The sequence below is a fragment of the Adiantum capillus-veneris genome, chromosome 2, assembly GCF_014529385.1.
Source record: "Adiantum capillus-veneris isolate H3 chromosome 2, ASM1452938v2, whole genome shotgun sequence".
In the NCBI taxonomy this organism is placed as follows: domain Eukaryota; kingdom Viridiplantae; phylum Streptophyta; class Polypodiopsida; order Polypodiales; family Pteridaceae; genus Adiantum; species Adiantum capillus-veneris.
The window spans coordinates 171242150-171386328 of NC_140932.1; the positions used below are offsets into that span (position 1 = coordinate 171242150).

Below are 144179 nucleotides of genomic sequence, written 5' to 3' on the forward strand. Positions count from 1 at the left end.
ATCTTAATGTTTATTTCATATTAAAAAATTTAAGTGACTCTCTTTGTTGATATTTTTAATAGGTTACATTCAAGCAATTTTGGAACAAGCGAAAATATTGTTGGACACTTTTTGAATTTAGTGCTCTTTTACTTGTTTACATTGTGCTATAAGCTGTAAAATCGATTATCTCTATTGTCGGGGCTTGTACTTACATTGATTGGAACTTCTATTGAGATGGTTTGTCATGAAACTATACAATCAGGACATACTTCAGTACTCCAACCTACTCCAATTTAGCAAAAACAGGTAGTACATGTGTTGTCTTTTATGCCTTGCCTAGTCCATTGATCACATGCACACAGATTCGTCAATTTTTGCAGTGTGTAAATGCTCATCTTGGTCGTCGATTTAGACAAGACCAGTTCTCTGTGGAGATCCACCGATTTAGGTAGCACCAATGTAGATTTGTCGATGTAGGCAGCACACCAATAAAGGACAAAATCACTACTTTAAATTACTTCAGTGCAAATTCGTCAATTTAGGCAGTACGGCTGATTGGTGTCCATTCACCAATTTAAGCAACACCAATCACAAAATCATGTTGTAGTGGTTGGCTACCATTGTCCTGACTCCTTAGTATGATTTTGTTACCCGGATATGTAATGAAAGTGATTTTGGATTTGAGATTGGACTTGGATTTGAAAATTGGTTTATGATGATTGGTTGTCCTAAGCAAATTCATTTGTTCAAATTTAAGTTTTTTTTTAACATATAATTTTAACCACTAGTTTCGACAAGTATGATTTGCAAGTAACTTTGCAACTAAGGCAAGTTGCTTTCTAACGGAGAGGTATGTAATGAAAATTGATAATTATCTATTTATTGGGTGGAAAAAGCATAAGTAGACAATGGTCTAGGCAAAAGGATAACACATTCATGAATATTTTATTATTAAAGTGCTCTTTACAAGCTCTGGTCATTGTTCGTCTTGACGATAGCGTGTAATCATTTTGAGCATTCAAGGAAAATGCTCACTCTTGCATGGGGGGGGGATTGCACCCAGTGTTTGTGTCATTTTTCTCTCTTCTCCCCTCTCCTCTCTCGCCATTCCGGTGTAGTATTCCACTCTAGGAAGTACACTTGCACATGTTCTCTTTCCCTCTCTTGCTCTCTATCACTTTTAGATCATTATAGAATTGTTTATGTGCTCGTGTGATATGTCAATTATGCAGATTTGTTGGTTTATTGCTTGCAACATACTGTTTTGTGTATATTTGTAAGCCCTCTACGCTCTTAATTGTTGCATATGCTTCTCAATACGCTAAAGAAAAACACCATTCTTAAGAATGCCTGCCACCACACTTTCTCTTCTTTGCGACAACACTCTCTCCCACGATAAAAGAGCCAAGGGCTCTGATACTATGTCAAAGTTGATGATGTGAAAGCGTAGAGCAATGGAAAGAATACATGAGAGAGAGATAGAGAGAGATGTGCTACTGAACCAACCAATTGGACAATGAACTTGTTATTATACAACAGGGACTAGGTGCTTCTTACATAGTAGCCTAGGAGCCCTTAAGTACCCCCCTCACTAAATTGCCCTCGCCGGAACTTTGACAAATAAGTAAAATAAAAACCTAAAGCCAAAATAAATATTGGGATCACATTTGGCCATTCACTTGAGATACTATAACTTTAACATCATTTAGAAGAGGACCGATTCTAACTTCGGATAAAAACTCAAGAAAATCAAAAAAGCAAGTATTGATGACACTATAGTACTGGAATCTATATACAATAAAAATATGGACTTTGGAAAGGGAAAACGGGGACTCCTCTCCCTCTTCCTCTTTCACTTTGCACCACGAGGAGGGCCCCCCTGAGCACTAGTGATAGCGTTAGTGGGGGTCCCCCTTTGCCTTCAAAATATTTTTTTTGGAGAACAGTGCCCTATCGGGCTTCCTGCCACATAGGCACCTCCCATGACTACCGTCCAATGACCGCTGCCACACTACACCAAACGCTTCCGCCTCGCGCCAAGCAGCACCGCACGAACAGCGCTCAACAGGCGGCCATACCAGCGCCAACACGCTCACCATAGCCTCCCTCCCTTCTCATGTTTTCCAATGGGTCATGGCTTAGGCCTTATACCCCTACCATTCTCCTGTCGTTTGACTCATGCACCCGTCTACGGGCTTTTTTGGGGGCCACGTGGCACCTCATGGGCCGCCCAATCCTCCAAGCTCCTGAAAACCAAGTATGGTGCACAGAAAAAACCTATCTCCCCCCACAACTTCAAAGTGTTGTTGTTTGAGACTCACCACCGAGATGTCCGAGCCGCAAAGTACTCTTGCAAGCCCTCTATACTGACTCCGAACTCCCTGACCCTTGTCACGTCTCTACGGGGTCTCTACTTCTCCATGGCCTCGAATGAAGCGCCTAAAAACTGGAAAAAAACATTTACACCCACCTTTCCAGCGCCATCTCTCAACTTTGGCTCATCATATCTCGTTGATCGGGCATCCGATTGATGCACCGTCAGTTTCAACAAACTTTACATAATGCATACTACCCTCTGGAACCCTGTCAAGGCCAAAAGAACACCAGATGGCACGTCTATCAATGTAGACAACTTGGCACATACCGAGCCCCCTGCAAACTTTCAAATGGCAATAGCTTGCCAATTCTAGCTCTAATTGACAATCTAGAAGGACCTCCATGCTCCACAGCACGAGTACTTCGCACCTATTCATTTAAATTAGCTTTCACCACATGTCTCCACCTACCCTACCTGTCGAAGATATGCAAAGCCTTTTATCTTTAAATAGCCATATCTTTCACTCTGTAGCTCCCTTTGAGGAGTCGTCTGGACCGGTTCGTAGAGCACCTCAAACACACATTCCAAGGGATAATCCCAGCACTTTAAACCCCTTGACTTGCCATCCCAATTGGCTCTTCTTGAAGCCCTTCAACATAGAGCTTATCCACAAACTATCTTATCAGATATTGCCTTACAACTACCATGATTGTGTCGGGAATCAACTAGATCTAACATAGTGAACTTTGGATATGTTCCATAAGTATTTAAAACCTTCCCTTCTATCGAAAACCTCGGCAAGAATTCTGATAGGTCAATGATATGAACCAAAGGCACCTGCTTTGCTTTGAGACCAGCAAGAATGCTCGATTCTCTCTTCTCAACCTTCACTTTGTTTGAAGAAACCTCCTCGTTTTTCACATGAAGTTTAAACACATCAAATTTCACTTCATAAGCTTCAATTGCTTTACATCCTTTTTACAACCATACACATAATAATCTTGCAATAGATAATACAATGAAACTCACTGTTAGCATGCTTCTTAGATTCCACAACCATGTCTAAAACATCATCAAAACGTTTAGCTTGTTTTCTTGTTCTTGAAGAAGATACAGAATTGCCACGCGTTTCGAAGAAGAGCTTTTAAGTTTCATGGTTGGATCAAAAACAGCAACAAGACCATTCATAGGAACTATGTTATAAGGCAATGATTTAAACAGGAGTTGCTAGAAATCCATGCACATAGAGAATGGAGCACCAAATACAAGAGAAAAAGTAAAATATGATCAAAATATCGTTGGTAATTTCAGCCATCATTCAGAATGAGCCAAGAAAAGAGACAACATCGACATAGTCCAAGTAGACGTGAAGTTACCCTGGAAGAGAGAGACTTCCAAAAGTGGAGCACAAGAGGCTTATCTCTGGCGTATTCAAATTAGAAAACAATCTCATCAATCCTTGCCTCCTATTCGCTACTGCAGTCATAGTCACAAGAAGATTTAGAATTTTTCTCATGTAGGAAAACGGAGTCTTTTTCAGTGTTTTTCATACAATGCATAACATCATGAGCTTCTACTCCAGAGGCACCACATACCTAGCTAGGTACGATTGGGGGCAAGGGACCGCCGGCCCCCCTCCCTCACAAAAGCTCATGATGTTGATGCAAGTCACCATGTGGGAATTACTGTGAGAATTTGTCCAAAACTTCTTGTGAGTCTATTTTCGGTGTCCACATCGCCACACAACAACTTGCCATTACTTCATAACCTTCAAAATCTAAAGTCATTATTGCATGCATTCTGATTTTCAACTCTTGAACATAGATTCCACCTTATTAAAACCTTTTTCTTCCAAGTTTGTATGCCAATTTTTTCATAGTTTGTAATCTAGGATGTAGAGAAAAAATGTGAATTAATAACTGTCACTCTAACATTCAAAATTACTACATTAGAGCAAAAAGAGTAAGAAAATCAGGCTTAGAGATTCTCAAACAGGAATTTAAACTGACACATTAATAATGAAAAGTCGAAATTTCTTCTTTAGCCTTGAAAGATTGTGTCAATGTCAATGGAGGGTTTAAATTGACACAAAGATTACTAGATTCCTATCTCCTCATGGTTACTCTTATGCCCAAGAATCGCATTCTGCTCACATCAATGTTTGCAATGGAAGATCTACAGCAATACACAAATAAAAAAGTTGCAAAGGATGCCCAAGTTCTAATTTGCACACCTGGAAGTGTGTATATGCTGAGGGTATGCTTTGAGATGTATGTATACAAAGGGTTTGCTATATTATGAAGGGTGTGTTTGTAGTTCTCTTATTTATCAAGTTACTGGCAATTGTATAGATCATCTAGTACAAACAATAAGATCGAAGTTGGCATTTTATGAGGGTATGATGGTAAGTCTTCTTTATTTGTATAATTGCTTCCCTTGCCTTGCCATGACAAAAAACCTCTCGAAACATCTTTCACGCATGAGCCTACATAAGCACATGCTTGTACGGCTGTGAGAGATGATCCGAATCTACGCACTCCAATCTTCATATTGAACATTAAGAGCTCCGACTGTGATCATTTGGCTTAATTTTCCTACATTTGAAAACATTTGATTGTTTTCCACTAAATTTTCAAATGGCATTTATTTTGTCATATCTTAGGAACAAGCAAGAGGAAGACCAGCTTGATTTGGCTGCTGGTTTTTGAACCATGCATAGAGGTCCAATCTCAACTTGAGACGCAAAGAAAGCTCCCACAAATTTGAAGTAAAATCAATTTTCTGCCCGAGTTGCTAACTATCCACTTCAACAACAATTGAAGGAATGATGAGAGAAACAGTATCCCCAAGGGTGAAATTACCACAATGCCCCTAGATAAATGTGGAAAGTCCCAAAATACCACTTACATAAATTGCTCAAATACCCCTGAATTTTGGTATTAGTTCCCTAAAAGCTCTTAAAATTTTCCAGAAATCCCTAAATACCCCTTACCAATAACATCTCCAAAGACATTATTCCTTCCTACTGTTCATGAGAAGGTAAGTTCTCCCTCAATAAAAGATAGAATTGTGCTTTCAAGATGGAACACTTCATTATTGGCAGACACAAATCTCACTCGTTGGTGAGAACTTTTGATCACTAGGGTAAAGGGGCCATATTTTGCACCATCAACATGCCGTCACGTGGATTCTGTCTGCGCTGCTCCATTTTAAGCGAGGGGCACGATTGGCTTGGGCAAGGAGAACCTACCAGCAGAATAAGCGTCGACGCAATCGACACTTCACAGACGGAGATCTGATGCAGTCATTGCCGTCATGTGTAAAAGAAAGAAGGGTGTTGCGCAACCGCCTAGACCCATTTCTACTACTTTGATGCCAGCGTGAATCGAGCACATATCCGACGGCCTCAACTCATTCCCAGCTGAGCTTACCATCCAGCAGCCCACACTGAGTTGTCCAAGAAGTGCGCTCACGCATAATTAGATTTGGGGGTGGACGGGTCCATTCACTGGGACCCGTCCCATTACTCGCCCGCATACCCTATTATCAAAAAGAATAACCAAAGCAAAAATTGGAGCAATTCATCTAAATTTGGTACGAGGCTATCTATGGAATTTCCAAAATTTGAGACGCAGCGGTGGCGCATATTCAGTTTATTTTACCTCCCCTAGGGATCCCATCAGACATAGCATCATGGAAGATATCCTCTGTTTACCTGCTGGAGAGATGACAGCTGAGGCTGCTGCTCTGATGGGAGCACTGTTGTAACATAAGATACAAAACAAACAATAACACATTTCACAGAGAGAGAGAGAGAGAGAGAGAGAGAGAGAGAGAGAGAGAGAGGTCACAATTCATGAAAAATGAAGACCTTTTTCTATTTTACCCAAGGCCTGTGGGTGAGATTTAAAAAGACAGACGGAAGCAGGCTGAGAAACAAGACATCCACAGAGCTCCATGCAACTGTGAAGATATTTTTATCTTGCAACATATAGCCCAGACTTCATAACAGTATTGGTGATGACCATTTTACAAATTGAGCTTGACTAGACCTACATTCAGATCTGAGGAAATAGATATCAGCAGAGGGAATGTATGGTGCCAGACAGCCTTGAAGACACGCTTTTGGTGAGCTGTTATACTTTGTGAAGGCTCCTTGCTTTTGTATCTGATGTCAAAGAGATGTATCCTTGGATCTGCAGATCCAGAAGCGATATAAAGCCCATTATGAGACCAGCTCGGATGGACAAGCGCTGACTGTGATTCTGTCGCCTCCTGTCTCCATCCGAATGAAAGAAGGTCATGTCTATGAGACCGAACATCAAACAAACGAAGCTGTGCACCAGGTGTTCTGCAATGGAAGCATGGCAATTGAATTGTGCTAATCATCAACCCAAAGGACTTACAAAACAATGCGGACAAAAGTACAGCCCTCGAAAAAGCTAAGGATTACCCTGTTTGGACCAGGTATAGATTCCAGTCAACCGGATTTGGTAGCATCCTCAAAGCCTTATTGTCTAGTGTATGTCGAAATTCTTCTCGGACATGTTCAGTGTCAAATCCAATAATCCGCTTGTCCTGGCCGACAGAAACGATCAGTTTTTTATGCGGCATACCAACCGCACTCATGACCGCAGAAGAATGCAGTGCTCGATGTAGAGTTTCAGCTCTCCACAGCCCAGCTTCTTTCTCTTTCCATATAACAACAGCATGATCACAGCCTGCAGTTGAAAAAAACTTCCCATTTTCCCATGGCAAAAACACCAGACTGTTTATAAGCCCTTTTCCATGCGGTTTGTCCTTGAGAAATTTCACTTTTTGCTGCAGAAACAATGGAGTCAAATGGATCATAATCAGAATGTCTAAAGACAAAAAAGAAAGTTAAAGAACAGCGATGACCTCACTAACATCGGCTGATGGATCAATTATAGAGACTTGATCATCCATTGCATCAGCACCATAACATGCAAAAATGGATTTGCCAGAGGGATGCCATGCAACATCTTCTGGCCACCTCTTCTGACCAGTTGACAAGCAATGAACAGAGCCACATAATGTTATGCCTTCCCTGCACAAACAGGGTAGATCCATCTCAAACTTGCAATCAGCAAAATCAATCAAATACTTAATCTTAGGCACCAAACTAATTAGAATAGATGATCACAAACCAAATCCTTGAGCATTTGACTACCTACGACATCAAGCATCCTACAAGATTGTTCACTCACGACCGGGGTAACAGCAGGTCAAGAGGACAAATGAGACAAACAGTGAAATTTTTGCATGGCATTTCTGAATAGAGATGGTTCTGACCAGCTCTTTTCAAGTAAGAGCGCTATCAGTTTCTCAACCAAGTTGCTTGCTTCTTAAGTTCGATTTTATCCATGCAAAAAAACATTATTAAATAATCAGTTAGCTAATGCTCATTCTGTTGATATGTTATCTTGATACTAGGACTTCAATTGAATTGACACACTCTGCAGAGCCTGAGGACACTGACCAATTCAGAGAAAGCACCAATCAATGCAATTGACTTCACAAGCACAATGAGTTGATTTTAATCTCATCTGTTCTGACTAAACTGAGCATGCATTTGTCTCCAGTACTCTGCGTCCACCATAGCGTGAGGCACTCTCCTTGAATAATGTGTCTCAAAATCAAGCTTTCTTTTTGGCCCTTCTAAAAAATCTACTATAGTTTCAGTTGTGTTCTCGTTGTTCTCAAAAACCATTTCTTACAGTTTCACAGAGATCACACATTGCACACTCACTCACACAAGTCAGCAGAGCTTGGTAAAATACTTGTGAGATGGTTTGTCTGTGGAGATGGTTTAAATTCTCAGCTGCCTAAATTCTCCTTTGGTTTGGCAATTGAAAATGAATACATAGCCAAGAAGTTGTGCTTCATGCTCGGACAAAATATATCACTTAAGGTACAATACCATCTCTTGTCAGAAATCATCACCTTAACCACATCACAAAAACACCAACATCTTAAACAGCCAAGTTTCCCGAAATATTCAAGCTCTCATAGGTATACCTGTTCTGTAAGCATCAACCCGAAGAGGGGGATGTTAAAGGTCACCTCAATTTGTGTGGCTAGTTTATTGGCCACCCATTTTCCCCTCATAACTTCCAGTGAATTTTGAACCGACTAACAATATTGCTATTTCACATATTTCTTTATATTCATGAACTTTCTTTACACGGTTACTCACTATCGTGACACATCTAGGGGGTGGTCAATACTGTAGCCATAGCCGTTCTTAAATTAGTTCCTTTACCAGCGGCTGCAACTCAAGAAGCTTTTCGACCTTCATGCATACCTATGTTAAACGGTTAATACACATTTTCAGTTCACCATAAAAGAAGAAGTCTGCTCAACACATTAATACCATCAACGCTTTGTCCAAAAAATCTCAAGTCATAAAATGGCACACAATCGACCTCAGTGAAAGGTGTGCCAGAGAAATAACGCTTTCAAATGACTACCAAAACTTACGTGTCAAAATTTACAAGGTGCAGAAATTCCAAGCGTTTGCAAAACGTAGTAAAAAATGGATGATACAAGTATCAATGCACCTACGACAGAGAAGGCACATCATAGACAAAGAGTTCCAAGGTTGCATGGGCACTGGCATTATTGCACGGTTGTGGCACTAAGGGGTCCTTACCATACCAGAGATTCATCTTAGAAATGTGACAGCCAACGCCCATATCCATCAAAGACGACACAAAGCAGAATTCCACCATGAAAAAATGCTTTAATTAATCTAGACAATAACATACCCTTTGTCTTTAATCCTCCAAGTATTGATGACCCCATCTAGAGCACTGCATACATGATAGCAAATAATTAGGACTTTCCAGAAAATCCTTGAGACAATTTTCTGCTACTGCAAAATTCCGAAAGAAACACATTACTCAAGAAGCCAGTGTACAGATAGCATAACAAACGACTGGCTTCCTTCAAAGCTGACTGCATCACAAGCTTACTTATATTTAATATTAAACAGACACAAACAACTGATACAATTGGATCTGTACCAAGGTCCAATAGTTAACTGCATTTTGGAACCTCCAATATGCTCAAGACCGGCTTTAAAATTTCACCACAATCCCCTCCCTGTTGTGCTACTGCAACTGTGGTGACTCCCTGAATCTTGCACCACACTTCCTCCTTCAGTTGCCTCTAGTATCTCCCTTCCCCCCGGCCTCCACTTTCTACCTTTTACCCTTCTTTGTTTCCCTCTTTCTTTTTCTCTTTGCTTCCAAAGGTTTTTATTCTTTCTCAATCTAGTGGTAGCAGTTTATATCTTCGCAGAAGAATACACAAGCTTAACATTGAAAGCTCACACAAGACAGATTTAGAGAGAGGAGAGAGAAAATTGCACAACACTAGGGACCAAAAGATGGTCATGCCCCTCCCCTTTAAACACAAAAATTTATTAAGTAGAAATCTTAACAGCATGATAGACAGAAAATGCGTCCCCATCAGCTTTCGGCCTCTCAATCTAGATAGACAAATCAATGCGGAGAGATGGATATCTGCTATAGAGAATCTGGATCTAGATCTTTAGCTGTAGATTTCATAGAGAGAGTCAAAGAGATGCAGATAGAAATGGAGATGGAGAGGGAGAGAGAGAGAGAGAGAGAGAGAGAGAAGGAGAAGACGCACTGATAGAGTCCTAACCAACCCTGTCAAAGCCCTCCACCCCGTTACCAGAGTGAATTGATGTGGCAGTGACATCCAACTAGATGTGGGCTGAGTATGGCCACCACAGTGTCTATATCCAATAGGTGTACAATGCACTCCACAATCTGACACAACGTAACCGCGAAACGTTTCAAGGCCGAAACGTTTCACCCTGAAACGTGGCGTTTCACTATGAAACGTTTCAATCCAAAATTAGAGCACAGTGAAACGTGAGGCCGAAACGTGAGTTTAGCGACTTTGAAACTAAACTTATGGTAAATTGTTGTTAGTGAAACGGCTCGTGTTTCACTTGGTGAGTGAAACGTTTGAAGGCCCGAAACGTTTCACCTCCCCCAACCTGTCGAAACGCGTTTCATGGTGACGTTGATCTGACATGATGGGGATACCCTTTTTCCGTCATATATATAACCAGGTTGGCATTGACAAGGCGGTAAACTCATAGTAACACATGAACAGAACTGAAAAACTTCAACACTTGAGCTTCAACTCAAAAGTAGTTGCCACATGAAGTGGCAAAGTTCCACTCCCGGCTGCATTGGCACCCCTTTCAAAGCTTCTTTTATATTGAGTCAACCACAGAGTACAACTACCAAAGAGTCACTCTGCAGTCTGTGCTTCCAAGCTGATCTGCCAAAAGTGACCCCTTGGGCATCCTTATAAAGGCCTCAGCCCAAAAGCAACCAGTTACCAAAGCTAGCACTGCCCAAAAGCATCTGCTAATTCTGGCGCCCAAAAGCCCTACGTAAGACCTGCCTCATCATCAACAAGACGGATTTCCGTAAATTATGCCACAAATTCCCGACACCACGTCAAAAGCCTGTATGGCACATGCCACATCAGCAATTGGCCAATTTTCTCTCTCAATCTATCTTCTGTCGGTTGTCTTTTGCCGCCAAGACACGCCACGTCATTACTTTGTGACATACTCCCCCTTGAAAGAAGAGTAATCACCCTTCATTATGCCTGCAAACCATAGTTACCAGGAACACAGAACGGGAACAGCGACGGGCCTCCCTGCGGAACGGGGGAATGGGAACGGGAACGGAACAAGAACGGCGCGGAACGGCAGGCTTAAATAATGCTATTTTTAGCATTATGTGTTTGAATACAAGTAGTACTAGAGTCCTTTGACTCTAATACCCACAAAAAACACGATTTGAAGACCATTCAACCTTATTATGACTTGATTGGGATGTGTGGCGCCGCAACCATGGATGATGGTAACACAACATTGAACAAACACAATGCCCATACACAATAACACATGTAGTTACAGATTAGAGCTCTCAAATAATTGCAAGAGTAGAAGTCAGAAATAACAATTTTCGCTTAATTTTGGCTAACAAGGCTCGCCAAGGCGCTACAAAAAAACCAACGCTACAAGGGGGCCAAACCAGTGACCACAATACCAAAAGACTAAAGGTGACAAATACCATCAAGATGCTACAAAGAGGGCAAGCAGCCATACAAAAAGGTAAGGATAATGGAAGTCCTAAAGTCGCAACTCTAGAGTCTCAAGACTCAAGACTCAAGAGCCACTAGCCTGAGAGGCCTCCCAATTCGTAGTAGTCGGATGTACATCATGGACATCCTCCCATTCCTCATCATCCGACATCGAGCTCTAGGCCCAGCTCGATCTCAGCCATGGATGAAATACCTGGTGTCAGTGGCTCTACATATCCACCTGCTTGAGGAGCCTCTTGCTGCATCTCCCACTGTGTAAAAGGATATGTCTGTTTGCCTACGCTCTTGCAAAGCATTTTCAAATTTGCGCTGACAAAGACAAGATCATTTGCCTTCTCCACACCAAGCCGATTCCTCTTCTTAGAAGCAAATGTGGCTAAAGGTACTCCACAATTGCTCCAAGCATGAGGTACTAATTGACTGGCTAAGAATACGGATCGCCAATCTCTGAAGCTCAGGGCTATCATAGCCATAGTCCTCCCACCATAGCACTGAACCTATCTTCCTGCAATCAATCTGAGCATCTGGACTTCCAAATGACCCCCGCATCTCTCTGTACTGTCTCAGCTGATCTCTGACAATGCGTCGCCCATCTCTGTCTAGAACAATCTTGTTTAAGATCTCTATAAATTGGTTCATGACTTCTCTATCTATCTCTTGCCCTGCACCTTGGAACTCTGGATCCACCATGTACGCTCCCCCGTGTAAAGGAGAAGCATATGAATTCCACCTCGAGCTGCAAAGCGCATGGATCTCCTCATGTCGCTCTGCTTTCGGCTCAAGCTGTGCAAGCTACTCGATCATGCGGTGCCTCATAAACCTTGCCAATGCAAGGGTCCATGCCATCTAGAACTCGAAGCAAATTAACCACCGGTTTTACTTGTGCGTCTAGACTCTTGAGCTCCTTCCAAAACTCAAGATCCCCTGCCTTATCCTTGCACAAAATCCCTGCAACTGTCTTTGCATAGGGGGAGGTGGTGAACTCATTACTAATGAAGACTTGTCGGACCACATTTTGTGTCACAAGACGGGCACCACGTGTCAATAGAAACGAACAAACTGAACAAACTTTTAGCACTTCAATAACAACTGAATTGAGAGAGAGAGAGAGAGAGAGAGAGAGAGAGATGACACGCGACACAGAGTGGTGGAATTCCACCCCAGAGAGTATTGGCCCCAAACCTTGGCGCCCCTTTCGGTATTCTTTATATTGCATCAACTCACTACAAGCCGGTGCTCCAGACTCTGCACCTTCTCCAGGAAGCATGCCAGAGAATGAGCCCTTAGCACATATTTAAAGGCCCTTGGCCTATGAAAAGCAGTTTACATGAAAAGCCTTCAAACTCAAAAACTTCAGGTCCAAAAGCAATGCCAAAAAGCTGCCAACATAAATCACGGAATTCCGTACAAATGCCCACGTCAACAGTAAGCGCAAAACACGGAAATCCGTACAACTGCCACGTCAACAATCAGCACAAAACACGGAAATCCGTACAGCCTGCCACATCAGCACTATCAACATAATTTTCGGAAATTGTCCATACAGCTGCCATGTCATCGATATTGGCGCAAGTCTTTCTTTGTGTGTGTGTGGGTCCTGCTTCATTTTAATCCTTTATGTCACTTGGGGCCCCATCGGACAGGGTCCCCATAAGTTGGTAGGACTTCTTCTTCTTAGGGTTTAGGCCCCTCGGCCGGCATCTGCAGGTTGGTTCCATTCTTCAGGGCTTTGACACGTCAGCAGTTTGTGACATCTCCCCTTCTTGAAAGGGAGTAATCGTCCGCAATTACAGCATATATGGAAAACAACTCAAGTTAGCTCAAAAATTTCCGAGGGTCATTCCAAGGGACAGTCAGAGGGACAATCAGTTTGCTCTTTTTGTTAAGGAGTTAGCTTCTCCTTTCGGCTCTTTTGATCAAGGAGTTGGCTTCTCCTTTCGGCTCTTTTGATCAAGGAGATGGCTTCTCCTTTCGTCCAAATCAGACCTCTTGATATTCCGGCGTAGTAAAACTAGCCATCACACCCAGACCACACTAATCTTGCTCGAAGTCTTGATGCACTAAAATTACATACCCAAGCAATCTCATCCAATTAGGAATATTCAATGGTTGGCACATCACAATGCAATACAAATGCTCACATATGCATGTTACAAGACATAGAAACATAAAGTCGCCAATGAACACTCCACTCGCATAACCTAACAAGGTCCGGGCCAGGAGATATTCAATGACTCTCTCATCACTCCTCCCGCATAATCTAAAAAGGTTCGGGCTAGGAGATATAGAGACCTTTCACAACCAAACGTCCCCCAGACCGCAGCCTGCGTCGTTTGAAGGTGTTGAGAGTAACCACTGCTCAGACTTCTTAATACTCCTCCCGCATAAGAATTCAGGTCCGGGCCGGGAGTCACAACAACAATTATTTTACAAGCATACAACCAAACGCTCCCCAAGCATCGGCCTGCGTCGTTCGGAGGTTTTCTAGCATACAACGGAACGCTTCCCAAACATCGACCTGCGTCGTTCAGAGGTTTTCAAACATACAACGGAACGCTCCCCAAGCATCGGCGATACCATCCATTTCAAACAAATTCCAACAGGATCACCAAACAAGTTCTCAGACAGATTTCAAACTTAAAAAGCAATCTCGACATCAATCGAGCTCGCAAAGTCTACTGACTTTCCATCTTGAAACCTGCACCAAAAATTAGGGTTAGGTTCATTTTATAAGGTCGTAGCCGAGCATAGCATGGTCCATCAGCTCTACGACAGACAGTGTTTTCTTTGGCTGCGATGGTAGTCCCAAGATAGCAATTGCACTAGACCTCCAAGGTCACCTGCTCGTGAAGAGACATCTACTGAGAGATGTCCAAAAATTTCAAGTTATAATCTGCTAGGGTTTCCATGGCAAGCATTCCAAGATACCCAGTTGTGCCAGAAGTTGCACTCCGAAGGAAGATGTCAGAAACCATATAACTTCGGGCAAAAATTTTCTCGAAAGCTTGACAAGTCTTTGGAGTGTGTTGCTTGATAGCTATAGACATCACCATCTACATGGCACTGCTTTTGAGAAAAACAGTGACTCGAAACAAATCTTGGATCCTTCTCTTGCAAGTGATTCTTATGGCTTATGTCCTGTAAGACATGAGCGGTAAAGACGGGAGCGCGCCCGACGCATGATAAAGTAAGGGTGAGTGGCTAATAAGTCCGGGGTCGCAACACGAAGCTAAAATTTCCAATGAGCTTTGGAAATGTGATCTTGCTCTGTCTGCTCTTTGGTAGGACCGGTACGCTTTTAGAAAAGCACACACCTGGACCACTATCAAAAGACGGGCACCACATGCCAATAGAAACGAACATACTGAACAGACTTTTAGCACTTCAATAATAACTGAACTGAAAGAAAGAGAGAGAGAGAGAGAGACGACACGCAACACGGGTCGTGGAATTCCACCCCGCAGAGTATTGGCCCCAAACCTTGGCGCCCCTTTCGGTATTTCTTTATATTGCATCAACTCAATACAAGCCGGTAGGAAGCAAGCCAGAGAATGAGCCCTGAGCACATATTTAAAGGCCCTTGGCCTATGAAAAGCAGTTTACATGAAAAGCCTTCAAACTCAAAAGCTTCTGGTCCAAAAGCAATGCCAAAAAGCTGCGAACGTAAATCACGGAATTCCGTGCAATTGCCACGTCAACACTCAGCACAAAACGCGGAAATCCGTACAGCCTGCCACGTCAGCACTGTCATCCTAATTTTTGAAAATTGCCCGTACAACTGCCATGTCGTCAGTATTGGTGCAAGTCTTTCTTTGTGTGTGTGTGTAGGTCCTGCTTCATTTTAATCCTTTATGTCACTTGGGGCTCCATCGGACAAGATCTCCATAAGTTGGTAAGACTTCTTCTTCTGTTACTTGTTCTTCTTAGGGTTTAGGCCCCTCGGCCGGCATCTGCAAGTTGGCTCCATTCTTCAAGGCTTTGACACGTCAGCAATTTGTGACGTTTTGAGATTCAAACAGCCTGCGTACAAGAAGAAAGTTGAATGCAAAGCGGGTGTCTAAATACTTTAGAAGCACTTTGCCGCCCGACCTCTTGAGGTACTCACTACGAACCAAGTTGTGATTGTTAATGAAAGTAACAATCTTCATTGCATCAGCAATGACCGAAGCAATCCAATCTAGCTTGCCGATGTCTTTTAGAAGGTTGTTCAAGCAGAGTACCATGCAAAAGCACACTGTCACATGCAGATAATGGCCCTCTACAATAGCTGTTGTTGCCCTGCTTGATGCCTCCCCATCTGTGACAAAGGCGACCACGTGTTGCTCATCGATAGTTTCTATGGCCATTGTCCACTCTGCAGAGAAGACATCGGCAGACTTGCCACTCTCGGTGGCATCATTAGAGTGAACAAAGTACATCTCTCCACTCGAGTACGCGACGAGGCCATGGATAGATCTCTTCCTTGTATCGCTCCACCCGTCGGCAATGAGAGAAACGCCATGTTTTGCCCAAAGCCGTTGAATATTGAGTGTTGCTTGCTCCACGATCGCCTTCTCTCAATCGAGCAAAATGGTTCGGAGAGCCTCTGGAGATGGCGGCACATAGCCGGTGCCGTACTCTCCTTTCCGTTGCACCATAACTTTCCAATACTCCGACCTATTTCGATCACACATAGAAGAGGTTAGTATGATAATTGATTATTCACAGTTTAAACTTTAGAGATCATAGTGGCGGAAATGAAGATAACGGAAGAAATGAGAGAAAAGATCGATAACGCATACCTCGCTGCGACAAATGGGATATGGTCGTGATAGAAGAATCGGACCACGGTGGCATCCACCTCTTCCTTCTTTGGATCCCAAGAGGTGGCAAGGGTCCTTTGGAGACGAATCGGACCCGATGAAGATCCACCGCCACCGCCATCAGGTAGAGAAGAAGAAGGGAAAATGAGGGTCATTAGGTCGATACCTTTGCGTGCGGGCTTGGCTTTACGGTTGAATTGCCGATCCTTTTCCTCGAGCTCCTTCCTCTTCTCGATGGTTACGTTGGCGCAAAATCTCACCTCATGTCCCAACACTCCAAGAAAGTGTGCCCTCATTTTGTCATGCCCCCCTTTCCGCATGTAAGAGCATAGCTTGCATGCCCATGCACGAGAACCTCCCCCGCGGACAAGGTGCCCTCCGAGATCAATTCATCCCACCACGACCATTCCTTCGCCTTTTCAGTGTTGCCCGCATGAACGGAGGGGGTTGTACGAGAAGAAGAGGCCAAGGATTATCCGAGAAAGAGAGAGCTTGATCCTCGAGGATTTGAGAGAGAGAGCTTGAGAGAGGGCTTAAGAGAGAGAGGCTTGACTCCATGAGAGCTTGAGAGAGAGGCTTCACCTCTTGAAAGTTGAGACAGAGGGAGAGAGCTTGAGGGCAAGCCCAAGAGAGAGAGGTTGAGAGCTTGAGGCCCGAGCGGCGAGGGTAGAGCTTGAGAGCAAGGGAGAGAGAGAGCCTTGAGGCTTGTTGCATTTGTAAAGGAATCGGGGGAAGAGGGAGCAATTTATAAGGCTGCCCATGCCCGTTTATGACCGTTGGGTGCTGACTGGTCCGTTATTTTCTAGCCGTTTCTAGTCGTTGCTGCCGTTCCGGCCCGTTCCGGTTATGTCCGGCCTGTCAGAACACTCGTCCGTTCCGGGACATTCTCGGAAACTGCAACCGGCCAAAATCTTGTTCCGACGTTCCAGGGCCTCCATGGTCCGTTCCCTGGTAACTATGTTGTAAACCAACAATAGACCACAAACTAGCTCAGTAGACACTGACTCTATGCTTACATACATTTCATGACCAAAACAAGTCAATGAACAATCATACTCACATTCACATCACTATCACCAGTGAGATCTTAAACATGGACCATGATCATTATGACTCATATAGCCATCACATCCAAACCGCACTTATCTTTCACTGAAGTCTTGATGCACTAAATTTGTCACTTGAGATTTATATCCAAAAAACAAAATGGTGCACACATTCCGTATTTCCTACATACTCAAACAAAACAACAATTGTAAGAGTACATCAACCATACCATTCAGTTATTAGAAAAAACCAAACCACAATCCCACAAATTCTCGTCAACTTCGTCGCCCTCGAACCTTCCCCACCCGCTGCCCTGCACCCGCCCCCTCTCACACGCGTACTTTCCCCACCTGCTGCCACGTGCCCGCCCTCTCTCGCCATCGCTATTCCGTACCCCTTCTCTCCCGCCTTGTGTTGCGCGCCAAGCAAGCAACACGCTCGCCGTTGTCCTTCAGCCAGCACCGCGTGCCCCCGCAAGCCGTATCCTCCCACATACACACCACACACACACACCCACCTTTTTTTCTTCGTTTCGGCAGCAATGCTGGTGGGCTGATTTCAGCTCGTCAGCTTACAATCCTTCACCCCCGTCGCTCGCCTTCTTCCACAGCAGCAGAGACGAATGGAGACTCATGCTACACCACAGAGGGACTCTGACGACGCCCCCTCGACCGACCTCATAAAGCCCACCATTTGACTCGCTCTATCACCAGTAGAGCAAGCGAGCCTCGCAGTAAAGGTGGAGCTCCAGGTCACCTCTGTCATCTGCAAGATTATTGGCAGTCGTCCCAATCGAGCAGAGGCTCGCGGCCTTCTGCAGGCCCGCCTTTTAGCAGAGGTGGGAAGATCATTGACATCCAGCTTCTCAGACAAGGATACTATCAGTTAGAGTTTGAGACTCCCGAGATGGCTGCCATGGTCATCTCGATGAGCCCGTTGGCCATTTGAGCGGTCAGAGCTCACTTCCGACCGTGGCGCCAAGGGTTTGATCATGCATCAGACGTTCTTGTCAAGCAGGCAGACTTGCCTATTTTGGTCTACTTCCCTGGCCTACGGAGGGAGTACTTACAACTCCTTTCCAGGATTGGTTTTGTGATCAGGACAGTCTTGGAGACCACGCGCACGGCAGGCTGCAGCTTGAGTTGCAGCCAAGGCTGCCAGTGTGCCTTCAGTTCGTGTCTTGGTTCATGACACTCACTCTCCCCCAAAGGTGGTCCTACCTACCTAGGGTGTTTGGTTGGGGTTGGTTACACCAGAGGGTGGAGTATTCGGGACTCCCGAACCAGTGCTTCATTTGCAGACAGATGGGGCACTTAGCGAAGGCCTCTCCTCGCAGGAGATCTCGACCCACAGCACATGTGCAACCTCCCAAGGCTGAGCATGCCCAGTAGACACGTACACAGAACACACAGGCTGTTACCTCGATAGAGGCCAACGATCAGCCAGCTGACGGTTAGCAGCAGGTGCCTCGTTGTCATCGACAAGGACGGGCTCGCCACACTGCTCCCCCTGGTGGCCGCCCTCCTATAGTTCAGCAGCATTGGGTTACGACAGGGAACCGTTTTGATCCCCTCCAGCAGGAGCCTCCTGAGAAGGCCCCCTCCACTGCAGCTCCTCCACCTCCACCGCCTCCCCCCCTCCACCTTCAGAGTTCAGACTCCTCTGCTCCGCCTCCTCCTCATCCCCACCCCCACCCCTCCTGCCTTCTCCCCGGTGGGGCACACAGTCTCATCTCCCAACCCATCCCATGTCCATATGGATTCTTGGACATAGGATGTAGTCCTACGGACTGCACGCTTGGCCTAGGCTTGGGTGCAACGATCTCTTCAGATGCGTTTGTCTAGAGGTCGCTCGCATGCGAATTACTCCCCATGCCTCAATATGGCGAGGTTGGTTGCTGCTGCAGCATCTGTTTTTTCTCATTGACTCCATGAGGATCATCTCATGGAATGTGCAAGGATTAGGAGGGCCCCAGTTTCAGCGTCAGAGGGTCGGTTATGTCAAGAGCTTCAGTGATGCCTTGTGGGTGGTGAAATGATCTTCTTATGCCATAGGAGCATCATCTTTGTGAGAGCCGCATTAGACGATGTGGTCAGATTTTGCGTAGTCGCTATGGAGACATTTTGGTCAACTGCATTTGGACATGGAGGTATCCAGGGAGGAGTATGTATGATTATTGTGGATTCATGGCAGCAGGCAATTGTGGGCAGAGGTATCATTGTGTCAGGCAGAGCTCAGTGGATTACTATGCAGGTTCAACGTTGCCTCATGGGTTTTTTGAACATATATGCGTCCAATGTGGCAAGTCCACAAGCACAGTTTTCGTCTCATGTTGTTGGGGGGGACTTCAACATGTTGGAGGACCCCTCTGACAGGATTGGAGGTGGCCATGCTGTGCACGGGGCTGAGTTGGCAGCTTGGGAGCGGCTATGTATGACTGAGGGTTTCTAATGTTTGGCGACTACTCATGCTTTGTGAGGCCCCCAGACAACTTGTCTTCTCTCGCTCTAACCGCAGGGTAGGAGGAATGAATTTATCTCGGATAGATCGCTTCTACGCCAGTGATCACATCTGTGACATTGGGGGGTCTCTTTGCATCCTGGCAGGGACTACTTTTTCCGACCACGCGTCGGTGATTCTCACTGTGATAGACAGACAGAGGAAAGGGGGTGCGATGCTACGCATCCCTGAGGGATCTTGCTGAATCCAGAGCTTAGAGAGCGGGTGGAGGCACTTTGGACAGAGAGCCTGGACACGCACCACACCCCTACTGGTAGGGTGGCCTCTGGACTAGCTGAGCATAGTCGTCTTCCTTCAGGAGTCTGCAACTTACTTGGCTGCAGCCCGCGAGGAGGAGAAGCGTCTTCGATGCGGCATTGTTTCCTTCCAAAGGATGCAAGAGCAACATCCAGATAGTCCTTGATTGGAGGAGCAGATGCAGCAGGCTAGACAGAAATTGGCTAGCATTCAGGAGCGGCGTCATGAGTTTGCCTTACGTCGGCAGGCATCTCAGTGGACCCAGGTGGGTGACAGAGTTACTGGGGAGTTTTTTGAGACAGTGGGGCCACGCCATGCACACACGAGTGTTAGTCAGTTGAGGAGACCCAACGGATCAGTTGCTTCAGAGCCTAAGGATATGCGCGCAGTTGCTACTGACTTCTAACGTGATCTGTTGTCAATTGAGCCTCAGTCAGAGCGTCAGGATGCATGCGGAGAGCAGGTTTGAACATAGATGTCTTGTCTTGTTACTGAGGAGATGCAACAGAGACTTGAGCTTCCCCTCCAGCTAGAGGAGCTCCATAAGGCCCTCATAGCACTGCCTCGAGGTAGTTGTCCAAGGGAGAATGGTTTGATTCCCAGCTTTTTCTTCGAGTCCTGGGACTTGGTTCAGATCTTTGCAGCGCATCCAGTACGTTTTGCGCACTAGCGAGATGCCTGACAGCATGAGTGAGGGCTTGATCTACCTAATTCCCAAGCAGGGAGGCTCCTTGGATGAGATTCGACAATGGCGACCCATTACCATCCTCAACTCATCCTACAAAATTCTAGCAAAGGCTCTGAGTTTGAGGATCCAGCCACTACTAGAGAGCATTATACATGGGACCCAAACACGTTTTATCAAGGAGCGTAGTATCCTTGACAACAATTTCACTTTTTGCGAGGCGTCTGCCCTCGCGCGTCTCCGAGGAGAGGATCTAGTGATACTCCTTCTCGATTTTGAGAAGGCCTACGACAGAGTTGACTGGGACTTCCAGAAGGGCACTCTACACACGATGGGTTTCCCAAATGCTTGGATCAGAGATGTGTCTGCTCTCTACACGGGTGCGCACAGTCAGGTGCTCTTGGCAACGGGAAGAGGGAAACGCTTCTTGCTCACGCGTACAGTCAAGCAAGGTTGCCCTCTTGCCCCCTTCCTCTTTCTATTCTATGCAGATTTTTGACTTCCCAGCAGGTTGGCTTGTGTGGTCTTGAGCTCCCTATTAGGGCACATGACATTGAGTTTTCCGACGACTCAGCATTGTACTTGAAGGGCCAAGAGGCCCATTTCAACAGGTGTGAGCAAGCTTTATTGTGCATCAGGCGCATTGATCAACTGGAGAATGTAGTAGCTTTCTGGATTGGCAGTGCTCCTACGCCTGATAGGTCACCAGGTGAGGGTTTTAGATGGATTCCCCCAGGGACTGCAGTTCATTACTTGGGTTGTCAAGTTTGCCTGGACTTGTCCCCTGAGCAGCAAACTGCTCCCCTCCTCCTGTCCATTCGGAGGAAGTTGTTGCATTGGAGTTCGGCACGGCTCTCTTTGGCAGGCAAAGTTGTAGTGGCCAACCAGGTGTTGTTGGCTACTATGTGATACATCACGTCTTGCTGGATCTTCTTGAGCTCCTCTATCAACCAGCTAGAGAGGCTGATCAAGAGCTTTCTTTGGTCAAGGCGCAACACCCAGTTAGCCCGTGCCAAAGTAGCCTGGCAAGTCATTACCCTACCATGTTCTCAGGGGGGGGGCAGGGATCATCAACCCAGCACAACAGAGCAGATCCCTTCTTGGATCCGGTGGATGTTTACACAGATGTGTAGAGTTGGTCTAAGCAGGAGACTGTAGGATCGATTTTCTGCAAGCCTGCTTCGCTTTTGGGAGCAGCTGAAGAGTGGCTTGGAGCAACGCCAGCCGACTTGCACAGAAAAGCGCTTGAGACAGCCCCTTGTTTGGACCCCATGGTTAGCACTCGGAGAGGCCACTTGGTTGGTAGTAGGCCCCATGTTTCTTGAGGTCCCATGGTAGAGGGCCCAGCCCCACTCTCGACGACTGGCTTCAGTTTTGAGGTTTGCCAGAGGAGGCACATAACATCCAGTTACGAGGCATGAGAGGGGTGCAGAGCATGTGCCAAGACATTACAGAGGCTCTACCAACAGAGTGACTCATCCCTCTAGAGACAGCAACTCCCAGAGATGGATGGGGGCCTTCACACGATTGAAGGTCCTCGTCGCTTGCTCAGAGTCCGTACCCCCCATGTTCTTTGAGATCCAGGGCGAGGGTCCACTAAACAAAGTCTCTGTAGAGGCTCCACAGGTTGTAGATTGTTGTGTTCGGAGGATACGAGTAGTGGGCATCTATGGGAGGACTTGTGTCAGAGATCCTGACTCAGCAGATCTTGAGACAAGCCACTGGAGGCTTTGGGCTTGAGAGAGTTGCCCTCTGGCACGAGTGCAGTGGGACCCTAGAGAGTGGTTTTGAAGAGACACCTTCTCTTCAACAGACCACCCTGGTATCCCTCTCTTTCAGTACACTGTTCGACGGGGGCGACACATGCTAGCAACACAAAGAGGTTCGTCATGTTGCAGCAGTTCATTGGCAGGAGGGGGGAGCGGTTGTGGGACTCCAGACAGCCCAAGCGAGTCACTTTGTTCCAGTGGCTAGTTGCACACAGAGCTACAGCAGTGGGGAGCTGGCTGGCATAACAGGTTTGGCTTCAAGTTCTTCAATTGATGCCAGCTCTCTCCATAGCACGACAGTACACTTGGGGTGTCGCTGCTTGGTCCACCCTCACGGGCCCTGTGCTCGAGTTTGAGCTATCCTCCACCAGCAGGATGATAGAGATCCACGGGGGTCGACCTACACTTCAGCCTGCTATAAAGCTTACCCCCCAGGAGTGGTGCACTGAGAGAGGTGTTGAGAGCTCGTTTGTGGCCTGAGACTCTGGTTCATTTAGCGGGCCCGTTGTTTCTGCATCTTCGAGGCTCGCCCTATCCCACCGGCGGAGACTGTTTGTGAATTTTTGGCTGGAATTGATCCCTACTCTCAGGGGTCAGTTTGAGAGACTTCAGGGCAGCTCCGACCGCATGCGGGAGCGCAGAGAGGCTTTCCTACGACTCTAGCGCCCAGGGCCCTTCTTCACCATGGTCCAAGATGTGCCCAGATGGCACTATCGGCCAGCTGTGTGGCTCTTTCCTCCTCCATTTTGTTTACTCACAGGGAGAGTGTCCCCATGCTTTTGATGTAGCCCACTCTAGTAGAGGTGGTTTGTAGCCTTATGGACAGCTTTTCTTAACTAATGGAAGGATCTTCTTCTCGGAAAAAAAAAAATTATGGTCAACTTCTATGTACATTTCATAAAGTCACTCAGCAGAGCACTATCCGCCTATCAGCACTCCCAAAATCCGAAAGAGAAATTGGTTGATTCTATTCTCTTCTGGGCAATCTATGACAAAGGAGTGGAGTGGCTCCCTCCTCGTGCAACACACACCACCACATTGAACCCATTGGTTCAATGTGCACTTCTAGAATAGTCGGAGCTAAATCAAAAGCCTCAAGGTAAAGCTCTAGTCTCTGAGGAGTATGTGCCAGGTCCTCCTTCTCCATCCACTTTGCATCAAGAGCTTGATAATTCCTGAACATGACCAAATATCTACAGACCACCTTATTCTTCACTTTCCTTACTTTGTGTGCTAGGACCAGCTCAGGTAAAAGAATCTCCTCGGTTTCTTCTACCTCTAGCTCCCTACCCTCTAGCACTTCTCCCTTGAAAGGTCTCAATAGACTCACATAGAATACATTGAGAATCTTCCATGTATCCGCCAACTTCGATTGAAACGACACAGTTTGATTTTTTCAAAAATTTGGAAGGGTCCATAGTATCTCATACTTAACTTTGGAAAAAACCTCTCCTCAGGCGTGGCTTCTCAGACCTAAGAAGCACCCAATCACCTTCCTTCAACTGTAAGTCACGGCAATGCTTGTTTGTTGCTTTCTTGTGCCGTTCTTAAGACATCTGCAAAGCCTCCTTAACCTTCGCATTAGGAGTCGCCAGATCCGGAAAAAAGTAATATGCTTGGAAAATTTTGTCCTTGGTGCACAAAATAGGAGGGACCTTTTTGTCACCCTTGACACTCTCAAATGGTGCCTTCCCCATCAAAGTATGAATAGTATTGTTGTAAGCAAATTCCACCAATGGTTAACACTTCTCCCACTAAGACTTATTTTCAGCGATAATGCACTTTAACAAGTATAAAACCATTGAGTTGATTATGTCACAAACTGCTGACGTGTCAAGCCGCTGAAGACCCGAGTCAGCTTGCAAATCCCAACCAAGGGGCCTAGAAGTTCTTACCAACTCACAATTCCTTGCCGAGTGGGCCAAGCATCTAAAGAGTTTCCAATTACAGAGTTTACCAACTTATGGGAACCCCCGTCCGATGGGGCCCAGGTGACCCAAAGACAATAAAGTAAAGCAAGACCAACACACAAAAACCTGCGGACATGGCACTCTGTACGGGCTGCCCGCAATTTTCATTGACTTGCTGATGTGGCATACCGTATGCATTTCCGCGTTTTACGTTGGCGGTTGCTAACCTAGAAGATTGTACGGATTTCAAAAATTTACGCTGCAAGTTTTGGGGCAGATGCTTTTGGATTAGAAGCTTTTGGGCTTAGTGCTTTTCATGTAAACTACTTTTAGAGGTCCAAGGGCCTTTGAATATGTGCCATGGGCTCATTCTCTGGCACACTCCCGCGTGGAGGTGTAGAGCATGGAGTACTGGCTTGTATTGAGTTGAAGCAATATAAAGAAATACCGAAAGGGGCGCCAGGGTTTGGGGCCACTGCTCTCTTGGGGTGGAACTCCGCCTCTCCGGGTCTCATGTGCCGTGCATCTCTTTCAGTTCAGTGTTATTTGAAGTGCTAACAGTTGTTCAGTCTTTTCTTTTCCGTTGGCATGTGGTGCCGTGCCGTTACAGGTTAGCTCTGACAGTCCGTATGTGGATCAAACCTAGACAAGAATTTGGGCGTAGTACCACATTCTCACAGACCGCTCTCCAAAACAAACTCGTAAATCGAGGGTCTCTAGCTGAAATTAGGAAAGTAAAAATGAAGTTCATTCCAATACTCTCCCATGGTCAATCTAGAATCGGTAAAGGATTGAGACTCCGTCAACACCTTCTATGTAACAGGAAGGCACCACGTGCCAACAAAAAAGAACAGATCAAACAGACCGAAGAGATGCACGGCACACAAGACATGGAGTGGTGGAGCTCCACCCCAACAGAGCACTGGCCCAATCATTGCCCCAAACGAAGGCACCCCTTTCGGTATTTTTTAAAATTGCTTCCACACGCTACAACACCTGTGGCTCTGCTCAGCATCTGCACGCAATAGAATGCCACAAAGAGAGAGAGAGAGAGAGAGAGAGAGAGAGAGAGAGACCACATTTGATATTTAAAGGCCCCCAAGCCATCTAAAAGCAGTTTACATAGAAAGCATTAAACCCAAACGCATCTGGTCCAAAAGCTAGCGCCCAAAAGCTGCCAGTGCAAAATACGAAAATTCGTACAACTACCACGTCAACAACTAGAGCAGATTTCGAGCAGCCATACACTGCCACGTCAACATGTCAGTGCAGATTGTGGAAGGTCCGTACAGCCTGCCACATTATCAACTCGCTACGCAATCCCTTTCTGTCGGTGTGTGTGCTTTACTTTAGGCTCGGTACCATTAATTGAGAAGAATTTAATAATTGGGCCACTCAGTGAAGATCCATAAGTTGGTGAGAAACTTAGTCTTCTTCTTCTTCTACTAGGGTTTAGGCCTCATCGACCAAGATCTGCAAGTTGGCTAGGGCTAGGCTCGGGGAGATTTAACCCGTTAGGTCTTTAGTGGCTTGAACGTCAGCAATTTGTGACATTCCCCCCTTCTTGGAAGAGGAGTAACCGTCCGTGATTACATTGTTTCTGCACAATAACTCAAATTAGCTCAAAAGATCCGAGGGTCGTTCAGTTTTCTCATTCCATATCGGGGCTTTTAATATTCTCGCATAGCAAAATTAGTCATCACACCCAGACCGTGTTGATCTATAATCGGTGTCTCGATGCACTAAAATTACATACCCAAGGAATCTCACCCAATTAGGAATATCCAGTGGTTGGCACATCTTAGCTTACACTCACAGCGAGAACACTCCCTAAAAGCCAACCATGCACTTTAAGTGCATAGTCACATTATTCCTATTGTGAGAATGAAGCGGTGCTAATCTTATAATTAAGACTTAAAACTTCATACTTAAGATCAAACCGAGACTCAAGAGACTAAATGTCACAAATGGGTGACGTGGCATGCTCTTGGGTACACTCTGCCACTCTTTCGGAATTTGTTGTGCAAAATCCGTTGACATGCTGACGTGGCAGGCGTACGGATCGGATGTACAGAATTCTCTACTTTTGCGTTGGCTGATTCTATGCAAGCTTTTGGGCTTGGATGCTTTATTTTTAAAATCTTTTAAGCTTTTAATTTTGGGGCTCTGCTTTTGGGCATCCCTTGTACAAATAAATAAGTGGGCAAGGCCTCACTTCTCAGAGGATCTGGACGCAGAGTCTGAGAGTGAGCACCTACCCACTCTCTAATACTTTGAACACAAATTAATACAAAAAGAAATACCGGAAGTGGAGCCAGTCTTTGGGGCCAATATCTCTAGGCACGAAACTACGCCGGGCCGTGTCGACTCAAGTGTGAATTGTGAACTGTTTTGATGTGAATCTCCGTTGTGTCACGGTAGAATCTTGACTTGGTGTGTCCAAGTTTGTTACAGTGGTATCAGAGCGCGGTCAATTTCTCTTCTACCAGATTTGATCCTTTTCTCGCGACACTTATGGATTCCAACAGAGATCAGTCGACTTCTTCTGCATCTGGGAATGCAGGAGGAGATCACGAAGATTCTCATGAAGAGTACGGCCCACCTCGGCCTACTCAGGCTGAGATTGAAGAGATGGAACGTTGACAAGTGGTTGACGATGCAACAAAGATGATGATGAACATTGCGGAGGATCCAAAATTTGCAAAATTTTTGACTCAGCAATCCTTCAAAGAGGTGCACACCCAGTGCCAAAAGACCACAGAGCCACCCATCAAACCGGCACTCAAGAAACCTCCTTCTCTGAGGATGTTTACAGAGCAAGATTTAGAAGAGGTGGTTCAGACACAGATCAGTCAACTTTTGGACGCGAACAACAAAGCCAAAAAGCACGACAAAAAGCAAAAGAAAAGAATGAAAATTTGGGCAAACTTTTTGTCGCACAAGTTTGCCAGAAAGGAGTACAAACATCAACTGCAGATTGGCATATGTGTGAACAGATTGATTAAGTACTCCAGGGACCCGAGATTGGTGAAACACATGAAGAATTACACGATTGATAAGATTTACTCGAGATGGCGTGTGGCCATTGCTTCTCCTCTCAGGTAGGGGGGAAAGCCGAAAAGACAGACGAGTGCAGAAAAGTGGAACCTGTATTCACAGAAAGACATGGACAAGCACTCTTGAAAAGAAGCACTATTACAGAGCCAACCAATATGACTTCCTCGAAGACAAGAGCAAGAAAACAAAAGAATTTAAAGAAGGTGGACAATCAATTATTGAATCCTTTTCTAGGTTCCGAGATGCTCCGAGGGCTTTGGCCTTCATTTAGCTGTTTGACATAGCTTTCTCTCAAGGGCATTACTCAGAGCACTCCAAGATTAGGAGGGCTACATCTTTCTTCAAGGGAAATGCTCGAACATGGTGGTCCACTCTTCTTCTGGGGAAGGAAGCTCCAATAAAATGGTTGAAATTCAAAAGGCTCTTTATTTCTTCTTGACTGACTCGGGAGGACGAACGAGATATACGAACTGCTTGGAATCATCTTCAGATGACCAAGGGAGCTTCTTTGAACGCTTATTGCGAGAGATTTTGGAACTCTTTTCTACCAACCTCTTCATTTACGAAGGTCTCGTTTAAGGAACAGATTGAGCGGTTTTGCTGCAGACTTCCTACAGAGATCCGAGACTACTGCTTGCAACAACAATCAAATTCTATTCAAGAATTGATGGGTCATGCGAAACGGGGTTTTGCCATACATCCAGGCACTCTGACTTACCCCACTACTCAAATCTTGACTCAGAGAACCCAACAGACCTCTCACAATATAAGTAGAAAGAGAAAGAGTTCCTAGGACAAAGAAAAAAAAGAGCCCCCAAGAAAAGGAAGACAAGGATTCACAACCCCGGCTCACCCTTTGAGAGAGGGCCAATTACATCAAAGAGGGGAAGTGTTTTGGATGCGGGGAACATGGACACGTCTCCGCGAAGTGTCCTAAAAAGGCACAACAAGAGCAGAATTAAGACAGGACAGAGAGTTCGAGAACAGCTGAGGAACGTGGACGAAAAGGCAAGATGGAAGCAGGATTGGTTCCAGATTGCATGGATACTCACTAACGCACGATTGATGAAAGTACAGAACTTTGCCGAGCTTGGGGTGAAGTGAAAGATCAAGAAGCCCTGATTTTCTTTGATGAAGGAGCCAAGGCTAACTTCATTTCACCTGAATTGGGGGCGCGGCTCGAGATCACACCCAATCGGATGGACCACAAGCAGAGGCAGTTCTAGCAGCACTCGGACGAGACGTGGCCGTTACACATGTCATTGACAAACTTTGGTTGCATAGTCAGGGATATTTGGGGCACGAGGACTTCTACATAATGCCCTTGGAAGGTTGTGATATCCTCCCGGGAATTCCTTGGTACCATAAGAACAACGTCGTGGTCTATTATCAGGCGAAGAAAGCGACATTGACTAATGCGCGGCTCGAGATCACACCCAATCAGATGGACAAGCAGAGGCAGTTCGAGCGACACTTGGATGGGACGTGGCCGTTTCACCTATCATTGGCAAACTTCGGTTGCATACTCAAGGGTATTTGGGGCACAAGGACTTCTACATAATGCCCTTGGAAGGTTGTGATGTCCTCCTGGGAGTCCCTTGGTACCATAAGAACAACGTCGTGGTCTATTATCGGGCGAAGAAAGCGACATTGACTAATGAAAAGGGCCGAAAATTTGTACTTGATATGAAATTGAAGGGCGAGTCTGTCCCTATAGTATCGGCTTCAGTCTTTTCGAACTTAATGAAATCCAGTCTGTTTGTTTACTCGATCTTTTTGAAAGAGTTGAACGATGAACATAGGACAAATATGTCTAACCTTGATAAAGAACGCCAAGATTTTCTCCACACTCATGCCGATTGCTTTTCAGAGGGCCTGCTAGGCGAGTTGCCACCAGCTCGTCCTGAGGATCATACTAATGATCTGATACCTAGAAGCACACCACCGAACCGGCCACCTTACCGTGTGAGCCGAGCCCAAAATGAAGAGACTATGAACCAAGTGAGAGACCTTTTGGAAAAGGATCTTATCCAGCCGAGTACTTCACCTTATTGCTCTCCAGTGTTGTTGGTTTTAAAGAAAGACGGATCTTGGAGAATGTGCATTGATTATAGAGATCTCAATAAAATCCATCAAGAACAGATTTCCAATTCCGAGGATCGATGATATTCTTCACCGACTACAGGGATCCTGTTGTTTCAGCAATATCGATTTCAAGAGCAGATATCATCAGATCCGAATCGTGCCGGGAGATGTCTACAAGACAGCTTTTTGGACGAGCATTGGTTTATATGATTTTTTATGATGTCTTTTGGCCTTACTAATGCTCCAACGACCTTTAACCGAATGATGGACAGGATTTCCAGAGAAACAGATCTTTTGTTGGCACTTTCTTTGATGACATTATAGTCTTCTCCAAGGATGAGGCAGAACATAGAGAACATCTGCTACAGGTCTTTCAAGCATTGCGAGATCACAAGTTGGTGATCAATGCAAGGAAGAGCGAATTTTTCTTATCAGAGATACACTTTTTGGGACACATCGTCTCAACAGCAAGAGTACAGATGGACCCGGCCAAGATTGAGACTATATGTAATTGGCCCGATTAGAAGAATGTCCATGAAGTTATAAGCTTCTTTGGCTTATGTTCTTACTACCGGCGGTTCATTAGAAAGTTTTAAGAGGTTGCTTCCCCTTGCACATTTTGACACAGAAAAGAGTTTCTTTCTCGTGGGGACCCACAAAAGTGACTGCCTTTCACACTTTGAAAGAGAAATCGACTACAGGACCAGTTTTGACTTTGCCGGATTTGCAAAAGTCATTTGAAGTCTATTGTGATGCTTGTGGTCGTAGTCTAGGTGCGATCTTAATGCAACAAGGCCATGTCATTGCCTATGAGAGCCGACTGTTTTCAAGGCCGAAATTGACAGCAAAGATTTATGAGAAAGAGCGTTTGGCAGTTATCCATGCTCTTACTCAGTGGCGACATTACCTACCTTGAGCCCATTTTACGATCTTCACTGATCACCAGAGTTTACGCTACTTCTTGTCACACAAGCAGCTATCGGAAAAGCATATGTGGTGGGCTAACATCTTGTCACAGTTTCACTTCCAGATTTTTCATGTGCAGGGACAAAAAAACTTGGTGGCAGATGCTTTGTCTCGAAAGCCGTTAGTCTTGGCTATTTCCGCGATTCACCTTGAAGCTTCGAGGACATGGTCGATCAGTACGCCACAGATCCGAATTTTCTGATGTATTCAGTCGAATACGGAATGGGGAGGTAGTAGCGAGATATTCCATACAAAATGGCTACTTGATAAAGAAAATGATGTTGTGCGTTACACAACCGTTAAGGGAAAAGGTTCTAACCGAATGCCATTCTCCACCATTTACGGGTCACCGCGGCATTGATACCACCTTGCAAGGTGTAGAACAATACTTCTTTTGGCCGAGACTCAAGAAGGATGTGGACGATTTTGTACGCAATTGCTTGGTATGCCAGAAGGTCAAGTTTGACAGGCATAAAGCACAGGGATTGTTACAACCTTTATCCATTCCCACCGGCCCCTGGGAAAGTATTGCTATGGATTTCATTTTTGATCTCCCGAAGACATAGATTGGGCACAATGGTATCTGGATTGTTATTTACAGATTTAGCAAGCAAGCTCATTTCATTCCAGTGAAGAAAACAGTCAAGCCGGATCATTTAGCGAGATTTTTCATTGCCCAGATATTCAAATTACATGGCATGCCGGAGACAATAGTCTCTAACAGAGATCCTCGATTCACGAGTTTGTTTTGGAAGGCGGTTGCAGTTCTCGTCCTCTTTCCACCCGCAAACAAGTGGGCAATCAAAGATTGCAAATTCAGTCGTACTGGATTTATTTAAGTCTTACATTTCTAATCAGAAGACTCAATGGGAAAAGTTTTTGCCCTTGGTGGAATTTGCCTACAATAACACTATCCACTCTTCGACAAGGAAGGCGCCATTTGAGATTATTGAAGGTGCTCCGAAGGTACCACCCTTCCTAAGCACGAAAGAAAAGATTTTTGAAGCCGACCATTACACGAGGGACTTGGACACTGCTTTTGCCAAGGTCGAAGAGAAGGCAGCAGATCGACACCGTTGCGATTTGAAATTAAAGGAAGACGATTGGGTGTTCTTACGTTTTGAGAAGGCACGCCTAGGAAAGAAAAAGAGAAAGGAGCGGCTTTTTCCAAAGCTTAGCATGAGATACTATGGACCTTTCGAGATAAAAGCAAAGATAAATGATGTCTCCTTTAGACCGAAGCTGCTTGATACTTGGAGAATTCACAATGCTTTTCATGCGAGTCTCTTGAAGCCTTTTAAAGGCAATGTGCCCGATGATGGGGAGCCAGATAAACAACCCGAAGTGGAGGAAAGCGAGGAGATACTCGTTCCAGAACAGATATTGGCACATAAAGATAGAAAGATTAAAGGTCAAGTGATTACACGGTTCTTGGTTAAATTCAAGAACTATCCTGCATTGGATGCGACGTGGATGGAGGAGGAGGACCTAGTAGATACTCCTCAGATTGTGGAACTTTACCTTGAAGCATTCGGTTTAGCATAGTCTACTCCGATAGAACCCCGATTTCAGCATGGGCGAATCTAGTGCAGCGGGTTTGCACAAGAGGGGAGTCACTCTGCTCCTTTGTCGACAGATTGCCCTAATTTTTGATATAGAGTCACTGATGTCCCTTTGGGTTTCTGCTGAGCTGACACTATTCTGTTGTATGACTCTATGAACTGGAATTCCCGATAATGAAAATGATACTAATTGATTTGTACTTGACTTGTTTGAGTGCAAGAACTAATAGACGAAACGACAGCAGCATTTTCGTCTCATAAATCTCTATAGACATGATTGCAATATGGATTAGTTAATCGGACATATGTGAGGTCCCGATTGGATCTAGATGCGATTGCTAAATACATTGCCGATTAATCATGGTCTGAAATTTGGAATGAATTTTGAATGTGATTTGTCATGTAATGTCCTATGATATGATTGTTGATTGATCAATGTGCTAGATGTGTTGGGCCTAGTGCGTCGCTACTATCAGTCAGTGTCTGCTAAGATTGTTTATGGCCTCAATCTGTGTTGCAAGCGTCATCGAGGGCGATTACGATGCTTTAAAGAGGGGGGTATGTCACAAATGGGTGACGTGGCATGCTCCTGGAGACACTCTCCGAGTGGCAGCAGACCCGAGGACAGACACCTGGCAATAAGGACCCACAAAAGCGCTAACAGACTGCCATACGGAGGTTCCAAAATTTGCGGCGCAAAACCTACTGACATGCTGACGTGGTAGGTATACGGATCAGCTGTACGGAATTCCCTGCTTTTGCGTTGGCTGATTCTACGCAAGCTTTTGGGCTTGGATGCTTTATTTTTTAAAACTTTTAACCTTTTGATTTTGAGGCTCTGCTTTTGGGCATCCCTTGTACCAATAAATAAGTGGGCAAGGCCTCACTTCTCGGAGGATCTGGACGCAGAGTCTGAGAGTGAGCACCTACCCACTCTCTAATATTTTAAACACAGATTAATACAAAAAGAAATACCGAAAGGGGCACCACTCTTTGGGGCCAATATCTCTAGGCATGGAACTACGCCCGGCCATGTCGACTCAAGTGTGAATTGTGAATTGTTTTGAAGTGAATCTCTGTTGTGTTGCGGTAGAATCTTGACTTGAGGTGTCCAAGTTTGTTTACATTGAATGTGTGTTTGATTGATTGAATGAATGCTTGAAAACTGAGCACAATAGGCTCCTTATATAGGAGACCAAGAGACACAAATGAAAAGAAACGTCTCATCGTGAAGAGACATGACTTTAGACATAAAGACACATCCTTTCGGCGAAAAGCTGCAACCATTGGACGAAGAGTCGCAACCGTAGAGCGAAGGGATGTGACCACTCGTCGAAGGAGTGCGGCTTTTGGCGAAGAGACATTTCTCTTGAGCGAAGGGTCGTGACCATCCAAGCGTAGGGATTCTCCTTATCATGGCACTTTGCGTACTTGCAACTAGGAGTGGATGTAATACTGTAACATAGTCACAATCGTGACATTCCCTCCCATTTAAAATGAGAGCCTATGTCAAAAGAAATGATTTTTGATGTCGACAGAACTCTAAAAAAGCATTGAATCTTTGAAAATCTTCAGTCTTTGAGTTATCTGAAACCTTTGTCTTGAACCTTTGCTTCTTGCGAAACCTTTTTGTTTTGACTGCTAAATCCCATGTCATTGCATTATTCAAAGACTTTTTAGAGGAATCTGGCTTAATCAAGTTGACTGCAACAAGAGATTGATCTTCATGCGATGTAAGATTTCTGGTTTAAGATCTTCCAATAACTGCAAAATATTTGGTGAAGAGTAAATCTTCTCAAGGCATTCTTCGAAGGGGTTAACTTCATCTTTGCTAATCACTCGAGAGGATGTTACATTGAGACTGCAATCATCTTCCAATATAGAATCACAAAAATCTTTAGAATCGTCTTCAGAAATTGCCATTTCATGACTTGCAATTAGCATATCATCATCCAACAAAGAATAAAGAAAGCATAATCATCCTCTCACTCAAAATCTACAACTATGTCTGTATCTTTGTCTAGGAATGAAGTATCACTTGAAAAGACTTCTTGCTTGAAATCATCTTTGTCTTCATCAATTGATTCAGGAGAAGTTAATGAATTCAAAAATTCATCAATTATAATTTATGCATCCGCATCAGAAATCATACTCGTTTCATAATCCACTGTATCATGTTGTTTGACTTGTACACGTGAGGCTTGAATCACTCGTTCCACATGATAAAGCCCGTGTAAAATCAGCTCACGTCCATATTTAAACAAGTTGATAGTATGTCCTCGAAAGCTAATTGCTAGATCGTACTAGAATAACCAATGCTGACCAAGAATCATGTCGTAATAAGATAAAGGCCTGTCTTCAAAATCCAGTTCATCCGCATAATTTTGAATACCGAACTGCTACTGTCGAATAGTCTCATCACAAGTTAAAATTGATCCATCTGCTAATTCCACATCATAGAAGTGAGATGTCTTCTGAGTTGGTAAACCAAGCTGTTGAACTCTCTGAGTGCTGACGAAATTATTAGAGTATCCATTGTCCACCAAAATGTTGATGAAACGACCATTGAGAGTTCCAAGAAGGCTCAAAACTTGCTTTGAGAGAGGCGCCAAAACTAAAGAATCACACTGAGCATGCTTCTTAAGAATAGTCGTATCCTCTAAGGCACGAATTGCATTGACAACAGATTTTCCTTTATCCTTAGCAGAATCTAATTGTTCAGAATTTGATGATGTTTCAACGTTGGATTTTCTTTCCAAATTTGACGGATTTGGTTTCTTTAGACATTGATATCATCTATGGTCACCACCGTGTACATAATCCATCCTTCTTTGAAGAGGAAGAAGCATTTGAGAAAGAGCCTTACTGAGTATTGGAACGCCGATCTTGAGAATAGAACCTTGAAGTTGAATAAGGTGTTGTGGCTTGCTGTCTAAACTGAGACTGATGTTGCTGACTTTGACTATAGCTTTCTCTGCGATCGCGCTGTGAAATGTGAGCATTGACTGAAGATCTGGCACCAAGGAGAAAATTCCGTAGGGGACGTCGATTATCGCCAAGACGCTCCACATAGGTACAGCATCCAAGGTGGTAGGGTTGTATTTGTGCACATCGTCCTTCAGGGTTGGTTCAAGCCCGTCAATGAAACTGTGTAGTTTATCAGAGGGGCTGAGATTCTCTATCTCCAGAGTTAATCTCTAAAACTCTGTGATATACGCGGCCAAAAAATCCGTCTAGCTCAGGCGGCGAAGAGAGGACCGGCCATGAAAATCCACATTGGCAGGTTCAAACGCCTTGCGAATAGCACGCCAGAATTTATCCCAATAAAGTGTTTGTTTACCGTCAACAACCCGTCCTTGCCACCAAAGAAATGATGTGTCCTTGAGCAGAGAACTAGCAAGTGCAACTTTTTTACTCTCTACTAAGTCTGGGTTGGACAAGTAGACCTCCATTTTGAATAGCCATTGCTCCAGCACGCGCTTGTCGCAGCGACCATTATAAGGCTGGGGCACTTTAATATCCAGTATCTTCTTCTGTGCGGCATTAAAAAATTTATAAAGTAATTGAATTTCGCGATTGTCTACCTCATCAGTTGAATCTGGTACGTTTTGTTCATTCACTGAAGCTTCGGAAGAAGGTGGTGGAGAAGCAACATTAGTCATCCGAGAATAGGACGACTCCAAGAAGTGTTTTGCGTCTGCATCTGATCCAAGCGAGTGTGAAGTGATGCAAGGCTTGTGGAAAGCGTGGCCATCTGCTCCTTGATGAGAGTGAGCGCATCCTCTGATTGACCTTCTTCGTCCTAAGAATTCAGCATGGTTATGTCTCAAAGGGAACTCGAACAAGTGCACGAGCATGTTTTAGGACGGGTGCTCCAAGAGCGGAAAGTCCCTCTGTAATAAGTTCGCACTCTAGAGTCGGGGAATCGGGAATAATTATCATGTCCGGCTCTGAGCAAGAGAATCCGGAATCACAATCACTGCATGTGGAGTGGAATTTTTGGGCAAGATTTTGTCGAGGAATTTTTTTTCTTTTTTTTGACAGGTTATCCAACTGCACTCGTCGGCAAGGGATAATGCGCGCAAAGTGTGCACACCAAGTCAACACTCGGAGGAGAAGCTAGAGAAGAACCTTCGAATAAAATGGCGCATCGCTGGCTTTTTTGGCACATTTTTTAATGTAAGTTAAATCGAAGGGTTCAAGTGAAAAGGGGCTTTCACCTGGTCTTTAGAAAAAAAGGGGGTTGGCCGGACACTTAAGGCACACAAAGTGGGTTTTGTGTCAAGAATTGTAAATTGTTTTGAAGTGAATCTCTGTTGTGTTGCGGTAGAATCTTGACTTGAGGTGTCCAAGTTTGTTTACATTGAATGTGTGTTTGATTGATTGAATGAATGCTTGAAAACGGAGTACAATAGGCTCCTTATATAGGAGACAAAGAGACAAATAAAAAGACACCTCTCATGTTGAAGAGACATGACTTTCGACGTAAAGACACATCCTTTCGGCGAAGAGCTGCAACCATTGGACAAAGAGTCGCAACCGTAGAGCGATGGGGTGTGACCACTCGTTGAAGGAGTGCCGCTTTTGGCAAAGAGGCATTTCTCTTGAGCGAAGGGTCGTGACCATCCAAGCGTAGGGGTTCTCCTTAGCATGGCACTTTGCATACTTGCAACTAGGAGTAGATGTAATAAAGTAACATTGTCACAATCGTGACATTCCCTCCCATTTAAAATGAGAGCCTGTGTCAAAGGACTGATATTTGTTGTCGATAGAACTCTAAAAAAGCATTGAATCTTTGAAAATCTTCAGTCTTTGAGTTATCTGAAACCTTTGTCTTGAACCTTTGCTTTTTGCGAAACCTTTCTGTTTTGACTGCTAAATCCCATGTCATTGCATTATTCAAAGACTTTTCAGACGAATCTGGCTTAATCAAGTTGACTGCAATGAGAGATTGATCTTCATGCGATGTAAGATTTCTGGTTTAAGATCTTCCAATAACTGCAAAATATTTGGTGAAGAGTAAATCTTCTCAAGGCATTCTTCAAAGGGGTTAACTTCATCTTTGCTAATCACTAGAGAGGATTTTAGATTGAGACTGCAATCATCTTCAATAATGAATCCCAAAAATCTTTAGAATCATCTTCAGAAATTGCCATTTCATGACTTGCAGTTGACCTGCATAATTTTGAATACCGAATTGCAACTGTCGAACTCTCTCATCACAAGCTAAAATTGATTCATCTGCTAATTCCACATCATAGAAGTGAGATGTCTTCTGAGTTGGTACACCAAGTTGTTGAACCATCTGAGTGCTGACGAAATTATTAGAGCATCCACTGTCCACCAAAATGTTGACGGAACGACCATTGCGAGTTCCAAGAAGGCTCAAAACTTGCTTTGAGAGAGACACCAAAACTAAAGAATCACACTAAGCATGCTTCATAAGAATAGTCGTATCCTGTAAGGCACGAATTGTACTGACCACAGATTTTCCTTTATCCTTAGCAGAATTTGATTGTCCAAAATTCGATGATGTCTCAGCATTGGAATTTCTTTTCAAATTGACGAATTTGGTTTCTTTAGACATTGATACCACCGTCACCACCGTAAATTGTACATAATCCATCCTTCTTTGAAGTTGAAGAAGCACTTGAGAAAGACCCTTGCTGAGTATTGGAACGCCGATCTTGAGAATAGAACCTTGGAGTTGAATAAGGTGTTGTGGCGTGCTGTCTAAACTGAGCCTGATGTTGCTGACTTTGGCTATAGCTTTATCTGCGACCGCGCTGTGAAAAGTGAGCATTGACTGAAGATATGGCAATAGGGAGAAAATTCTGTGTGGAGCGCCAATTATCGCCAAGACGCTCCACATAGGCAATTGCAACATCCAAGTTGGTAGGGTTGTATTTGTGCACATCGTCCTTCAGGGTTGGTTCAAGCCCGTCAATGAAACTGTGTAGTTTATCAGAGAGGCTGAGATTCTCTATCTCCAGAGTTAATCTCTAAAACTCTCTGATGTACGTGGCCAAAAAACCCGTCTGGCTCACGCGGCGAAGAGAGGACCGAGCATGAAAATCGCATTGGCAGGTTCAAACGCCTTGCGAATAGCACGCTGGAATTTATCCCAATAAGGTGTTTGTTTATCATCAGTAACCCGTCCTTGCCACCAAAGAAATGATGTGTCCTTGAGCAGAGAACTAGCAAGTGCAACCTTTTTTACTCTCTACTAAGTCTGGATTGGACAAGTAGACCTCCATTTTGAATAGCCATTGCTCGAGCACACGCTTGTCGCAACGGCCATTATAAGGCTTAGGCAGTTTAACATCCAGTTTCTTCTTCTGGGCAGCATTAAAAAATTTATAAAGTAATTGAATTTCGTGATTGTCTACCTCATTAGTTGGATCTGGTTCATTTTGTTCGTTCACCGAGGCTTCGGAAGAAGGGGTGCCAGCACAAATGGTCAATTCAGCCCAGCAATCAGCCAGTGCAGAATTTTAGCCAACATCTCAGTGATTCAGCGATATGAAAGTTGCCGCAAGGGGCTGCCTGGAGAAGGGTGCCAACGAGAGACTCAGTAGGGGAAGGGGCACGTCACCTTCGGCCAGGTCAATGGCCTTCACATGAAAGGGTGCAAGCACACGGGTGCGAAGGAGTGCAATCCGACGAAGGGGTACACAAGTTTCTCACGATACGCCGCGCGCGCACGCACACACACACATCTCGCTTCTGTTTTTTATTTAATAAAAAAATCATGTTACCTCATGTTTGTTTGTGTGTGTACACCGCGTTTCTTCCGCTTCCATACAACTCTCGGAGAGGGTTAGCGTGTTGCGGCGAGGGTGAGAGGCTCACAACCTTCCGGTCCCGGGAAAAAAATTTGCTCTAATACCACTATGAGGATTAGTGGTGCTAATCCTATAATTAAGACTTAAAACTTCATACTTAAGATCAAATTGAGACTCAAGAGACCGAATGTGTGTTTGATTGATTGAATGAATGCTTGAAAACGGAGTACAATAAGCTCCTTATATAGGAGACGAAGAGACACAAATAAAAAGACATGTCTCATGTTGAAGAGACATGACTTTAGACGTAAAGACATGTCTCATGTTGAAGAGACATGACTTTAGACGTAAAGACACGTCCTTTCCGCAAAGAGCTGCAACCATTGGACGAAGAGTCGCAACCGTAGAGCGAAGGGGTGTGACCAGTCGTCGAAGGAGTGCAGCTTTTGGCGAAGAGGCATTTCTCTTGAGCGAAGGGTCGGGACCATCCAAGCGTAGGGGTTCTCCTTAGCATGGCACTTTGCGTACTTGCAACTAGGAGTAGATGTAATACTGGAACATAGTCACAATCGTGACACCTATGGAACCTAAAAAAGCCTCACACATGCTACTCATTCCCTACACACATGTTACCCTTGACATTTTCACTTGTGGTGCATAACCATTCAACCATTGACTGCACTTTTTCACATTGAGCCTATATATAGCCATATCCAAAGCTTCTAATTTCTCTCTCCAATTTCAATCAAGCAAGCCAGCTATTTTCATTCTTTTTTTTCCGACAAAAAGATCCTTCTATTAGTTAATAAAACTGCCCATAGGGCTACAACCACCTCTACTAGAGAGGGCTACAACAATCATAAGGGAGAGACTCTCCCAATGAAAAACAACATACGTATAATGAGGCTAAATCAAGAGATGGGAGGAGGGAAAAGCCACACATGTGGAGGGTAGTACCATCTCAGCACACCCGGACCATGGTGACGAAAGGCCCAGGGCGCTAGAGTCGAAGGAAGGCCTCTCTACGCTCCCACATGCAATCGGAGCTGCCCAGGAGTATCTCGAGCTGTCCTCTGAGAGTATGGACCAACTCTAGCCAAAGATCACAAACAGTCTCTGCTGGTGGTACAGGGCAAGCCTCAAAGATGCGGAAGCGGCGGGCCGGCCAAATGAACCAGAGTGTCAAGCCACACATGAGCTCCCAGCACTCCTCTCTCTCACTGCACCACTCCTATGGAGTAAGCTCTGTAGCAAGCTAGAGTGTAGGTCGACCCCCTTGCATCACTATCATCCAGCTAGTGGAGGATAGCTCAACCTGAAGTGCCGAGACCGTGAGAATGGACCAAGCAGCTGCCCCCAAGTGACTGTCGTGCCGTGGAAAGTGGTGTACCGTGGAAAGAGCTGGCATCAGCCGAAGGACATGAAGCCAAACCTGTTGTGCCAAAGGACAATCCCAAAGACAATGGCGCTGACTCTCCACAGGATGGTCACAAGCTGCCCATGCTGCCGAGAAACCACTATGTACAAGCCAGCTCCCAACTGTTGTAGCTCGAAGTGCAACCAGCCACTGGAACAAAGTGACTCGCCGCGGCTGTCTGGAGTCCCACAACCTCTTCCAAAAAGCTGACAAGAACTCACCTGTGAGACCCTCCTCCTGCCAATGAGGTGATGCAGTAGGACGAGCCTCTCTCCGTGCTGCCAGTATGTGACGTCCCAATCGAACAATGTACTGAAAGAAAGGGACACGTGGATGGTCGACTTAGGAGAAAGGGTCCCGCAAAACCACTCTCCAAGATCTCACAACACTCGTGCAAGTGGACAGCACTCCCAAGCCCAGAGCCTCCAGTGGCGAGTCTCAAGAGCTGCAGGGTCAGGATCTATGACACAAGTCCTCCCAGAGATGCCCAAAAATCGGATCCTCTGAAAACAACACTCTGCCACCTGTGGCGCCTCTACCGAAACTCGCTGCAAGCGACCCTCACCCTGTAGCTTAAAAAATAGGGAGGGTACAGTCTCTGAGCAAGCCCGAACTACGATGAGAACCTCCAATCGCGTGAAGGCCCCCATCCATCTGGGTGTTGCTGACTCAAGAGGTGTGAGCCACTTAGCTGGTAATGCCTCTGTGATGTCCTGACACATGCTCCACACCCCTCTCATGCCCTGTAGTTGGATGCTCTGAAGCTCCTTTGATAAGCCTGAAAACTGTAGCCAGTCACCTAAAGTGCGTGTTGGACCCTCTGCCATGGGACCCCAAGAAACATGAGCCCTACTACCAACCAAGTGGCCTCTCTGAGTGCTAACCATGGGGTTCCAAACAAGGAACTGTCTCAAGCGCTCCTCCGTGCAAGTAGGCTCATGCTGCTCCAGGCCTCTCCGCAGCTGCTCCCAGGAACGGAGCACACTCACAGCGAAACGGTCCTCCAGTTTCCTGCTCATGCCAACTCTGCGCATCTCTGTGAAAATTCATCTGGTCGAAGGTCGGCAGGGGCCTCCAGCCTGAGGTACTCTAGCACTAAGCCGCTGAAGCAAAAACTCCTTCTAGGGCTCCTCCCCTGGAAGTAATCCTCTGACAACAAACTTCCCAAGAAGGGCTCTAATCTTGTGCTGGGTCTATGATCCCCAACCCTCCCTGAGAACAAGGAAGAGTGATGACCTGCCAAGCCACTCTGGCCCGGGCTATCTGAGTGTCACGCCCTGACCAAAGGAAGTTCCTAATCAGCCTCTCTACCTGGTTGATGCATGAACTCGAAAAGATCCAACAAGAAGTGATGTACCACATAGTAGCCAACAACACTTGGTCGGCCACTACAACTCTGCCTGCCAGAGAAAGTCGTAAGGAGCTCCAATGTAGCAACTTCCTCCTGATGGATAGGAAGAGGGGAGCAATTTGTTGCTCAAGAGACGAGTCCAAGCCAGCTTGGCAGCCCAAGTATCAAACTGTAATCCCTGGGAGAATCCATCTGAAACCCTCACCTGGCAGCCAATCAATAGTAGGAGCACTACCAACCAAGAAAGCCATTGTCTTTCTCCAATAGATCAATGCGGCCGATGCACAACAAAAGAGCTCAAGAGCCTGATCACACCTGTGAAGGTTGGCCTCCTGGCCCTCCAAGTACAAGGTTGAGTCGTCAGCAAACTCAACAACCAGGAGCTCATCTCCCCGAATAGGGAGCGCTAAGCCACGTAGACCAACTTGCTGTGAAACCAAAAACCCGTTCATCGCCTCAGCATAGAACAGAAAGAGAAAGGGGGCAAGAGGGCAGCCCTATCTGACCGAACGTACGATCTCCTCTACCACTTGACAAAAGTACATGACTGTGTGCCCGTCTATAAAGAGCTGACACAACTCTGATCCAAGCATCCGAGAAGCCCATCTTGCATAGAGTGCCCTCCAAGAGGTCCCAGTGAACTCTGACGTAGGCCTTCTCAAAATCGAGAAGAAGTATCACAAGATCCTCACCACGTAGGCGCGCGAGGACAGATGCCTCCCAGAAAGTAAAGATGTTGTCATGGATACTACGCTCCTTGACAAAACCTGTCTGTGTCCCATGTATGATGCTCTCTAGAGGTGGCTAAATCCTCAAACTCAGAGCCTTGGCAAGAATTTTGTAGGCTGAGTTGAAAATGGTGATGGGCCGCCACTGTCGAAATCTAATCCAAGGAGCCACCCTCCTTGGGAATCAGGTAAATCACGCCCTCACTCATGCTGTCAGGCATCTCTCCTGTGTAGGATGTACTGAAAAGCGTTGCAGAGATCTGAGCCAAGCAAGTCCCAGTACTCTAAGAAAAAGCTGGGAGTCAAACCATCCTCACTTGGACAGCTACCACGGGGAAGTGCTCTGAGGGCCGTGTGGAGCTCCTCTAACTGAAGAGGCAGCTCAAGCCTCTGGCGCATCTCCTCACTCACAAGACAAGGCATCTGTGCCCACACCTCCTCTCTACATGCATCATGACGCTCTGACTGAGGCTGTGCTGAGAGCAGGTCACGGTAAAAGTCGGTGGCAATTGCACCATGTCCTCTATGTTGGCAAGCTCCTGGCGAGCCTGCTGCATCTGCTCCTCCAACCAAGGACTGCCTGGATGTTGCTCCCGCATCCTCTGCAAGGAAGCAACGCCCCGTCGCAGACACTGCTCCTCCTCTCTCGTTGCAACCAGGCGGGCCGTAGACTCCTGGAGAAATAGCCGCGATTAAGCTAAGGAAGTCCAGAGGCCACCCTGTCAACAGGAGAGTCCTGCATGTATAAGCCCTCTGTCCAAATAGCCACCACTCGCTCTCTGAGCCCAGAGTCCAACAAGACCCTCTCAAGGATGCGAAGCATCGTGCTCCCCCTCCTCTGTCTAATTGTCACTGAGGATCAATGGTGCATGGTCCGAAAAGAAGTCCCAGCCAAAATGCAAAACTGACCCACCCAAGTCACGGGAGCGGTCACTAGTGTAGAAGCGATCTATCCGAGATAGATTCACTCCTTCCACTCTGTGGTCCGAACGAAATAAGGCCAGGCTATCTGGGGGCCTCACAAAGCTAGAATGCTGCCAAACATCTGAAACCCGCAGAGTCATACATAACCTCTCCCAAGCTGCCAACTCAACTCCATGCAAAGTAATATGGCTACCTCCAATCCTATCAAAGGGGTCCTCCAATATGTTGAAGTCACCCCCAATGCACCATTGCTCTGCCTGCGGCAGAGACTCTGTAATATGAGACCAAAACTCTACACGTGCACTCGCCACATTGGGCACGTAGATGTTCAGGAAGCCCATGAGGCAACCTTGAACCTGCATAGTAATCCACTGAGCCCTGCCTGGCAAAATAATCCCTCTGCCCACAATGGCCTGCTGTAAAGAATCCACAATAGTCATACATACCCCACCCTGGATGCCTCCATGTCCACAAATGCAACGGACCAAAACATCTCATAGCGACCACGCAACATCAGACCACACCGTGTAATATGGCTCTCACAAAGATGATGCTCCTGTAGCATAAGAATGTCAATCTCACCACCCACATGGCATCTCTGAAGCTCTTGACGCAGCTGACCCCTTTGACGCTAAAACTGGGGCCCTCCTAATCCCTGCACATTCCATGAGATGATCCTCACGGAGTCAGTGGGAGAAAACAGATGTTGCCACAGCAACCAACTGTGGCAACAAACCTCGCTATCTTTGAGGCCGGTTTGGATGGGGAGTAATCCGCATTCGAACAACCTCTAGACAAGCGCGAAAGAAGTGGATGTCCCGCCCAGGCCCAAGCCGAGCGTGCAGCCCGAAGGGCTACATCCTCTGTCCAAGAATCCTCACGTACAAATACATAACAAGGAGGGCTGTGAGTGTCAACAACCAAATGCACCACAATGTGTCTGCAACCCACTGCATCCGGAGGCGTCACGCTGAACTTGGCAAGAGGCCAAAGTGTCTGCACCAGATTAGTCACACCTAAGTCGCCTGTGTGGTGTGAGAACTCAATAGCCTGAATTTGGAGCCAGTTAAGAACTGCGTTGTGAGTCCACTCCGTGAGATCCCTACCGCACAACGGAAAGGAGAAACCACCGCTGTGTCCAAAGCCTCAATGCCTCTTGCTGCAAAAAAGAAGATGTGAACTCAAAAGCAAGCCTCCTCCAAGTCGAGAGAAGAGTCACCCAAAAACCGTGTGAAACTGTAGTCGAAGGATTCCCGGCGTCTGCGAATGTCAAAGCTAGTCAAACCTCTAGGGACTGCTGCAAAAGGAGAAGTCTGCACCAAAAAAGGCGGCCTCAAGTGGGGTTGTCCCTCTCGAGCCACACGGCTCATAGCGAAAGCACTACGAAGAGATCGCCTCACGGCAAACACCTGACCAATCCCCTGCGTCTGAGGAGGGGTGGTGGAGGGGTCGAGAGATGAGGCTATGGGCCCCACTGGGGAGAGAGGAGGGACGAGAGGCGAACGTGGGGAGGGGGAGGGGGAGGAGCCGGGGGAGGCGGAGTGGCAACGTGTGAGGGAGGAGGGGGTGGAGGTGGAGAAATTGAAGTGGACCGGACCTCCTCAGGCGGGTCCTATTGAAGGGGGTCAAAACGGTTCCAAGTCGGAACCCAATGCTGCTGAGCTACAGAAGGTCAGCCACCAGAGGAGCAATGGGGCGAGCCCGCCCCTGTCCACGACGGCAAGGCACCTGCTACCAACCGTCAGTTGTCTGATCGCTGGTCTCAGTCGAGGTACCAACCTGTGCGTCCTGTGTCTGGCTCTTGGGCTTGCTCAGCCTTGGGAGGCTGCGCATGCACTGTGAATCGAGGTCTCCTGTGAGGACAAGCCTTTGTGAAATGGCCCATCTATCTGCAAATGAAACACTGATTCGCGAGGCTCGAATACACCACACTCTGACCGAACCAACCCCCACTCACCCGAGATACTAGGATGACCTTCGGGAGAGAGAGTGTGTCCCGAACTAGAGCACGTACTGAGGGGATGTCGGCCGCCTTGACAGCTACAGAGGCTGCCGTGCGAGGCGTCTTCAAGACAGTCCCAATCTCTGAGCCTATCCTGGACAAGAGTGGCAGGTACTCCCTCCTCAAACCAGGGAAGCAGATAGAGACGGGAAGGTCTGTCTGCTCTACCAGAACATCTGTAGCTGGATCAAAACCATGCCTCCACTGTCGAAAGTGGGCTCGAACTGCTCGGATGGCCAAGGGGCTCATCTCGATGACCTTGGATGCCATCTCAGAAGTCTCGAACTCTATCTGATAGTAGCTGCGTCTAAGGAACTAAACATCCAAGATCTTGCCCACCTATGCGAGAAGGCGGGCTTGGAGAAGATCACGCACCTCTCCTCTGCTGGGTCTGGAGCCGAGAATCTTGCAGATGACGAAAGTCGCTTGAAGGCGTTCCACCTCTGTTACGAGGCTCGCTTGCTTTGTCAACGAAAGAGCAAGTCGGATGGTGGGCTTTTTTCCTCCTGATTAAATTTTTCTTTTTCCTCTCTAGCTCACTCTCTCTCACACACACTCTATATCTCTATCTCATGTTCTCTTCACATTGCTTGCATACCCAAAATGGAGCATAGATTGTCGGTGGATTATAGGCAAAAGTTCTCAGTCTAACAGTAATTGGATGGTGGGCTCTGCAAGGTCAGGCAAGGGGACTTCTTGAGAGTCCCTCAGAGGTGGAGCATGAGCCTCCATCAGTGTCTGCTGCTGTGAAGAAAAGGCGAAGTGGCGTCGGCGAACGAAGGCCTTTTGCAATGGGCAAACGGGCAAGGCAGGCAGCGAGCAGGGCGGGCAGTGGGCAGGGAAGGTGGGCAGGCAACGGCACGGTAGTGGTCAGGCGGCCAGGACAGCGGGCAAGTAGGGGGGGAGGGCCGGAGAAGGGGGGAGTGTGATGGCGAGCAGGGAGGCGGGAAAGAAGAGCAGCAACAGCGAGCACGTGAATACTGAGCTCTTAGTCAATGATAGAATTCAGCTATTTTCATTCTTCATTGTGTATTGAGCTCATTCTGTAGTCTACTCCTAATTACCTATTGGCTATGGTCAAACCATGAATGCCACAATGGTGTAACCACCATAGCCCAACACTTGGCCTTCAATTTTAGGACATCAAAACCCAGTACCCACAAGGGCATCCAACACCCGCGGCACCTAAAGACCTAGCACTTCCATAGCCAGCATTATCAATAGCCATTGGCGTTTTCAACCTCATCACCATTAGTCTTCAACCCTAGAGATTCAGCGTTTTCAGAATTCAACAGTATCCCCCCATCAGTACCCACAATACCACAATCAACCCTAGCATTTTCACATAAGCATCGTCTACTAGCATTTTTGTTGCTCATCAACAACAGCATTCACCATTCAGCATTCAGCATTGTAACAAACTTGGACACCCCAAGTCAAGATTCTACCGCGACACAGCACAGATTCACTTCAAAACTGTTCACAATTCACAATTAGGTCGACACAACCCGTCGTAGTTCCGTGCCTAGAGATATTGGCCCCAAAGAGTGGCGCCCCTTCCTGTATTCCTTTTTGTATTAACCTGTGCTCAAAGTACAAGAGAGTGGGTAGGTGCTCACTCTCAGAATCTACGTCCAGATGCCTTGAGAAGTGAGGCCTAGCCCACTTATTTATTGGTACAAGGGATGCCCAAAAGCAGAGCCCCAGCAGCATTAAACTTAAAAGCTAATATCCCAAAAGCTGCCAAAAAAAATCAGCCAGAGTAATTTGCAGAGATCCGTACGCTACCACGTCAGCATGTCAACGCGTTTTGCACCGCAAAATCCGGAAATCCGTACACTGTTCCGTACAACCTACCATGTGTCATTGCCGTACAGCCTGCCATGTGTCACTACAGTGTGTGTTCGGGGTCTGCTGCCACGTTCACCAGTTTGTGGCATACCCACGTCTTGAAAACATTGTAATCGGCGATCGCCCTCGATTACGCCTGCAAAACAGATAGAGGCCATCAACTATCTTAGCAGACACTGACTGTTGTACCGACACACTAGGCACAAAACATCTAGCACATGTACCAATCGAGAGTCACATCACTGGACATCACTTGACATCACAGGACAGCACATGACAAATCACAATCAAAATCATTCCAAATCTCAGACCATGATTAATTGGCAACGTATTTAGCAATTGCATCTAAATCGAGTCGCGACCTCACAAATGCCCGATTAACTAATCCATATTGCAATCATGTCTATAGAGATTTATGAGACCGAAATGCTCCAGTCATTTCGTCTATCAATTCCTGCACTCAAACAAGTCAAGTACAAATCAATCAGTATCATTTTCATTTTCGGCAATTCCAGTTCATAAAGTCATACGGCAATATATTGTCAGCTCAGCATTATCCCTGAAACCCAAAGGGACATCAATGACTCTATATCAAAAATGGGGGCAATTTATTGACAAAGGAGCGGAGTGACTCCCCTCTTGTGCAAACCTCCTCCACTAGATTCCCCCATGCTAAAATCGGGGTTCTAGAATCTATCGGAGTAGACTATGCTAAACCGAATGCTTCAAGGTAAAGTTCCACAATCTGAGGAGTATCTATTAGGTCCTCCTCCTCTGTCCACTTCGCATCCAATGCAGGATAGTTCTTGAATTTAACCAAGAACCGCCTAAGCACTTTACCTTTAATCTTTCTATCTTTATGTGCCAATATCTGCTCTGGAACGAGTATCTCCTTGCTTTCCTCCACTTCGGGTAGCTCATGTGGCTTCCCATCATCGGGCACATCGCCTTTAAAAGGCTTCAAGAGACTCACATGAAAAGCATTGTAAATTCTCCAAGTATCGGGCAGCTTCAGCCTAAAGGAGACATCATTTATCTTTCCTTTTATCTGGAAAAGTTCTTAGTATCTCATGCTAAGCTTTGGAAAAAGCCGCTCCTTTCTCTTTTTCTTTCTCAGGCGTGCCTTCTCAAAATGTAAGAGCACCCAATCGTCTTCCTTTAATTTCAAATCGCGACTGTGTCGATTTGCTGCCTTCTTGTGTCTTTCCTGAGATTTTGTTGAAGCCTCCCGAACCTTGGCAAAAGCATTGTGCAAGTCTCTCGTGTACTGGTCGGCTTCAAAAATCATATCTCTCGTGCTGAGGAAGGGTGGAACCTTCGTAGCACCTTCAATCATCTCAAATGGCACCTTCCCTGTCGAAGAGTGGATCATGTTATTGTAGGCAAATTACACCAAGGGCAACAACTTTTCCCATTGAGTCTTCTGATTAAAAATGTAAGACTTCAAAAAATCCAGTACGACTGAATTTGTAATCTCAGATTGCCCATCTGTCCGCAGGTGGAAAGATGACGAGAACTGCAACCCAATGCCAATGTTCTCCCAAATAGCCTTCCAAAACAAACTCGTGAATTGGGAATCTTTGTCAGAGACTATTGTCTCAGACATGCCATGTAATCTAAATATCTGGGCAATGAACAGTCTCTTGAGCTCTTTTGTTTTCAAGCTTTTGGGGCTCTGCTTATGGGCATCCCTTGTAACATTTAAATACGCGGATTAGGGCTCACTTCTCAGAGTATCTGGACCCAGAGTCTGAGAGTGAAACCCTAACCGCTCTTGTACTTTGACATTGATTTAATACATAAAGAATACCGAAAGGGGCGCCAGTCTTTGGGGCCAATATCTCTAGGCACGGAACTCCGTCGGGCCAATGCAAATCTATGGTGATCTATGAATTGTTTTGAAGTGGTTATTTGGTGCTGTCGTGATTGATTCTTGACTTGGAGTGTCCAAGTCTGTTACAGTGGTATCAAAGCACGGTCGATTTCTCTTCTACGGGAAATCCGATCCCCAATTTTTTTTCAGCGGCACCTATGGCTTCAGGCAAAGATCAGTCGACTCCCTCTGCATCCGGAGATGCCGGAAGGGATCACAACGAAGAATCCGGCAAGGAGTATGGCCCGCCTCGGCCTACTCAGGCGCAGCGTCGAGAGATGGAGCGTCGTCAATTGATCGGCGATGCAACAAAGATGATGCTCAATTTTGCCAAGGACCCAAAAGTGGCAAAATATATTAGCAAGATCTCTTTGGAGGAAGTGCACGCGCAGTGGCAGAAAACCACAGAACCACCCCGAAAACCCGCTCTCAAGAAACCTCCTACTCCCAAGAAGTATACAGAGAAGGAATTAGAAGAGGTGGTTGATGCACGAATTGCTCAGCTTTTTGACGTGCAGAACAAAGCTAAAAAGCACGAAAAGCAGAAGAAAGGCACTGACTTCCCAGGTTATTTGGGTCGTCGGTCTACTTTTGAAAAAGCAAGAAAGCAGAAGAAGCGTGTTCGATCTGAAGGAGTACCCAGTTCTTCTTCTTCTTCTGACAGTTCTTCTAGCTCTTCAGATTCGAGCGAAGAAGACAGAAAAGGTAAAATGCGAAGCAAGAAACAAAGCTTCGGAAAGGGCAAGAAAAAGGCAAAGAAGGCTAAATCTCGCCTAGAGACTGACAATTCTACTGAGGACTCGTCTACAGACAGCTCAGATTCCGATGACCGAAACTTTTATGCGAACAAGAAGAATTTTTACAAAGCCAACCAGTATGACTTTCTCGAAGATAAAAGCAAGAAAGTCCGAGAGTTTAAGAAAGGTGGCCACTCGATCAAGTTTGATACTTTTTCAGGATACTCAGATGCTTCGAAGGCTTTGTCTTTTATACAACAGTTTGACATCGCTTTCGCAAGAGGACGCTATTCAGAGCACTCCAAGATTCAAGGAGATGCCTCTTACTTTAAGGGGAATGCTCGTACTTGGTGGTCCCACTTCTTTTAAACAAGACTGCGCCAGTTAAATGGATGAAATTTAAGAAGCTTTTTATTTCTTCTTGGTTGACGCAAGAATATGAACGAGATATACAAGCTGCTTGGAACCATCTTCAGATGACCAAGAAAGATACAATCAATGCTTATTGTGAATGATTCTGGAGCTCTTTTCTACCCGCCTCTTCATTCAAGAAGATCTCGTTCAAAGAACAGATTGAGCGGTTCACCTTGGGTCTACCTACAGAGATCCAAGATCACTGCTTGGATCAGAAGTCAGCTTCTATTCAAGAGTTGATGAGTCATGCGAAGTGGGGCTTTGCCATTCACTCTGGCAGCCTGACCTACCCCACAGATGAGGCCATGACACAACGAGCCAAACAGACTTCTAGGAATGAAAGTAGAAAGAAAAAGAGCAATCCAGAGAAGAAGGATGCACGACCCAAGCTTACTCCTGAGGAGAGAGCTCGCTTCATCAGAGAGGGGAAGTGCTTTGGATGCGGGGAACATGGACATATCTCCGCGAAGTGCCCTAAAAAGGCACAGAAAGGACAGAATGATAAAGACAACGACAGGCCTGAGAGTTCGAGAGCAGCTGAGGAACGTGGCAGAAAAGGCAAATAGAAAAGCAGAACTGGTACCACATGGCGTGGAACCTGCACCAAATCTAATGAATGAAAGTACAAACTTTGCAGCTTTTGGGACAAAGTGAAGGATCAAGAAGCTCTTTTGAAGGAGCCAAGGCTAACTTCTTTTCACTTGGAATTGGCGGCTCGATTTGGAATTACGCCCAACAGACTGACGCCACAGGCGGAGGTAGTTCAACAGGCACCCGGATGGGATGTTGCCATTACACCGAGCATTGGCAAACTTCGTTTGCAATGATAGGGGTGTTCAGGGCACGCGAGTGACGTTCTACTCAGGATCCCTTGGTACCACAAGAACTACGCCATGGTTGACTACCGGGCCGAGAAAGCGACTTTGATAAATGAAGGGCTCAGAGATTGTACTTAGATGAACTTCAGTTTCTTTACTCATTCTTTTGGGAGAGAATTGAACGATGGATAAAGGTTGAATATGTTTTGACCTGATTACAAGAATGCCAAGATTTTTCTCCACACTCATGCCGATTGCTTTTTAGAGGGCCTGAAGATCAAACCATTGACCTGATACCTGGAAGCACGTCACCGAACCGGCCACCTTACCGTGTGAGCCGAGTACAGACTGAAAAGATTATGAACCAAGTGAAAGACCTCTTGGAAAAGGGTCTTGTCCAGCCTAGTACTTCACCGTATTGCTCTCCAATGTTGTTGGTTTTGAAGAAAGACGGATCGAGAATGTGCATCGATTATAGAGCTCTCAACAAAATCACCATCAAGAATAGATTTCCGATTCCTAGGATCGATGATATACTCGACAGATTACAGAGATCCTCGTGTTTTAGCAGGATTGATTTGAAGAGTGGATATCATCTAATCCGAATCGCGCTAGATGATGGACAGGATTTTTTCGAGAGTACAAGCTATTTGTTGGCACTTTCTTTGACGATATCATTGTTTTCCCCAAGAATGAGGCAGAACACAGAGATCATCTGCTTCAGGTCTTTCAGGCATTACGAAATCACAAGTTAGTGATTAATGCAAAGAAAAGTGAATTTCTTCCTACCAGAGATACACTTTTTGGGACACATTGTCTCAGCAACAGGAGTGCACATGGATCTGGCCAAGATAGAGACTATCCGTGATTGGCCTGATTTGAAGAATGTCCATGAAGTTAGAAGCTTCTTGGGACTGTGTTCGTACTAAGTTTGCAGAGGTTGCTTCCCCTTTGCATATCTTAACACAGAAAGGAGTCCCTTTCTCGTGTGGACCCATAGAGGTGACTGCCTTTCAGACTTTGAAAGAGAAATTGACTACGGAACCAGTTTTGACTTTGCCGGACTTGCAGAAGTCGTTTGAAGTATATTGTGATACTTGTGGTCGTAGTCTGGATGCGGTCTTAATGCAACAAGGCCAATGTCATGCCTATGAGAGCCGATTGTTTTCAAGGTTGGAATTGACAGTACAGATATGTGAGAAAGAGCTTTAGGCGGTTGTCCATGCTCTTATTCAGCAGCAACATTACCTACTCGAAGCCGATTTTACAGTTTTTCACAGATGATGGGAGTTTATGCTACTTCTTGTCATGGAAGCAACTATTGGAAAAGTAGATGCGGTGGGAAAACATATTGTCACAGTCTACTTCCGGATTGTCCATATGCAGGGACAGAAGAAATTGGTGGCAAATACTTTGTCCCGAAAGCCGTTGGTTCTGGCTTTTTCCACGATACATCATAGGAACTTGGAGGATATGGTCGGTCAGTACGCCACAGAACAGATTTTGCAGATGTATTCAGTTGAATACAGAAAGGGGAGATAGTAGCGGATTATTCCATTCGGGATGGCTACTTGATGAAGAAAACCATGTTGTGCGTTACACAACCGTTGAGGGAAAAGGTTCTAACAGAATGCCACTGTCCGCCTTTTACGGGTCACCGCGGCATTGCTACCACCTTGAAAGGGGTAGAGAGATACGTCTTTTGGCCGAGACTCAAGAAGGATGTGAACGAGTTTGTGCGCAGTTGCTTGGTATGCCAAAAGGTCAAGTTTGACAGGCATAAAGCACAGGGATTGTTACAACCTTTTACCTATACCCACCGGCCCTGGGAAAGTATTGCAATGGATTTCATCTCCCGAGAACACAGTGTGGGAACGATTTGTTTATTGCCCAGGTCTTCATATTACATAGCATGCCTGAGACAATTGTCTCCTACAGGAACCCCAGGTTCACGAGTTTGTTTTGGGCAGATATTTGGGAGAACATAAGCACGCTTGCAGTTCTCGTTCCACCCACAGATTGACGCGGGCAATCAAAGATTGCTAATTCAGTGAGATACGTTTGACTCTTTGATGGGGAAGATGCCATTTGAGATTTTTGAATTTTCTACGAAGGTTCTACCCTTCCTTAGCGCGAAAGATAAGATTTTTCTTTGAAGCCGACCAGTTCACGAGGGACTTGATCCGAAAGGCTTTGCAGAAATTTCAAGAAAGATAGAAAAAGGCAACAGATCGCCATTGTTGCGATTTGAAATTGAAGGAGAAGAATTAGGTGCTCTTACATTATGGGAAGGCACGACCGAGAAAGAAAACAAAAGGGAAAGGAGCGGCTTCTTTGTAAGCTTAGCATGACATAGTGTGGACCTTTCCAAGTTTTCCGAAAAGATAAATGATATCTCCTTTGGACTGAAGCTGCCAGAATACTTGGGAGGATTCACAATGTCTTTTTTAATGTGAGTCTCTTAAAGCCTTTTAAAGGCGATGTGCCCGATGATGGGAAGCCAGAGGTGCAACCCGAATTGGACGAAAACGAGCAGATACTCGTTCCAGAACAGAAATTGGCACAGGTAGAGAAAGAAAGAAGGTAAAGCGAACTGACAGTTCTTGGTTAAATTCAAGACCTACTTCGCATTGAATGCGAAACGAATGGAGGAGGAAGACCTAGCAAATATTCCTCGGAATGTGAATCTTTACCCTGAAGCTTTTGGTTTAGCATAGTCTATTCCAAATGGAACCCAGAATTCAGCTTGGCCGCAGATCTGGTGCAGTGGGTTTGCACAAGAGAGGAGTTACTCCGCTCCTTTGTCAACAGATGCCTCGATTTTTGAATACTAGAGTCACTGATGTCTCTTTGAGCTTCAGGGATACTGAGAGCTGACAGTATTCTGCTTGATGACTTTATGAAATGGAATTCCGGAAAATGAAACTGATTTGTTCTTGACTTCTCTTAAGTGCACGAACTGATAGACGAAATGACTGCAGCATTTTGGTCTGATTGATCTTGAATAGACATGGTTGCAATAGGGGTTAGTCAATCGGACATCGATGAGGTCCCAATTGAACCTAGATGTGATTGCTAGCTACATTGCCGATAAATCATGGTCTAAGATCCGAATGAATGTTGAATCTCATGTGATGTCCTGTGATGTCTAGTGATGTCCTGTGATGTCGTGTGATGTGACAGTCGATTTGGTACATGTGCTAGATGTGTGTTCCACTAACAGCCAGTGTCTGCTAAGACAGTTTATGGCTTTTGTCGGTTTTGCAGGCGTAATCGCGGTCGATTACAATGCTTTCAAGAGGGGGGTTGTCACAAAGTGATGACGGGACTACCGGTAGCAAAAACCCTAATTTATGCCAAAAACCCTAAAAATCCTGCAAACCCTTATTTTTGCCAAAAACCCTAATTTTCAGAAACCCTAATTTCTGGAAACCCTAGCGCTAACTGCTGGCTGAAACCCTAAGTGGCTGGAAACCCTAAAATGTTGGCGCCAATGCCACGTGGCACCAGGTACGGAATCCCGGATTTTGCGGAGGCTTAAAAAAACGTAGTAGCGACGCATCCTGGCTGATTTTTGGCTACACAAGTGATTTTGAGAGAGAATCTGCTTTATTTAGTCTCTCAGAGAGAGAGAGAGAGAGAGAGAGAGAGAGAGAGAGAGAGAGAGAGAGAGAGAGAGAGAGAAATTGCTTTTGTTTTCAAGCTTTTGGGGCTCTACTTTTGGGCATCCCTTGTAACATTTAAATACGCGGATTAGGGCTCACTTCTCAGTGCATCTGGATGCAGAGTCTGAGAGTGAAACCCTAACCGCTCTTGTACTTTGACATTGATTTAATATATAAAGAAATACCGAAAGGGGCGCCAGTCTTTGGGGCCAATATCTCTAGGCACGGAACTCCGCCGGGCCAATGCAAATCTATTGTGATCTATGAATTGTTTTGAAGTGGTTATTTGGTGCTGTTGCGATTGGTTCTTGACTTGGAGTGTCGAAGTCTGTTTCAGGTTTCTTGAGTGCCGGTTTGATTGGTGGCTCTGTGGCCTTCTGCCGCTGGGTGTGCACTTCTGCGAGGGATTGCTGAGTCAAAAATTTTGCAAATTTTGGATCCTTCGCAATTTTAATCATCATCTTTGTTGCTTCGTCAACCAATTGTCGACATTCCATCTCTTCAATCTCAGACTGAGTTGACCGAGGTGGGCCATACTCGATCTCCTCTTGCATTCTCGATCTCCTCTTGCATTCCCAGATGCAGAAGAAGTCGACTAATCTCTGTTGAATCCATAAGTGTCGCGAGAAAAGGATCGGATTTCTCAGTAGAAGAGAAATCGGCCGCGCTTTGATACCATTGTAACAAACTTGGACACCCCCAAGTCAAGATTCTACCGCGACACAGCAAAGATTAACTTCACAATTCACAATTAGGTCGACAAGGCCCGGCGTAGTTCTGTGCCTAGAGATATTGGCCCCAAAGACTGGCGCCCCTTTCAGTATTTCTTTTTGTATTAATCTGTGTTCAAAGTACAAGAGAGTGGGTAGGTGCTCACTCTCAAACTCTGCGTCCAGATGCCCTGAGAAGTGAGGCCTAGGCCACTTATTTAATGGTACAAGGGATGCTTAAAAGCAGAGCCCCAAAAGCATTAAACTAAAAAGCTTATATCTCAAAAGCTAATATCCCAAAAGCTGCCAACAAAAATCAGCCAGCGTAATTTGCGGAGATCCGTGCGCTCAATTCATAAATGAACATAAGTAATTGGCAAAAACTTCAAACTTGTAAGATATTCTTTGGTTCAGACACACTGCTTCTGAGCCGTGCCTAGCCCCTTTTTGCCAAGATGTGATTTTTTGCACACCAGCACTTCAATCCATCTGTGATTCCACAATTTGTTAATTTGAAATAATAAAGTATCCGACAATTCCTATCACTAATGTCTTATTGAGATGGGTAGCGCGCATGGCTTGGCTATATTGAATGGTATACATAGTTTCCCTCAATTCAGTGGCTTTACTTGCTTTCCCCATCGGCATGGAGCGAGTACAGTAGACTATGTCATGGCTACACCCAGCTGCATCCCATGCATTGAGGACTTTGTGGTAGGCCCTAGACCGGTTGGGGTTGCAATGGACCATGTGGTTCCGAGCCTTACACTAGCCTTTTCCTACAGTATAGATGCGTCGACGCAGATACCCAGAGCTTCTCAGTATACATTTACGAGGGCGACACACTCTATAGACATTGATGAGATCTATGCACACCTTTGTGGCGAGGAGCCAGAGCATCCTCTTCATGAGCTCACACAGATTCTCACAGAGACACTACATTTGGCAGCTGTACAGGCATTTCCACATAGCCACCCTTCACAGAGATCTCGTACTGGGAGGATGCCCCAGAAAAGTTGAAAATGAGGAGTGCAAGGAGACGAGCTACTCTACAAAGGGAGGTGCTCATAGGTGCTATTACTCACAAACAGTCACGCATCGCCTTTCGGCGCCTTGTGTGATGAAAGAAGAGAGCCTATTTAGCCCCGTTGGAGAGAGATTTATACCAGCTTTTCTTGAGTCAAGATTCAGGTGAGGCTTGGAGATTGTTTCATGAGCACTCCCTGGCACCGGCCATTACATCTACAGATACATAAAGTGAGTATGCTACCTCCCTTTATACAGTCCTTGACCAGAGTTCATTGCCGCACCCACCACGGGCATGCCCAGACTTGTACTTTCTTTACTAAGGAGAGGGTAAAAAAGCTATTGACAAGATGAAGACTGGGAGAGCGTGTGATCATGATGGCTTAGAAGCTGGGCATTTTATACATGAGAGAGGTATGCTGGCTGAGTTTCTTGCATGGATTAGAGCTATGTGTGAGGGCTTCCCTGATACTTGGAGCATGTTGACTATTGTACCCATCTTCAAATCCGGAGACCCTATGATGCCGGGGAATTATCGTACACTAGCCAGATTATATGAATCCATCATTGAGCATGAGCTTAGCAGATGGGCTGAGAGGGAGGGCATAAGTGCGTCGGCGCCAGGCTGGTTTTAGGAGAGGTTTCTCTACTCTTGATCACATTCTCACCCTTCGAGCTATTATTGAGGGGGGCATATTCCATGGCAGGAGGATCTAGTACAGCTTTGTGGATTTCCGCAAGGTTTTGATACAGTGCCGAGAGGTAGACTTATGCAGAGATTGCAGAGATTGGGAGTGCCTATAGAGCTCATTTGGGGCATCATGGCATTATATACGAGAGTTACAAGACAGGTACGTACACCTCAAGGCATCATTCACTCCACCATTGGGGTGAAACAGGGTTGCCCATTATCTCCCACACTTTTTGGTATGTATGTAGATGAGGTTTCAGACTATACTGAGAGGGAGGGTGGCAGGCGTGAGCAGCTATCAGGGACATGAATACCCTTATTGTTATATGTAGCTGAGATTGTGCTCATGTCACACTCACTAGAGGGTATGGAGCGTCATCTTGATGCTTCACACACTTTTGCGCAAGATACTGATATGTCTGTTAACCTTGGGAAGACCAAGATTATGATAATTAATACTACAGCACAGTGGGTCAGACGATCAGCACCCATATTTACATATGGACAGGAGAGGGTAGAGTATACAGACATGTACACTTATCTTGGGCGGTCTTTAGTGGCCCGACTTTCTCTATGAGGCGAGCAGCAGAGACTAGATTGACTAGGGCATATGCAGTTTTGGGAGGACTTGAGAGGATGTGTTCACAGGTTCGGTTTGAGGAACCTCGCACCAAGCTATGGCTATTTTGATACTTTGGTTGCCTAAACCATGCTTTATGGAGTAGAGATATGGGGACCTTCAATGGACCATCAGAGCCGTCAGCATGTGCGCCTGCACACTGATGGATGGTGAGACATGGAGTACCTCCATGAAATCCAGGATGATCACAGCTAAGGCCACAGTTCCACATGAGATTATTAGAGCACAGGTGGCCGTACCCCCACTAGAAGGCGCTCACGAGATCAGTATCTTTCTTAGATAACCTATGGGAACTACCACAGGAGCGTTACGCTCAGCTTGCTCTGGAGTTCTCTCAAAAGCTCAGGGAGACACATCATGTTGGTATGCACAGATGGCATCATGGTTTGAGTTACATGGTTTCTCTATGGATAGGCTTCCTCCTTTTCGGTATTCCTTGGATGCCCCCTCCCTCTCCTTGACATAGAGAGATTAGCAAAGTTACACGGATGGATATATTCCAGCTCGACACTCACAGGACATGGATTAGGCAGACATAGGAGCTAGATACGAAGATGGCTTTCTACAGAGGATGGATTTCTAACTAGACCTGCTTACATGGATTCCCACTTGTCACATGGATTACCGTGTGCTATTGGACAAATCCGCACATCGTCTCATCAGCTAGAGATTGAGAGAGGCAGATTTAGAGGCATCCCAACGGAGGACAGACTCTATCATCTATGTCAAAGAGAGCCAGAGACACAGCTTCATTACATATGCCAGTGTACAGCCTTCTATGAGATATGTGGCCGCTTCCGTTGCCTCTTCAAAGAGGGGTTTGGGCCTCTATCTAGAGTCATGCGATTCTACGACCAGAGATGTCTCGGTCTATATTTGATGGAGATACAGAGACATTGAGCAGATACCTCGAAAGAGAGAAAGATACCCAAAGTCAAATCACAGATTTTTTCATACCAAAGCACAGAAAAGAGCAGCCACATAGCGGAGATACAGATCATATCTTAGTAAAGGTATACTGAGTGATCGAGCAGCCGAAATTGGAAGATCCAGGAGACCCAGGATGAGAGGCCACTCTTCTAGATGAAAGAGACTACAGCAACCGATCAGACTTATCTTGGCGAGACACGGTAAGCATCCTCTGCAGACCCTCTCCGTGGAGGATATTGATACCATACGGAATCGACCCATGTGAGCCTTTGATCTTTGACACCTCCCTAGATACTTACCCACGTTTATCATTTTCTTTGTCGTTATTTTGTACATACGTGTACTGATTCACACAGACTTTGTATCAGATCCACCGAAAATGTATCAGTTTGGCCTCATAGGTCATTTTGACCTTTTGAAGACATTAATATAACATTTCATCTCTCTCTCTCTCTCTCTCTCTCTCTCTCTCTCTCTCTCTCTCTCTCTCTCTCTCACGCACACACACACACACACAACTAATCTAAAGTGATTGAACATGCACGTCTTGCGTATAGGCTCACAAGGGTGCCAGAACACTTCCTAGGCTGTCCTAAACCCTAGAAATAGGAGTTATAGCTTGTCCACATGCACATAGGGTTATATGTGCACATGACAATAAGCATGACGCTAATCACATCATTAATCTCTCTCATTGAAGCCCACTAGTAATGGGATATGTGTTAATACATTGCCACAACCCATACTGATTGATTAGAAAGAGGGATTTAACGGTTGTGTATTTGCATTGTGATTTACGCTTCTCTTTGCTCATAATTAAACTATTTTTAATCTTTTTTATTGCATTTTGTGTGCATCTTGGCTTGGTTCTATTGCAACTTTGAAGCCTTCTTTTGTTTGATCAATTGTGTGTAGAAAACCCTTGTGTTTGAGCTCTCTACTGATTTCTTAATTTGAATTAGCACAAAATAGAAGAATGTGTTTTGTTAGAAACCAAATATTCGATGCTCAATTTGTTGTTTTTTTCTGTAAAAGATCTTAGAACGTCTTGATTCTAATGTAAAGTATCAGCCAAGCACACAAATGTAGGGTAATTAGCTGGTATTCAAGCTCTTCGAAAGAAAGCCTCAAAGATTTACAAGGCCCAAGAATCAGATATTCAGCACCCATTAAAACCTCTCATAAGTTGCATAACTATATAGACTAAATTCTCGTAAATACTTTTAAGTGACTGAAAGTCTCAAGCAAAACTTTACGGATATTTCATCTCTGAGGTTAGTTATCTGCAAAAAAGAAAAATAAAGTCGCGACTCAAGTGAGGCAAGCAGATATACCATTTGCATCCAAGGTTACAAATCCACAAGTACAAACAATCTATAATCATACATAGCCTGTTATTACCTTAACAAACCAAAAGCAGATAAACGGACCTTGTTGCTATGTCTTGGTTGGAGCAACGGTTCGAGTTCATACAAAGGCTTCTAAGTTTGCGCTTGTGTTGACTAGGAAAATAATGGTGATCAAGCACTTCCAAGAAGCAAGGTGCCATATTACCTCCGACACGCAACACCAGATCTTCCTTCCCACTTGAGAAAGAACCTGAAAAGGCACAAATTGAATTAGCCACATTTCAATGCAATCATGAAATCTCAGCTAGATTGAAACGGGCTACAAATACACTCAACAATGGGGCAATCACAAAAGGCTTTTAAATTGTGACACTACTGAAAAAAAACAGCTCAAGTGGCCCCAATGTCAGTAATCGCTTTCCCTACAGACATTGAATACAAGGTGGATTCGCACGCATGGCACAAGAACAACTAAAAACCCTTTATAGAAATGTGACCCAGATTGCATACACCTCAAAGCTTTAAATTATGAAATTGTTCCAGCCTGCGCTCACTCTCCGCCGTTTAGGCTTGGGTAGAGCCTCTACTAACTCTTATCAGTCATTCTAGACAGGCCCTCGGCATTCAAAACCTTCCCAGCATATCGGCCGCTTTAAACCATTCTCCAAGCTCTATGATTTCAATCAAGTAAGAAGTGCGGGGAAAGCTAGATAGCGTAGGGGTGTGTTACGTGTAGCAGTTGAAAGTAACGCAAAGTAATACTTGAAGAGACGTGGATGGAGTCATGCAAAGGAGGCTTTTCTTGTAAATAATGTGATGATCGTCAATGAAGCAAATAGAGAACCGCAGTGTAGGGGTAGGTGAAGTATGTTAAAGGTCAGATACCAGTAGGAAGTGCCTAGGTTACGATTACGGTGGTAACATAGCGTCCTGACCATGTTGACCTCGGGCTGTTGGCCTCCAACTTTGTCATGCCAGGTCAGCCTATTGATGAGGAATCTCCTAAGGTTGAGGAAATGGAAGAAATACTCCGACCAAAGTAGATCATTCATCGTCAGGAGCGGCCAATAAAGTCCGGAAAGATTACACAGAAGTATTTGGTAAAGTGTTCTACTTTAGACGCTCAGTGGATGACCGAGCAAAAATTAGCATCTTATCCCAAAATTCTCGAAGGATAAGCACAAGCACTATAGTTGAGGACAATTGTTTAGAAGCCAGAGGGATGTTGCTAAATGGACTATTTTCTTATACTTTGAGTAATTTGTATTTACTGAAATTAGGATATTTAAATGTCTACACTTGAACTATAAAAGTTAGGAATTGTAGATCTACTAGAATTGATAAAAGCCATCAGGAACAGACAACTTTGATGTGCCATATAATGGGTGACATTAAGCATCACCAAGTTGTACCGTTAGTTTCGGTGGGAGAGACCGGGAAGTGGGTATTCCTGATGGGTGACGAGAGCATCCGAAAGGAAATATTATATTGGTCTGGGAGGAAATCCGGATGTTAGTGTACATCCAGTGTTTCATGTCAGCCGCCTTAAAGTAAAATTGGGCGAAGCCGACGTTGTTGTGCCTATCGAGGAAAATGTATGGCAAGATATGCAAACTGAGTATATTCCTCGAGAACCAGAGGCAGTTTTAGATCATCGTACCCGTCATTCGCGCCAAAAGGCTTATCACGAGTACTTAATTAAATGGAAGGATCAATCTGAAAGGTTTGCTACTTGGGAACCAGTTAGAGCTTTAAAAGCTCAGTATCCCCACTTCATTGATGAGGACATCAATGGTTCTTAAGGGGGGCAGTATGTTATGTTCCGCTCATAGGAGAGGGGATCTAGCCTAGACGCCGTCGGGATGGGCATCAAGTGTCCGGGCGGACGTAGTGTGAACCCGGCCACTGTGGCCGGCCATTATTATAAAAGGGAGGCCAAGGCCTCATTTGCAGTTATCGACCCCCACTAGCAGAGTGCTAGTGGTTAGCCCGCGAGGCTAGGAGTGCGAGAGGTCACCTCAAGGAGGTGAGGCCGGGTGGTATGGGACGCTCGGTCTTATAGGTGCACGCCTACGTCCTCGGACGCTGCCCCAGCACGGGGGAGCTGCCAGATGGTGGCTATGGTCGGGTGGTTCGTCCGACGCGAGTCTGTAGGCGGTCCGTGTAGTCGGGAGATCCCCTCCCTGTGTTCGGTTCACGGGCCCATCTGGAACGCCATTTCAGAATGTTTAGGATGTGTTCCGTCCGTTTCCTTACATTGCACAGGGCCCCTTTTCAAATAGCTAGGTCGGAGTGTGCATTATCTATGTTCTAACCCACTACGTGGTTCCACCATAATCTATGACTACCCATCAATGACCTACTCAAATACACTTATCTGGATACGCTTTAAGTTAAGGGCAAAACAAATTTATAAGTAGAAATAAATTAGCACAAAGGATATGAATTTCTCAATTCTTTTTCTAGTGAGTTGTGACAAAGTACGAAAAGTAGCCTTGCGTGTATCTTATTGAATTACCCTGATTTGGTGATATCCGCTCTTCAGATCAACGCCTCCAAGATGATGCAAGATAAATTCTAGGAATGGGAAACTTATGAGTGTGTCATCCTTCTTTTGAACAAGAAGAACTAGAGAACAAAAGGGTGAGCTGCTTGGCTTCATTAATCCACAACTAAGCAGGTCTTCCACTTGCTTCCTAATTTTTCACATGCTTATTAGTTGATGCATCAATGTAACCTTGTTATCATTCACATATTTTAAGCAGCATTGAACACATTCTTTATGGTATGAGAAACTTGCATGTGACTTACCATGGGAATTGTATCTCCACTAAATTTGATACTCCTTGCCTTTGTGTTTGAATTCCACCATCTTTTTTTGAGAGTAGCATGCCGAATCTATCTGACGGAACGCCAAGAATCGCATCTCATCCATCAAGGTTAGCAATGCAAAAAGTGTCATTGTCAGAGTACTTGAAGTTAAAACTTAAGTTATGTAGGGTACTACACTCTTCAATTAATCACCATCAGCAAGGAGAACAGCTTGATGAAGCTCCAAGGGTATCTCCATGTCCTCATGTTGCAATCAAGCTCTTTAGCTAGTTTCCATGAGTATAATTTTCATTGTTTGTTGGATCGATCAAGAAGAGTGATCCTTTCCTTTAAATTGGCTCCAAACTTTTGAAAGTTTGTACATCTCTAGAGTATGGTTCGTATCTCCCACCACGTCTTGGATGGGATTCTTCTTTACCAGTGGTAGAGAAGGTTTGTTATGCCCTTTGTTAGTGCATTGCTTTGCTATGTGTCTACTTTGTCCACATTTGAAGCACTGCCCTTCTTTTATATGCACTTGCTTTTCTTATCTTCCTATGGAAAGCTATTACCACCATTATGTTGCAGCTCCCATGTTTCCGCATGATCAATAACTTCCCTAATGTTAGAACACCTAAAGTGATTTGGAGCAGTATGAAGTTTGAAGTGCCAAGCTCCTTGAAATTTCCTTAGCTTCTCCGAGTTGCTATATCCTCTTAAAATGCTAGACTTCTAGGAGAAGCTCCCCAAAATCTCTTGATGTATTCTTCCAAAGACTTATTCTTTCTTTGCCAAAATCGATCCCACTCCATCTTCACATCCCTTTTAAAATGAACAAGAAGAAATTGAGCCTGTGACATACGGACAAGACTTCTCCATGATCATGGAGCGGCCAAATCATACGTGGCAATGGTCCTCATGCCAAAAGGAAATGGTGCAAAATGCTAAGTGCAAATACAAAAAGCTGAATACAGAACGTCAAACAACGAGAAGAAGATGTCAAACTCAATAGAAAAAGAATTCAGAAATTCATATCTATTTGTTAACTTATCTCTACTTATAAATTTGTTTTCCTTCTTCAAGTTAAACGGTAGCGAGATAAGTGTATTTGAGAATGTGTTAGTATACCTGCAATGCCCACCTATAAGTTTTGCCCACCACAATGTATGTTGCAAAGTTTTGTAAGGCCCCCGTATGAGGAAAAGCCAATAGTGCACATATATTTGGTGGATTCTAGCATGCATGCTCGTGAGGTCTTTATTTGTGATTGTGGATGATACGGAGCTAATTCAAGAGCAGAACCCAACCTTGGGGTCCAAGGTAAGGATTTGGGAACACTGCCCCTAAGGCAAATTTTCAAGGAATATTCCTAGAATATTCCCAACGATACTAGGCCGTATGGCTGATAGTCAGTAGTCGATGGCCACTGGCCGCGGACGGTGGGTTGGCATAATCAATACCGCACATGACACACACACACACACACACCTTGTTGGAATTAGGGTTGTTGAGAAACGCACACAGCTTGGAGAAGACAAAGGAAGCTGAAGGCACACAATAGAGAGTGTGTTACTTAGTGTGCAATGGAAAGATAGATAACCCTAGAGTGATGGGCGTATATACAATGCTCGGGGGAAAAAAACTCCTAAAGAGGGAAAAAAAATGCCCCGGCGGTCCTAGTGTGTTCACACACATCACTACCACATGTATATGGTAACAAATCCCCCCTGGAGTGATGCGGTGAAGCAGAGCTGGCACATGAGTAAAGGGAAGTGCCATGCCCTGAGGACATGATCAGTCCACAAAGGGGAGTAAGCCCAAAGCTTTGCGCAAAGCTTCAAGCTTCTCACGAGACAAAGCCTTTGTGAAAAGATCTGCAAGGTTGTCCTGTGTTGGCACATAAGCCAAGCTGATCTCTCCTGCTGAGAGCCTTCCCTGACATAGTGGTAATGCACCTCAATGTGCTTTGTGCCAGCATGAAAAACTTGGTTCCTCGCAACTGCCAATGCGCTCTGACTGTTAGTGTAGATAGTGTTGGCAGTGTCCTATCCAACACCCAAATCAACCATAAGACGTCTGAGCCATACACACTCAACCGTAGCTGTGAAGACTGCCCTGTACTCAGCCTCATAACTCGAACTGGCCACAGTAGGTTGCTTCTTGCTCAACCATGATATGACACTTGCGTGTCAAAACAACCAGCCCAATTTGAGTCCAAAAAAGCATGTAAGTTTGGCGGCAATGATCCCCTCTTGGGATAAAACAAGCCAAGATGTAAAGTGCCACTAAGGTAGCGGAAAATCCTCTTGACAGCCTGCCAATGCTTAGACCCTGGGCTATGCATAAATCTGCTAACCTGTGAGACTGCAAACTGAATATCCGGCCTCGTGTTGCATATATAAAATGAGGCAGCCAACAGCAGTTTGATAAAGAGTGACATCAACAAGATCGCCAGCATCATGTGGAGTCAACTTCAAACCTGTTTCCATGGGAGTGGCAATAGGTTTGCAATCCTCAAGTCCAAACTTACATAGCAATGTCTCTATGTAACTTTTCTGACACAAGGAAATACCACCATCACACTGCTTAAACTGTATACCCAAGTAATGATGCAACAGCCCCAAATCTTTCATCTTGAAAGTAACATTCAAATCAGCCTTAAATTCAACAATATGTCTCTCATTTGGTCCAGTGATAAGCAAATCATCAACATAAAGAACCACAATGAGAAGTACATCACCCTCACGCTTTACATACAATGTGCTTTCTGTTGGACTGTTACGAAAGCCTTGTTTGACCAAATGAGTGTCAGCTTTCTCATACCAAGCACGAGGAGATTGCTTCACCCCATACAAAGCCTTGTTACATTTGCACACTTTGTCCTCTTGTCCTTTTATGACAAAACCGCAAGGCTGCGTTCCATAAACTTCCTCAAATATGTCACCATTCAAGAAAGCAGTAAAAATGTCTGATTGATGTACATCCCAACCAAAATGAGCTGCCAATGCACATAGAAAACGCACAGTAGTCATACGACAAGTGGGAGCAAAAGTCTCTTCATAATCTATGCCTTTTTGCTATGCATAACCCTTTGCAACAAGTCGAGCCTTATGGCGATCGATCTCACCATCCGGCTTGCGTTTCAACTTGTAAACCCACTTTGTACCAATGGCCTTTTTGCCAGGAGGCAAATCACATAAAGTCCATGTGTCATTTTCTACGAGTGCATCATATTTTGATTGCATGGCAGCCATCCAATTGTCTGAATTATGTGCTTCATCAAAAGACAGAGGCTCCTCAACATCATGTAAGCTAGACACAGCCAAAGCATAACAATCTGATGCATAAGATGCATGGCAAAGCCTGAACGAGTACGACTAGACAAAGGTGCATCCAATTTACTGTCACGCAAAGTGTGCACCAGCCATTTTGGCATACCTCTAGCCTGCTCATTTTCAGCCCTTTCCTCATCAAGTACATCATGTACATCTGCATCAGTAATAGGCTCATCTGTAACATTTTCAGAAAACCCCATAGGCTATACATTTGCCTCATTGGAACTTACACTCTTATTTCCACCACTGAAAAGAGACAACAAAGTGTCATAAATGTCATGTGAGCTTACATTATTGTCTCTAGTACATGACAGCAAGGGCTGGTGTAGCGCGGATAATGTGTCGTGCTCTCTACAGTGTGGGTGCCCCTCAGTGCAATGTGCGTGACAATCTCACTCAAACAAATGGAAACTCTCTCAAACAGAATGAAACACAAAAACAATGGATAACAATAGAGACACAACAGTGGACCAGAACATGAGGACTCGACTAGCTCAAAGAACCATGTACAGACTCTGGCATGGCAGCACACTCAGCTCCAGCCCAAGACTCACAGGTACAAATGGGGGTGTCGAGGCTCAGATCTACAGGGATGGTGAAGCAGTGCTCTGTGTAAGACTCTCCACTTCCCCGATGACCCGACCATCTATAAAAGATAATGATAATGACCCAACGGCTACTACTCATAGATACAATCATAAAGAGCCACCAACGGCTCATAAATGTCAGCCAACCAAGTGTGACCTGGCCACATGTCCACTAGGCCACCATCCGTATCCCTGCCACGTGTCACTGCCCAGAGTGTCCGTCCAGTGTGAACAGACCAGACCAACTGTACTAACTGTAACTGTGTCTTGTGAAAGTGACTGTAGCCTGCTACAGCTGGACAGAATCTTCCACAAACACTACATCCCGTGAAACCAGAATACGTCTGCCACAAGACTGCCACAGGTTGCCCGCCACAAGACTGGTCACCGTCTCGGTGAGCCAAAACTGAATGAAACTGCAAAAGTAACTATATGTACAATGAAAGGTGGGGCAAGAGCACAGTCCTGTCACCCAAGGGAAAGTGTCGTCGCCACTGTTGCTTTAGAAGTATCCGGATCGGGAGGAGCCATTAGATCGATTGTGTAAGGATGTGGTTGCTGGACTGTGCTCTGCATAATCTGGCTTCCTGTGGTTCTAGCAGCCATCTGCTGCACAGCGGATGGAAGCACCTGCCCTGAAGTGAACTCCGGACGCCTAGTAACACAACCATGGCGGTGTGCACAAGCAACACCGTCACAGCAAGGAACACTCTGGCTCTGCATGTGTGGCATCCGGACCTGAGACCCCTGCTGAGTAAAGTATTGGAACTGGGGCTGTGGGTAGTGTCCCATGAACTGCTGAGAGGGCTGAGAGTGACCTGCTGGTGCTGCAAAGCCTGCTAGATTCTGGACCTGTATCCCTGGCCCAGTCCATCCCCACAGGAGCCTGGGTAGGCCTGTTACCATACATAAGCATTTCTTGAAATCCCTGCACTTGTGCTTTTAGGTCATCAATAATCCTTGAGTTTATCTTCAATGCTTGCTGTAGTGCAAAAATCGTTGCATCTCGATCTACGATGGCACTCTCGGCAACTCGCAGAGATCCCTCCATAGCTGCGTATGTGGCGGAGTGATGTTGGTGCGTTACAGCTAGCTGCTCTACGCCTAGCTCGATGGTGGCAATAGCAGCTCTGGAGTCCTGAAGTAACTTCTCTGAAAGCTGAAACAGAGAAGTGGAGTCGGTCCTACCTGAAGATCCCTCAGATGCATGTGATGCTGGAGGGCGCACATGTGGCACAGCCGACGAGCTAGAGGTAGGTACAGTTGGTGTAGTAGGTGCCTCTGAGATTGTTGTTATAGGTGGAGAGAGAGATATGTTGACCGGTGTATGAGTGAAGATGGGAGAAGAAGGAAGAGGATCCTGTATGGGTGAAGTGACCATCCTGTCCTGAGGAGCGGCAGTAGACACTGGCGCCGGCACAACAGAACCAGGGGTAGAAGTAGACGTGTGACGCTGAAGATGTACCCTAGTCTGCTGGCTCTCAGAAACTGGCAAGGAGAGTAGAGACCTCACTGTATCCTTCACCACTTTCGCCTTGATCTTCTTTTTCTTGGTGACTGTGGGGTCAACCTGCATGCTCACGGTTTTCCTTTTCCCTTTCGAGGTTCCCTGCTCCTCATCCACTTCATTTGGGTTAATAGGTATGTTTATGACCCATGCCAAGAGAGGTGCCGCAAAACATTTAAAACTTAACTGCACATACTGCACTTGGGCCCAAAATCTTTTAGCCCTAGTCTGCAAAGAGCTGAAGAGAATCTGGTGGAATCCACAAGGGATAGTGTGGATTAAACAGTATAGCCCGTCGCAGTGGGAGAAGATAGTGAGAAGATCAGTTTTTTCCTTGTCTTCTTTGGCATCTCGAGTCAGAAAGTAATACCTGAAGATTGCGAGAAGCCGTCTGTTTCGCTCATAATCCGGGTGATCCGAACTCAATAGCTCTTGACATGCTTGAATTGTCGCATCCTTGGACAGCAAAGAGAAAGTGCGAGTAGTAGGCTTCACAGCTGGAAAGTTGGTCATACCCATGGCATGGCCAAGCCTTGTAGCTGTTAGCTTGTGGCCCCGGACCTTTGGAAAGTCTTTCAACAGTTGATGTATCATCATCAGCCAATGCTGTGAGGCCTAGAGTCCGTAGCTGAGCAGTCGAAAGCACCTCACTGAGAGATGGTCGAGGTTGCTGCATATAAAAATTTAATGAGAATGCTGTGCGATTTTTCGAAGAAGTAGGCCTCTTGATTTCATGAGTGATGATTGGCTGCTTTCCTTTCTTCTGAGCCACTTTTGAATGTTCCTCCTCATCACTGGAAGCACCTGACTCTGAATTTACATCTGAATCATCAGATGCTGCTGAGTCTGCTTTGTAGCTCTCATCACTTGGGTCACTGGAGGTAAAGTCATCTATGCCATGGCTGCTGCTTGCAGATACTTCCTCTGCTTCGCTCTCTGATTGTGCAACCAGAGCTTTCCTCTTCTTCAACTCTACCTTTCTCTTGCTACTTCCTTCTGGCTGTTTCTCCTGTTGCTTGCTACCTCCTGCCATGGTGAGGTCGGGTGGATGACAAAACAGTGAGCAGTTGAGTAGACCAAGTGATGGAAAAGCACCACGATCATTCAGATGCAGACCAAGGCGGAGTATAGAAATGATTTGTGATTGGGCTAGGCAGAGGCTGGACAGAAGGGGAGCTGGGGCAATTTAGGGTGGGGCTGGGCGAGAGGATTCGATTGAGGATTGGGTATAGGAGCGATTGGGTAGGGGAGCATCGAGAGGTAATAGGCGAATGAAGTTAGGGCTGGGGCGAGTAAGTTAGGGTAGGGGCGAAATTAATAAGGCTTGGACGAATCCAAAATAAGGCTGGGGCGAATTTTCAAGGCTGGGGCGAATCCAATAGGAACTGGGTAGGGGCGAATTGAATAGGATTGGGGCGGATCCAAAATAAGGCTGGGGCGAATTTTCAAGGCTGGGGCGAATCCAATAGGAACTAGGTAGGGGCGAATTGAATAGGGCTGAGGCGGATCCAAAATAAGGCTGGGGCGAATTCAATAGGGAACTGGGGCGAATTTTGTAAGGGTGGGCTGAGGCGAGGGGTCGATAGGGGGGTGGGGCGAGGGCGAGGGCGAGGGCGAGGGCTGGAGGGGCGAGGGGTTGACAGGGGACTAGGGCGAGCTTTGGAGAGGGGGGACGAGGGCGAGGGAAATTAGTGGTGAATGGTGAGGGGCAGCCACATTCGACAGAAAGCAGTTATGAGATGAGGCTTATTGAAAATGTAAGGAAATTGGTGGGCAGCAAACGGTATGGAGATGCCTTTTTGCTGTAAGAAGTGCCAATTCATCGAAAGAAGAGCAAGGAAAACATCAGTACTGAATCAATTTGAGGAGTCTTTTACAAGAGATAGTCCCAGAAGGCAAAGAGAGAGATTTGATGGTGAGAGAGTGCTTGTAAAAATTAGAGAAGGAAAAGAGAGATGCAGTTGAGCTGGTTTAATTGTCGAACAATATCCAATAATCAAAAGATCTATTCGATGAGACTTGAACCTCGGAAATTACAGAGGGGGAGCAGAGACAGAGACAAAACAACAGTAACTGATGCATGCATTGGAACAAGGGGAGTTTTGAAAGATAAGAGCTGTCATGAGGAAGATTTGAGAAGAGGGGAAAATGGTAAGCCAGGGAGAAATACCGAACTGAGGAGGGAATAATCATATGGTGTTGGGAAAGCTATCATCAGTAGATGTGTATATAATTAGGGCGAGTGATAGCACTTAATCCTTGATCCGTTTCCTAGTGGCAAGGGAACGCCTTCTAGAGTGACTAACTGGACTGCCCCCTGTGGTAAAATCTCTTCCACCACGAAGGGCCCTTGCCAAGCTGGAACCAGCTTCTTTGCTTTTTTCAAATATTTTGTCTGATAGAGTAGCACCAGTGTGCCTTGCGTTATTTTCGGTTTTCTGAGGTGGCGATCATGCCACGCTTTGTGACGAAGTTGCTCCGCTTGCAGAGCATGTGAAGCTAAACGGCGGCTTTCATCCAATAAGGTGAGACGAGATATAGAAGCAGATTCCATGCCCCAACTTGCACGCAGACTGCCCACCCTAGGGAATCCCGAGTTGAACTCAAATGGAGCTATGGCTTCCAAACCGAAAGCGAGTTGAAAAGGCGTGTGATTCGTTGTTGCTTTGAAAGATGTGCGGTATGCCCAAAGAGTGCCGTGCACAACCTGAGCCCACGATGCTGGAAGGAGATGACATGCTTTCCGCAGGAGGGCGATGAGAACCTTGTTGGTGCTCTCGGCCTGCCCATTGGCTCTAGGGTAATAAGAGCACGACTTGCGGTGAAAAATCTTGTAATTGGCCAGCAAAGTTGAGATCATGTCATTGACAAAATGACTGCCCCTATCACTGGTGATCTCTAAGGGACATCCAAATCTGCATAAAATATTTTTATATAAAAATTTGGCTATTGTATTGCCAGTGCAATCTACTGTCGCCACTACCTCTGGCCACTTTGTTGCATAGTCTGTAGCCACTAGCAGATATTTGCGATTTCCTGGTTGAGCCGGGGGATATATTGGACCCACGAAGTCCAAGCCCCATTTCTCAAAAGGTCGCCACGCTATCGAGATCTGCAGAGGACGGTTGGATTGCTTACTTGGCTTCGGCCCACAGCGCTAGCACACATCACAAACCTTAGAATATGCTATTGCATCCTTAAAAACATAGGGCCACCATAGACCACTCTGTAGAATCTTCTGGGCGGTGGTGTGACCAAGGTAATGGCCACCAATGGGACCATTGTGGACATCCTTGAGAATATGCTCCACCTCATGAGGCGAGACAACGCTTCAGAACACCATCTGGTCCCGATTTGTAGAGCTGGCCCCCAATCAGAGTGAAAGGCCTGGACTTTGACAGCAATCTCCTCTTCTGCAGTGGAGATGCCTTCTCTGGGTACAGCCCAGTAGATAGAAAATGTAAGACCTCGCCGTACCATTCCGGTGTTGTATCGATTTTAAAAAGACTGCTATCTAGAAAGTCATCCGCAATCCCGGTAGCTTCTTCACCTGTGTGAATGCGAGAGAGGTGGTCAGCCATTACATGATGCTTACCAAGACGGAGTACCACTTCAAAATCAAACTCTTGGAATAGGAGAAGCCATCGCCATACTCGACTTGCGACCTGTGGCTTATTAAGCAGATAGCGCAAGGCATGGTGATCAGTAATAATTGAGAAGTGGACCGCTAGCAAATAGTGACGAAATTTTTGTAGAGCATACACTATAGCCAAACCTTCCCTCTCTGTGGTGCTATAGTTGCGCTCTGCTTTGGTGAGCAAGCGACTTGCATAATGTACAGGGCGATCCAAGTTGAACTCATTGCTAGGCTGAGTCAGCACAGCACCCACAGCCAGCAGACTGGCATCTGTATGCACATGAAAAGGTAGGGCTCAATCCGGGGCAACTAGAATAGGCGCTCCAGTGAGGCGTTTTTTGAGGTATGCAAATGCTTCGGCCTCAGGTGTTGACCACTGGAAGGGAACAGCAACACTGGTGAGCCGGGTCAATGGTTGAGCCACCTGTGATGAAACCGGCCTGTTAAATCCAAAAAAGACGGTAGACTTTACTTCAAACCTTGATTTAGCTTTCACCCATTATTAGTCGTCTATTATACCTGCGCTATAGTGACACAAGAGAGGGGAATGGGATACAGATGCTAGAATGCACCTGTATGAGAAGACCGACACCAGATTGGCCCCTAACTTAGACGCCCCTTTCGGTATTTCTTTATTGTTTAAAAGAGGGAATAAACGCTGTGGTTCCCTACAAGCTGCCCCGCACAAACTCGGCTGAATTTCCACTGTTCCAGCCCGATTTCGGCAACATAACTATACTAGAACCCTTCACAGTCAGTATTCCCACGCATTGGCCGACTTTCCCGACGCATACGGGCACTTTGCAAAACCTGGCGAGAATCTGCAGCACGCTGAATTCTCTGTTTTCAGCCCTGAAAATGCGCCAGATCACCTGTACAACGGTCCCCTTGCGTCCCCGAACCTCCTGGGGGTATTAGGGTCCGTTTAGGGCCAAAACCCTAAACCTGCAAAAATACACAGCAGGCTGTAATTTACTGTTTCGGGCTCCGTTTCGCGTGCCGGTCGCATCCTTAGCAAGTCCTCGAGCTCCCGCACCTGTAGGGCTACTTGCCCTTTGAATCGGACGAGATTTCTGGCGTGAAACCTCTCCGAATTCACCTGTACCTGCGGGGGGATTAGCCGCTAGCTAATCGAGTACCTGTGCAAGAGGCTCTTGCCTCGGCAATCGCGCATGAACCCACACAACTGTACATTGGTCAAATGAAGAGCCCACTAGAGGGGCATAACATACTGCCAAAGGGGAGAGAGAGGGCAGTGCGTAGCGTGCAGGGCATCACTCCTGGCACCGCACTATGCATAAGAGGGAAAGCAAGCACTCCATAGCTCTTAACCTGTGACAAAACTGAAAATGAGGCTCTCCCCCTCCTAAATTCAGCGCCACTTCTTGTTGCATGAGGCAAGTGCACCAGAAGGTGCCACTTAGCACATTTATAAGCATTTTCCCGTTTCGGGGTTGCCGCCTAAAAATCTCCCAACCGGTTGCCCAGTTGACTTCACGGCAGAGTAAGAAAATGTTCCCCTCGTCATTCCGGAGATAATGACGTCAACACATTTTCAGGTCCCAAAATAGCAGTTCCCTAAATTTTAGGAGATGTTGCCATTGTATCTGTCTAGGTCATCCGACCCTCTTTGTACACTGCGGCCACATCCAGAACTGAAATGTAGCCTCTGTAGCAAAGGATTCCACTTTGGCTAGTCAATGACCCCACTTGGCTAACCATAGTCCTTGTCCAACCTTAGTGCTCTCTTGCCCTCAGGCCTGGACTCCCTCTGGACAGTTCCACACTAGCTATGCAATGCAGGGCAGTTAGATTTCCCGAGGGGTGTTTCCAAAAAGTGAAAGTAAATAGATAATAAGAAAGAAATCAACAAAAAGGATAGATAGTAGTCACACGCTGGTGACATACCCCCCTCTTGAAATTTCAAACGTCCTCGTTTGCATCTATGTCGTACATGCTTACTGTCAACACTGATGTATTCAACACCTGTCGACACATGTACGACACATACATGCTCATTGTCAACCCTGGTGTATTCAACACCTCGTCGACTCATGTATTGCCTGCGTGTGAACCCTGTCCCAATGACATAGTGGTAGCTGCGCACTCTGCCATTGCTTTGAGTCACTAACTTTCCAATGACAAAATGGTAGCTGCACATTTTGCCACTGTCTTATAGTACACGTTGGATCCTGTAACACTTTCGAGCATACCCAAACCGACAGTTTAAGAATGCATTTACACATGTACTCTTCAATAGAAGCAATCACTGTATCCTTGACAAACTGACAAGAAATACTCACTTCTATAGCACTAACCAAACTTTTGGACATTCCATAAGAGCAATTGCCAAACTGACAATTTGTACAGCTCTAACATTCATGTAACATGTATTTGATTTGAGCTCACTTTAAATACCATGTACATCATTTGTTTCAGAAGCCATTGTCACACTGACAATCCATGTAGCTTTGAAACTCAATGGGTCAAGGTAGGTTGCAAATCGAAGGCTTTCAGGTAAAGTGATAACACAGTTGGTGACTCTGCAAGTTCACCTTCTTCCATCCACTTAGCATCCATTGGTGGATAGTTTCTGAACTTTACTAAGTAACGCCTAGCAACCTTGCCTTTCACTTTCCTTTCTTTGTGTGCCAAAATCTGTTCAGGGACCAAGATCTCGTCAAGTTCCTCGACTTCCGGCTGATCTTCAGCTGGCATATCTTCTGGCACATCACCCACATAGGGTCTGAGAAGACTCACATGAAACGCATTGTGAATCTTCCAACTGTCAGGCAATTTCAGCCTATATGCAACATCACTGATTATGTCGCACACTTGAAAAGGTCCATAGTAACGCATGCTGAGCTTTGGAAACAGTCTTTCCTTGCCCTTCATCTTCTTTAACCTTGCCTTTTCAAAGCGTAAAAGCACCCAATCACCAAGTGAATATATCACTTCACGACGGTGACGATCAGCTGCTTTCTTTTGCTTTGCCTGAGTCCTTTCTAAGGCCACTTTGACCTTCTTGTACATTTCATCCATGTCCTGAACATACTTATCTGCTTCAAATATCTTGTCCTTTGTATGCAGTATGGGAGGAACTTTCTTGCCACCTTCAACTATCTCAAAGGGTGCCTTGCCAGTTGATGAATGCACTGTATTATTGTATGCATACTCCACCAATGGCAAATACTGCTCCCACTTTCCTTTATGCTCTGACACATAGCACTTCAGCAGATCTAGGACAATAGAATTTGCCTCTTCTGACTGCCCATCTGTTTGAGGATGAAATGACGAAGAGAATTTGAGCGTGGTGCCCATATTCTCAAACAAACCTCTCCATAACAAACTTGTCATGCGTGGATCACGGTCGCTAACAATCGATTGTGGCATACCATGATACTTGAAAATATTGCTCATAAACAAGCGTGCCATCTGATCTGGCTTTATCTTCTTCCTGACAGGAATGAAATGAGCCTGTTTGCTGAATCTGCAAATAATGGTCCAAATACCATCGTTTCCTGTCTGCGTTCTCGGAAGATCAAAGATAAAATCCATAGCAATACTTTCCCATGGTTTATCTGGAATAGGTAGTGGTTGCAATAACCCTGGTGCCTTTTGTCTGTCAAACTTGACCTTTTGGCATATTAGGCATTCTCGCACAAAGGCATCCACATCCCTTCTCAATGTAGGCCAATAGAAGAATGTCTCAACCGCTTTAACTGTAGTATCGATACCACGATGCCCTGCATACGTGGGACATGACTCTCTTCCATAACTTTGCGTCGCAATGGCTTTGTGACACACAAGCTGCCATGCATCATCATGAACCCATCTTTGAGAAGATAGTGTTCATGACGTTGTCCATCCATTAGCTGCTCGAAGACCCTTGCAAAATCTTCATCATTTGCATATTGTTCTCTCATATCATCAAGTTCATGATGATAAGGAATCGACACAGCTGAAATTTGTGGCTTCCTTGACAAGGCATTAGCCACAACGTTCTTCTTGCCTTCCACATGCACAATCTGAAAATGGAACATGGACAAGATATTTGCCCATCACATATGCTTCTCAGATAACTTTGTCTGTGTCAACAAGTACCGCAAGGTCTGATGGTCCGTTTGGACAACGAAATCTACACCTAGCAGGTAGTGTTTCCAACTTAAGAGCGCATGAATCACAGCCAGTAACTCTTTCTCATAGACCTGCATGGTCATCTCTGGCCCTTGCAAAATTCTGCTCTCATAGGCTACTACCCTGCCATCTTGCATTAGCACTGCACCAATGCTACTATCGCAGGCATCACACTGGACCACAAATGACTTCCTAAGATCTGGCAACACAATGACTGGATCTGAAGTCATCTTTTCCTTTAAGAGGTTAAAAGCTGAAATCTCTTTCTGTGTCCATCTAAAGGTGACTGCCTTCTTTTGAAGAGCATGTAAAGGTGAAGCAATCTCAGCGAAATTTCGGATAAACCTTCTGTAATAGGAGCATAGTCCCAAAAAGCTTCGGACATCATGCACCGTCTTCAAATTTGGCCATGACTTGATCGCTTCAACTTTTGCAGGATCCATTCTGACACCATCCTTTGCGACAATGTGTCCCAGAAAGTGAATCTCTTCCAGAAAAAACTCACTTTTCTTTGCATTGATGAGCAACCTATGACTGCGTAGCTCTTTGAACACAATGGCCAAGTGATACCTATGCTCCTCTTCATTCTTTGAGTAGACTATCATGTCATCAAAGAATGTACCAACAAACTGCTGGTGTGGACGGAAAATTCTGTCCATCATCCTATTGAACGTAGCAGGAGCATTTGTGAGACCAAAGGGCATCACTAAAAATTCGTAAAGGCCAAACGTCGTTCTAAAAGCAGTCTTGTGCACATCCTCTGATCTAATGCGGATCTGATGGTACCCACTCTTTAGATCTACCCTGCTAAACATAGCTGCTCCTTCTAATTTGTCCATAATATCATCAATTCTAGGTATAGGGAACCTATTCTTGATGGTATTCTTGTTCAATGCACGATAGTCGATGCACATACGCCATGAGCCATCCTTTTTCTGCACCAACAACACTGGAGAACAAAATGGAGATGAATTGGGCTGAATAAGCCCCTTTTCTAACAACTCCTGTACTTGGCCCATTATCTCTTTCTGCTGAGCCGCACTAACCCTGTACGGAGGCTTATTTGGTGGGCTACTGCCTGACACCAAATCTATCGCATGGTCCTCGGGTCTCTCTGGCGGTAATTGAGACGGTAATGAATCGGAAAAACAGTCACTATACTGTTGTAAAAACATTGACCTTTCTTTATCTAGCACAGATAAATTTGATTCATCACAATCTGACACTTCACGTGCAAAAGCCAAGTACGCAGAAAGATGCTTTTTCATTACAGAAGTAATAGCAGAAGCTGATACAGTAGGAATAGACTCCCCTTTAAGCTTTACATCCAGAATGTGAGTCTTTCCCCTGCTCTGTACAGTGATCTTTTTGTTGTAGGCATCCATGATTCCCTGTACACGAAACAACCAAGGAATACTTGGGATTCAGTTTGTAAGCCCGTCCTCTGACCGGCTTAGCCCCCTCAACCAGAGGAATTGTGTGGACTCCTAGCTCTGTTGGGATTCCTTCCAAATCGTGGTAAGACTAGGCAAACACATCCTTGAAAGAGCGCATGAAAGAGATTACCAGGTCGAGTAGAGCGGGGTGATCCCATAACCAAGCGGCTAACAAGATGGGCTGATGGTTGTCAGGGCCGCCTTGGTTGACCTCTCTGACTGGGTCAGGCGGTGCCGTGGGCGAGGCTGCGTCAGGGAGAGAAGACCGTGCCGCCTTTGTGAGCTTCTGGACATTATGAGCTAGCGTCTGATCAATGTTGAAATCAGCATACTCTTCCTGCAACCATCCTGATGGAAGCTCTGCGAATGGTAAATCCTCAGATACCTCAAAGTGCTCCGGAATGGGTGGAGAGTCAGATGGAGTAGAGGCTAAGGAAGGAGCTGGGGTGTTGGCCAACTCTTGCAAGGGAGACTTTTTCCCCCTTCTATGGTGGGTTATAGGCTCACCCAGCCCGACGGTTTCCACCAAGGGACCCTCTGAAGGATGGTCACCAAAGACCGGTCCACTTGGTTCTGGCGCACTTGGCTGACTGGGATTACTGGCTTCAGGTGTAGCTTCAGGTGTAGGATCAGGAGGAGAGGGTGAATCTGTTGGTAAAGGTTGAAGAGAGACTACATAGCATGGCATCGAAGAGGTAGCTTCTAACTACTGCAGTAAGTCTTCATCGGACTCATCAGGAGGGACCGGCTGCTCCAAGTCAGGGTTGGACTCTACTGACAAAGAGCTATGCTGAACGACCGGATCCATACCTCCTTCGAGACGAATTTGTTACATTGGAGAGCCAGGAGTATGTATCCACATGGCGTCGTTTCCCCAGTCGTGAAGTGCTTTAGTATGTCGCAACCATGGCCTACCAATTAGCAAGGGATAACCTCCCTCTACCTGGGGAAGATTAACTACCACAAAATCCAAGTTAAAAGTGAAATCTTGTACCTTTAGAGACACCCTGTCGACTATGCCCACTGGGTAGACTGTTCTCTGATCGGCCAATGTAACAGTGAAAGGAGCACGTCGGGTAGGCTTTAGACCTAAGGCCATCATAGTGAATTCGGGCATCAAATTGATTCCAGATCCACCATCAACGATGACGCCGGATAGCTAGTGCCCAAGAATAGATACAGTGAGACGAGGACTTTTATAATCGGTGAGGGGAGCAGTTGGATAGGAAATCAAATAAGACTCTGAGGGCTGTAGAGGGAGGTGCCCGCCACTAGGCCCAGCCCCCAGGTACAGAGACTGAATGACTGACAGGGTGTCACTTCTAAGTGTTGCGTCGAGCCTTAGCATGTCGTATAGTGACACCTGCTGAAAAGTATTTTTCAAGATTTCTTTGTTGTGGGCTTGTCGCCTTCGAACTGGGCTCCCTTTGGGACCTTAATCTATTCCAAGTCAGCCACTGCTTCCAAGAAGGCTCCATCAATGTCAGATAACAGGGAAGTTGGTTTGCTCTGAGCAATTTTAAAGGCCTCGTCCTTTGGGTCAGGTAGACCAGATTGAGGAAGTGGGAACTGGCGAGGTGTACCTGGCGAGGTGGACCCGTGGGCAGACTGAGACCAAGAGCTGCTCTTTGTGCCCGAGTAAGGACACCAGTAGGCTCCTCCACTAGCAGTGGCTTAACCACATGAGTAGCAGGTGATGGTTGAGGCACGGTGTTCACAGTAATCAAATTTATCTTCGGGAAGGTGAAATCTTGTTGGTTCTGAGTCGAGCCTGAAGACGTGGATGCCCTTTGCGTGGGACAATCCTTACTGTAGTGATCCTTCGAATCAAGGCAATGACGACAAGGAGGGGACCCCTCAGGTAAAGGACACTTGCTCTGATAATGCCCATATTCTCCGCATCTGTAGTAGAGTATGGGCCGATTGGAAGGACGAAACGGGGGACGAGGTGGTTGCTGCATGGAGTTGGAGACTGAAGTGTAGAAGCTCTGAGGGGTTGAGGTGGCATTAGCATTATAAAAACTTTGAGTCGGGAAAGTACTTGACATACCTTGGACAGCAGGGGTATTGAGCAAAGGTGGCATGTAGTTGGGATGGCCGTAGTGGGAAACCATGTTGGATGCTAGTGCTAACCCCTGTTGGAGAGTAGGACCAAGACTTTGCTGTATTTTGTGCAATCCCTTTATATAGTAGCAATCCTTATCTTCATGACCCGATTTTTCGCAGAAGTGACAATAAGAGCGAAGGGGACAGTCCTATGGAGGGTGTCCTGGAGAGCGGCATGAACTACACCATACCATAGCCTTAGTCTCCTGCTGAGACCTGAGCTCTTCTAACTCTCTTTTAAGTTGATCCTAAGCCTCTTCATGTGGAGGCTTCTCCTGTCTGAGAGAGAAGGATCTCTCTTCTTGAAGGGCCCGCTGTAACTCTAGGGCTTCCAGTTCCCTTCGTAAAGAAGTCAAGGTGTCTGATGGACTGTCCACGAGTACAGGGGCAGTATCTAACTGAGGAGAGTCAGTGAACTGCCTTCTTGCTCCCTCTATTCTAGTAGCAGTAGCAACAAAGTCCTCCAGACTGGCTTCAGGACGGAGACTTTCTCTGAGCTTTTGTTGAGAAGTCTTAGGCAGAGCCTTCTCTACCCACTTCTTCACCATGAATTCCCCTGGTCGCTGAGGCAGCTTGGCGACCAGGGACTTTGTTCTGGTCATGAGCTCTGCAAATGTCTCCTTGGGCTAGGGCAACAGGTTGGCCAACTCATCTAGAATCTTCTCTTGATAATCCCATGGTCGGAAAGCTTCACAGAACTGTTGTCTTAACATGGTCCAAGTAGTAAAGTGGTTTTCAGCAAACTGACTGTACCATTTATCTGCAAGACCATCCAAGGTGGACGGAAAGAGCACCAGGTATGCGTCTTCTCTGTTGAGGCCACGACCTCTGCAAAGAGAGAGAAACCTCCGAGTATGGTCGTCTACATCTTCTGTGGAGAGACCTTTAAAGGTAGGGAACTTGATGTTCACCTTTGCCAGAACACTTGTGAGCTCCTCCATGGCCTCTTGCTCCTGAGTATGTTGCTCACCAGCTTGCTGTAACAAAATGGGGGAGAGCCTTACCGGAGAAGGTGACCTGGAGGATGTAGAACCGGTCGAAGGAATGGAGGTAGCCGTATGAGTAGGTATGGGTGATGGGGTTAATATGCTTCTGCTGGGCACCAAGGGTTGACGCCGTCTGTGGTAGTACTTCAGAGGACTCAGTAGTGCACTTTGACACTCCAATGACCTCCTTGTATGTGTCATGCAGTAACCGCCAACCCCACCAAGCTTTGGGCAAGAAGACCTTCACTTGGGCAAGACAACCTTCACTTGGCTGAACATTGGTCTAGACTCTACTAGACCAGGGCGAGTGACTAGACCACCTAGCCTGGACCAGGACGAGGAAGGACTAGACCAGGGACGAGAAGGACTAGACCACGACGAGGACTGGGTGGACCAGGGCGAGAGGGGACCAGACCAACAAGGCGAGAGACTAGACCAGCTAGATTAAGCTGTCAAGGGTGAAACTGGACCAGACCAACAGGCTGCACAGGCGAAGCGAAGAAACCAGCTACTCAACAGAGTGAGACTTCAGTTGAGGTCCCACCGTGATCGCCAAAATGAGAGCACCTATAGCGCGGATAATGTGTCGTGCTCTCTACAGTGTGGGTGCCCCTCAATGCAATGTGCGTGACAATCTCACTCAAACAAATGGAAACTCTCTCAAACAGAATGAAACACAGAAACAATGGATAACAATAGAGACACAACAGTGGACCAGAACATGTGGACTCGACTAGCTCAAAGAACCATGTACAGACTTTGGCGTGGCAACACACTCAACTCCAGCCCAGGACTCACACGTACAAATGGGGGTGTCGAGGCTCAGATGTGCAGGGATGGTGAAGCAGTGCTCTGTGTAGGACTCTCCACTTCCCCGATGACCCGACCATCTATAAAAGATAATGATAATGACCCAACGGCTACTACTCATAGATACAATCCTAAAGAGCCACCAACGGCTCATAAATGTCAGCCAGCTAAGTGTGACCTGGCCACATGTCCACTAGACCACCATCTGTATCCCTGCCACGTGTCACTGCCCAGAGTGTCCGTCCGGTATGAACAGACCAGACCAACTGTACTAACTGTAACTGTGTCCTGTGAAAGTGACACTGTAGCCTGCTACAGCTGGACAGAATCTTCCACAAACACTACATCCCGTGAAACCAGAATACGTTTTGTTTGCGGATGATACAACCTGTAACCTTGGCTTTCAGCACTATAACCAACAAAAATACATTTGACAGCCTTATCATCCAATTTTCTGCGCTGTGTTTGTGGCACCAAAGCATATGCCAAACGGCCAAAAACACACATGTGCTCAATAGAAGGCTTTCTATCATGCCATGCTTCATATGGAGTAATAGACTGCAAAGCTTTCGTAGGACACCTGTTTAGTACATAAGTGGCACACATGATGGCCTCAAGCCAAAAAGAATGCGGCAAAGCTTGAATTTTGACCATACATCGTGCCATTTCCGTAAGTGAAACCTGTTTCGTACATAAGTGGCACACATGATGGCCTCAAGCCAAAAAGAATGCGGCAAAGCTTGAATTTTGACCATACATCGTGCCCTTTCCTCTCAACAACACCATTTTGCTAAGGTGTATAAGGCACTGTACATTGGTGTTTTATCCCACGACTAGCCAGAAATGCATTGAATTCATGAGACATATACTCCTCCCCACGATCGGAACGGAGGGTGCCCATAGTACATTTTGAGACATTTTCAGCCATAGCCAGAAATTGTTTGAAGCACATAAGAACTTCGGACTTCGCTTTAAGCGGAAATACCCATGCATGCCTGGAGTAATCATCAATGAAAGTCACGAAGTAAAGGTAATTGCCCAAGGACGGAGTTTGCATGGGCCCACAAACATCACTATGCACAAGCTTCAACTTGCATGTGGCCCGAACTGAACCATCCTTTGGAAACTTAGAACGCTGCATCTTACCCAAAATACAACCCTCACAAACATGTTTGACAAGTGCTTCAAGAGGCGGCAAAGAAGCAACCATATCAGATTTCGGCAAACGCAGCAAACTGACAAAATTCAGATGACCAAAACGTGCATGCCAAAGTTTTGCATCTAAAATAGCCCTTGAATCTGCAACAGCATTTGCAAAATTTTGTCCACACTTGTTATACAAAGTGAGCTTATACAGCCCATGGCACAAAAGGCCAGATACAACAATTTCATCACCAAAACTGAGATCATGAAATGTACATCTGTCATCCACAAATTTGACTACAAGTCCAAGTCTAGCAAGTACGGATACAGACGAGATTCTTCTTGATCCCAGGTACATAAAGTGCATTAACAAGTGTGAAGGAACTGCCAGAACCGGATAAGAGGCATTGTTGGCACAAGTGACTGGATTCCAACGAGGGATAGACTCGAGAGAGGTGAATAATTCACGATGTGAGGTAATGTGCTTTGTAGCACCACTGTCGAATTACCACACATGTGAATCTGAAGCAACTGACAAGCATGCATCATGGACAGTAGGATTGTAAGTGCAATCTGCGCTAAAACTTAAAAGCCCATTCTGCATCAACATCAGCAACACAGTCTCCTTTCACAGAAGACTCAACAATGGCTACATTTGTAGTGGAACCAGCATTTGTAGTGGAACCACCCTCTTTCTTCTTAGCCTCTTTGGCCTTCAACTTAGGACACGACTTGATCAAGTGATATTTAGCTTTACAATAATGGCAACGCATTTTGTTTTACCCTTATCACCAGAATTTCCAGACAAATTGCTACCAGCAGAAGCATTAGGAACAGAAGTTTTGCCACTCGCAGCAGAACCATAAGAAGTCGGTGCATTGCTGTTACCACCCTTTCTTTGAGAAGCAAAAAAAGCCTCTTCAACTGCACGCTGCCTAGTCCTGTTTTTTCTGGAAAGTGACTCTTGCAACAACAATGTGCACAATGCATCAAACTTGACAACTTCAAGATTTCCTTGGGTCATAAGTCTCCAAGTACTAGCAAAAGTCTGGTAAGAATCTGGTAAGGCATCAAGAACAGTCTGCACAAGGGAACTGTTTGGAATGACTTCACCTGCAGAAATAACTTGCTCATTAATATCACTTGACACTAGCAAGGAAACTGTCCATATCATCTTCCTCATGCATAATCTTCGACTCCAGCTCTTTACGCAGCAAAGCAATTTTAGCCTCATTGCGACTTGCATAAAGACTAGCCAAAATATCCAAAGCCTGTTTTGCAGATTTTGCTGAACTGATGTGAGGAACAATGCTGCGCTTCACAGACAACGCAATCAATGCATGAGTCTGCGCATCCTTTACATCCCAACGAGCTTTTTCTGCCGTAGGCAAAACAACTCTAATAGCAGCAATCCTTGCAACAAGACATGCAACATCCTCAACATCGCCTACATCCTCAGAACCAGGACGTACATCAGTGCCCTGCACAATATTCCAGACGCCCTTTGACACAAGAACGTGTTGCATCATATAAGCCCACATAGGGTAATTGTCCCCATCCAACCTGTCCTCAGCAACAAACATCTCGAAGACATTTGTGTTGTTGTCAGCCATGGTAAATATTGCACTTGATGTGAAAACTGCCCAAAAGTAGGAGAAACGGAGCGGGAACAACACGTGCTATATAGCACAAACCGTAGAAGACTATAAGGCACCTATTATGCAGAAATCGGCACTAACAAAAATTCTGCACAAAATGACGAAATTGCCTGTGCACACCTGCCTGTAGTGGAAACGGAGGTCGTAATCAGCCCGAATCAAAAATCTGAGCACTGAAATCGGAGAAAGTGAGCAGGCGTGTGCTGGAGCAGTTGGCGACTAAGCCAGGGAGAACGCAACCTGCTCTGATACCAATTGTTGGAGTTAGGGTTGCAGAGAAACGCACACAGCTTGGAAAAGACGAAGGAAGCTCAAGGCACACAATAGAGAGTGTGTTACTTAGTGTGCAATGGAAAGATAGATAGCCCTAGAGTGATGGGCGTATATACAATGCTCGGGGGAAAAAAACTCCTAAAGAGGGAAAAAATGCCCCGACGGTCCTAGTGTGTTCACACACATCACTACCACATGTATATGGTAGCACACTTATCTACCACCCACCCGTAGCGCTATATAAGGAGGCCATCTCCATAAACCATGGTATCTTATATTGAAGGATGTCTAGCCCCTTTTACCTTTGCCTACTAGCTCTAGTTGCCTATATCGCCATCTAAGCTCTACCTTGAGAGCGCATGGGTGGATGACGCCATCACTTTGTAATAGTGCTAATCTAGATTTTGTGTCACATGCACATGGCTCTGTGTGCCATTTCGACATGCTTCATTGACTTCCAAAGCCAATTTTTCCCCTTTTCCTACATAAGAGTGTCTAGAATCCTAGGAGGATCAGTACCGACAATTTTGTGAGCTTGTTCGCAGGACTTGCATGTCCGGACAAGTCCATTAGATTAGGTTTTTCAGTTTTGAAAAACTCTTGCATAAATGGTTTGTACAAGCGTTTTGACTCTGGCATGATGTGCATGTAGTTCTAGGTTAGAGGAATCCAACGAGCCATTCCCCGCGTTGATTGGATTTCCAAGTGGGTGGATGTGCGACAATTTCAACCAAACCCACACTCCCTGGCTCAATTTTGAATAAATCATTTTTATGATTTACTTGTTGGGTGACCTGGTGAACAGTTGCCCTACCTCAAACTAAATAAATTCATAAGGCCTATACCTCACCTATAAAGGGGGCAAGAGATCCCTCATTTTGGCATAAGTTGTAAAAGGAGCAAATAGCGTCAGCCAGACCCAATGTTTTTGCCCTAAATCAGCCAACGTATCCTTCAGCCTTGGCGTTTTTGCAGATCCTCATTGGATCAGCCCTAGTAGCAGATAAGCATCAGCGTTTTCAGCCCATTCCGTCGTCGGAACGTGGCTCGAATCTATTCTCGTGAATTCCCCGTTGCAGTCCGGTACTTCGGCTGCCCATCGAGCCTCCCCTCGGCCATTCCCTCACCGGCATCAAGTGTTCCATTGCTGCCCATCAGCAAATCTACGTTTTCAGCCCTCCTCTACGCGAGAGATGTGCTGCGTTTTTTGTCACAGATCTGCGTTTTTGCAGTCAATTTTCAGCCCCTCATTCCTCTCACATCGGGAGCTCAGCCCCAGATCTCCCCTTGGTGGCCATCCGCAATCCCACATCGATAAGGATCCAAAGGTGCATCAAATCAACCCCATAGGTGCCTCGTCTTGAGGAGTTACTGCGGCGATTGTCGTCATTTGCGTTAGTAGAGTCTACATTGAGGTATTGCATGTTGTGTACATTCCATTTACACAATCAAAAGCAAATACCACATCGGCAAGAGTGTGGGAGGCCCATGAGAGACTTGGTTGGGACCCCATCGGGTGTCGCTCTCCTCTTCTCTCTCTTTCTCTCTCCCTCTACACATATCTATTGCATTCTCTTATTCACTCTCTTTGGGGAAAAGTAAACGAAACCATTATTCAAGCTAAAAGGAATTACTAACAAAAGGAAAGATAGAAAGGAATTTGTGGAAGTGTAAAACCTAGATCTTCACCATTTCAATTCCGTTGCACCTCACATTTTGATACGCTACTAATCTACTTTGCATCGTATCTCTCTTTAATCTCCTTGCTACAAGATCCTATTTGTTCTACATTTCCGGAGCCATGACAGAAACTTAGTACATTAAACTTTGTGTTGATGTGTGCTCGTGTGTGTGTGTGTGTGTGTGTGTGTGTGTGTGTGTGTGTGTGTGGTGTTTGGGAGCATATATTAGTACCAAGTTCTACACCCACTATTGGGCACTAACGACATTAGTGGGGATGTCATGGTAATTAGTCAATACTATGCATGATGGAGCTGATGGTTATATTGTCTTGTGGGTGACTACTATCACAGATTGATGATGTGGCATGACCAATTGGAAGAGAAATGGCAAAGGGGACAAGAGAAATTGAACTTACCAACTTAAAAAACTTATGGAGCACCGGTCGAGGGGCCCAAAACCCTAAGAGACAGAAGCTTGGACTCTGGGAGAGATTTCCGTAAATCGCGTTGACATGCTGACGTGGCATGCCGTACAAATTTCCACGTTTTACGGATTTTCGCAGATTACTCTCGTTGCTTTTGGAGTCTTCAGCGCTAACTTTTGAGAGTAGATGCTTTTGGGTTGATGTGCTTTTAGAACTGAAGCTTTTCAGGGCTCTGCTTTTAAGCATCCCATGTAAGTTAAAATCCAGCAAGGAAGTTTGCAAGATTGGAGTACAAACGTCAATACAAGTTGGCATGTAACAAATTGCTGACATGTCAAAGCCCTAAAGAAGGGAGCCAACTTGCAGATGTCGGCCGAGGGGCATAAACCCTAAGAAGAACAAGTAACAGAAGAAGAAGTCCTACCAACTTATGGGGACCCCGTTCGATGGGGCCCCAAGTGACATAAAGGATTAATATAAAGCAAGATCCGGACACATGCCAAAACTGATAACGTGGCAGATTTTCAAAAATTGCGTTGGCATGATGACGTGGTAGGCTTTACGGATTTTCGTGTTTTGCGTTGGCTGATGACGTGGCAGGCTGTACGGATTTCCGTAAATTACGCTGGCAGCTTTTGGCATTGCTTTTTGGACCAAAAGCTTTTGAATTTTAAAGGCTTTTTACTATAACTGCTTTTCAGGCCAAGGGCCTTTAAATATGAGGCTAGAACTCATTCTCTAGCATGCTTCCTGGAGAAGGTGCAGAGTCTGGAGTATCGGCTTGTACTGTGTTGATGCAATATAAAGAAATACTGAAAGGGGTGCCAAGGTTTGGGGCCAATACTCTCTGGGGTGGAATTCCGCCACTCCGTGTCGTCTCTCTCTCTCTCTCTCTCTCTCTCTCTCTCAGTTCAATTGTTATTGAAGTGCTAAAAGTCTGTTCTTTTCTATTGGAACGTGGTGCCCACCTTGTGACATGGCACGTGTGTGAAACGATTGATCAAGTACTCCAAAGACCCAAAATTTGTGAAACACCCGATGAATTACCTGAGATGGCGTGAGGTCATTGATTCTTCTCTCAGGTCGGAAAGAAAGCTGAGAGACAAGCGAAGTGCAAAAAAGTGAAAACTATACTCACAAAAAGGGCTGGACAAAGCTCTTGACAAGAAGATAAACCAGATAATGAAAGGCTTGAAGCACTCTTGGAAGAAGAGAAAATTGGTGGATTCCCCCGGTTATTTGGGCCAGAAGTCGACTTTTGAGGTGGCAAGCAGATCCAAGAAGCATGCTCGTTTCAAGGATGACTCGGATTTTTCTTGGTCTTCAAAGAGTTCCAAAGAGGATGAGAAAAGGCGGAGATACAGATCTCCATTTTACTAGTTTGTTTTGGAGGGGGAGAATATTGGTACATAGTTACAATTCTCGTCCTCTTTCCACCCGCAGACAGATGGCAACCGGAGATGGCAAATTCAGTGGTTTTGGACTCGTTGAAGTCTTATATCTCTGATCAAAAGGCTAAGTGGGAGAAGAATTTGTCGTTGGTGGAGTTTGCCTACAACAACACAATACATACGTCTACGAGGAAGACGCCATTTGAGACCATCGAGGGTGCTAAGAAGGTTCCACCTATTCTGACCACCAAGGATAAAGTTTTTGAAGCAGATCAGTATCTTGAAGATTTGGATACTATTTTTGTAAAGGTGCGCGAGGCTCTTGAGAAGTCTCAAGCACGGCAAAAGAAGGCAACGGACAAGCATCGCCGTGACTTGCAGTTGAAGAAAGATGACTTGGTGCTTCTACAGTTTGAGAAGGCACGCCTACGGAAACAAAAGGGTAAGGAGCGACTTTTTCCAAAGTTTAGTATGCAATACTATGGCCCTTTCCAGATTCAAGAGAAGATATATGATGTATCTTCAGACTAAAATTACCACATAATTGAAACTTGGAAGATTCCCAATGTATTTCGTGTGAGTCCATTGAGACCTTTCAAAAGTGAGGTGCCAATGGACAAGGAGCAAGAGGAGCAACCCCAAGTGGAAGAGAGAGAGCAAATTCTCATTCCAAATCAAGTCTTGGCTCACAAGGAAAGGAAAGTGAAAGGGATCAGATGATAGTGCGTCTCAGCACTCGACGATTGAAACTGACGTGCCAACGGACAAGGATGGCTAACAAGGGCCACCCACACGTGCCAGGGCACAAGGAAAGAAAGTAAAGGGAATCAACTGGTGGATCAAAGAATTCCATAGATCCAGATTGAGGTGCCAAGGACAGGGAGGCCAGCAGGGGCGCAACAGGGCTACCAACAGGTCAAAGGGCACAAGAAAAGAACAGAAAGGTAAGCTAGGTCCACCGGGTAATTTGGTCAAGGCTACTTTTGGCCCTCAATGCAAAGTGGATGGAGGAGGAGAACCTCGCAAACTCTCTTCAGAGGGAGTTGTACCTTGAAGCTTTTGAGCTCTTAGCAGTGTCTATCCCAAAAGTTACCAATGAATCAATAGGTTGAATCTAGTGTGGTACGCACTACACAAGAGGAGTCACTCCACTCCCTTGTCACAGAATGCCTAGATTGAATAAATATATAATTCCTCTTTGAGATTTTAGGGTACTAACGGGCTGACAGTATTTTGCGGAATGGCTTTATGAACTATGTGCATTGAATTGGAAATTTCCTTGATTAAACTAAAAACATGTACTCTTTCACGTGTGTATTGTTAGAGACATGTAGAGAAAGATAAAATGTCTGCACCATTTTGTCTGATGAATGAGAAAAACTTAGTGCATCTAGACATCCGTCACACATAATCAATAGATGGATGTGATCGCTAAGTGAATGAAGAATGAATGTGATTTGAACTTAGTGCATATAAACATTTGTGAGAGATCTAGATGTGATGCCTAAGTGAATGTGAGTTGAATGAGATTCTAGTGCATCAAGATGTCCATCTGGATCAGATGATTGAATACTATTGTGAGTGCATCAAGAGTTCCGACAGGATGAGATGGTTGCACAGTGATCTAAGTGCATCAAGAGTTATGGACGGAATGAGATGGCTAGATTGAATGACTATAAACACGGTGTTCAATCTGAACTAAATGTCTGATTTTGTGAATTGCATGCTATGTGGATGTACTTTCTTGTGGGGATGGTCATGGGCACGGTTTACTTGATTGAAATGTGAAATAAAAAGATATGAATTTGACAGTAACAAGATTTAGTAGATCAAAACATCCGTGGAAAGATCAGCATGATCTGGATGTGATTGCTAAACGGTTACAACGATCAGGATTTGTATGTGAGACCCTCGACAGAAATGTGATTGATCAGTGACTAATGTCTTTGTAGAATTGCTCAATTGGCGGAGTCTGGTGCATGAGTACATAGAGTCAGTGTCTATTGAACAAAATTTCTATCCTTGGTTGTTTTTGCAGGTGTAATCGAGGGCAATTACATTCAAGAGGGGGAATGTCACAAAGTGATGACGTGGCATGACCAACTAGAAGAGAAATGGACGAGGGGACATGTCACAAAATGATGACGTGGCACTGCTACCCACATGCTGACGTGGACAGACAATACGGACAAATGATGTGGCAGACCCACGATTCACACTAGCAGGTGCCACGTGGCAACAATACAAATTTCCGCATTATGCGCTAATTGCTGACGTGGCTGCTGTACGGATTTCCACATATTGTGTTGATTGCTTTTTTAGCAATTTTTGGGACCAGAAGCTTTTGGGACAAAATGCTTATTGCTTTTGGGGCATCCCTTGTAAGAATAAATAGACCCATTGGGGCCTCACTCTGCAGAGCATCTGGACGTAGAGTCTGAGAGCAGAGGTCCCGCAAATTTCCGTCTTGGGGTGCCCAAGTCCGTAACAGTGGTATCAGAGTAGCAGGCGTGTGCTTTTCTCAAAGCATGCCGGTCCTATCAAAGAGCAGACAGAGCACTTTGGCGCTTTCAAAGTTTAATGGAAATTTCTTTGTGCCTGGACCCCGGACTTATTAGGCACTTCCACCCTTACTTCATCGCGCATCAGGCACGCTCCCGTCTTCATCGCTCTGTCTTACAGGGCATAAGCCATCAAAAACCCAAGAGTACACATGGGTTTTCACGGAGAATTTGACAGAGATAACATCTCTCGGTGGGCACACAAAGAAAGTTGAAATCCAGTGCGAGAATTGAAGAACAGAATAAAGAATAGGACAATTTTCGACATGGAAGTTTGCTAGAAGACCTTTGAAAATCTCTTCAACGGTTGAGAACCTGGATACGCGACAAAAGGCACAGTTGATCCTCTCAAAAAGCTCTACACATTGACACAGACAAATCTTATATCCAACAACTTTGGGAAATTAGGGTTTTTTGCAGAAAATTTCAGTATGTGTGAAATTAATGTTTTTGAAAGCTCTTGTTATCTATGTGCAGGCAACTACTAGGAGCGAGGAACATGCATATAAAAGCATTTGGAAGCATAGTGTCACAAACTGCTGACGTATCAAGCCACTGAAGAACAGAGCTAACCTGCAGATCCCGACCGAGGGGCCTAAACCCCAAGTGAAGAAGCAGAAGCAGCAGAAGAAATTTTACCAACTTGCAAAGTCTTGCCAAGTGGCTTATTTTTAAAAAGGAGTTCCTGCCAACTTATGGGACCTCGTCCAAAGGGGCCCAAGTGACCTAAAGAGATTAACACAAACTCACACTCTATTTGCGTAGCAACTGATGACGTGACAGCAGTACAGATTTCCGCAGTTTGTGCTGGTTGTGCTGACGTGGCACCTGTACGGATTTCCATATAACGCGCTAACAGTCTTTTGGCTACAGCGCTTTTGGACCAGATGCTTTTGAGTTTACTACTTTTCATGTAACTACTTCTAAGGCCAAGGGCCTTTAAATATGTGCAAGGGCTGAGTCTCTCGCATGCTTCAAGGTAAAGGTGTAGGGATTGGAGTACCGGCATTGTACTGAGTTCAAGTAATATAAACTCCGGGCTGGCCACCCATGTATAGGCTGCACTATTGTCCGGCTACCCAAGTTTGGGGCGGCCACTCGCCCATTATGGGCTCCCTTGGGCACCTATATATGGAGCCAGGGGAGTACCCATTTCGTACGCTGTATTTGCAGGTCTTGTGGTTGATGGTAGTCATGGGGGGCTGATCGCCCCCTCCTCTCACAACAACGTTTTTGTCTCTCTCTCTCTCTCTCTCTCTCTCTCTCTCTCTCTCTCTCTCTCTCTCTCTCTCTCTCTCATTCTCTCATGATATCAGCAGCTTCAGGCACTTCATGGTCAGGGGCGCATCACCTTCCACATCAGGTTCTCTTCACAAGAGAAAATCAGCCAGCGTTTTTGCTGATCTACCATCGTTCTTTGCATCAGCCAGGCAAGCGCAAAAGCAGGAGCTTTTCTGTCGCGGAGGACCTCACCTCAACCTGCGTTTTTGCATTCATACTTGGCGTTTTGCATTTTGGCTGCCAGCGCTGACCTATTTAGGACTTTTCGTCACCAGAAAATCCTCCCTCTACCTCCGTTTTTCAGCCAGCAGATCTGCGTTTTCAGCAAGTGGAAGACAGCAGCGTTTTTGCACAAGCAGGTTGCTGGCGTGTTGGGCAGATCTGGCAAAGCTGCGTTTGATGGACAGCAAAGCATCGTTTTATGCAAAGAGGGGCAGCAATGGGCATTGCCCATTTGATCTTGCTATTCCTACACGGCTTCGCATCCGGTGCGTTGCAGACGACAAATCCTCTTCAGATCTTCAGATTTCAGCCAGCATCCACTGCTGTTTTCGCTGTTTTCAGCCCACTTAGGGTTGTGACTTTGATTTCCCACCGTCCCTAGACCCTCTGCAGCACTCCGAACCTTGCTAGGAGCATACCAGCACGCTGAAAATCGCTGGACAGCAGCGTTTCATCACCTCGAAGTTGCGTTTTTGGGTGGACAGCAGCCTCTTGGCTTGTGCTCTGCCAGGACACCATCCGGTGGTGGTCCATGCGGTCTATCAATGACTGTTGCAGTACACGGTATCTTCGACATCAGCTTGATCATCTACGGGCATATGATCCTTGGGAGATCCATTCATTCCAACCTTTCTTCGGCGGTTGCAAACTCCAGAGGGGGTTGTGACTTGTGGTTTGCTATGGAGACACCTATGCACTCATCAGAGGAGTTCACACGCGATATGGCCATGTTCATGGCATATGGGATTCCGACATTCCCAAAAAGGACACCACCATCTTGGGTGGACAGACACACACCACTTGACCTCGACATGTCAAATCACTTGCTTACACGGGAGCATCTACATGGACTTAGGGAGAGGATCTTGGATCTCTTCTTGGACAGGTTCATTGCTTGGATCCACAGACTGGAGTGGGGCTTCAGTGCTTTGGACTCTCTTGGAGAGTTTATCCGCGAGATGCGGGAGAACAGGCATCCCGCGACTACATCCAGAGTCACCCTGAGCTTGGCTTGGATGGAGTGCAATTGCTCTTCTACACTCCTGATCATTTGGATTGCTACCTTCAGAGTTGCTTACACTCACCCTCGGTAACCTTACTACAGAGTTATACCCCGACCTGGGGAGTAGGTCACTCCTAGCTCGTTCACATTGAGAGCCACACCGAGTTGCGGTTTGGTGGCGTTGTTGGCGCGGATTTGTTTTGATTGACAACGGAGGATTGGAGGCAGGAGATACAGGCAAGACGGCGCAGACAGATTGGTCTGGCCTTTCCTCTTTTAAGAGGATCTTCAAAGCGCACACTCTTCAGTTTGGCTTCTCTTCTTCATACAAGATGATTACGGTGCAAACAGCTTGGTCTGACCACACCTCTTCTCAGAGGCCCTTCACAGCGCAGACTGTTGAGTCTGGCTTTCCCCTCATCTTGGATTACCCTACCTACTAGCAGGACACCATCTGGTGGTGGTCCGTCCGGACTATCGGTGATTGTTGGAGCTTACCGTAGCCTCTACAGTGCAGAATGTTTAGTCTGGCTTTCCTTGATTCGGAGGACGTTTACGGCGCAGATTGCTACATCTCGCCTTGCTGGAGTTTTACACAGCTTAGCCACCTGGCCACACTGGGTTGCAGGTTCATGCATTGACAGGCTTGCGGTCATTCTCATGACGGTTCCTGGGCTTCCTCATTTTCTCCAGACGGTTTGACTACAGGACACTTGCAGGTCTATTTGGCACTTCTTTCACGACAAGGAGTTGTTTTCACACTCAGTTCAGGACCTTCACGCAATATCTTCACCCTGAATAGGCGGAGTACAACAGTTTGCTACACTACTCGTGCTGGCACTTTACCATGGAGATCTCTAGGAGGCTGGGACACCCCAGACTGCTGCTACACTCATGGAGTATCCTTCAGTGGACATTGCAACAGACATCTTCATCATTTGCCTCACATCTTCGGCTTCACATGGTTTGTTCAGCATCTAATGCTAAGAGGGGGTTTTAGATTTACACCACTCTGCTGCTTCACATAGGTCTACGGCATACTTGTACGGCTAGTATGTCTTCGAGCTGGCCACCCATGTATAGGTTGCACTATTGTCCAGCTGCCCAGGTTTGGGGCGGCCGCTCGCCCAATATGGGCTCCCTTGGGCACCTACATATGGAGCCATAGGGGTACCCATTTTATACGTTGTATTTGCAGGTCTTGTGGTTGATGGTAGTCATGGGGGGTTGATCGCCCCCTCCTGTTGCTAATTGGACTATTTTCTTATTTTTAATGATTAATCTCTTTTTCAGGATATTTTATTGTGTGCACTAAGAACTGTTAAAAGATTGTAGCTACAGGAACTACCATCAAGAACGGACAACTCTGATGTGTCATTTGATGGGTGACGGTAAACATCACGAAGGAGTTTCCTTAAGTTCAATGGAAAGGGCCGGGTTACGAGTGCGATCTCTCTCTCCTCTCTCTAAAAAGCGCCAGGCCCAACGATCTCTCTCTCTCCTCTCTCTAGGGCACCAAGGCTCCGCTTTTCGGCTGCTATTGCCGCCGGGTGCCAGGGCTTATAAAAGGACAGCCAACGTTCAGTTTCTGTCCAAGCCAGAAGCAGCAGAAAGCACTAGCGCTGGGATTCTGGAGCAGAGACTGGCGACGGAAACTGCAAGTGTTCGCGTGACGACTGAGTACGGAGGTCGATTCTCCGAGCCAGGAGCGACAGGTATAAGGTGTTGATACGCATTGAGAATTGTTGCTCTGTGTGGTTTGTTTTGCAGGAATCTCCCGTCTTACGAGAAGGCCCTTCACGGGAAGTACGGCTTCACGCCTAAGTCCCTTACGGGAAAGTACGGCTTCGCGCCTACGTCCCTTACGGGAAGGAACAGCCTTGTGCCCAAGCCCTTTACGAGGAAAGCACGACCTACGGGTCTAAGATTACAGAACGGAGGGGTTTCCTCGGGTTCTCGTGCTTGTAAAAGAATTCTCCCTGAATAAAAGAATACTCTTAACGGGGGGGGACCAGCCCATCTTCTGGTCCCGAATACTATGTCAATCTTCTCCCTTCTCTCCCTTTTGCAAAGTATTATAATTTTCAGATTTCTAAGTGCTCGTGTACGCTCCCGTTTTGTGACAGTGGTATCAGAGCTCGGACTCCTCTCTTTCTCTGCAAAGAAGGACGATTCCGGGAAGAACGGGAAGAACCATGTCGGGCCAAGGAAGAAGCGTTGAAGAGGAGCTTCAACAAGTGCAAGCTCAGCTTGCAGATTTGCAACAAATCTTACTGTTGCCAGACGTCCAAAAGCTCTTGGGCGGAATGAAGAAAACGAATGGAACTGATGCAGCCAAGCATCCAAACAACACTGTTGGCGTGAGACCACAGGAGGCAAGAGAAGAAGAACGTGCCGAGGTGCACAAAGGATCTTCAGATCGGAATGAACGGCCTACTTCAAGGAAAGGCCAGGAAAAAGCGCTCTCTGCTAGACAAGAGCAAGGACATCTCTATCTCATCTCCATCTTACTCTCCTGACTATACTTCTACTTCTCGATCATCTCGTCACAAGAAGGAAGCCGCTACTATTGCCACTACCCTACATCAACCTAAAGATAAGCCTCGATTCAAGAAGCATGGTCGCAAGTCTCAACATCGCATGAGAGTCTTCAAATCGGGCGACAAGTACATCAAATTCGAAACCTACAACGGATGGAGAGACATCTCCAAAGCACTGTCCTTCATCAGACAGTTTGAAGTCGCCTTTACCAATGGGCACTTCACAGAAAGATCCAAATTACGCCATGTGGGGATGCACCTCAAGGAAACGGCAAGTAATTGGTGGTTAGCCAAGATTCTGGAAGGTTCACAGGCCAGAACTTGGGAGAGCTTCAAATCTGAATTTTATGAGCAATTTCTTCCACCTGACTTCGAGCAGGACATACGGAAGGAATGGGACTGGCTTGCCCAAAAGGAACATGAAAGAGTAACGACTTATGTGGACAAGTATTGGTCGGTTCTTCTGAAGGTCGCTCCCTGCATGAAGATTGCCAACGAGGAAAAGAAAAGAAAGTTCGAAGCGGGTCTCCAACCGCAGCTTCGAAAGAGTATGAAGGTGTATCCGCATGATACTCTTCAAAGGATGATGGAGTCAGCAATCATTGCTGAGGATTTGCACTCAACTGGGACGCCCAGAAAAATGGAGCATAGCACTTACCGTGCAAGACAAAGAGGGGTCTACGATGACCATGGGGGCCAAGGAAGAAAACGTCCTCCATCTAGGGACGATGATCATTCTAAGAAGCCAGAGGGCACTGGCAAGAGAACTAAGTATCTTTCTCCTACCCAACTTCAGACTTTCGGAGAGGAAGGAAGATGCTTCTACTGTGGCGAGAAAGGACATATGAAACCGCTAAAGCAGCAACGGCAAGAGCAAGCCTCTACGAGGCAAGAGAAAGCAAGGAAGGAACCCGCACCACCAAGCTCGAACTCAATTCCAGATGTTCAAGGAAACACAGAAACGGAGAAAGGGAAGCATCAACTTCTGAAGGGCTGGGGGTCTTTGAAGAACCAGCAAGTACTGATTCTTTATGATCCAGGATCCACGGATAACTTCATCTCCCTGGATACTGCGGAACGTTTGTGCCTCACACCGGCTCAGCTTGGCACACCGGTTACATCCGGATCGGCATTCGAGGGGTTGACAACCAATGCAACTCCCGTGCAAGGACAGCTCAATCTTCGGATTGGCGAGTACAAGGACCGCGAATCATTTTTGATGGCACCCATCGAGGGATGTGATATCATCTTGGGTATACCATGGCACTTCCACATGACACCTATTCCCGATTATGTGGAAAAGACCCTCACTTTTGATCATGGGGGTAAGAAAATAAAGATTCATGCTGATGCAGGAGATTGGCAGTTCCCAATTGTAAGCCATATCTCCATTAAGAAAGAAATGAAGAAGTGTGTTTCTGCTTACTTGATTTTTGCACGCCCCTGAGGATGTCCATAAGACTGCTTTCTGCACAACCTTTGGACTATATGAATTTTTGGTAATGCCTTTCGGCTTGACCAATGCTCCTGCGACGTTCAATCGCATGATGGACCGCATTTTCAGCCCATATCGAGCTTTTATGGGAGTATTCTTTGACGACATACTCATCTTCTCTAAGTCAGAAGAGGAACATCGGAAGCACTTGGACTTAGTGTTTCAAGAATTGCGAAAGCAGAGTTGCATGTGAATGCAAAGAAGAGCGAGTTCTTTCTCTCAGAGATACACTATCTCGGCCATATAGTCTCTCACATCAAGTGAGTATGGATCTTGCCAAGATCCGAGTGGTCGAAGATTGGCCTATTTCCACTACGGTACATGATGTACGTAGCTTTCTGGGATTATGTTCATATTATCTAAGGTTTGTCCAAGGATTTGCTCATGTAGCAGGACCACTTCATGATTTGACAAAGAAGAAGATTCCTTTCAGATGGGGATCGAGACAACAAGGAGCTTTTGATCGGCTCAAGTACTTGCTAAGCCATGGACCTATTTTGATAGTGCCTGACTTAAGGAAACCATTTGAGGTTCATTGCGATGCTTCAGGCGATTGCATCGGAGCAGTGTTAAACCAAGAAGGCCATGCAGTGGCCTACGAAAGCAGACGGCTTAAAGATGCAGAGTTGCATGCATCAATCTACGAAAAGGAACTCACGGCTGTGATTCACGCCTTATCCAACTGGAAGCACTATCTTCTAGGAGCGGATTTTGTGATCAAGACTGATCACCAGAGTTTGCGGTATTTTCTTACACAAAGGAAACTATCTGAAAAGCAGATGAGATGGGCAAACTTTTTGTCTATGTTTCACTTCCAGATCCTTCACGCGGCTGGGAGTAAGAATGTAGTCGCAGACGCATTGTCTAGGCGGCCAAGGGTGAACGCTATCACTTCGGTGTATCACCAAGAATTAGAAGCACTACCGGATTTATATCCGAATGATCCAGACTTCTCCACCATTTGGGGAAAGCTACATCGTGGAGAGAATGAGTTTCCCTATTCCATTCGGGACGGTTATCTCTACCACCATCAGGCCATATGTGTGGCGGAACCATTAAGAAAGAAGATCATGGATGAAGCACAAGCTTCGCCTTATGCGGGACATCCGGGTATTCTCCCTACGACCTTAGCAATGGAAAGATATTTCTTTTGGCCTAGCCTTAAAGCAGACATTGATAAGTATGTCAGGGAATGCTTGGTTTGCCAAAAAGTGAAGTATGATCGACATAAGACACCTGGTTGCTACAACCATTGCTTGTGCCTAATGAACCTTGGGAAAGTATTGCCATGGACTTCATCATGGACCTCCCTAGAACTCAGACTGGAAATGACGCAATCTGGACCATTGTGGACAGGTTTAGCAAGCAAGCACACTTTATGCCAGTCAAGAAAACAATCAAAGCAGATCATATGGCTAGGGTCTTTCTAGCACAGATCTTTAAGCATCATGGAATGCCTAAGTCTATTGTGAGTGATCGAGATCCTCGCATGACAGGAAATTTTTGGCGTGCCTTGATGGATAATCTTGGTACGAAGCTGAATTTTTCATCTGCCTACCATCCTCAAACAGACGGGCAAAGTGAGATAGCCAATTCCATAGTAGTGGATATGTTAAAAGCTTATGTATCAGACCGGCAATCTGACTGGGAGAAATATTTACCTCTTGTCGAGTATGCGTATAACAATACCATACACTCATCGACGGGGAAAGCACCTTTTGAGATTCTCTATGGTAAGCCTTTGCTTCCACCCATCCTTTTAACTAAGGACAAGATCTTCGCAGCAGATGAATTTGTCCGTGATTTGGACACAACCTACGGGCAAGTTAGGAGAGCTATTCTACGCTCTCAGGAAAAGCATTAGAAAGCTACAGACAAGCACAGAAGGAAACTAGACTTAACAGTCGGACAGTTAGTCTTACTCAAGTTTGAGAAGGCAAGACTTAAGAAACAAGCGTCTCATAAGGGGAAAGTGGTAAAACTTTCTACCCATTATTATGGGCCGTTTAAGATCACTGAGCGAGTGAATGATGTCACTTTCCGATTAGAGCTACCGCCTAATTGGAAGATCCATAATGCTTTCCATGTCAGTTTACTCCGGTCGTATGTGGGACCGCCTCCAAGCAGCCTAGTGCTGAGGAACCTCTTGAGGTTGACGAAACAGAAGAAATACTCCAACTGGAGCAGATAGTAAGTCATCAGGAGCGGTCTCTCAAATCCGGGAAGATAACACGAAAGTATTTGGTTAAGTTTAAGAACTATTCGAATCTAGATGCTCAATGGATGACGCAGGAGGAATTAGCAGCTTATCCCGAGATACTGGAGGTATATGTCCAAGCACTACAGTTGAGGTCAATTGTTTAGAAGCTAGAGGGATGTTGCTAATTGGACTATTTTCTTATTTTTAATGATTAATCTCTTTTTCAGGATATTTTATTGTGTGCACTAAGAACTGTTAAAAGATTGTAGCTACAGGAACTGCCATCAAGAACAGACAACTCTGATGTGTCATTTGATGGGTGACGGTAAACATCGCGAAGGAGTTTCCGTAAGTTCGGTGGAAAGGGCCGGGTTACGAGTGCCCCTGATGCGTCACATGATGGGTGACGGGTGCATCAGTAAGGGGGCATCCCGTAGGCTAAGGAGGAAATCCGAACTGAGTAAGAAAATACGCGTAAGAACGCAAGCACAAGAATAAAGATGGGTTCAATGAAGCTTTTTGCGAAAAGCAGGAACAATCGCGGGAGGACATATGTTTTCCCGCGAGGAGTCTGTGTCTGCATTGCATCTGTGTTGTGTCCTGCACCCGGGGACGCCTGGAATGTGTTCGTATAGCATTGTTTTCACTAACTGAGTGAGTTTTTTAAGTTTGAACAGGTTCACACTTTATTTTATAAAGTGGCCGGTCACTTTTAAGTGGCCAACCCTTTATTAATAAAATAAAGCAAGTCTTTAAAAAGGCCAGCGCTAATAGCTACGCAGCAAGCTGAAATCTGCGATCTCTCTCTATCCTCTTTCTAAAAAGCACCAAGCCTAACGATCTCTCTCTCTCCTCTCTCTAGGGCGCCAAGGCTCCGCTTTTCGGCTGCTATTCCCGCCGGGTGCCAGGGCTTATAAAAGGACAGCCAACGTTCAGTTTCTCTCCAAGCCAGAAGCAGCAGAAAGCACTAGCGCTGGGATTCTGGAGCAGAGACTGGCGACGGAAACTATAAGTGTTCGCGTGACGACTGAGTACGGAGGTCGATTCTCCGAGCCAGGAGCGACAGGTATAAGGTGTTGATACGCATTGAGAATTGTTGCTCTGTGTGGTTTGTTTTGCAGGAATCTCCCGTCTTACGGGAAGGCTCTTCACGGGAAGTACTGCTTCACGCCTAAGTCCCTTACGGGAAAGTACGGCTTCACGCCTAAGTCCCTTACGAGAAAGTACGGCTTCGCGCCTAAGTCCCTTACGGGAAGGAACGGCCTTGTGCCCAAGCCCTTTACGAGGAAAGCACGACCTACGGGTCTAAGATTACAGAACGAAGGGGTTTCCTCGGGTTCTCGTGCTTGTAAAAGAATTCTCCCTGAATAAAAGAATACTCTTAACGGGGGGGGGGACCAGCCCATCTTCTGGTCCCGAATACTGTGTCGATCTTCTCCCTTCTCTCCCTTTTGCAAAGTATTATAATTTTCAGATTTCTAAGTGCTCGTGTACGCTCCCGTTTTGTGACACCTCCTCTCACAACTCTCTCTCTCTCTCTCTCTCTCTCTCTCTCTCTCTCCAAACAAACCCTCTCAAGGGCCCCCTACACCATTGCCAATGTGGTATTTTCTTTAGATTGTGTAAATGGAATGTACAGACATGCAATACCTCAAGTGCATACTCTACTGACTCGAATGAATACTATCGCCGCAGTAACTCCTCAAGACGAGGTGTCACGAGACGGGCACCACGTGCCAACGGAAAAGAGCAAACTTTTAGCACTTCAATGACAACTGAATTGAAAGAGAGAAAGCACACGCAACACGAAGTGGCGAAATTCCACCCTAGAGAGTATGGGCCCCGGACCTTGGCACCCCTTTCGGTAATTCTTTATATTACTTGAACTCAGTACAATGCTTGTACTTGCGCACTACACCTTCACTCGGAAGAAGGCTAGAGACTGAGCCTTATGCCCGTATTTAAAGGCCCTTGGCCTCAAAAGCAGTTACATGAAAAGCAGTAAACTCAAAAGCATCTAGTTCAAAATCTATCAGTGCAAAAGCAAGAAAATCCATACAGCTCTGCCACGTCAACAGCCAATGTAAAACGCAAAAATCCGTACAATCTGTCACGTCAACAACCAGCGTAAAATCCAGAATTCCGTACAATCTGCCACGTCAGCACCCAACGTAAAATCGGGAATTCCGTATCAGATGCCACCTCATTAGCTTCTACGCTTTTTGTATGTGTGTGTGTGTGGGCTGCTTTACTTTAGGTCCCATTGGACGGGAACCTTAAGTTGGTTGGACCTTGTTCTGCTACTTTTGTTGCTTCTCTTAGGGTTTAGGCACCTCGGCCACGATCTGCAAGTCGGCTTCGTTCTCCAATAGCTTGACACGCCAGCAATTTGTGACACGAAGCACCTCCAGGGCTGATTTGATGCACCTTTGGATCCTTCTCGATGTGGGGTTGCGGATGGCCACCAAGAGGTAATCTTGGGTTGAATTGCGCTCCCGATGTGAGAGGAATGAAGGGCTGAAAACTAGCTGCAAAAATGCAGATCTGATGTGCAAAACGCAGCAAATCTATCGCATAAAGGAGGGCTGAAAATGCAAATCTCGACAGCAATGGGAGCACTCAATGCCGGCGAGGGAATGGCCGAGGTGAGGCTCGATGGGCTGCTGAAGTACCGGACCGCAACGGGGAAGACTCGCGAGACCAGATCTAAGCCAATTCTGCGAGGGAGATGGGCTGAAATCTGAAAACGCTGAGGCGAATCTGCAAGATTAATGGCGCTAGGGCTGAAATCTGCTAGTGTTACTACTAACAACGCAAGGGCCGATTGGATCTCCAAAAACGCTAGGGTTAATGGGAGATGCCCTTGGGTCTAGCGCTAGGACTCTGATGATAATTGATGGGCTGCCAAGCTTCCTTTATAGGCAAGGGTTTTGGTTTATAAATTTACTAAGGCTTAAGTAGGGCAAACCGTCCACCAAATCCAACAAATAAATCATAACAATCAATTAATAAGTTTGGCTAGGGGGGTAGTTTCTGAGTGAAACAATTGCACATCTACCCACCCAAGAATCCGATCGACGCGGGAAATTGCTTGTTAAATTCCTCTAACCTAGAACTACATGCTCGTCATGCCAAAGCCCACCGTAGTGCAACTTCAGTCAAAATGCATATACAACCATTTATGCAAGAGGGTTCCAAAACTGGAAAACCTAATCTACTGGAATCGTCCAAACATGCAAGTCCTGCGAACAGGCTCACAAAATTACCAGTATTAATCCTCCTAGGATTCTAGACATTCTTATCTAGGAAGAAGGAAAAAATTGGCTCTGGAAGTCAATGAAGCATGTCCATGTGGCACACAGAGCCATGTGCACATGACATCAAGGGTTCTTCGCAACAAAATCGAAATAGAGCACCATTGCCCCCTCCCATTGCAAAAACGCAAACTTGGAGTAGGTCTCTGCCACAAAGACGCAGCCATAAGTCTCCCTCCCACTGGCTGAAGATCTGCAACCCAATCAGTCCTTGACACGCTCCCAAACCACTAGGCGTTGACAAGCCTAGGCTCTGATACCATGTCAGCGTGCAGCGGAAGGTGTGGTGACACAGGGGGAGAGAGAGAAGAAAACGCGAGAGAAGATGGGGAGAGAGAGAGAGATCTTTTACGTCTATTAGAGGCCGAAGTCAGCCTATGAGACAAATCAAATAACATGTGTATGGCATCGATCTATCCGGAAAGGACGAAAGTACAAAGTAGCAAAATGTGATCTATGGTAAAACGGGAGGGGGTGATCCATGGAGACTAGGATACAAGATACATGGTATATGAGGGGGGGTTGGAGCTCTATTTCCAGGGGTATGGGTGCACATCTATATGCTCAAAGTGGGACAAGCCCTGTAAGGCGATCTTTGTCCACAAGAGAGGGTACAAGGCTCCACAGACTCTGCCAAAACAGGATCGGCCCCCTTCCCTATATAGGAGTCTACAATAATTGCCCGACCTCTCCTATAGTACCCCACAACCCAGAAATCCAGGAATATAAAAGGTCAAACGCAGAAAATAGGCTGCCCGACCCAAAGAGGCACAAGTGGCCAAACTGAATCCTCAATGATAGAACCTAGAAAATCCTTACAAGGCTGGGCACAGCCACAAAGAAGCCCTCTCTCACTAGATCTAGATAGGAAACCCAAGAGATGACCTCCACAACTATAACAACTAATACTAATATGCAATCATGCCAAGTAAACACAAAAGAGAAAAAAAAAAAGGAGGGGGGGAATTACCAAAATAGCCCTCAAATTTCAAAAATTCCCGCTAAAATTTTTGGAATTTGAGGGGTATTTTGGTAATTTTACCCAAAAAAAACCATACTTGCATTAAAGATCAATGTGAAAGGGGGAGGGGGAGGATTGGAGGGGAGGGAAAAGGGGGGGGGGGGGGGGATTATACCACGATGCCCACTGCTTGGTGTATTTAGTGCTGCTGAGCTTTCTGACTTTACTTGCAAAGCTGCCAGATTGCTGACACGAGATTGTGATGCACCAGAGTGGCTTTCCACAGTATTGCTAGCATTTGAGGCATTTTTGTGAATCTTTGGCAAGAAGTCCTGATTTAACTTGTCGCCTGGAATCACCAGCACTGGCTTCCGATTGGAGTCACCATTGGCTCGTTCTTTTCCCTCATCTTTCTCGCAGCCACCAGGATCAGCCTCTACTTTATTACGTGTCTCGTTAGGTGGTGTGTCCCAAGTGGTTGCAGTACAAGTAAAACAATTTCGATCACGAAAGCTTTTGAGCTGAGCCTCTGCTTCTGCAAGCTTCCTTTGGGCCTCCATAAGCTGATTGGAATCAAATAGCAGACATGAGCATTTCCCTCGCAAGAAGACAGTGTCAGAATGTCTAAACATAAGATCTATACATTTCCACACACAAGGGGATACTGCTTCACACAAAGCTAGCAACTGAGCAAAACAGACATTACAGTACCTGAGCCTGTATATCCCGTGCCTGCTCTTCAACTCTCCTAACCTGAGAATTCCGTTCATCAACTAGGCGGACAAATGTCTGCTCCTGCTCTTGTATAGCCTGCTTCAGCCTCGCTGTGATGCTGAGTTCATTAAGTAAATTTCCTTCCTCTTCAATGCGAGCTCTTTTCATAGGTTTCAATGGGTCAATGCGACCTCTCATTTTCTGGGAGCAAAGAGACAATGGAAGGAATGCTGATGTCAAGACAAATCCTGAAAATCCTTACAAGATAGCACTTCAACCAGGTAAAATCAAAATCCACATAAGTTCTGCCCTGCCATCTGCTCTTATGTGGGAGCTACTTGTATCTTAAGCAACAAAACCATGCGCTTCAGTCTGGTGCAGAGCGTCTCTTTGAGAAGACCGCATCCATTAAGATGCCATACTAAATGATGTTCAGAAACCATGCGGATTTCTGCCACAGAACAATGAAGCAGACAAAAAGCAGTTCTTTGAAGGAAGCTCACCTTCGACATGGCTATGCGGCTTCGAAAAGAAGCAAAATCATTCGTGGCGGGAGTGAGCTTCCAAATTACCCCTGTGATTAGAGGGATCGATCCCAATAGGTGTTACACATTTTGAAAAGAAAATAGGGAGAGAATCTTCAACTAGAGTGCTTCGTTAGCCTGCATGACTGCAAGTACAGGCAAAAGCAAGAGAATTTCAAGTTTGCCCCACCTCCTAAACGAAGCAATGATGACCATGCGGTGGAACGGTACAAGCCTTCAAGGCGATTGCAATTGGAGAGAGAGCTTCCCTTTGGTAGCTACATGTGTATGGAAATGAATTGAGAGCAAGACATACCCAAATTGACATCAAGCATCTATGAGAAAAGAAGTGAGTATCAATTTGATATATAGATAAGACGATTGAGATTGAGCATGTACTAATGAGAAAAACATGTAGCTATTCTAAACTTACAGAAGCATTGACAAACTTAAAAAATACAAAAAACATCAATTGACTATAAAAAACAAATTTCACTACCGACCTGATAATCGTGTACATTCCTTGTCCAATTGTCGAAGCCGGAGTAAATAGTTAAACATTTTGTCTTGCAATGACACGTCATAGAGTGAAAATGCTAAGTATACAGTGTACGTCATGGAGAAAGTGCCATACAAAAGTATGGTGGAGAGTTGGCACTGTGGTCTCTCCAAAAATTATAAGAAACGGAAGTCTTGCCTTGCCCCGTAGCATTTATGTGTTGCGCCAAGCAAACGCATAGACAGGGGGATTGCATGCAAATAACGGACCTTGCAATTATGTCGAGCTGGAGTCGTGCTTGTGCAATCGAAACTTTTGAGTAATTATCATCCTCTCTATCGTGGTTTCGTTGTATGTTATACTTCTGTCATGTAGATCATGTCTAGCCCGACCGTCAGTCATAGAGTTGTGGGCTCAAGGTGACATCTTGAAGGCTATACAGCAACAATGGGTTCTGGCTTTGTTTTTATCGTGTTGGGTTTGGCTTTGTTTTTATCATGTTGGCCTTGTCAAATGGCTAAAGGCCTGAACCTACAAGAATAGGTTATTGCATTTAGGAAAACAAGCCAAGGTTGTGTTTCCCCAGGTTGCTTTGTCTCAATCATTTTGGGTATATCTTGCAAGATTTGGATAAGGAGAGGCATACGAGCCTTTCTCATCATCTCTCCTATGACTTCTATCCTTGTGCTGATTGTCACTTTCACTTTTACTATCATATCGACCACCATCACCATTGCTTCTGTGTTGTTCCTCTTCTTTCAAGTTAGTCACATGCTGGGATGTGGAGAAATGTTCCATGTGTGTTGGGGGAGGACATGTTCGCATGCAGCCTCGCGGATCTCTCTCTCTCTCTCTCTCTCTCTCTCTCTCTCTCTCTCTCTCTCTCTCTCTCTCTCTCTCTCTCCGACCCCGAATCTTTTACCATACTATGTTTGCATGACACCAAACGGACCCACAACCCCATCTTTCTGTGGTGTCGGGTTTACCCTTGCCCGAGACTCATTTGGGTAAGCTATGAGAGTGCATAGATGGAGGTGGGCTCTCATTGGTACTATAATGAATTCCCAAAATATCCTTTGCTTTTATACCTTAGGCCTTAGTTCACATTGGCTCGATACCCACTTCTAGGAGCCCCTATCGATCTAGTTTGCTAGGCTTGTCATCAATTAGTTTGTGAAAAAATGGACCTCACACAGAGCTCAATTAGTTTTATACAACAACACTTTACATAAAATATATTGAGATACTTGAGCGAGATATTAATGACCACCATGGTGTCCATCTTGGGTCGACTCGGCAAAAAGTTTAAGTGATTCAATCTTCTATCCAATTGTGCACCTTGCTTGAATATGCTTCTTTAAAAATTATTATAACTACATAGTTATGTTGTCACCCGTACATTCCCCACTTTTGACTCAAATGCCCATCATTGGCAGTGGTTAAAAGTGTCCATGGTTGCCTTGAACATGGTTGAGAAGCACCTGGAGGTAGCACTGTCCATGTAGCACACGAATAGGCATCGCTAAAAAGAAGTTAGTTTTGAGAATTATTTCACAAGTTGCTGCAAAAGATTATTAGTCAAATGAGAGATATGGATAGGTGAAGTCGCTATAAGGTTTGAAAGTCACCGACACTTCCTTTGAACATTATTATATAAACGAATAGCTTAAGAAGAAGATAGGCGTTGTTAACTCAAGGTAGTACCACACCTTTTCACATCTCTCTTACTCCTACATTCCAAAAGCCTATGCTACATATCAATTCTACACTTTGCATAGTTCAGTGGATGATTTCTCAAAATTCAATCTAAAATAAAAAATTCCTCATTACAAATCTATTGTCTAAGGCCATTCTCAATAGAAATTTATGGTTTTCTTTTAGAAAGAAAGCATGCATAATAGATAAATCCAAATAGACACACTAGAGTGACTAGACCTATGCAATATTGTAGTTTTATATTGTACTTTTTATTTGTTCACGAAATTGGTTTTTCATGTTTTAGGTTGTTTAGAGTCCATAAAAAATGTTTGGTTTTGATTATTTTCTTTCTAGATTTTCCCACCTTGATGCATACTTTGTGTTTAGCATGTAGGTTTATGTGAAGTCACCAAAATGTGAATGTGTCTCTTCTCCTCCCAACAACTTCCTCTTGCAGGGACTATCTTTAGGAACCCCATGGCTCATGGCACTATTCATAGCCTTGGCCTTATCTACCCTAGCCTAAGGACCATGTCCCACAAGGTATAACTACCCTTGGCCTTACCCCCCCTTGAAGAGGAGTTTTCTTCCTTGAAAACATATTTGAAAAATATTCTCCTAAAAACACCAATCTCTTCCAAAAAAAGAAATGTTTGTTCTACTATTTTCTTGTAGCAGAGGTTGAACTTTGTAAAACTATTTTACTTGAATCAGCTTGTCCAATAAAAACTCTAAAGGGATTGACCTTTTGGCCAAGTGGCATCTCAGTGAATAGAAGAGCCTACCTCAGTTGAAGTTCCCTAATTCGGCAAAACTTATGACCTACTCTTGAAACAATTTTGTCATGAAACATGGAATGCTTACAATCCGGATGTAGATCATTCAATTGAATGATACAACAGTTGACCTTGCTTGTGATAGATAACAAAGGTGGTGCCTCATGTTTAAGTCCATCGGTACATTTACTCTCCACATACAGAGTAAATCCCAAAATTGGTGATATTCTCTCAAAAAAAAGAAGAGCCTGTCTTGGAGTGTATATTCAAGTGAACAAGATCCCCAAAAATATCGAATTAGACATCTTAACTCTTAAAGAATCACTAATCTTACTATTGTACAATAATTTGTATTTGAGAATCATGACCCTTCACATGATCAAGCTAACCCAAATTGAACTCTTCTTGTAAAACTACTAATGTACACTTTGAATGGAATGCCTAGAAATGGCCTAAAAGCAGTCTCTTATGGAAACCCCATTCTGAAGGCATATATCATACAATGATGCACAAGAAAAATTGGTCTAGCCCCCTCAACAAGATATGGAAAAAACAATGGCCGGAGGAAAGGTGGGAGCAAGTAATGGAGAACATCTGGAAGCCAAAGGTTTTGCAAGACATGAAGGTATTTTTGTGGAAGGTAATTTGGGGTGCTCTACCAACGGGGGTAAAGATTCAGAGAGAGGGATTGGGACAGATTGATGCTTGGGGTGCAGGTTGGCTAGCCAAGATCTGGCCCACCTATTCATGGAATGCCCAACTATCAAAGGCCTTGCATGGAAAATATGCAAGTGGGTCCAAAGGACACGAAAATTTGGTTTTTTTAAGACTGAGTTATTCCTTGGAGGTAAGAATTTGGGAAGTCTTGCCCTCCTCATTTAGCACTCAAAGTGTCAGGTACTTCTTCTTACAATTGCATCTTCTAATGTCTTTGGATGCAAATTAAAATTGAATAATTCCTCTTTTTAAAAAAAATTTAAAGGTCTTCAAAAAGATCCATTCTAAAACACTTTATAAAAAAAAATACCTTTCTAATTTTACTTGCATACGATTTTTTTGTTGCATGTGTTTTGTCTATCTTTGATAGGTGCAATTGAGACTGTGATTGGTTTCATGCAAGCCAGATTTTCTTGGGGGTGAGCTTAATCATGTGGAGTGCACCCAATAACTTGGTGTAGGCCTCACTTCTACAGTACAAGAAATACTTCTTCCTATTGATCCTGGATTTTTATCTTTTTCATGTCTATACAATTGCTTTCCTGGTCAATTATTGTGAGTAGTGTCATTGGGCATTACAACCTCTATCCAAGTTTCAAGTTGCATATCAAAATTTAGAATCTTGCGAAAGGAAATGAAATAAAGATTATTGAGAAGCAAACCTTCTTGTTGTCATTATCGTTCCGCTCTCTTGCATCTTCATCCTCCACATCCTTCATCCTCATCCTCACTAGTCTAACCTTACGATTTTTTCTTGAGCTCTGCATCTTCTTTACTTACCATGGATTCAAGAACATAACTTATATCGGCCATTAAAGTAAAGTACAAGGAAATTGAGGAAGAGAGGATTCAAGAGAACAAGCAAGTCTAAGAGGAGTCACCATTTTTTGATGGAAGATTTTGCCCAAAACCCAAATTCTAATCAAAGTGGTTATAACTATGCCATCCCTATTTATTTGAAATCCCATGTAATCTCGTGTATGTAAACACTTTTTTTGGGATTAGACAGCCTTAATAGAGGATCAAGAAACTTTCATAATTTTCTTGTTGCTTTGTGGTGTTCGCAGAGCTCTAAACTAGGTGATTCGACTATTTTTAACCGAATTTTGACGGTCATGTACGAACCTTAATTTTAGCCAATTATGATAAATAACTCTTTTTGAGTCATTTTGTGGGTTCCAAAGTTGTAAGAGCTAGTCACATCAAGCGCTTGAGAGATTTGTCAACACCAAGCAGCTCCATAACTTCCCTATCCTCTCAAGAGCTTCTACCTACTTGTATTCTTTGTCTCCCACATACTCCCTTGTGGATGATGGTTGAGGTTATGAATCAAACCAATGGTTTTTTCTCACAGTTCTCTTAGAGTTAGGGTTTCAGGGGCGTAAACATAACTTGGAGAGGATGAAGAAGCTCAAGGCACACAATAGAGAGTGTATTGTTTAGTGTGCAAATAGAAAGATAACTTAGCCCTAGGGTGATGGATGTATATACAATGCATGGGGAGAAAATCTCCTAGTGAGGGAAAACGTGCTTTTACAGTCTTAAGTGTGTTCACACACATCACTACCACATATATTGTAACAAATACCCCCCCACCCCTGAGTGATGTGGTGAATGAGGGCTGGCACATAGTGTATAGGCAAGCTCCATGCCCTAAGGACATGATTAATCCACAAAGCAAAACAATCCCAATGCTTTGCGAAAAGGTTCAAACTTCTAATGACACAATGCCTATGTGAACAAATCTACAAGGTTGTCATGTGTCAGCACATAAGCTAAGTTGATCTCTCTCGTTGAGAGTCTCTCCCTGACATAATGATATTGCAATTCAACTATTCAGCCTCAAAACTAGAAGTCCCCATAGTAGGTTACTTGTTGCTCAACCACGAACTGCCAAGCATGAAACAAAAACCACTTGTGAACACTCGTATCTCATAACAACTAGCCAAATCTGAGTCCAAAAAGGCATGCAAATATGGAAGGAATGATCCCCCCTTGGGATAAAGCAACCCAAGATATAAAGTGCCACTTAGGAGCGAAAGATCCTTTTAATAGCCTATCGATACTTAGACCTTGGACTATGCCTAAATCTGTTGGCCTATGAGACTGCAAACTAAATATCCAGCCTCATAATACATACATAAATAAGTCATCCAACAATAATCTGATAGTGACATTCGCAAGATCTTCAATGTCATGAAGATTCAATTTCAAACCTGTTTCCATTGGAGTAGCAATAGGTTTGCAGTCTTTATAAGTGCAAAATTACATAGTAATGTTTCTATGTATCTTGCTTGACACAAAGCAATACCTCCATCACATTGCTTAAACTATATGCCCAAGTAATGATGCAAAAGCCCAAATCTTTCATCTTGTAAGTAGCATTAAATTCAGCCTGGGAATTTTAAAAAAACAAAGAAAAGATAGGGTTTATACAATATTTCTAGGAAAAGGTGCAACACACACTCATAAGCTAGTAACTAATCCTAAATCTTATCCTAATGTTAATCTTACTCCTACTCCTACTGAACCCTAATACAAATCATTTAGAGAATGTCTCAACCATAAGAGGTTTGTGAGGATCTTTTAGCCTACCCCAACCCAAGAAGATGATTTCTAAGCAAATGACTAATCTAATGCTAATATAATGAGTGAAAACGTATCCAAGGAACATATAAATGAAAGAAATGGTACTTTTCCTATGCTTTGTTCTTCTCCATTCCTTCATAGCTACACCAAAAGAAAGATGTGCAGCCACCATAGCATAGATGTCTCTACTAGCTAACTAAAATGTCAATGCAAAAAACAAGGAAGTTAACCCTACCATAAAATACATGAACTATTTATGCCTGCTACTACATTGGACGTCTCAAGGGATCAACCTTATGCGCAATGGCATCTCTACCATTCCTACTCAATGGCCTACTCTATTTGGAACACAAGGAATGTTCTTTCCTACCAATGCAATGCAACTTGTTAACCTAAATGCTTGATGCACTCTCAATCAATGCAATAAGAATGCATGTAGCTCCTCCTTGTGTGCAAGAGGCAACAATGTGTGTGCTTAAATGAAACCGCAATGCTTGTCTTCTACTATACACCTACTATCACCCGCAACTTAAAAGTGAAAATTGGAGATTTAAGCGGCACTACAAATAGCTACTTCAAACACATCGCTCAATAGAAATTGTTACCATATATATGGTGTGAACACGTCACTACTTCAAACACATTGCTCAATAGAAATTGTGACCATATATGTGGTAGTGATGTGTGTGAACACAGTTAAAACCGTGAGGCACTTTTTCTCTCATTATGAGGTTTTTTCCTATGCATTTTATCTATGCCCATCACTCTAGGACTACCTTATCCTTCTATTTACACACTAAACAATACACTCTTTGGTGTGTGCCTTAAGCTTCTTCATCTTCTCCAAGCTATGTGTACGTCACTACAACCCTAATTCCAAAAATTGGTAACAGAGCATGTCAAATCCTCATGGTATTGAATCCAGCGCCCCTCCGCTCATGTTCTGATTTTTTTTCTAGCTTTGGCAATCGTCAATAGGTCAACTATTACTTTATGTAAGCTCATAGAGCGTGTGTGCTTAGATTTTTCATCGGGGCTCATTTTGCCCTCCATTTCCACTACGTGTAGTATTACGTAGGCAATTTTGTCCTTTTGTGTACAACTTTTGTCGATGCAACCTTGTGCCTAAGAGGTTTCTTATAGTGCCCTTTGGGTTGTGCCAAAAAGCATGTGTTAGTCCTACTTTGTTTTTCCTCTTTCGAGGCACTTCACACATCAAGTGCAGTCAATCGCCATGGCTGACAACAACACATATGTTTTTGGGATAGGGATAACTACCCAATGTGGGCTACCATGATGATGCATGTTCTGGTTTCAAAGGGTGTTTGGAATGTTGGGTAGGACATTAACATAAGTTTCGAGGCCTTCTATGGATACGTACTCTATCTACTAGAGTTATTTTGCTTATCTGTGAGTAATCTAATCTATTTTTGCTAGCGTTATTTTCTTATAAGTGAGTAATCTTGTTGGGGATGTAAGAGATGCACAGCTCATGTATTATCTCCATTATCTGCAAAGCACACTATTACCCCTCACATTCGCTCAACAAAGTCATCAAAACAGGCTTGGATACTCTGGCAGGTCTTTCTGCAAGTCATGATGAGGATAAAATTGCATTACTTTGTAAAGAGCTGCAGTTGAAGATTATGTAAGAGGTAGATGACATGAAAAGTTTTCTTGCTATTATCAAGGATATTAATGAGCAACTCAATTTTGGAGTCGAAAGTTATTTATAGTTCTCAATGCATTGCCACACTCCTACCAAACTTTTGCTTGTACTTGGAGACTTATGACCCAAGAAAACCTCAACCTATCAAGTTTGGTGCATTAGGCACATTACTGTTATGAGAGTCACTTTCAAGAAAGAATAGGGCTAAACAATGTGCACTTGAACACGCTTTTGTTGTTGCTCAAGGAGGAAGTGGTAAGGGTGTTGTGGCACATCTTCTTCTATGAGTAGCAGATCATATGTGTCTAGCACTTTTGCTGGCACCAACTCATCTGGGAATTTGGGTTAAAAGGCAAGAAGAAGATGCGTAATGATCACTAGATCAAGCAATGTCCTAAGTTGAAGGCAAAAGAGCAAAGATGAAAGAGGTTGATTCTACTTTTAGTGTAGCTACTGTAAAATCTTTTGTAAATGGAGATTTTAATGTTGATATAGATATAGAAAGGGCACTTAGTGTAGAATGTACTAATGATCCTTCTGTCCATGATGCATGTATGTCAATTGCTATAGAATCACATGTTTGGTACTTCAATAATGGTGCTATAAATCATATTACTTTGCATCATGACTTGTTTACCTCTCTCGAGGCTGTCCCTCACAAGAATATGGTCATTTGTGCCATTAGTGCCTCTTCTTTGATCAAGGGAGTTGAAAAGATTGTGTTAATTGCTGCGAATGGTACTTCTTTTGCAGTTGTTAATGCACTTTATGTACAAGGGATAAAAAAAGAATCCTTTTTTTGTATATGTGCTTGCATTGTTGTCAAATTTATGGATGACGGGTGTATAGTTCATGATCTCAATTTTGGTGATAAAATTGTTATATGTAGCATTTTGTGTTGTGGACTTTGTAAGCTCACTTTGTATGACGTGTAGGCAAAATTTTGCAAGCAAAATTGTGGATTCAAAGCATGTTTCAAAAGGGGGACGAGTATGGAGAGAGCTTTGGAAGGGAGCTTTTGAGGGAGCTACTTGGGCAATCTTTTCTAGCCAAAAGTTCTCTACGCTGTGGCTGAAGAGAGCTTATTGGAGGTAGATTTTTTCGTTATTTATCAGTCCCCTATCATATTCAAATTACCATTGTCTTTGATAAAAATTATGCTTGAAACATATTTGAAGGACAATAAGATACAATCCACACTTTTAGGACATGTGAGCCCCGACACAGACCACAATTTTTAACTCAGCACATAGCATCCACTAACAAAGAAATATGTTATGCACAGAGTAGACGAATTCTAAAACAACTTCAACCCAGTACATAGCAGCTACAAACAAAGAAATATGATATGCTCAAAGTAGACAAATTGCAAAACATTTTTTACTTAGCATATATCATCCATTAACAAAGAAATATGTTATGTACAAAGTTTTAGATTTTTCAAAACAAAAGACATTACATCATCCCAAACCCAAAGCAGGATTTCTCATTAAAAGAGTTTCAATACCAAATCAACCGCAATTACATACAAAGTTGCAAGTGCTCAAGGACAATTATGTTGCACGTCGACAATTGAACACATGTAGCAGATCTTCATTTTTGTCAGCTTGCTCTGATGGACAAACAAATTGTGGTTCAAATCCAAGCCAAAATAGCGGAGGAATATGTAGTATATATGCTTGGAGGCCATATATGGTTTACTTTGCACCACTCGTTCTGCAAAGTCTCCACATGTACACATCAGACTACTAGCAACATGAACTTCATAACTCTCTCCTTGAACTTGAGAAGAAGATGTCTCCACCATGAATTTTTCATGCATGCCTGCCTTCACAATAGTGTGTTGAACAACATGTGCCTCCATGGTTATGAACGATTCAATTCTCTTAGTTGCCTGAATCGATACTCCTGGCCAATAACCCAAATTTTTAGTTTCCTTTGCTGCGATCTCATTTACGATGAGCCAATTTGTCAAGCTACAACACTGTTGATGGAGAAGAAGTGTAGACAAGAGCTCAACCAATGTGGTGACAAGATTGAGGACAAGATTAGTCAATGTCCCCAGCAAGGACACCACTATTGTAGGAAAGGCTGCAAAAAATGACAGAGAGGAAGAAGAAATGGTGGAGGAGAATGTGTTCTTGTGACTCCATAAGATTGGCAAGTCGGACTTTGGTGGGCTTGATGTGTGTAGGAGTTGATTGATTAGTGATTAGAATATGATTAGAGTTAGTCTTGCCATGGCTAATCTCTACTTGCATTGGTGAGGTATTCTCTTGAATCCTCTATTTCGATGCATCCTATGATGCTCGTGCCTCCAATCCACGGATTGATAATTTTGTGTGGGTTGCGATTAGATTGTTGCTATAACGCCTCCCAACATTTGGCACCGTTGCCAGGGATCGATAACCTAAGCTAGTGAGTAAAGGATGTTTAGAATAAAGTAATTTCACTACTAACTTCATTGGTTTTCTAGTGTGTGTACTCAATTTTGGTTTTATTTGATGATGTTGTGCAATAAATTGAAGCTAATTGTTGAGTTATGAATACCCCAAACCCCCAATTCCACCCCCAGATTCACTACTTTCATACTAACCCTTACTAATTTTGCTTCATTTCCATACTAATTGTACTAATTCCATGCTAATTTCTACTAATTTTGACTAACTTTTCTAACCTAACCGCTAACATTTGAAGTGTAATGTATGTTCAATCCCCTTGTAAGATGTGTATTCATCACTCTAATCAAGTTAAATGTGCTAATTTATGCCTAATTTGATTATTTGAGTGTTTGATTTTTGGCCTACAATGGTTAATTTTGGAGCCGATTTGATGGTGCACACACTTGTGTGTGCAATGATGCATCTTTGCGTGGAGCAAAGGAATAGCTTGGAGTGTGATTATGATGTAAAAGCACTTACTTGCTCATGTCAATTCTTGATTGATGAATGTGGTAGAATTCCAAAAAAATGTCACCATTCAAGAAAGTAGTAATAATATCGGATTGATGTACATCCCAACCAAAATGAGCTGCCAATGCACATAGAAAACAAATAGTAGTCATACGAAAAGTGGGAGCAAAAGTTTCTTCATAATCTATGCCTTTTTGTTGCAGCTAGCCTTTTACAACAAGTCAAGCCTTATGGCGATCAACTTTGCCATCCAGCTTGCATTTCAACTTGTAAACCCACTTTGTACCAATGGCGTTTTTTCCAAGAGGCAAATCACATAAAGTCCATGTGTCATTTTCTATAAGTGCATCATATTTTGATTGCATGGTAGCCATCCAATTTTTTGAATTTTGTGCTTCATCAAAAGACAGAGGTTCCTCAACATCATGTAAGCTAGACACAACCAAAGCATAACAATTTGATGCATAAGAAGCATGGCAAGAACCTGAACGAGTACGACTAGACAAAGGTGCATCCAATTTATTGTCATGCAAAGTGTGCACAACCATTTTGGCATACCTCAAGCTTGCTCATTTTCAGCCCTTTCCTCATCAAGTACATCATGCACATCTAAATCAGTAATAGGCTGATCTGTAACATTTTTAGAAACCCCCTGGGTTGTACATTTTTTCCATTATCCGTACTTCCACCACTGAGAAGAGGCAACAAAGTGTGTGGGACACATGTCTAACCTCACCATCATATCTTATTGCAGTATTAGCGAGAACCACGATGAAATTGTCAATCCATGGGACGAAGCTGAGTCGACTAGTGCATAGAGGCTACAAGAGGTTGACAATGTCTCAAAAAACAACTATCAACTCGCATCTAACTCAAGATACACTCAAGTGACTGAAATCACCAAAAGCCAATTGCTCATCGGCAAAAAAATCACATCCGTTACAATATCAAATGACATCCAAATGTAACGATACTTCTAGGACATGTTTACAAGACCTAAGCACACATGCTTATGGTCTTTAACCCCACTTTAGGTCAAGTTTCAAAATCGTGATTATTAACAACAATGGATTTTTGACCTAGTGGTTTTGGACCCATAATGTATCTAAATGCTTAGCAATGATGCCCCAATACCCCACGTATGCTTAGTTTTTTATTTGAAAGTATAAATTCCTAGTTATGATGAAATTAGGCCGCGAGTTGGAGATGCCAAAAGCTACGAATTACTATGAACTGCTTATATCAATGCGTAGAGCTCTTACCTGCGGTTGTAATACAACAAACACGACTGCAATGTGACAACCGTGGAGGGAGTAGGAAGCGTGAGAAGGAGAGGAGTGAGCGTCGTTAGCTCACACTGTGTATTTTATTATCCAAAAACTTCTAAAAAACCTTACAAAATTGGCTTTTATACCTTAGCCAAGTTTTTTGGTGGTCAAAATCAATAATTTGAGAGTTCTACCAAAGCTGGGTAATGACAGATTGATACAATCTGGAAGCTTGTAGCCCCGGATCATTAGTTACAGAGTTTATCCGAGAAAATAGGAGTTATAATATTCTCGATTTATAAAAAATAATAAGTGTTTTACAATGAGAACTCTAAAAAATGGTATCTGTGGCATCCGTATTAGCTTGCTGCTAACATTCCCTCCCTCCTCACTTGTGTCGTCCCTTGACACAGCTTTATGGGCTGAAATAGTCTTCGGGATGGCGGCTGGCAAGGTGGTCTTATAGCGTATCCAATGTCTTTTGGTATCTGATTTTCCTTTATTTATCTAGCACTTACAAAACCTGCATGGTTACTCTGTTCTTCAACTCCACCGCGCTGAGTAGCCTACAAACCTGGATGTGAGGTTGCTGATCTCACTGGTGCAAATATCTTTGTTCGCCAAGTGAAGAATACCGTGTAGAACGCTTCCTCGAACACCAACATATTGTGTGAAGGTAAAAACATGCATATGGCGTAGAAGCCGTAGAGGACTTCTTCGAAAGGTTGGCCACTGAGATCATAGCACCAGCTTTTATTTCCCTCGAGGAACGACATCCATGGGGTGCCTGCTTGCTCTTGCTCATGAAAAACTTCAATACAAGTGAGCAACATTCGGCATATTGCACAAGAGAGATCCGGTAGAATTTTGAAGAAAGACATGGCACCCGTTAGGATTTTCACCATGTATTTCTTTGTGGTTGTGCTTTTTCTGGATCTGGCAGTCTTGGGTAGTTCAGCCAGCTTGGCCGCTTCTTCGTTAGTGCCTCATGCTCTTGCCAAGTCCTTACTCTTGGTACAAGATAGAAAGTGGGATCTTTTTGTAGCACTGCAGGTGTTCTTGTGAACAAAATCAAGTACCTTGGGTTTTTGTTCAGCTAGCTCAGCCTCCACTTCGGGTGGTCTTTATCTGCGCCATCTGCTTGCATGTCTACACAAAGCCTTTTTTTAACTTGTATTAACTCCACTTTTATGAAGGGGTATGGCATGGATTGTTGATGCCATGGAGCATTGATTTGATTGGGAGTGAGTTGTGTAACGTTGAGACGGAGTGAAGAACTCTCAACTCCCAATCCATCAATGCCTTCCACTGCTCATTCCCACCTCTTGTGTGATCTTTTATTTTAGCGCATCTTCTTCAGCTTTTGAGAGCTGGACCATGGGCACTTTGTCTTCATCTGTAATGTTTACCTAAAAATAATCTTCACCACTCAGCTCTGCTGTGGACTGTGTCTCTAGTTCAGCAAATGACACTGAGGGTATATCTATTTGTGATGGCTCCGAAGTGCCTATCTCTTCTTGTATCTCCGGCTTTCCATCTCTCAGCAGCTTGTTAACTCTTTTAAGCTCAGCTATCTCCTTCAGCAATTCTTCTTCTCTTTGGACCCGCATCAAAGCCAGGTTCTTGCGCTTAAGGAGGAGCTTCTTCTCTTGCCCTGCCGATTATAGAGCAACAGGTGGTGCCTACATGGGTTATACGAGATTCTTGATACCATTATTTGGATTTCAAAATAGACACGAGACTTTAAATAATATTCAAGATTCACTTTATCAAGAGACAAAAATTATGAGACAAAAAGAACTTTATTGATGAAAATTTATTACAATCGAAACCCCTCAAGGTTTAGGATAACTGATGATCAACTTATTACATGGCTTTTTGGATTGCGTATAAGATACGCCTAGGAGATTGTGTTCACATGGTGCACTACTTTGTTCGTGAAGTGGTTCTTGTACTCATCCTTGAGTGGATAATAAACTAAGATATCAAGCCGGGATTCCTCTTTTGGTACTCCAAAAGTTCTGACTCTGTTTGCTGGGATCACCTCGGTGACCTTTTCCAAGAGCCAGTTGTTGATGGTTTGATTGGAGTCGCCTGAAACAGTCAGGTCCAATCGGGTAGGCAGCAAGTAGAATAAATCTACCACCCTCAACTCTTCTCCCCAACGTATCTTCTTCAAATCGGTAGCCAGGCATCCTAGCTTCCGAGTGTTGACGTAGTAAACCCCTCCTGCAAGTGTCCAATCAAGTCCCCATGCTATATCGATGCAAGTGGAGTGTGGCGTATGAGCTTTCATCAGTATCTCCATGACATCTCGCCTGAATTGGTAAACTGGGGATCATCGAGCTTGCTCATAAATAAGCTCAAACACTTGGAACTTCTGATATTCTAGCACGGGGTCTTCCTGCAACACCAATGCAAGGAATTCTGATCAGCTACCTATATACTTTCAGTTCCTTTTTAAATATTCAAACAATATGACTTTATTTCTCAGCCTAACCTAGGCTCTGATACCCGGTGTGAGGTCCCCACTCCGCCGTATCAAACGACAGATCTGATGGTGAACCTGGTGGCCACTAGATCTATAGAGGAAGCAAACAAAGTGGTTCAGGGTTCAGCTAGCGGACGATCTCTCATCACAAAGTGAGTCGAGTTTGAGCCTACTAGCAGTGAGATCTAGTCCACCTCGTAGGGGAAGCGTACTTAAACTATCTAGCGATCCTAAGACCCACCTTCCAAGAGGAGAGAAACCTCGAGTACCTTTTTTCCCATGTTTCAGAGGCACGTACACTTGAGACTTCGCCTCTCTAGGGGGCAATGAGTATTACTAGTATTGATTTTAACACTATGGGGACAGAGAGTTCCTGACCAATCGGGACCACCCTTCTCATAGGCATTGGCAACCTAAGCCAAGCCCCCACTTTGCACCCCCACACTCACACTTCCTTGTGTGTCCTAATTACTACCACAATGATTGTTCAACATAAACATTCCTTGATTAAATTCCGAATCACAATGTTCGTTAAGACAGCCCTTCAATCAGTATTGCAAAGCGGCACCAAGACAGTATTCTAGTAAAAATTCTACTCAAACTTATTCATTAAAATTCCAATATTCTGGAGGTACAACATCCCCCCTCCAACAAGAGTTTACTCCTCCCATTGTCGCTTAGCTGCCCATACAAGTAGGTATGTCCACCGCATAGAAAGCACGTCATGGACAGTCCCACCGCATAGAAAGCAAGAAGTGGGTTCCCGCTGCATAGAAAGCAAGTCGTGGGTATCCACCGCATAGAAAGCAAGAGGTGGATTCAAGAGCCCTTAACGAGGAACTCTGTCCCCTCTGATCAGTAGGGGGATCATGATTCAACATTGGAAATAGAATGAACATGTCGAGCTAAATTTTTCCTAACAGACATTCTTTCCTATTGCAAACAGCATACCCATCAATCATTTCTTTCCAACTTTAGACTTTAATGTACAAATGAATTCAATGCCGAGGTTTCCGTTGGATTTCTCCAACCTGTTTAGGGATATGTTCATTCCTAGCTAAACGTAAGCAATGTTAATTTAAACGACAAGAATAAAATTGTGATCTACCTCTTCCATTTCTTCGTCAATTGCCCGTGAGATGGCGGGTGCTTGTTCGTCCATGGGAGCTTTTCCCTTTCCATTCACATTGCTCGTTCCCGCCTCGCAGAATTTTACTAATTGATTTACAAGAGAGATGAAGTAAGCAAGCTCAATAACTTTCCTAGTGCGATTTGAAGATGCAGAATTATCGCAGGCATGTGTGATAGAAAATTCTCTTCTTATTGGCCTAATGACGGTTTATTTCTAGCCTTAATCATATCTTAATGTGAGAGAAGATTGAGTCTAATTTAATTACGATACTATTGAAAGGTAAAAGAATGAATTTCATCAATTCTACATTATTACCGACCTGACAATTTATTAACTATACTGCCTAGAGAAAGAATCTTTCCTAATCATGTATTAATCATTGATTAAGAATGATGAATGGCTGCATAAATTAGCTAATTGAATGATGATTATGTAATGGAGTATAGCTATGTAACTTAGAGAGTAGCTATTGGGAATTATAGCTAAAAGTAGGCATAGTAGACGAAGAATTTAGGAGAATAATGATGAGAATTAAGAAGAGCCGGAATTTAAACCATAATTACCGTGATTAGGGGCTGAGAATCCTCTGATTTTTTTGATCCAATGAATCCTCAAGATGAGAATTTCGGCAGCACCTCCCTCCTTGCTTCTGCTTCAAAAATTGTGTGCGTACCGGCAGCACCTCCCCAAGGTGTGTGTAGGTGTGTGTGTGTGTGTACCGGGTGTGTGTGTGTGTGTGTGTGTGTGAGCACACCTTTAAATAGGCCTCCTCAAGCTGAAAATCGACCCTGCTTGCTATTTGCATCTGGGAGCTACTCCAGTTAAGCATGGCAAGTTCAGTCTCCTACCCACCAAGTGTCCAGTTGGCTTGGTTGACTGGCTCTCACACTTAGTTGCAAGCTTGGAAATTCTCCCAAGACTCCCACAAGGACAAAAGGCGCCCCCTAGCTGCTAAAGCTGACCGGGAGTGGCCTGGAGCCTGCTCCCACACAGCCTCGAGCTCCGGTGCCTCCCCGCTCAATTTTTGGAAAAGTCGATTTTTGGCTAAAACGGGTCATACGAGTCGGAATTTGATGCAGAAAATTGCTATACTAAGCTCTAACTAAGGCGTACTAGTCCGAGTACCGCATATTTAGCATCCCCCGGGGTCCGAAAATGCATTTTTTTCAAATTCGGGGTACGAGTGCACTTTTTCGAGACGGTCAAAACTGGATGGGTTGGGTGACCAAAAACTTACTATTTTTGGATTTTTTTTTCAAAAATTATTTTAATTCACATTTCGAAGCTTTAAAACATTCTAAACATCATGGAACTGACAGAATTTGGAAAACTGCTAAAAATATTAACTGTTTCCATTATGTTCATTTCATGGTACAAGGGTGCTCTTTTTGATTAGTGTTGGAGACCTTACAACCTCCCCAACGTGAAAAATTTGAGATGTCCTCATCTCAAGAATGTGTTTGGGTAATCCTTTATGAGCGTTGGTTCGTCCTCCCAAGTTGCATCTTCTTCAGGATAATCCTTCCACTTTACTAGATGCTCAGTGATAGTTTTGTTGCGTAACTTCCTTTCCCTTGTTTCAAGTTCATAGTCAGGTTGGAGCTCGAAAACTCCTTGTGCTGGCATGACTATCTGATCTGAGTCCAAGAATTGATCAGGATTAGGAATATAGGGTTTAAGTAAGCTGACGTGGAGCATATCATGAACCTTCAAGTTTGCAGGTAACTTTAGCTTGTAGGCCTAGTCACTTACAACCTTAACGATCTCGAATGGTCCACAATACCTTGGGCTTAGCTTCTTATATCTGCCTAGTGAAAAGTTGCTTTTCTTTGGTCGGACTCGCAGAAAAACCTTATCTCCTTCTTTGAAAGTTCTTTCCGAACGGTTCTTATCTGCATAGTGCTTTTGCCTATCCTGAGCTGCCTGAATGTCCTGGCGAATAGCTCTAGTCTGAGCTTCCATATCTTCTAACATCTTCTAGAGGCTTCTACCCTGATGGTTGGATCTGAGAAGTTCAGTGGTGCTAAACAGTCCTGTCCATAAAGAGCTTTGAAAGGTGACATTCCAATGCTTCTGTGTTCGGAAGAATTATAAGCATACTCCACCAAAGGTAGATATTGTAACCACTTCTTTGGTTCTTGTGAACAATAGGCTCTGAGAATGTCCTCAATGACTTGATTAACTCTTTCAGTTTGCCCATCTGTCTGCGGATGATACGCGGTACTGAAGGCTAATTGTGACCCAATAGATTAGAAAAGAGAAGTCCAAAATTTTGATGTAAACTTGGCATCTCTATCACTGCTGACGATACGCTTGGGTAGACCATGTAGCCTAAAAATCTCCTTGATGAATACCCGGCTAACATCTGAAGCAGTAAAGGTTGTCTTTACGGGTATTAGATGAGCCACTTTTGTGAGCATATCAACAACTACGAAAACAGAATCATAACCTCCTGTAGAAGGTAACCCTGTAACAAAATCCATACTGATGCATTCCCATTTCATCTGGGGTATGTCAAGAGGTTGAAGTTGCCCTGGTAACTTGATCCTTTTGGCCTTTATCCGTTGACAAGAAAGACATTGCCTCACATAGCGAAGTATGTCTCCTTTCATTCCAAACCAAAAATAATGCCTCCTGACAGCATGAAGAGTTTTAGCATAGCCTGGATGTCCAAATGTAGGCTATCATGTGCTTCATACAGAATAGCCTTCTTTAGAGCTGGGTCTCTGGGTACACAGAGTCTATGTCTGTAGTAAAGACATCCTCCCATAAGAGAGTAATCTTTAGCTTTAGGCATCTTATTCTGTTGAACTAATGATACTATACGTTGGTACTCTGGATCTAACAAGGATGCTTCTTTGATTCTATCCTAGATAGGGTTATTTGGAATAGAGATAGCTCCGAGAAAGGATTTTTGGCTAAGACCATCTACAATTGCATTTTTCTTCCCTGGTCTATAGTTATGTCAAGGTCATATTCCTGTAATAGCTCTATCCATCGCCATTGTCGCATATTGAGAATAGGTTGCGTAAAAAGCTTTTGTGGTTTGTAACCAGTTGAAACTTGCGTCCGAGAAGATAATGTTTCCATAACTTCAGCGCATGTATAACCACTAAAAGTTCCAAATCATGAGTAGGATAATTCTTCTCGTGATCCCTCAGCTTTCGCGAAGTATACGCCACTGGTCTTCCTTCTTGAGTAAGAACTCCGCCTAAAACAAATTTGCTAGCATCTGTCGCTACTTCAAATTCTTTACTGAACTCTGGAAGCTTTAAAATAGGAGCTCAGACCAAGAATTCTTTTAGCTTAGCAAAGCTAGACTCGTGCTCGGTCCTCCATTCGATCCTCATTCCTTTCTTCAGGAGTTCCGTCAAAGGTGCAGCGATACGTGCATAATCCTTGACAAAAATCCTATACCATCCCGTTATTCCAAGAAATCCTCTTACTTCGCTGACGGTGGATGGTTGAGGCTAGTCAATGATATCCTTGACTTTGTTTGGCCAGGTCCACTGAAATCCCTTCAGCCGATATGACAAATCCAAGATAATTGACCTTTGGTGAGCAAAAGGTGCACTTGTTCTCTTTAGCGTAAAGTTGGTGTTCCCGAAGAAGATCAAGTACTTTGTGAACATGTTCTCCATGATCTGCCTTGTTCTTAGAATAGATCATAATGTCATCAAAGAAAACAAAGACAAAATCATCCAGGTAAGGTTTGAAAATATCCTGCATAAGTTGATTGAAGCTTGCAGGAGCATTTGTTAGACCAAAAGACATTACTGTGAATTCGTAGTGTCCATACCTAGTGTTGAAAGCCGTCTTTGGAATATTTGATTCCTTGATCTTGATTTGGTAATATCCTGACCTTAGATCAATCTTTGTAAACATTTTGGCGTCGTGGAGCCTGTCCAAGAGTTCGTCAATCCTTGGAATTGGATACTTGTTCTTGACAGTTACTTGGTTTAGTCCACGGTAGTCTATGCATAACCTTAAGGTTCCATCCTTCGTCTTCTGAAAAAGAACTCGTGCACCCCAAGGAGAAGTACTGGGTCGAATGAATCCTTGCTCAATGAGTTGCCTAAGTTGTTCCTTGAGTTTGATGGCCTCTGGAACTGACATTTTATAAGGTCTTTTTGAGATAGGTTCACATCCAGGGATAGTCTCAATCTCATGATCTACCACTCTATGTGGCGAAATATTCATAAGGTCTTCAGGGAATACATCATCATACTCCCTCAACCAGTTTGATCAAAGTGAGGTATTTGATTGGTCCACCTTGTTGAGCTTTACTGCATAAATTTGTTGTCCCTTTCTTAGTCCCTTCAAAAGTCTGCTGGCCTTAACTAGAGTAGCCCTAGGTCCCCCATTTTCCCCCTGGATTAAGGCTTCATTACCCAAGTTATCTGTAAAGGTAAAGTTCCCTTGTGCATAATGGATGTGGGCCTTGTTTTGCTTTAACCAGTCCATCCCTAGTATCCCATCAAAGATCCTAAGGGTAGGGTTCGAAATTGAGTAGAAGTTGGGTGTCCCCCTAAATCAAAGTCGATTTTTCCTGCAGAGGGTTGAGATACTACTTCCTTGCCGTTCGCTAACTCTACAACTAGCTTGCTTGTTGTATACTTATCTAGCTTTAGCTTCCTCATGCATCTGGGTGAAAGAAATGAAAGAGTACTACCACAATCTATAAGAAAGTTAACTTGTTCACCTCTGAGAGATCCTGGCGTATGAATGACTGCGTATTGTTCGCATCGAACATCAGGGAACTCCATGGTTGTGGTGGTAGACACAATAGGGCGCTGTTTATTTGCTTGGTTGGCTGGTCTGTTATCCCAAGCAGTTGTCCTTGCCCTCTTTGCCCAATGATTCCTCCTGTTCTGATTAACCTTTTGTACTTCAAGAGCTAGAGGTTTGGCCCTCAACAAGGCATCCTGTAGTGTCGTTGGCCTGAGAGCTTCCAACCAAGTATTCAAAGGATCGATTAGCCCTTGGCAGAACCTCGTCACCTGTTGTTCCAAGGTCATCTTAGGAGCATATCTTCGAAGAGTGACAAACTTTGCATAATATTCTTCGACAGATGAAGCCAACTGCCTAAGTGAAAAGAATTCATTCATCCTCAAGGTTCTATAGGTAGGTGGTAAATAACGCCCCATTATCGCAGCTTTGATGTCTTCCCAGGATTGGGAAGATCCCTTAATATCCAGGTCCGTGCAATGTTGCTTCCACCATATCTTGGCATCGCCAGTCAAGCTGAACATTGCAAGCATGGTCTGATTTACGGTGATGGGGGCTTTTCACAAGCCAAGCTCCCACACCCCTCTTCTCTCGTCCCCACCCCATGAAAACCCCCTCTTAGGGAGGTAGTGATAAAAGGCATTGGAAAAAGTAAGAAAAAAAAAAGTATGATTATGTAAATATATAAGAAAGGTAAAATAGGCCACCTCATGCCTGCGGGGTAGCCCATCCCCTCCTTGCCTCCTTTTTCTTCACTGTTGCCCCGTCGGGTGTCCCTTTTCCTCTCCTCCACTCAAAAGGTCAACCCCCTCTCTCTTCCCCTTGTCCTTTCTTCTTTCTCTCTCCCCTCAAGCTACCCCACCTCTCACCAATAATGCATTATAACTCACCAATAATGCACCCTAACTCACATGCAACTTACCCTATCTTCCAAAATAGTATACCCCACCCCCTCTTTCTCTCTCCTATCATATCCCATGACCCAAATATCCCCCTCTCTCTCTAAAGGACGCCATGTCTCTTGTCTTGTAGCTAAATAACCTCCCCCACACTCACACACACTCAGTTTCACTGAAAAAGGTGCCCACAAACCCATCCCCACCCGGTGGTTACCTGATTTTTCTTGTGTTCACACACATGTGCACACAGATTCACCTCTGAACACACTCCCCTCTCTCCCCTCTTGTAATTACTTTATTCTCCATGTCACCTCTCACTTTTTTTCATCAACCCATCTCTCTCTCTTAGTCTCTCTCTCATGAGACTGCTGTTCTGGCACATATACACACAGCCAGACAAGTGAGACCCACAGTCACATGGCCCATGTAGATAATGATTTCTTCATTTCTAAATTCTAGAATTTCTCCCCCCTCCTCTCCTATATAAAGAGGGGTCACCATCACACTAAGGACACACACCATCACCAAAGAGTACACTATGCATTGTGTGTGCCTAGTGCACACACACCCACCCACACCATCACCATCACCGCAATCACCATGCTCGCCTTGAGCATGACCTCTACACCCTTGGGCTATGGAAGATGAAGGGAAACTAAATGAAGGATGATGGCCATAACCCTCGTGCAAGTCTTCGCCATCAACTCCCACCTATCCGCCATGTGCTCTACCACGCTCTCCCTTCTCATTCCCCTACCCTATGCTCCCCATTTCATCGCCTTATTCTCTAAATAAAGCTTGAGGTTTTGTGAGTATGTTTTCTTGCAATGTTTTGCCCATGTGAGGTGTGCGGAATCGCCACCTAGTTTTGTGTTTGGAGTGAGCTTGTGTATGTGTGAAGGGTGTGCGGATTCACCATCCTTTTGTGGTGCCTAAGTACTAAGCCGCTATACCCCCTCCTCTCTCTCTCTCTCTCTCTCTCTCTCACTTGATCTCATTCCCTTTCCTCTTCATCATTACTCCCAATCATCCATCTCTCTTGGATGAAAACTTTGTTATGGTGGTGTGTTGTTTGCGTCCTAGCCGCTGAAGCTAGGTGGTGCCCCCTGTTCGCTTTACCGTGACAGGCTCGAGATTCGGTCCCCGATGTTTGAGAGGCCGTCGGGGTTCGGGGTTCGCTTTGCTCCCGTCATTTGGTGCCCCCACTAAGGATCTTTTCATGAAACCCTTCAGTTTACAATACTGAAGCCCCTAAACTATTGTGAATGGATGAATGGCTAGCAGGATTTGCTAATTGGACGACAGAAGAAGAAGAGCTCCAAGCACAACTAGACGAACTTCGCATCTCCATCTAAGCTCGAGTGCCAGGCGTAACGGTAATCGATTTGTAGTGGGAGAGTCAACCAACACGCCAAACCCAGTGGATATACATAGGCCAAGTGCCAAGAAGAAGAAGGAGAAGGTCGAAACCATGTCCGCAACCTACAACCAACCCACAACAACAAAATGGAAGGAGCTCTACACAATAGAGAATCAACACTATTCTACTTTGAGAATCGGGTAACTCAAGTCACCGAGGTAATTATCACAGTCAGTTTTCAAGTCGCACCTGATGCTGCAGCACAGATAACGAAATCATTGGCTCACACTCTCACTAGAGAAACTAGGGATCTACTGAGTTTGTTTCAGGAAAGAACACCACCCTCTCCCACAAGCTTGGACAATGACTAAGAACCTCTAAGCTTCACATGAATCAGTACAACCTACCTCAAGACAGATCACACATACCAACATGTGTACGCTCAATCAAGGTGATACTGGATTTGAAGGCTCACTACCAGCACGTCATTGACACCATGCTGGGTGGGGAGCGATTTTTTGAGGTTCTGGCATCAGATCAACCATTTGTCCTACCTTTGGTACAAGGCAATGTACCGTTTGAAGTTTTAATCTATGTCCTAGTATAAGAGGGTATACACGCCTCCTTGTAAAGAAGAAAAAAACTTTTGCAAGTTAAGCAGTGTGTCTTTCTAGCTCTCTCTCAGTAATCATGGTAAGTGTAGCATTTCCAACATTTAAAGGAAAGAAGGGGGAGGATTTGGTAACAGACTTCCTAGATGACTTTAAGGTAGCATGTATAGTGAGCAACAAAGATACGGATGAATCCCGGGTTAGAATCTTTAAGCATCTTATGAAGCTAGAAGCTAGATCATGGTATAATGCACTTCCACAAGCAACCAAGGATGACTGGGAACCCTTAAAAGCCGCTTTTAAGAGGCGCTTTGGGGGAGGTACCACTTCAGAAAAGTTGTGGGACAAGTTGAGAGACTTAAAGCAGAAGGGTCTTTTAGAATATGCCACCTATGAGTCCAAATTTGTGGATTTGTGGGAACGGTGGGTTGAGTCACTGGTAAGGGGGGAAGTTGCACCCGATTTCCTAAAAAAAGATCGGTTCACGCATGGCTTATGGATGCTTCTCAAGGAGAAGGTGAAAGGTAGATTCCCGGCTACGTACGAGTTAGCCGTTGAAATTGCTCGCCTTAAGGACAAGAAGCTGCGAATGAAAGCCAAAGAAACCGAGTCAACAGAAACAACAACATCACGTCGACCAACAACTACGACAACCACCATTCCACCACCACCACCGGCTCTTGGGATAAGAGATGACCAACAAGATATGTTGGCCCATATTACTGACCAACTGCAGAAGTTGTCTGTCCACTTAATACAACAAGGGAGGAGTCAAGAAAGAGATCAAGACCCTGGAAGAGCACGACGACAAAACAGGGAGTATCATTGCTACAACTGCGGAGAAGACGGTCACGGTATGTACTACTGTCCCAAACCACGACAAAACTATAATAGAGGAGGTAGGAGGAACCAATTGTCACCCCCTAGAGAAAGAACACCCCCACCCCGAGCACCAACCCCACCAACACAAATTCTACGTCCACCCCAGACACCACTACAAGTATCCATTCCACCTCTTCCACCAGCCCCACCACCTGATCACCCTGTAAACATCATAAGGCTAGAAGAGAAAGGAAAAGCCGTAGTAGTGGATCCACCCAGAGCAAAGGAGAGGGACAAGGGTAAGGAGAAGGTAACCTTTTTAGAACCACTTGAGGCCATGACTGTGAAAAGAGCTAGGAGGGAGAAGGCTACACAATCAGATGATGAGAGAAGCATGAGAGGAGAAACTAGCAAGAGGCCATCCAGGCCACGACGGAAATTGGGCATCACCGACTTTCAGCTAGGGGAAAGTTCTAAGCCCTATGATCTAACATTGGATGTGGCAGAGCAAGGACCGAAGATTACATGGCCACAGCTGCTACATCTTGTACCTAAAGTAAGGCGACAATGGTCTAAAATGGTAAGTACAAGACGCTCCAAAACAAAGGTAGCCGGAGCAATTTCGGGATGCAACATGGATGACATCCTTCCAATTGTCGACGTAAACATAAAAGGAAAGAGGGTTGGAAACACCTACATTGATGGAGGTGCACAAATCTGTGTAATGAGCGAAGCTATGATGCTTTGATTAGGGCTCGAGGTTGACATGCCTTCTCCATGCAAGGCAAAGATGGCAAACAACGCAAAAGTAAAGTGTGTGGGTGTGGTAAGTGCCGTGAAAATCAAAGCTTTCAACACTGAGGTAGAGGTAGATGTTTTTGTAATGCCTACTAAGGGGGAGGGCTATCCACTAATTTTGGGAAGGCCATGGTTGATGGCCATGAAGGCAAAACAGGACTGGGGTACTGGCCTTCTATGCATGACCGGTAAGAAAGGGGAGACAATCTACTACGACATGAGGATTGGCAAGCAGAAGCAAATGAATCTGGAAACATCGGCAGATGAAACCACTAGCGAATCTTCCAGTTCTGAGGAGGAGACCACATCCATCGACGAAAGTGACAGTTCCATTGATGTGATGGGTATCATTATGAAGGATCCACAAAGGGTAAGCACAACTGGTGATCCATCACCAAAAGGGCAACCCAATGAAGAGGTGAGCAAATCACCTGGCCTAGGAGGAAGTAGGTTGAAGGGTATGTTGTCTACGGAATTAACACTTGAGGAGAAAGATAGTTTTTTGCAAATAATGATGGGATTTCCTAACCTGTTCATTGACAACTATGAAAGAATCATAGGCATTACAGTGGCGGAACATCATATTAAGCTGAAGGAAGGGGTAAAACTAGTTGTGCAAAAGCTACGACGACTGGGGGTCATACAAGAAAAGGCACTCTTGGCCGAGGTAAGGAAACTGCTGGAGGCGGGATTCATCTATCCTGTAGGAAACTTAGAATGGGTGTCACCCGTAGTGGTGATGCCTAAAAAGAATGGTAAGTGGAGGGTTTGTGTTGACTACAAACCACTAAATGCAGCTACAAAGAGAGACCACTTTCCTCTCCCTTTCTTGGATGAAATTCTGAATGAAGTAGCGGGTTTTGAATGCTATACCGTCTGTGATGGTTATTCTAGATACTTTCAAATACGCATAGCCTTGGAAGATCAGCTAAAAACCACTTTTATCACGCCATGGGGTTGTTTTGCATACAGGGTTATGCCATTTGGTCTCACAAATGCACCTCCCACATTCCAAAGATATGTCACATATGTTTTTCAACCGTTCTTTGGAACATCCATAAGAGTGTTCATTGATGATTTTTGTATATATAGCTCCCGTATTTCACATTTAGAAAAGGTAACTGAAGGTTTGGCCAGGTTGCAGAGCCTAGGTGGGCAATTAAATGTGGATAAATGCCACATTGGGGAGAGTAAAGTCATTCTACTAGGCCATGAAATTTCAGCCAAAGGTATCAACGCCGACCCAAGTAAGGTGTCTGCACTCATAGCCCTACCTTTATCAATGACCGCACGTCAATTGGTCTCTTTTCTACAAAAGGTGAGGTACTTAAGTAGATTCATACATCTACTATCATAACTTGTTCTACCAGTGCAACAACTCACTCAAAGATCAACTTTCACTTGGGACGAGGAAAGCGAACATCACTACAACAAGGTAAAGGAGGTCTTAGCCACTCTGCCAACTATCTCACCACCTAAGTGGGATGAAAAATTCTATGTCACCTCAAGTGTTGGTGATGACTCATTGGGGGCTGTGCTACTCCAAAAGGATACAGAGACATCTTTCATGAGGCCAATCTACTTCTCTAGTCGAATGATGACAACAGGAGAGAAAGGTTTCACCCATGTGGAACACTTAGTCCTAGCTCTTAGATTTGCAACTACAAAGTTTAGGTCATATTTTCTGCCTAAGCAATTTGTGATTCTAACCACGAATGAAATATTTCCCTATGTTGTACAACACATGGATGTGTCTGCTAGAATTACTAAATGGCTAGTTCGTCTGCAAGAGTTTGACTACACGGTACAGGTAGAAAGCACGACAAGGGCAAGTTTGGGGGGACTCATGACCTACCAAGTCTTTGAAAGGAAGGAGAAGCAATCTAAGGAAGGAGAAGTCCGATTACCTCCAGTACCACCAATGGTAGAAGGAGCATATTCTCTCTACTTTGATGGAGCCTACAAGCGAGCGTCCGACAAAGCAACTGCAGGCATAGTGGTCTTTGATGACAAAGGAACAAAGGTATTTTCGTTGGGCCAATTGTTATATTCACATTCTAACAATGAAGCTGAGTATGCAGCACTAACCAAGGGTCTACAATGGTGCGTCTCGCAAGGTGTACAACGCCTTAATGTATTTGGGGATGCTCTACTTCTGGTAAGGCAAGTAAATGGAGCATGGACATGCAAGAATCCTAGTTTAAGGACTCACTTAAGTGGTGTAAAAACCTTGTTGGGTAAGTTTGAAGAAGTTCAAATACACCATATCCCAAGGGCTCAAAACCAAGAAGCAGATGCCCTAGCAAGTGAAAGACTACAGGAAGTGGTGGTTGGAGCAATAAAACTAAAGCTCCCTCTATTTCAAGGCAGTGATGCCTTGCCTGACATCATGCATTTTTTGGAAACAGCGGAATGCCCATCAGATTTAACAAAGGGACAGAAGCAATGGATGACGCGGAAGGCCACAAGGTATCGACTCATCAATGATGGTTTGTACTGTAAGGGTAAGGACCAAATACTCAGGAAGGTCCCTCTCTCTCACAAAATCACGGGAGTAATTGCTAGCTGTCACGACGGGGTTTGTGGTGGTCACTTTTCCCTAGACATAACAAGTAGGAAAATCTTGTAGGCAGCAGGCTTCATATGGCCTAGCCTCAACCGTGATGTACACCATTGGTGCAAAACGTGTAAGTTGTGTCAAAAGGCCGGCACTAGGTCACTTATGCCTGAACCACAGACACCTATTCTCTCATATGGCCCATTTGAAAAATGGGTATCGATGCAATTGGGCCATTACCTAGGGCCAACTCAGGAAAATTCTACATTATCATGGGGGTCGACTACATGACTAGATGGGCAGAGGCTACAGCCACCACTAGAATCACAGCGGTAGAGGTAGCTAAATTTATCTACGAGCACATATGCTGTAGGTTTGGCACACCTTTAGAGATCATCTCTGATAGAGGGCCAGGTTTCAGAGCAGACTTGGTAGGAGAATTAATGCAAAAACTGGGCATTACAAGGAGGCACTCTTCACCATATTACCCTCAATGTAATGGCCTAGTTGAAAAGGTAAATGGAATGGTTTCTAAAATTATTACCAAGCAGGTAAACAATCATCCCGGAGACTGGGATAAGTATCTACTACCAGCTTTATGGGCCTACAGAACTTCATTTCGTACATCCTTGGGATTCACACCGTATCATCTAGTATTTGGTAAGGAAGCAATCTTGCCCATTGAAGTGCAACTACAAAGTCTCAGAGTAATGGCAAGACAACTTCAACAACCCAACATGAATTTGAGAGATCACATCATCAACTTGGAAAGACTGCAGCTGGACAGAGAAGAAGCAATAAATTATTATGCAGCACAAGTAGACCATAGACGGCTTAGCTTTAACGAGCATCTCCGGAAAAAAGAATTGAAGAAAGGAATGTTGGTGCTCCGCTACGACAATCGCTTCGACACGCGCAAGGATAAGAAACTCCTGCTCCGATGGGAAGGCCCTTTCATCATCAGGAAAAAGTATTCCAATGGAAGCTACCGGCTTATGGAGGCTGATGGAAAACTTCATAAAACCAGGGTAAATGGTTGGCGACTTAAACCTTATTTTCTTCGATTTGACCAGGCTCCACCAATTGACATTCCAGATGAGGACACACCATCAGCCGCCACCTCCGACGATAATGATTAAACAGATGAGCTAGAGACATGAATGCCTCTAGCCAAAAGGGGAGGGCTAATGATGGGGGCTTTTCACAAGCCAAGCTCCCATACCCCTCTTCTCTCGTCCCCACCCCATGAAAATCCCCTCTTAGGGAGGGAGTGATAAAAGGCATTGGAAAAATTAAGAAAAAAATAAAGTATGATTATGTAAATATATAAGAAAGGTAAAATAGGCCAGCTCATGCCTGCGGGGTAGCCCATCCCCACCTTGCCTCCTTTTTCTTCACTGTTGCCCTGCCAGGTGTCTCTTTTCCTCTCCTCCACTCAAAAGGTCAACCCCCTCTCTCTTCCCCTTGTCCTTTCTCCTTTCTCTCTCCCCTCAAGCTACCCCACCTCTGACCAATAATGCATTATAACTCACCAATAATGCACCCTAACTCACATGCAACTTACCCTATCTTCCAAAATAGTATACCCCACCCCCTCTTTCTCTCTCCTATCATATCCCATGACCCAAATACCCCCCTCTCTCTCTAAAGGGCGCCATGTCTCTTGTCTTGTAGCTAAATAACCTCCCCCACACTCGCACACACTCAGTTTCACTGAAAAAGGTGTCCACAAACCCATCCCCACCCGGTGGTTACCTGATTTTTCTTGTGTTCACACACATCTGCACACAGATTCACCTCTGAACACACTCCCCTCTCTCCCCTCTTGTAATTACTTTATTCTCCATGTCACCTCTCACTTTTTTTCATCAACCCATCTCTCTCTCTTAGTCTCTCTCTCATGAGACTGCTGTTCTGGCACATATACACACAGCCAGACAAGTGGGACCCACAGTCACATGGCCTATGTAGATAATGATTTCTTCATTTCTAAATTCTAGAATTTCTCCCTCCTCCTCCCCTATATAAAGAGGGGTCACCATCACACTAAGGACACACACCATCACCAAAGAGTACACTATGCACTGTGTGTGCCTAGTGCACACACACACACCCACACCATCACCATCACCGCAATCACCATGCTCGTCTTGAGCATGACCTCTAGACCCTTGGGCTATGGAAGATGAAGGGAAACTAAATGAAGGATGATGGCCATAACCCTCGTGCGAGTCTTCGCCATCAACTCCCACCTATCCGCCATGTGCTCTACCACGCTCTCCCTTCTCATTCCCCTACCCTATGCTCCCCATTTCATCGCCCTATTCTCTAAATAAAGCTTGAGGTTTTGTGAGTATGTTTTCTTGCAATGTTTTGCCCATGTGAGGTGTGTGGAATCGCCACCTAGTCTTGTGTTTGGAGTGAGCTTGTGTATGTGTGAAGGGTGTGCGGATTCGCCATCCTTTTGTGGTGCCTAAGTACTAAGCCGCTATACCCCCTCCCTCACTCTCTCTCTCTCTCTCTCTCTCTCTCTCTCTCTCACTTGATCTCATTCCCTTTCCTCTTCATCATTACTCCCAAGCATCCATCTCTCTTGGATGAAAACTTTGTTATGGTGGTGTGTTGTTTGCGACCTAGCCGCTGAAGCTAGGTGGTGCCCCCTGTTTGCTTTACCATGACAGGCTCGAGGCGCGCCATTCGGTCCCCTGTGTTTTAGAGGCCGTCGGGGTTCGGGGTTCGCTTTGCTCCCGTCAACGGGTTGGGTTCCTGAAGCTTCAAAGTAGTCGTCCATGGCTTCCATCCACATTTTCGCATCTCTCTCCATATTTTCCCCCTCGCCCTTAAAGATCGGAGGTTGGGCTTGCTTAAGGAGGAGCTTCTTCTCTTGCGCTGCCGAGTATAGAGCAACAGGCGGTGGCTACATGGGTTATACGAGATTCTTGATACCGTTATTTGAATTTCAAAATAGACACGATACTTTAAATAATATTCAAGATTCACTTTATCAAGAGACAAAAATTATGAGACAAAAAGAACTTTATTGATGAAAATTTATTACAGTCGAAACCCCTCAAGGTTTAGGATAACTGATGATCAACTTATTACATGGCTTTTTGGATTGCGTATAAGATACGCCTAGGAGATTGTGTTCACATGGTGCACTACTTTGTTCGTGAAGTAGTTCCTGTACTCATCCTTGAGTGGATAATAAACTAAGATATCAAGCCGGGATTCCTCTTTTGGTACTCCAAAAGTTCTGACTCTGTTCACTGGGATCACCTCGGTGACCTTTTCCAAGAGCCAGTCGTTGATTGATTGGAGTCGCCTGAAACAGTCAGGTCCGATCGGGTAGACAGCAAGTAGAATAACTCTACCACCCTCAACTCTTCTCCCCAACGTATCTTCTTCAAATCGGTAGCTAGGCATCCTAGTTTCCGAGCGTTGATGTAGTAAACCCCTCCTACAAGTGTCCAATCAAGTCCCCATCCTCTATCGATGCGAGTGGAGTGTGGCGTATGAGCCTTCATCAGTATCTCCATGACAACTCACCTGAATTCGTAAACTGGGATCGTCGAGCTTGCTCATAAATAATCTCAAACACTTGGAACTTCTGATATTCTAGCACGGGGTCTTCCTGCAACACCAATGCAAGGAATTCGGATCAGCTACCTATATACTTTCAGTTCCTTTTTAAATATTCAAACAATACGACTTTATTTCTCAGCCTAACCTAGGCTCTGATACCAGGTGTGAGGTCCCCACCCCGCCGTATCAAACGGCGGATCTGATGGTGAACCTGGTGGCCACTAGATCTATAGAGGAAGCAAAAAAAGTGGTTCAGGGTTCAGCTAGCGGACGATCTCTCATCACAAAGTGAGTCAAGAGTTCGAGCCTACTAGCAGTGAGATCTAGCTCCATCTCGTAGGGGAAGCATACTTAAACTATCTAGCGATCCTAAGACCCACCTTTCAAGAGGAGAGAAACCTCGAGTGCCTTTTTCCCCATGTTTCAGAGGCACGTACACTTGAGACTTCGCCACTCTAGGGGCAATGAGTATTACTAGTATTGATTTTAACACTATGGGGACAGAGAGTTCCCGACTAATCGGGACCACCCTTCTCATAGGCATTGTCAACCTGAGCCAAGTCCCCACTTTCCACCCCCACACTCACACTTCCTTGTGTGTCCTAATTACTACCACAATGATTGTTCAACATAAACATTCCTTGATTAAATTCCGAATCACAATGTTCGTTAAGACAGCCCTTCAATCAGTATTGCAAAGCGGCACCAAGATAGTATTCTAGTAAAAATTCTACTCAAACTTATTAATTAAAATTCCAATGTTCTGGAGGTACAACATCCCCCCTCCAGCGAGAGTTTACTCCTCCCGTTGTCGCCTAGCTGCCCATACAACTAGGTATGTCCAGCGCATAGAAAGCACGTCATGGACACTCCCATCGCATAGAAAGCAAGACGTGGGTTCCCACCGCATAGAAAGCAAGTCGTGGGTATCCACCGCATAGAAAGCAAGACATGGATTCAAGAGCCCTTAACGAGGAACTCTGCCCCCTGTGATCGGTATGGGGATCATGACTGATTCAACATTGAAAATAGAATGAACATGCCGCGCTAAATTTTTCCTAGCAGACATTCTTTCCTATTGCAAACAGCATACCCATAAATCATTTCTTTCCTACTTTAGACTTTAATGTACAAATGAATTCAATGCCGAGGTTTCCGTTGGATTTCTCCAACCTGTTTGGGGATATGTTCATTCCTAGCTAAACGTGTGCAATGTTGATTTAAACGACTTGAATAAAATTGTGATTTACCTCTTCCATTTCTTCGTCGATGGCCCATGAGATGGCCGGTGCTTGTTCGTCCATGGGAGCTTTTCCCTTTCCATTCACATTGCTCGTTCCCGTCTCGCGGTCATGGGCACCACCGAAGCGAGTTCTCTTAACCCGGGCCATTTTACTCACTACTTTAAATGATAAACTGGAAGAAAAGAGCTAAAGACCGAGAACATCATAACAAACTGAATGGCATATTATAATCATTAAAGAATCCTCCTGATGTAAGAGATTAGATTTTTCCTTCGAGACCTAGCAATTTTATGTGTATTTCTTTACTTGCCCTATGGGAACTGGCTCTAAAGTTAATCACTTGGCTTAGATGATTAAGAAATTTAAAATTTTACTAATTGATTTACAAGAGAGATGAAGTAAGCAAGCTCAATCACTTTCCTAGTGCGATTTGAAGATGCAGAATTACAGCAGGCATGTGTGATAGAAAATTCTCTTCTTATTGGCCTAATGACGATTTAATTCTAGCCTTAAGCGTATCTTAATGTGAGAGAAGACTAAGTCTAATTTAATTACAATACTATTGAATGGTAAAAGAATGAATTTCATCAATTCTACATTATTACCGACAGCGGCGGCTGACAATTTATTAACTATGCTGCCTAGAGAAAGAATCTTTTCTAATCATGTATTAATCATTGATTAAGAATGATGAATGGCTGCATAAATTAGCTAATTGAATGATGATTATGTAATGGAGTATAGCTATGTAAACTTAGAGAGAATCTATTGGGAATTATAGCTAAAAGTAGGCATAGTAGACGAAGAATTTGGGAGAATAATGATGAGAATTAAGAAGAGCCGGAATTTAAAGTATAATTACCGTGATTAGGGGCTGAGAAAACTCTGATTTTTCTGATCCAATGAATCCTCAAGATGAGAATTTCGGCAACACCTCCCTCCTTGCTTCTCCTTCAAAAATTGTGTGCGTACTGGCAGCACCTCCCCAACGTGTGTGTGTGTGTGTGTGTGTGTGTGTGTGTGTGTGTGTGTGTGTGTGTTTGTGAACACCTTTAAATAGGCCTCCTCAAGCTGAAAATCGACCCTGCTTGCTATTTGCATATGGGAGCTACTCCAGTTAAGCATGGCAAGTCCAATCTCCTACCCACCAAGTGTCCAGTTGGCTTGGTTAACTGGCTCTCACACTTAAGTTGCAAGCTTGGAAACTCTCCCAAGACTCCCACAAGGACAAAAGGCGCCCCCTAGCTTCTAAAGCTGACCCGGAGTGGCCTGGAGCCTGCTCCCACACAGCCTCGGGCTAAAACATGTCATACGAGTCGGAATTTGATGCCGAAAATTGCTATACTAGGCTCTAACTAAGGCATAATGGTCCGAGTACATGCCATATTTAGCAGCCCTCGGGGTCCGAAAATGCATTTTTTCAAATTCGGGGTACGTGTGCAGTTTTTCGAGACGGTCAAAACTGGATGGGTCGGGTGACCAAAAACTTACTATTTTTGGATTTTTAAAAAAAAATTATTTTAATTCACATTTCGAAGCTTTAAAACATTCTAAAAATCATGGCACTGACAGAATTTGGAAAACTGCTAAAAATAGTAACTTTTTTCATTATGTTCATTTCATGGTACAAGGGTGCTCTTTTGATCGGGGTCGGAGACCTTACATGCTGATCGGAGTCTCTTCGTCATATCCTGCATTTGCCTTGCATATTTGTTTACTTTCAGGATTACTTTGTCATTAGATTGCCAATCTTCCTGTCTTGCTAGCTGGGTTGATGTGCCTGCAGCCTCTTGTGTGTCTCTCGACTGTGTTGTGGCTGCTGGTTCTTCTTGCCCTGAAGGCTGTGGCTGTTCTTCTTCTGCCTTGTCTTCCTGAGGCTTTGTGGATGCCTTGACTATTTCATGCTGCGTGGAGATAGAGGATGCTGGCTTAGACTTTGTTGTGTCCTCTTGTGTAGTACTTATTTCTTTCTCTAGCTCGGTTTCTTTCTCTGGTTGTTGCTCTTGTGTAGTGGTTGCCTATTGTGCAGATTCTTTTGCCTTTTTCTATTCAAGCTCTTGTGTAGCTTTGGCTTCTTTCTCTTGTTCAGTCTCAGCTTATTTCTCTTTTTGTTGCTCTTGCTGGTCAGCCTCTTGTGCAGATTCTGTCTCTTTGGTCAACTCAGCTTCTGTGGCTTTATCTTTCTCAGGCTCAGCTTCTTTAGTTGGCTCTTTTGCGGTGTCTTTACCTGCAGGTTATGGTCGTGGGCTCGGCATAGGATTATCCTATTGTTCTGTAGGCGGTGAAGTAGGTCGGGGAGACTCGTAACCTTGTTCATGTTGTGCCTCTTTCCTTGCCGTTTCCTCGGCTTGTCTCTGGTCCTCCGCCTCTTTTGCTTTCCTTGCCGCTTCTTCGACCTCTTTCAACTTCAGGGCTTCTGCTTCTTGATACATTTTTTCCAAGGACTCTGTTGGATCTTCAGCCTCTTTTTGCGTGTGATGCTTTTTCCTTTGTCCCTTAAGTCCACTAGGCACCCATTTTTCTAGGTCCTTTCCTTGTGCTTTCGGCTGCGCTGGTAGGCATGTTTTTCTCTTTCAAAGCGGGCTTGTTTTTGCACGGGCTCTTCTTGGTGTGCGTCCACTGCTTTTCTCTTCATCTCCTCTCTTTGTGCTCTCTTTTCCTCAGTATCTGAGGTCTCACTACTGTGCCTTTTTGGAAAGCTTTTAGACGATTCTTCATCTGATTTATAAAATCTCTTGGCTAATCTTGTAGCTCGAGGAGATGGTTGTGCTGACAATGTAAGCATGTTTTGGTCTGGGGCAGGTGGTAGGTTGTTGGCCATGCCAATGGCATGGTACAAAATCCTTGTCAAGACTTCTGGTGCAACCAGGTAAGTGATCTTCCCTTCTTTTTTTGTGCCCTTCAGAGTGATTAAGACGTACTGTGTGTGGTCCACCGGTTGCCTGGTTGTTGACTTGAGAAATTGCGTGAAAGTGGTGGCAACCGCGTGATTTGGCGTGGTATACCTTGGTGGCCTTTTAGCCAAGAAGTGGAAATGCTGGTGGTATAACCTGGCTGGCTTTTCCACTTGCTTGTGAATTAAATCTACAAAGGTGGCTGCAGCGGTTTCCTTGGTCAAAGTTTCCTGTCCCTTGCTCTCATGGTCATTCCTTCTGTGGGCAGTTTGAGTGCTTCTGCCACTATTTATTTAGTTATCACCACTTCGACTTTATTTCCCTGCGTGTCAGAAATTTGGTCAGTTCCATCTTCTTTAATATGGACAAAAACTTGTAAGCTTTTTTGGAAATCCACACCGCACGGCTCCTGTTCATAAAAGTTTCTTAGTCCTAGCATGCGGTTGGCTTCTTTGGTTTAAGGCTTCGTGGCAACATCATAAACTTCTTTCGGTAGGAGTTGCAACTCTACCTGATGTCCCTCCTCACTCTTGAGTCTGCCAGTGAAGACTGTGGTGTGATATTCTTCTAGCTGTTCTTTTGAAAGATATGTTGTCTTGGCTGCTTTGACTGAATCTGGATCCAGTTGGTATGTAGGAAGCTCCTGCAACTGTTCTTTTTGGTTGAGCTTCTTCTTGGCCCTATCTGCTACTTGCATGGCCCCTGTTTAGTGAATAGAGTGTCAAAGTTAGCAGATTTGTCAGAATTTTCTCTGAAATGTCCTTTAGTCTGAAATGCTGACAATTTTGGTCCAATTTTCTTCAAAATCAATTTTTGAACAAGCGTAGATGCATGAAAACATGCAAGGAACAAAATTGTAAAGTCCAAACAAATTTTGGTAACCAAAGTAAATAATCGCAATTATTTACAACTGAGTAAATTTTTCAACCTTTTGCAAACTTGGCATCACAAGCTTGAAGTATATACCAAATACATGCTTTGAGCGAAACATGGGCTCATTTGGATGCATAGGATGAAACTGGTACCAGATTTTGGCTTTAGGTCTCTAAAACAAAAGATATAGTGAAAATTTGAGATTTTGAGCTCAAAATTGGTTCAAACTTGGCTAGTGGGCTTAACACATCATGTACTTTGGATGTATGATGGCAAAATATCAAAACTCCCCCACTTTGGCTAATAATCGTAATTATTAACATTTCTACCAATTTCAACATTTTTTGGTACAATTTGGTTCTAGGCATTGTATAGACCCTGTGTATGAGATAAGAGGTGATTTGGATCAAGAAATGTTGTCCATAACCCAAAAATTGGCTTGCAAAGACTTCTTTGCATTTTCTGGCAATTTTCCAAGTATAGGTGCTCATTTTGGCTCATACTTTATTTTTGGCATGTAATAAGTGTGTACACATGATAGGTTAGGTGATGATACAATTTCCAAGAAAAATTAGTGCAAAAGTAAATAATCACGATTATTTACAACATTGATAATTTTTTTGCAAAACTTACAAAATTTTGACCCAAACACATTCTATACACCTAAGACAAGTCCTAAATTGAATTTGGTCAAGTTTGGTCATGCCAGCATCACTTTGTGCTTTTGTCCACTCTAAAATCACCGTTTTCTGTGTCTACACTGCCTGTTGAGTTGGTCAGCCAATTTTGAGGCTTTGCACTTGTCCACAACATAGTCATGAAGCAACTCATCCAATTCTGTCTCATTTGGAGTCAGTTTGACCCCGTATGTCGAATTTGACGCTTTGTAGTCTTCGAGCCTTTTTCTTCTTTTTGAGGGCTTTGCTTGATTGATTTTACTAAACCAATCATATACATTGTGAATGAACCTCGTAGGCAAGCTATCTGTGGAGTCAGATTGAAATTCTGGCATTTGCCAAAAATCTAGCTTTTCGACTAGGGACCCCGTCGACCCCTGCTGAATGGTCAACTAATGATATAGAAAGGTTTTATTATGTTAGAGCATGCTGCAATTCAAATCCCATCTGATTTGGTCGAGTTGACAGGCCGCTATGGTAAGTTTTTGGTCGTAGGTCTTCGTGCACTACTTGGTTTCTAGGGTTTTCTCTGGGGGTTTGGACTAGCTACCGGCTGTACAAAATGGATCATTGATGAGTAAAGGACTTACCCCTCATGTCTCGTGTGAAACGGCACTGAAAACGGGTAACTTTAGACTCCAAAAAAGACGCGCGAAAGAGGTCGAAAAGTTCTCTCTGCAAAGGCTGCAAGTGGAAAGGAGGTGGTTTTAGCCTACCTTGGATATTTATACCCAGACTTACAGAACCAATTTTCCTCAGATTCCCCCTTTAGTCCTACTAGGCCGTGAAATCTATGTTAGACTCAAAGATTTCCTTGATCGGATTCTTGTAGCTCATTCTACAAGAATTTTGCAAAAGTAGGCCTAGCTGCTTAATTTAGGCTTCCTGCTTCCATCTTATGATTTCATTGAAATTTTTTTTGCTTGTCCGCCTTGTCTTTTTTATCACCATCGTGTCTTCCGTTTTTCCATCTGAGCTTTCTTGCTATTAATGTTCAAAAAAGTAAAGTGAAAATCCAATAATTAAGAAAATCCATTGAAAAACACAGCTTTATTGTCTTTTGTTGGATTTTTCTATTTTTAAGTCTCATTATCAATAAAAATGATGAAAAATACCAAAAAGGACTATTTTTTGATGATTTTCTGATAGTATATACACTATTTACACTCATCGAAAATATATTATCGATGAATTTTTCCTTGATGATGAATTATAAGGGCATTATGTAATTTTGCAAAAAATCACACATTAATATCAAACTTTTTTCTCCCTCTTCAAACATTGTCCTTAATTACTTAGTACTTAGTTCCCTTACACTCCTCTTGGATGGCGTACTCCGGGACGATTGTGTGCATGGGTTGAACAATCGTGTCTATGCATAGCCGTGGTTGGCTCTACCATGCTGTAAAGATTAATGCAATTCAAACCATTATGCTGTGCAAGAGCTGGGTCTTTAGTAATTAACTCAAGGGTTTCTGATGTCGAGTTTCGCTGATGATATCTTCCGAAGAGAAAATGTTGTAGCTTGTGTGCTCTCTCTTTGATTGTACCATCAGGATGCTTCATCACGCTGATTGCTTGAGCTGTTGGTAGCACTTTTGTAGTTTTCGAGCTTTTTCTCGCTATTGGTAGCTTGGTTTGCTTGGTGTTGTATGGTGTGATGGATTCTTTTGAGACTTAACTTGCCATTGCTTGATTGGTTTGACGGTTTGTGGAGAAGATAAGTGCTCGTTTTTCTTCCAAACCAATTTCATGTTAGGTTCCTTGCTCGGAGATGCTCGTCTCTTTGTTTTTACCCTTAAGACCTTCTTTTGTTCTGTCAGTGAAGTTTTAGGCACCCAGATTTGAACCAGCTTATCCTTAAGCTGTGCTTTTGGTACCCAAATTTTCCTGACTCCTTGAATGCTACTTGTAGCATTTGCTTGTCGAGGGGATGGAGAAGAATGATTACTTCGTGGTTTGGTCTGTTGATTTCTTCCTTTCCATTCCTCCTTGCTTGATGCAATTGGAATAATGAGTTGCTTGCCTTTAGGTGATAACTTGAGTTGATTTGTATCCCAATCTGGTACTGCTTTGTATGTCCGCATCCAGGGGATTCCAAGAATCATCGTCTCATTCATGTGTTCATCTGGTGCTATGATTGTTGAGCTGTACTTTGATGCGCAATTCCATTCCGTCTAACCAATCATCATCTGTTGAAACTGCATCTTTAGGTAATTCCCATTGCCTCTATTTACAGAGTGTTGATGGGAATCATTTTCGCTTTTGTGCATAGATGTGAGATACAACAATTAGCCTTTGCTCATCTAGCTTTTTCAAATCTTCAAGTCTTTCTGACAATTCATGTCCAATTCACTCAAGATTTGCTGCTACCCTTAATGTCAACAACATAAGTTCTATTGGTAGTATGGCATCAAGACCATATACAAGGTTAAAGGGTGTAGCATTTAAAACTTTTTTGAATGAAACTCGATAAGCCCATAGAGTAGCATGGAATTTCATTTCCCACTCTGTCCTTCCTGAACTAACCACTTTAGTCATCACCGAGAGCTAAGAATTTTATTCGTATGCTCAGCTTGTCCGTTTGCTTGTGGGTGATAGGGAGCTGATT

The 144179-nt window shown here is 44.6% G+C and overlaps 1 protein-coding gene across 3 annotated transcripts; it reads right to left on the bottom strand.

Moving 5' to 3' along the window:
* Positions 1 to 6152: 6152 nt before the first annotated feature.
* On the bottom strand, positions 6153 to 105009 carry LOC147464064 (uncharacterized). Of its 3 annotated transcripts, XM_086492615.1 has the most exons (9): positions 104960 to 105009; positions 104749 to 104819; positions 104243 to 104446; positions 103707 to 104094; positions 60112 to 60280; positions 9088 to 9132; positions 7199 to 7367; positions 6753 to 7120; positions 6153 to 6650 (listed from the first exon to the last, which is right to left on the bottom strand). In XM_086492615.1, exons 2-9 carry the CDS (start codon positions 104755 to 104757, stop codon positions 6329 to 6331), a joined length of 1674 nt encoding a protein of 557 aa, XP_086348741.1. In that variant the 5' UTR covers positions 104758 to 104819; positions 104960 to 105009; the 3' UTR covers positions 6153 to 6328. The 3 variants fall into 3 exon arrangements, with proteins under 3 accessions (XP_086348741.1, XP_086348750.1, XP_086348734.1); XM_086492624.1 differs by lacking the exon at positions 104960 to 105009 and having other exon boundaries at positions 7208 to 7367; positions 104749 to 104953; XM_086492608.1 differs by lacking the exon at positions 104960 to 105009 and having other exon boundaries at positions 104749 to 104953.
* Positions 105010 to 144179: the final 39170 nt, after the last annotated feature.

Coding starts and splice junctions, on each gene's coding strand:
- LOC147464064 (XM_086492615.1), bottom strand. Junction 7,368..9,087: donor TGGAGGATTAAAGACAAAGG/GTATGTTATTGT, acceptor CTGTTTGTGCAG/GGAAGGCATAACATTATGTG. Junction 6,651..6,752: donor CTATACCTGGTCCAAACAGG/GTAATCCTTAGC, acceptor CTTCCATTGCAG/AACACCTGGTGCACAGCTTC.